The sequence below is a fragment of the Eublepharis macularius genome, chromosome 8 (assembly GCF_028583425.1).
Source record: "Eublepharis macularius isolate TG4126 chromosome 8, MPM_Emac_v1.0, whole genome shotgun sequence".
NCBI classification, from domain to species: domain Eukaryota; kingdom Metazoa; phylum Chordata; class Lepidosauria; order Squamata; family Eublepharidae; genus Eublepharis; species Eublepharis macularius.
In genome coordinates, this window is record NC_072797.1 from 26,424,711 (window position 1) to 26,567,602 (window position 142,892).

Here is a 142,892-nt window from a genome sequence, read left to right on the forward strand (position 1 = left end):
CTTTTAAGTTGTTGAGCATCATGAGACTTCGGGTTAGATAAGGGACACCCATGCCAAGATTTGAAAAGGAGGTTAAAATGGGAGATGAGAGCAGATTTGGGAATGCACACCCTTACAGAAGTGTGTATGTGTTTTAAAGACATGAAGGCACAAAGTTTTGAAGATACAAAGCATTTTCCAGCCTTGAGAAAACTTTGCGCTTGTAAACAGTTGTGCAGTCTTGGTTTTTTTGGCGTCCTTCCCTAGCTGACAAACTGAGCTGGAGGAAATGATCTTGAAGACCTGATTAAGTATATTTAGAAGAAACAAATTTTTCCACACCAACTAATACATAACAACATAGTGAGCGCCAAGCCCTTCTGCCTGCCAATTTTTACAAGCACATTTGTTAAAAGGGGAAATTCTTTTGCAGTTTAATAACTGAAATTCTAATTTTCTTGCATCCTTTTATAAGTACTGGAGGCTCTGCTTCTCCTCTTTCTGTGTTAAAGAACTAGTCGGGATACATTAAAGACAGCAACTGTAATATTTACAGATCCACATGATTAAAAGAAATCCACAAAACAATTTTGTCAAAATGCCATTACAGAACTGAACGCATGAAGCTGCCCTGTACCAAGTCAGATCACTAGCCTATCAAAGGTTAGTATGGTCTACTTGCACTGGCAGTGGCTCTCCAGGATCTTGGGCAGAGGTCTTTCACATTAGCTCCTGCCTGATTCTTTTAAATGAAGATGCTCAGGGCTGAATGCAGGACCTTCTGTGTGCAAGGAGATGTTCTCTCACTGAACCACAGCCCCCAACCTGAAGGACTATGCACATGATCACCTGAAACTGCCTTCTGCTATGTCAGTCAATTGGTCTGTCATCTACTGTGACTGGCAATGGCTTTGCAGGGTTTCAAGCTGAGGTCTTTTTCATTACCTACTGCCTGGTCCTACTTGTTCAAGTAGAAATGATCTGTTCACCTAACAGACCGACTGATGTGTCCTTCCAAGAAGCTGTAAGAGACCCCTCTGCATTAGATCCTCTAAAACTGAATGGAGAAACAAGTAGCAGCCTATATCATCTATCCACTTTACTATATATGCAAAAACGCAAATTAGAAGGCTATTTTATATTGTCCAGGAATCACTTCCAAACTGAAATTTAAGCTGTGTAAAATGCTCTTCTTGGAATGAACTTTCCTTACCAGGACGAGTTATGTTCAAGTTCCTTCTTGTCTTCGGACTTGGCATGCCACGCTTTTAGAGATATTGGCAGCAATTCCAAGCATGTCTAATTTGAAATCTCATGCTGACATCTAATTAAGAGTCTCTTGCTATTATTCAATAGGGCTTATTCCCAGGAAAGTACCTTTAGGATTGCAGCCATTGAGTAGAAGTGACAAATGAGCCTGAATTAGCACAGTATGGGGTTAATGCATGAAAAGCCTTGTGTAGCAAACAACTGCTTTTTCCTAAGGAGATTGCTGACCACTGCTTAGCTGCTGCTATTTGTCTTACAGTGCAATCCTAAACACAGTCATGCCCTTCTAAGCCTATTAACTTCAACCTCTTTGAATACCATTGAAGTTTTATTAGGGAGGCTCAGGTTCAAATCCCCATTCTTCCATGGAAGCTTGCTGGGTGATCATGGCTCACTCTTAGCCTAATCTACCTCACAGGACTGTGAGGACAGAATAGAGAACGATGCAGGCGGCGTTGGACCCCACATGGGGGCGGGAAATGACAAGGTACAAAGTAAATCAATCAATCAATAAAAGTAAATAAACACCCTACTGGAATACTGAACGTACTTTACTTTTTAAAAAAATTACCCAATGGACCAAGATGGCACTGTCTACAATAAACTGCATTTTGAATATGCAATAGCACAAGGCACGCATGGACAGCTATTGCCTTTATTCTCTACTTTTCTGCTTCCTTGCAGCATGTGATATGATGATGATGATAATTACAATAACAACAGCAGGGCACATATACTGCTCTTCTAGACAGATTAGTGCCCAACTCAGAGTTGTGAACAGTCAGTGTTGTTATTATCTCCACAGTACAGCTGGGGAGATGAAGCGGCAACCTGCTGAACACATGGAAGTCCACCCAGCATATTTGCAGACCAGCCATTTAACCACTATGCTACAGGTCCGGAAATTCCTGGATATTCTAAGAGAGATGCCTGGAAAGGGCAAGTGTTGGGAGAGCAGCAAGGTATATACTGCCATAGAGCCCATCCTCGAAAGCAGCCATTTCTTCCAGTGAGACCCTCTCCTCCGGGAGATCTCCAGCCACCACCTGGAAGTTGGCAACTCCCGCATTAACGTGGCTCCACAGCCATCCCTGAATGAAATTTGCATTGAGGTGTTCGATGTATTGTCGAAGGCTTTCACGGCCAGAGAACAATGGGAGATCTCTGTCTTTTGGTGCTACACCTCTGAAGATGCCAGCCACAGCTGCTGGCGAAACGTCAGGAACTACAAAGCCAAGACCACAGCTATGCAGCCTGGAAAATCCACAACCACCATCGAAATTTGCATTGGCTTCACCGATTGGTAAACTTCTCCCGGGCCGAGGCCGACCACAAATGACTACAATTCCCAGCATGCTTTGAGCAACACAGAAGGCGGGCACAGCGGACACAGCTCGCGGCGCCCTCACTCCTCCCGGCATGCACCGGGAGCCCGCCAGTTTCCCGAGAGCGCCTCGTCAGGTAAAGGAGGCCAACAAGTCCGCTGTTTCCGGCGCGCGGTGCAGGACGGGAATGCGAGTAGCGTTGTCGGCCGGCGCCTGCCTGGTTTTTCGGAGAGCTAGGCGGGCGGGCGGCGATAGCGGCGGCCGAGGCGGACGGCAGGCCTGGCGAGGTGAGTCTTTGACTGAGGTGCCCGATTCTCTCGGGGTCGGCGCGCCCCTCCGACCGAGGCGGGTGTCGAAAAGGCATCGATTTAATGCGCGATTTGATGACGTAATAACGGCTCTGGAGACGGGGCCGCCGCTGGAGCCGCGGTGGTCCATGCGCCGGCTTCGTGGCGTCTTTCCGCCCGCGCCGGTCCGTACGGGTTGCTCCGCGCTCTGGCCCTTTCCCTCTTTAGGAGTCCCTTTCGCTGCTCGGAGCCCCTCAGCGATTAGGCCTTCCGCTTCTCTCGCTTGGAGCGCTTATTGGGCCCCACATTTCCCCTCTGTGTTGCGATTGGCTGGGGCTAAAATGATTGATAGGCGTCCTCCCAATGGGGTCAAGAGCTGCCTGGATCAGTAGGGGGAAATAGTTCTGAGAGTCTTAGCCCAAGCACGTGGGATGGGGGTGAGGGAAACTAGGTTCCTGACCCCTTCACGCTTATTATTTGTTTATTTTTATTTATAGTTGGCTTTTCTGTCTGGGACTCAAGGGTACAATGTAAAACAATACAACCAACTCACATGAGACATCCAATAAGCTAAGCAATGCAGTAGGACTAGGATCACAAAAATTAGAATCACTACCCGAAAGACTGGAAGTACAAAAATAAGAAAGAGGAGCAAAATTCTGCTGAAATCCAGTGGCATCTGAAAAGCTAATAAAATTTATTGCAGCATAAGTTTTCCTGCTTTGGAGCTCATTTTGTCAGGTGTGCATGAGGTTCTCTTGAATACATTTGGAAAGTAATCCTAAGCAGGTCGACTCAAAAACAGGTTTATTTAGTGGGAATTGTTACCAGGAAAATATTTGTAGGGTGGCACTATTTGGTACTGTTTTAAAGGTGCAACTGGACTCCAGTTTGATATTGCCCCAATAGATATAGCTACTCCTCTTGAATTTTAGCAGTAATTTGTTCCTGTTTAGTACATATACACTTTTCAATCAAATGATCTTCAAGATGGCTTACAAACAAACTAAATGTGTTTACAAAAAATGCTTTGCAGTTACTGGAGCTCTAGTTGGTGGCAGAGGCCCAAGTTGCTGTGCTGTCCCATCTGCAGTCTCTGACAAACTTGCATTAGAGTAGAGGGAACTTCACTGGAAGCTAAGATGATCCCTGACCCTGCAGCTGATCTTTCTAAGGCCAAAGGATGGAGCCAGGATAGTGTTCCGATGGAGATACTCTTTCTGGGATGCAGGAGGTTTTGGACCAAAGCATGTTTACTTTAAAACAAGTCCAGTTAGGCTTACTTCCTGGTAATAGTGCATAAGATTGCTACTTTAAACCCCAAGTAGTCTGGAGCTTTTGGGACATATATATGTGTGCAGAGTGCATGTTTTACTCTATATTAACGCTGAAGCTAGAAAGCATAGATACTCTGGATTGTTTAAATCCAGGATCAGATGTTATGATATTGTACATGGGACCTGATGGCCAGAGCACTTTTGCGGCTGAGTCTGAAAATATTATGACGGGGTGGCTCCTAACATCTGATGCTGGCTCTAAAAAAATGAGGCTGATTGACTGCAAATCTGAATGAATGGTCTTGCCCCGATGGCTGTAATATTTACATGCATTCCCTAGCAGCATGGAGTCGTGTTGCTGTGCCCGGTGGGGATGTTGAGGAGGCTGGAACCACTTACTTCCGGTCAGCCTCTTTTGGGAGGATGTCTTCGTGCTAGCTCAGGCAGGCTTTCTAGACTACTGTGGCCAAATGCATGGTTTGCCCTCCTTCTCAATGCTGCCATACCCATGTTTTTGTAGCACAGGCAAGAAACATGTTTGCTTGCCCAAGTTCCAGGTACATAACAGGTGAATTTCCTTTAACATTCCCTCATGACCAGTTATTCCAAATGGAGAAAGGAGACAAAGACCTGGGGCCTCTCTGTTGTGTGTCAAAGAATCTGGAAAGTGATGATGTGCACTTCAGGGAACTGAAATGCCTCCAATTCTTAACCCTAAAATCTTCCCATTTTAAGATTTTAGGGTTAAGATCAGGTCTGTGACTGAGCTTGCTATTGGTGGGTGCATTTCACATACTGGCCTGCTCTTCCTTTTATTCCTCCCTCCTTCCAACTGGAGAAGGGTTGGGATTTCCAGACCTTGCTCTGAGCCTCTCCAATGTTGAGTCTGCCCTCTTCCCTAAATTTGTTGGGGATTAGGGCAGGAGGACAGGTGCTAGAAGCACCTCTGAAGCATAAAATGACATCAGTCAAGACCTGTCCCACTCTGGAGCTGTAGCATCCAAAGCAATTACAATCCTCCCCCCTACCACTGAGGTAAGCCAAAATTTGTGGATCCCCATTTCTCTTCCATTCCATCTGCCATCGGTTCTCCCCACCCAGTCCCTATTGAGGTTGCTGTTCTTGCTTCCCTTGCCCCAACTGCTGGTATTATTTTATTCTGGGATTCTTTGATCCTAATGCACCTGGGGTTGCTTTCCCTCCCCCCCCCCCCACTGTCATATGCATACCATGTCATATGCATTCTCTTGAATGACCTTTGAGCCACATTTGGGTCCTGCATTTCACATTTCACATGGTGTCTGAATGAGAAAACCAGCTTCCTTCAAATATGGCAGATGTAACATTTATGTGGTCTCTTAATGTGGTCTCTTAATTTTATTCATGAGTGCTATTGTTACCCATTCATGAGTGCTATTGTTACTGGTACCCATTTCTAGCATGGACAGAACTTTGTTTAATTTGGGGGAGGAAACTGATCATTCAAAATTCAGACATTACATTAAAAAAATATGCTAACTCACTCATGTTTATAAATTGTTGCATGGTTGTGGATTCTGGAGGTTTCATTCCAGGGTGACTTTTCCTAGATAACTCCATTAGCCATGGAAGCTGAAGAGACGATGGAATGCATTCAGGAATTTCCAGAACATTATAAAGTAATTTTGGACAGACTGAATGAACAGCGAGAGCAGGATCAATTCACAGACATCACTCTGATTGTCGATGGTATGTAGTAAGGCAAATAGTAATACTCACATACAGTTTATTGCTTGATGTATGAAAGAATTAAGCCAAAAACTCATGGATTTAATCCTGTGTGACATCATCACAGCTAAAAGAACTAAGGAGTTTGTGACTCATGTAATTTGAGTGATTGCAGCCCTTTGACCAGTTATTCTCTCTGACTCAAGTCAATTCCCATTAAACTCAATAGGACTCCCTTTCAAATAAAATGTGATCTGGCTTCAGAAACCGGTCACAAATATTGTCGGAGATTTAAAAAAAAACTCCCTCCTTGTTTTGTGATGCATACCATTAACACTTTGAAAAAAAGATCTAAATTGTGGATAATCCTCCTTATACAGAGTATATCATGTCTGCAGCACAGCTGAAATGTCGTGTTCTTCACTGACCCATTAGATAGAATTGATCTGTTCTCTCTGTTATCTTGTACAGAGGAAAATAACAAAGCTTAAGAACTCGACTATTTTTCCTCCCTTGAGGTTCATGGGATAGTTATTGATAGCCATTTCTCAGAATCATTCCATGCTCTTAAGTACCAATGAAACCTTTGTTGACGAAGTCTCAATAGTTTGGCTTTAAACGGTGATTGAAACCATGAAAATACCTTTAGAAATCAATGTATTTTTTTTCTTCCTTAGAATATCAACTACATAATAGCATCCACCACTTACCACAAGTGGAATTGATTGTTTAGTAAAACCATTGCTCTCCAAGGGAAATTGAACTTTTAAGAATACGCTGGCTTCCATAAATTCCAGGCTTTGATAAGCTGTGTTTCAGAGTTAAAATCGAAGCAACAGGAAAGCGCCACTTCTGGAGAAACAGCTAATTCACAGTGCTATATGATCTAAACAAGCAATTGGTAGCCGTTGCTGCTATTCAGCTTGTGCAATGATTAACGGCAGCACTGTGTTAAAGTGAAAAGGAGACCTTACAGTGTTGGGGTGGATTGGCCCTTAACCTTGCCAGGAGTAGGCCAAGTTTGGAGCCACCTTTTGTCTCAGACCAAACTAACAGGAGAGGAAGAAGCAACTGGCAAGCCCACAACTATGTTGCTGCCACTAGATCGCGCCAAGCTGAACGATGCCTATAGTGGCCAATTTTGCTCCTTGTCTAACAGTCCAACTCTCGCTCTGTTACACTAAACCAAATTCTGATCCATATTTTATAAATCCCTTGCATACATGAAAATGAATAATAAAATTTTTAAAGTTGGGTTGGAAGGTACCTCAGGACCATAAAGAGTTATGGGTGGATAAAAAGGTGCAAGCACCGAGTCATTGCTGACCCATGGGGGGACGTCGCACCACGACGTTTTCTTGGCAGACTTTTTACGGGGTGGTTTGCCATTGCCTTCATACTTGTATGCTTGAAACACTGTACTCTGAAATTGGAGATTCTTTTTTGTCTATGTGCCTGTCAGATATTGTTCTATTAACGAAAGGTGGAAGATGATTTACAATCTGAACTTATTCTTCACATTCTTATTCTTAGTACTGCCCACCATCTAAAGCAAGGGGACATTATCCAGCCAGAGTGAAGTACTGTTAAGTCCTGTTGATTTCAGAGTTCTGCTTGTGTTTGAATCTCTAGGACTGAAATAACAGAGACTTAAAAACACATTGCTGACACTGGATTGTGCCCACATCTCATAAAAACATTTTTGTTCTAATTTCGGAGGAAGTTGGCATAATTATGTTATTGCCTCTCAGCCTCTGCCTTTGTATAGGGGTTTATCCTGTCACAAAAATCACTAGAGAAAGTGGAAGATGCTGGGTGACTCTCAGATAGTGAGCTGGAGAGACGGTGGCTCCTGGCAACCACATGTTGTGGAGAGATGGAGTTGGATCCAGCCAGCATTTTTGCTCAGCCCCCAGTTCTCCTCCATACTGCAACCCGTGTGGCTTTTGTTCATGCAGGTCTTGTGGTTCCTAGCGTAGCCATTTTGGGTGCCCAAATGGTCCCCTCCTCCTTTTTCCATCAAAGCCTCCATGAACACAGATTCTTACCTGGCAAGGTGTGCTTTTGGATTGTCATCTTGGAAGCTGTTGGGAGAGAATACTCCTCTTTGGCTGAAGTTTATCATCCACGATAAATTACATAGGGCTAGCTGTGATCATCTGTTGCAACCAAAACAACAAAGAAAATTGTGGCTCTGTAACAACTTGGGGCTGGTCCCAGCTGACTTTCCTGCTCTCCACTCCTATTGCAGCTCTTTAAGCTGCCTGAAATTCTGCTTCCAGGAGACCCTCAGCAGCAGTGTGGGAGGGGGGCAAAGTGGGGATTTTCAGTGTGTATGGGGCGGGAGAACTAGTAGGAATAGCCATCCCCTTGGCTGCCACTCGTTTCTCAAGCATATCTGGTGTTAACGCCAGTGGAATGGTAAACTGGGTTCCAACCCATATACACTTATTGTGGCCCAGGCCTTCATGATCCAGAACCTTGCAAGCACCTGACGACGTGTACTCCAAGTCACAGAAGCTTTTACATCGATATGTGTGTGAATATGGAGCTGCAAGATTCTTTGTCATTGTATTGTAGATAGTTATTCAGAATGAGTTGTCCACCTTGGCAGGGTCATCCCATAGTGCCTTTCAGTTATTGCTGAACAAATGTGAGCTGTTCCCCTAGGGCCTGATACCCTTGCAGGAGAAGTGTAGCCCAGCCTTGATGAACTGGAAATCTTTCTTGCAGAGCTGTGTTCAGTGGGATTGCACCCTTCATGACTCTTGTAAGATTTCACTAATATTTTCAAAAACAGCTTCTGCAGGTTTGAGAAACTTGTCCCAATTTGGGAGAGGTCCAATATGTTCTGTCGGATTCATATTTAACTGTGGTTGAAGGCTTCCCAGTGTGAAATTTGGGGGGTTGTAATTCAAAGCATAGAATAGTTGTTGTTCTAAATGGATCTAAAAATACTGGGGTTTGCCAAACAGTTCCTTTACTAACTGGAAATAAAACGTAAACTGACCACAATTCATCTCCCTAACTTCTGTGGATTGCCTGACAACCCGTCATATCTGCTATATCTTCTTAGTTTTTTTTTATAGTGAACAACAGGCACACGGTACATTGAAAAAAGATGTACATTGAAATTTTCTTCTAATTGTAATGAACAGACAGGGGCTTATATCCCATTCTTTTTTTTGTTCCTTTCCAGGTCATCATTTTAAAGCTCATAAAGCTGTTCTTGCTGCCTGTAGCCAGTTTTTCTACAAATTCTTTCAAGACTTCACTCAGGAGCCTCTAGTAGAGATAGAAGGTAATTGATTGATGTGACTGATACAGCAAGGTCCAGCATTGATCTGCCTTCTTACAGGAAGGCTCTTATTTATCCTCTGCCTGCTCCCGTGTGGCTGGATCCTTTCTACAGCTACAGTAGAGAACTACCAGGTTTTAATTTCCACAGCGGGTTGTCAGCATCAAGCCCAGGGATCTGTTGAAGCTTTCATGCTTTGGCTTGAACTGTGTCTCAGCATGCTCAGCCTGGCTAGAGAGCAAAATACGTGCAGTGGCATCCCACCGAATCCACTCGGAAGAGGCAGAGGCGGTGTGGGACTGGAGGATGGGGCTGGCTGGGCTGGGGAGTGGCTCCTGTGAAGGAGAATACAGAACAAAGGGAAGGCAAGTGGAGCAAGGAGAGAATGCAGAAGTAGAGTGGAGGAGTGGTTGAGCCTAAAAGAGAGGGTAAGGAGTGAGGATGAAGAACGAGCATGCGGGGTCCCCCAGGCTCCAGGAGGTCTCATGCCCCAGTGAGGGGAGGGCAGCATGGAGGGCTGGTGGACTGGAGCAGGAGGTCCTTTGTCCTAAGGAGGAGGAGGGGTGGGGTGGGGTGGCTCAGGCCTAGGCATTGAGGTGAACCTTAGCATCTGTTTGCAAATTAACAGATAGCAAGGGCACTAAAATTAATTGCTGCTGACAGTGGTGTTCATTATGATTGATCTGGAGATCTGTGATAAGCTGAAATCCATAAGGAAAGTGGCACCAGTATGTTTCAGAGGTTCCATTGGAGTGGAGGTGATGGTAGTATCATTCCAATGAGCTGGAGCCTTGAGGGAGCCGGAGATAGAGAATTATTGACCCCGTTTCTGACATGAGTTTGGAAGTGAAAGTGCATTAGTGCCTGGAAAAATAATCTAGGGGTGGTCAGTCCTCTTGCTTTATCTAAACTGATACCCTGCTTCCGTGGTTCTGTTTTATTCCTACTTGGAAGGTAGTTTCTTCAAGGAGCTATTGTTTGGCTCAGTGATACTTGTATTGTTGTGTTCTGTTTTGTTTTCGGTGCTGTTTAACATCCACATGAATCCAGTAGACTAGGTTGTTTGAAAAACGGAAGTGAGGTACTGTCAGTAAGCTAATAACATGCAACACCTTCTCATCTGAACCAGAAGTGGAAGTGCTGAACAGTTGTCTGAAACTGGTAAAAGGCCAGATAAGAGTTAATAAACTATATACAAGAATAGCTTGTATGCATATGATATAGCAGCCTTGCTGAAAGCAGGTCTAGGTCTGGTTGGTCCCCAGGTGTGATACCTCCTTGGAATTCTGCCTGTGCCACCTAGACTTCCCTGGTGGAAAAAATGCATGATAAACTGAGGATCAATCCATTGTTCAGGCAAGACAGTATGGGAGGAGGTGGTCCTTTAAGTACCCTGGTCTTGGATCATATAAGGTATAGGTCAGAACCAGCATTTTGAACTGGCTCTGAAAAGAAACTGCTAACTAATAAAGATCTTTTAAAATTGGAATAATGTCCTAACATTAACTGATCCCGCCCATCTTCTGACCCATATGCAGCTTCCAAACCATTTTGCAGTCCTTCTTCATTGCAGTAACATGTTGCAGTAACCTAATCTGGTGGTGATTAGTGCATGGATTATTAGGCCCGATCCTGCTTCTTGAAGAAGTGCCACATATAGAAAACCAGCCAAAGCTGGAAAAGATGCTGTTCACTGCAGTGGAGATTTGCCTTTGGTTTTGTCTCAGTTCCCTGGTCAGCATCCACAACAACTCCTCATTTGTATTTGGACTGAGCTTCAGTTTATTGACTCCCATCTGGTCCAGAGCTGCATCGACCAGCCTAGGACTTCCACTGCTTCACTTCATCCAGGTGGACTGGAGAGAAAATGTTGTGTGCCTTCAGCGTGGATGTAATGGATCCCGAACCCTATCCAGCAAGGAAATATTTATGAAACAAATATCTAAATATTTGCCGGCAAAATATTCTGGTTATCTGTGAAAATGCAAGAGGCAGCTTCTACGACTTGGAGTTTTCATGTGGGCTTTTGCTTTCAAACAGGTGTAAGTAACATGGCATTTCGCCACTTAATTGAGTTCACCTACACCGCCAAGCTGATGGTCCAAGGGGAAGAAGAAGCGAATGATGTCTGGAAGGCAGCTGAGTATCTCCAGATGTTAGAAGCCATTAAAGCACTCGAAATCAGGTAAGCGAGGGGGGTTCTTGGAGTGCCATTTCCTAGTAAGGCATCATCAGTGACAATATGTGAAGGCCCTTTCAAATGGTTCTCTCCTAGAATGTGAGCTGATTTCTCACTGTTATGAAGAAAATGACATGTTTCCAAATTTAGGCTGGAAGAAGTTCCTCCTGCTTCACTCCAAATTATGTGGCTCCTCTTATTTGTTTAGCAGACTGGTATAATTACATACCAACTTAACTATTTAAATTGTTTCAGCAAGATAACAATGTCCTAGTCTAATTTCAGGTGGGTAGCCATGTTGGTCTGTACTAGAAGAGCAAGATTTGGGTCCAGTAGCACCTTACAGGCCAACTAGATTTCCAGGGTATGAGCGAGAGTCAAAACTCTCTTTGTCAGATAGCTAGTCTAAGCATGTCTTCATATACTGCATAGTGGCAGAGCAGGAGTTTACTGTGAAAATAAGTTCAAGTCAGTGTTTGCTTACCACTGAGTCTGTCTGTTGGATGCATATGTTCTTTAAATGTAAGTCTGATCACTTTAACTTCTAGGTGAACCCTTAAAACATCTTAGATATAATACTCCTACATAAACAAAGCATAATGTGTGAAAGAGGCAGAAGAGCCTTTGAAGACATCAAAAGCATTCAAGCCCTGTTGCAGAGTAGACAGCTTATCTTGGGATTTCTGTGGGTAGATGGTTCCAGTTAATGTAGTCAGGCCTAAGTCTGTAAAAGTTTTAATATGATGAATTGAAGTTCTGGCATGTGGGCGCTTTGTGGTGAAGCGAAAGACAACCACAGCTATAATTTACTCTTTTACACAATGCAGGAAGACTTGGGCTCTGAATAGAGGACTTGCAGTCTAAGCAAGGACATATTTAACTGACTGAAACATCTGGAATTGGTAAAGGAATAGCTAGGCTAAGACTAACTAGTTGAAGAAATTTCAGAAGAGGTAATTTCAAGAGGAAGAAAGTAGCCTGTTCGATGAAGACAGGCAGAGGGAAACTGCAGAGAAGAAAGAGGAAAGATGGGGAAATGCTCAGGCATGGAAAGAGAGCCAGATGAATAAGAGCAGGAAGATGATCAGAGGTAGAGAACCTTAAATAGTAGGATTAGCAAAATTGAGGTTGATGCAGACAATGATGGAAAGCCAGTGCAGGCATGAATACAGAGGTAAGGGATCATTTTAGCTTATTGCTTGAGAAACAATCTCGCAAAATGAGATTTATTTGGGGCCTTTCCAGCACGGGCATTTGGGATGCCCTTCTGCCATTTTTCTACAAATACGATCTGCACTGAAGGAGAGAGAAGGGTGGGGGGTGAGGCCAGTGGGCAAAAGCTGATGATTTCAGTTGCCGTCCTTGAATATAAGCCCAGTTGAATGAATGGGACTTATTTCTGAGTAGACCTGCTACCTCAGACTAGAGTCCAAAATTTTTGTCACTGAAGCTGGGTTCCAAGTCAATCTATCTAGAATTGAGTTGTTAGTGGGAACTCCACATTTTATAGACTTCGAGCTGCTACATATAAATTGGCTTGCATCCAACCATATAGTTCTGAAGACAGAGTGATGCATACGTTTTCAGAAGATGGGGCTGTGACTTCAGCCAATCCCCCTCCACACTGCAGACCCCCCCACTTTGCCCGTAATGCCATTCCTGAGGGTCTGTTGACACTCCTCCCAAGTAAGAAAATTTCATGGAACTCAGTGAACTGCAACAGGAATGGGAAGTGGGAAAGCCCTGCTTGTAGAATAGGAAATTCCCATTTGAGTCTGCAGATAGTTAGACGAGTCCCTGTCTGCGGATATACTCCCAAACAATTCTAGTTTCTGTGAATAAGAAATCAGGACTGGGCTGCAGGTCCTGTAGTCCTTTTCACCAAACTCTCCCTTTTAGACCATAAATTCTTGCCCCCATCTCCAGTTGTTAATTGTTTTGTCTCTAAGTAGAGTTAGATTTAACCACGCTGCTATGAACACGTGGGATTGGACCCAGCCAGCGTTTTTTGCTCAGTCTTACCCAGTTTTCCTCCTTACCACAGTCCCTGTCCCACGTGGCTTTTACTCAGGCAGGTCCCATCATGCCCAGCATAAGAGTTTTGGCAGTACTCTTCTCTTTTTTACCAACCGAAAAGCTAGCTGGATTCAGTCCGCAATCTGAAGACATTCTTAAACTGGTCCTTTTTTTTATCATATCATACACAACTTTCTAGGAACAAGGAAAACTCATTGCCGCATGAATTAAATCAAGCACAAGATGTAAATAAAGCTAAAAAGAGGAAGATAGCGGAGACCTCTAACGTTATTACAGAGACACTGCCGTGTGCGGAATCGGAGCCTGTTGAAATCGAGGTGGAGATAGCAGAAGGGGCCATCGACGTGGAAGAAAATAACATAGAAGCACTAGAGGAGGTTGCATCTGCCGAACAATCTATCAAATACATACAGACCACAGGCACTTCCGATGAGTCAGCATTAGCCCTTCTGGCAGATATCACCAGCAAGTTCCGCCACGGGGAGAGGAAAAGTCAGATCCAGGAGGAATGTGACAGTGTGTCTGACCCGATGGGCAAACAGGTGGAAGGCATCGAAATCATGGAACTCCAGCTGTCACACGTCAACAACCTGTTCCACTGTGAAAAGTGCAACCGTTCATTTAAGTTGTTCTACCACTTTAAGGAGCACATGAAAACGCACTCCACAGAGAGCTACAAGTGTGACCTATGCAACAAAAGGTACCTCCGGGAGAGTGCATTGAAGCAGCACCTTACCTGTTACCACATTGATGAAGGTGGTGCCAACAAGAAGCAGAGGCCGGGCAAAAAAATACACGTCTGCCAGTACTGTGATAAACAATTTGACCATTTTGGCCATTTTAAGGAACATCTTCGGAAACACACAGGTAACTGCAGTTTTTTCCCCCTGCCAATTTGGTTATGGACTGGCTCTCTTTCCTCCTGGCACTGTTTCCTTTCCCACTGACTTTTTGGTACTATTTTGCTAGAGCCCTAAAACCCTCTCAGAGAGAAGAGTGGTGGAAATGTTCATCTTCTTAGTACTGACAGAAACCTGTATATTCAGAAAGTAATCCAGAAGCTACTTAAGGCAGGGATTGTGTGGCAATCTCCCACTAGCTTGATAAACCTCTTGGTTTTTGTTGCATGCCTAGCTGTCAATCACTTGCTTGGCCACACACAACACCTGACGGATAGGTTGTATTCATCTTGGTGGATTACAAGTTGTGTGAGTGCGGTTTAAGATCTTGCATGAAAGCCATCATTGACATCAACTGGACTGGGCTGTTTAAGTGGATTTTTAGATGGTACCATTTCAACAGGCACACGCTCATTTTAATAAACTGAAGCTAGCACTGTGGCAGTTGCTCACCCTTAAGGGAGGGTGCTTCTGGACTCTTGGAGCAGGTTTTGTCCCAGTGCTGATTACCTTTGGGGTGTTTTGCATATCTGCAGTGTGTGCAATATTTGATTCAGGCCTGGACTGTCTGCGCCCCCACTTAGTGCCTTGCCAAATGCAAGATCCACATGCAACTTCACAAAGACTCAGCCGGTATTTCAATCATTTTATCTGAATGATGGGAAGAGCTGTAGTGTACACCAGTTTTCTTAAAAAATAGTGTAGCTGATTGCCTACGGTCAGTCCAAATATCCATCAAAGAAGTTGTGGCTTTAGGTTGTTTTTAATGGCGTTGCCTTTGTTTTGTTTTTAATGGCTATGTTTTAATGATTTTGTTTAAGCTATAAGCCACCTTGAGCGGGTCTCCGGAGAGGTGGCATATATATTTTCCAAATGAAATGAGTATGTTAGGGAAGTACTGGTTTGTCTGGGACCTGTCTCAGAAATGAAATTCTGAGGTTGCATGAGCATGACAGATTTTATGGCTGCTTTGATGTATCAACATGATTGCTGTGCTCTGGAAAAATTGTAGAAGTAGCTATGGGCCACAAGTCTTAAGGGATGATCATACCACTTATGGAAGGTTATCCTGTGAGGTGGGAAGGTTAAGTGGCTTCACCGTTGAAAATGGTGAAACAAGGACATAAGCGCCTTCCTGCAGGATCAACCAGAAGCCACTCTTCTCAAGCATCCTGGCATTCATTCCCATCAACACATGAATGTGTAGCTCGTAAGAAAAACCCACACGTTTTTTAATGTATTGGTGCTTTTGCATTTCGGTTAGGCGTGGTGGTGGCCTATTCCTTTTCCTTTCTAAAAAATGCACGAAGTGCTTGTTTGAGAGCTGTTTCAGCAGTGCTGGAGGATTTAGGATATAGGCAGAGGATGAATGGAAGTCCCCCCACAGTTAAAGGTGACTCCGTGGGGTTTTTTTTGAGGAGTGTGTGTGGATACTGAGGTTACAAGTCATACAGAAGCAATAGTGTGTGGGAGGGGAATACTACATATCAAAATTCAGCATGTCAGGGTCACCCAGTGGTGGCAACTGGCAGCAAGCACCTACGAGGAAGAATTAAAGCAAGGCATCAGCAATGTATTGTTTTAAGGGCAGAAAGTATACATGTTACATCCTGTGTTTTCTTCATAAGGCAGATATGGGGCATGACACTTGCAGGGGAGAATCGGCAGAGAAAACAGACCCTTTCTTTCTGCCAATGCCCCCAGCAGCGGTATCTTTTCTGCTCCTGGTGAGGTTAGTTTTTTCCCCTCTACATCCAAGCTTGAAAAGGGCAAGTAAGGCTGGATGATAAGGAAACAGCTCGGGGGGGGGGGGGTTGGCAAAAGAGTTTAGGTACACCTCCCTCTTGCTACCTTGGCAAATGTGGGTTTAATGACATAAGAGCCCTTCTGGATTAGGCCAGTGGTCCACCTAGTCCGGCATTCTGTTTCACACAGTGGCCAAGCAGCTGCCCTGGAGGGTCAGCAAATAAGGCATAGAGCCCAAGATCTTCCCTTTATGTTGCCTTTAGCAGGGGTTTTCAAAGGTTTGCTGCCTCTAAATGTGGAGGTTCTCTTTGGTCACCCCACAGCAAGTAGCCGTTGATGGACCTGTTCTGCATGCATCAGTCTAAACTCCTTTTAAAGCCCTGTAAAGGTCTGAGAAAACGTTTTTGCCACAGTAAGTGTAGTTCCACACCGCGGTTGGAATCCTGTGCGGTCTAACCTGAAAGTAAGCTCCATTGAACATAGTGGGACTTAATTCTGGTATTTCAGTGTAAACATGCGTGAGATTTGGCTGCTAAACAGATCAGATAAATGCAGTCATCAACAGTGGACCTTTTACTTTCAGTCATGAATTAAAGGGTGGGGATATTGCCATGCAGAACTTTCCGCAGCACTGCTGCAAGGCATACTGCAGGGCCAGATAAACCACTGGTCTGACCTTACGTGGCAGCCCTTAGAGTTCAAATTCTTGGATTCTTGTAGTTCTGCAACATCCGTTTAATTGAAGTTCAGAAATAAGAATGCTTCAGGTTTGTCAAGCCAAAATTGGAGGAAATGATTTCCATTTTCTGTTATTTCCTTTGCTAGGTGAAAAGCCATTCGAGTGTCCAAACTGCCACGAACGTTTTGCTAGGAACAGCACGCTCAAATGTCACTTGACAGCGTGCCAATCCGGTGCTGGTGCTAAAAAGGGGCGGAAAAAGCTTTATGAATGCCAGGTATGTAATCAAGCCACTGGCTCCGGGTGGGTCTGGCGCCTCTTGCTTGGAAGAGAGGGTCTGAGGAGGCCTTTCGCTGGAATTTGGAAGCGCTGAGGATGTGACAAGAAGGGAGGAGAAGATGGCAGTTCCCACTGGCACGGGGGACATGTTGGTATTCTGCATAAAAGTCAAGTAGTTTTCAGCTTTTGCTTTATTCCAAACTGCGCTTTCCCCGTTGTGGCTGTATGCTGGTCTGATTGAAAGAAAAGTGGCCTTGTTTTAACAGTGCTGGGAGCGGAGAGGTGACGTCTAAGGGGGCTGTCTGCTCACGTAAGATGGCTGCCAAATGCCCAGGGAAAGAGTTGCCACAGCAACGTGCTGTAGTAACTCCATCATATAAAAGCTTTTCTCTAGGTGCCTCCCCTGCCCCCACTCCCTGCAGGAATGGTTCTTTGGAGATCGTACTGAAGATGCTGTCGACATAACTATGCAGGCACTAAGTAAAATATTACTGTGTCATTCCAGTCTTTCAAAATTCTTCTTGGTTTGCTTAACCATCTTGATATGAGACATGTACATTGTTAGACCGTCAATTGTTAGCAATATTCTCCCCTGGTATTGTTCACTTTCTGTTCCGGACATTTTATTTCCCATGCTGCGTAGTCAAAGGGCCCATGTTTTATTTGCTTGTTTGCTTTAGGTATTTCAGAAGAATTGCTTTTTGAAGGCTTTTTCTTCCCCATCACCCTGTCCCCAGATGTAAAATCCAGCATCCTTTACTTGATTTCTCACAACTTCAAATGGACTACTGTCACTTTTATCGAATATAATTTAAATGCTTCTGTTTCAAAACACTGCAATACTGATATATTTGCCTGTCTGTCTGGTAGAGGGAAAGATTGCAAACAGGTTAAAGTCCTTGCTTATCTTGGGTACAGCTTAAGCCCTCATTTCCCACTGCAGCTTCTAAACAATGGCTTGGATCCTGCCTCTAGAAATTCTACAGGTGCAGGGTGGGGCAGATTTTCATGGATTCCCCTGTCCAGTGGCAAGCTGACATGCCTCCTGAAATACTGTTCCTGAGAGACAGGGGACTTCCCCCCCCCCCCGCCCGGAATAGCTGAGGTGGATTAACCCCCCCGCGCCCGCGCGCACACACGCACACACACAGGGAAATTCTAAGTGAGATCCAAGTCATTTTCCTTTCAAAAGAGATATTTCGGAGGAAAAGGAAGAGATGAGGAGGCTCCCTGGAGATACCTTTCATATACCCCAACAATCTTTTCCAGTGTGGTTTACAACAGATGCTTTGTGGGAGGCAATATGTCTATGCAGACCACTGTTGTGCCAGATTATTCCAGCAGAGGTCATGCCAAAATCTTCTTGAAGATCCTCCAGTTCTCCTCCAGTAACTATCCTCAGAGGAGGTCTACAGTGATCAGGATACAAGTTACATAGCTACACAGAAAAATATGTGCAGGTTTGTGTAGTCAGTTGTCGTAAGTTACGTGCTCAGGGGCTCATCCAAAATGAGAGAGGATATGGTCTTTAATTTTTGTATAATAGTGAACCTGTTTTTATCTGTCACTTTTTAACTAGTGTGCAAAAAAAACAATGCCTTGAAAATTTTGATAGGATTTTATGTTTTTGGTGACATGATTTTAATCAAATACACAGGTCTGAAATTAACGGTCAGGAAATGAAAGCCCAACTTTCAGGAAATGAAAACCTAACTAAATTCCGCATGTGTTATTCTTTCAGGTCTGCAACAGTGTCTTTAATAGCTGGGACCAATTTAAAGATCACTTGGTAATACACACGGGCGACAAGCCCAACCACTGCACCATATGCGATGTCTGGTTCATGCAAGGCAGCGAGCTGAGGAGGCACCTGCAGGAAATCCACCACATTTCAGAACGGATAGTGACTGAGGACATCCTTCCCGTGGACAGTGATCCCGTGGCCTCAATGACTATCATTGAGCAGGTGGAACAAGTCCATGTTTTGCCATTAATTCAGGTTCAGGTGGATCCAGCACAAGTGACGGTTGAGCAGGTGCACCCGGATTTGATACAGAACAATCAAATAAAAGAGGAACAAATAGCAGAGCTGCAAGAACAGGTAGAAATCAGTTACTTGGAAGTGGAGCACATTCAGACTGAGCAAGGGACGGAAGTGCATATGGAGGAGCTGGACGTCGAACATGTAAATCAGTTGCAAATGGAGGAGGTTCAGGCACAGCTCATAGAGGAAACGGATCTTGGGCAGGTAGAGTCAGAACATGTGGCTCAAGGAGGACTAGAGGCAGGCACACCTGTGCAGGTGGATGAGATTGCAGCACCAGCAGCTGATCATGAAGAATCAGATGATTTAAAAACTCAGCCAATAGTGGATGTACCAGAGGACAAAGTGGAAACTTAGGACAACACTGTGTGTGTTACTTGTGATTTGAAATATGTCATACCAAATGATTATTTTTTTGTTAATTTTCTTTTTTGACTTTTGCACCAACAATGGGAATGGCTCTCCTGCATTGATGCCCTTCAGGAACTAGACAGGTGGACCAAAGTTAAGATACTTGGTTAAATAGTCCTTCTTATAGTTTCATTTTTTTTTTAAAGATCCTCTTTCATTCATTAAAAGAAATACCATGGAATAAAGTCTGTTCTAGACGCAGACAGCTTTGTGTGAAGTTTAATTGTAGAGTTTTGTTAGACTGTACCATTAGGTCTTTTGAAGCAAGTTCTATTCCTTCTTTCAGAACACGTTTAAAGTTAACGTTGTGAGGTTTCAGCGTTTGTACAGATTAGCTAAAGACAGTTGAACAACCTGGTTAAAAATTGCAACTATTTTTTTTTCTTTCCTCCATTAATATTTTGCAGTAGCTGCAATCTTTGGCTTTATTTGTGTTCTTAAATGTAGTCGCTATCTTGGAAGCCTGGAAATTGGAGAACGCTAAGGTTTGGGGCTTAAAAAAGCAAAACAAGACAAAACAAAATCTTTGTGCCTTTTCACAACCAAGTAAATTAAACTTCCACAAAGCTCTGAAGGTATTTACAAAGACAATGTAGATATTGCTGTACCGTGCTTTGTAATCTTGCTTGCGATTCTCAGCTGACAGGGTTTTTTTACATTAAAATAAATGTAGATGAGGGAGAGGAAGTGGATTCTCATCACTGGCAGGGTTTTCTGTGGGGGTGGGGGAGAAGGGCCATTCATAATAGGAATAATTCAGCTGTATCTTTTGCAAGGTATCAGTTGGCTGAAAGGTTGCACTGGCGCCAGATTTTTATTTTTTATGGGGGGAAAGGTACATTTTTATATTTAAAAGAAATGAATTAAAAAAAAATACAATGTGTCTGCACAATGCATCAGGCTACTGTTTTATTTAAACATTTTTAAATTTTCCCGAAATACTTTGTGTCTAAAAGATGGGGTGGGGGGGAATTGACTTAAAAGCCATAGGTATGAGTGGTTTTAAACTGTGGATTCATAAAAGTGTAAATATTTTAATCAGTATTATTGAACAATAAAACAGTACCAACCACACGTTATCAATTAATGCAGTGGTGTTTGCTTTATCAGGTGCTTAGAACTGCTCATACTGTGCTGCTAAACAAGCAAACGGATTTCCTACTGAACACGTAATATATGCTTGACATTTTCACACATTACATTTTTTTTTTCATTTCAGAAGAGGGGCATGCTAGTTTGTTTTATTGAGGTGCCTTAAAATCTCAACCAAATACAGCATAAACCCCCTTAAGCCAGAGCACATCTTATTTGTTTGTTTGTTTTATTAAATTTATAACCCGCTCTCCCCGTAAGCAAGCTCAGAGCAGGTAACATCAATCAATAAAATCACAGTAAAATACGTTAAACGCTGAAGCACATTTAAATACATTAAAACATGAAAAATCGGTGCATAAAAAATCAGTGCAAGAGGCAGCAGTTCTTCACAACAGCCCATAAACCAAACCACTTCAAAAACATCAGCATAAAACATCAGCATAAAACATGATATAAGGAAGTTGTTTTAGGTGCATTCTGGGGTCTTAAGTTTTCACCTACAGGTAAAGGTAGTCCCCTGTGCAAGCACCAAGTCATTACTGACCCATGGGGGGACGTCGCACCACGACGTTTTCTTGGCAGACTTTTTACGGGGTGGTTTGCCATTGCCTTCCCGTCATCTACACTTTACCCCGACCTCAGAAGGATGGAAGACTGAGTCAACCTTGAGCCAACTACCTGAACCTGGCTTCTGCTGGGATCGAACTCAGGTTCGTGAGCAGAGCTTGGGCTGCAGTACTGCAGCTTACCAGTTTCCTGGGGGTAAAGTGTAGATGACTGGGGAAGGAAATGGCAAACCACCCTGTAAAAAGTCTGCCAAGAAAATGTCGTGATGCGACATCCCCACATGGGTCAATAATGACTTGGTGCTTGCACAGGGGACTACCTTTACCTTTTTACCTACAGTTATATAAAGAAACCCTGAAATATTAGATTGACATAAGGAAATATGACTTGAACTTTCTTGGGATGTGACGGGAATTGCAGTTTGCAGTTCCTAGAAGAACCACAGGGAAAGTCTCTCTGGAAGGAACCATGGCTCAGTGGTAGAGCATAGGCTTTGCGTTCAGGTCTCTGGTTCAGTCCTGGTATTTCCTATTAAAAGGCTCGAGTAGATTTATGTGCAAGACCTCTGGGCTGGACATCTGCCACCACTCCGAGTAACCTTGCTAGTCTAATGATCTGATTCAGTATAAGGCAACTTGATGTGCTCCAAGTGTAAACCATTGAGTGACAAGTGGAGGGAGACTGGTTTGACTCTGATGTATTCCTCATGTAGTTGCTGACTCCCATATTGGGTGATAACTTTTTTTCTCTGGTGTACTGTAACCACCATTACAAGTTATGAGCCATGGAAAGGGCCCGAAGGAGTTACGGACTCAAAGACAACTTTGCTGGTTTCCAATAGAATACGTGGGACATGCAATGCAAAGAAATAGGACAGGACATCATAGATGTTGGAGGTTAGAGTAGCTCCCTCCTTATATTCTTTGGCATATGGTGGCATTCAACTAGAAACTGGAACTGAGGGCTCTGATGGGGCCAAATACTCTACTTCCTGGGTTAACCAAAAGCCTCACCAACCAGTGCTGGGACGGGGATGATAACTGTTTATAAACCACTCTTTTTAACCGATTAGCGCCCGCTCAGAGTGGTGAACATAGTCAGTGTTCCCACAATGCGGTCGAGTTGGAGCTGAGAGGAGTGGCTTCCCTAAGGCCACCTACTGAGCTCATGGCAGAAGTGAGATTCCAACCAGCAGATTTGCAGCCCAATGACCAACCACTGCTACAGCAGAGATGTGCTCCTGCGGTTTGTGGAAACCTCTCGTGCCAGTTTCTGAAAGTTGGCACCTCACTTTGAGCAGTGTGCCTCTTAAACCAAACATACAAAGACAGAGGCCTGTACACTGCCCTGTTTCCGCTTTTGTGCTGCTTTGAGGTGGAGGGAAGCCCCCTGCCCTGTTTCTTTGCACTGGTTGCTTTTCTTACTCAGCTGGGAATGAGACCGTTTGCTGAAGTTTCCATGCATCCATATCCTTTGTAATCAAAGAAAAGTAGCAAAGCTTTTGCTCCGTATGGCAGTTGGGGATTGCAGAGGAACATGGTAAGGAGTGGAAACTTTGTTGAGTACGTATTCATCATGCCCTTCCTCCAAGGAGCTTAGGGCTACTTATGTCATTCTCCCCTCCATTTTATCCTCACAACAAACATGTAATACAGGTGTGTGTGTGAGATTGGCCCAAGGTCACCCAAAGAACTTCGTGACAGTGGGGGATTTGAACTAAGGAATCCCAAGCCCTTAAGTCTATAGGAGATAGTATTGAACTTCCTGAATTCTAATTCAGCAAGGTCAAGCTAGAATTTCCCTCTGAAATTCTTTCGTGGGGGAATGGTAACTTCTAGATCAACAACAGTGTCCCTGCGAGACTGGAATATTTCAAATAGTACCATTGTTAATGTCAGATTTATGTATGTGTATTCTTTTGCATAGGGACTGCGGAATCATTCGCTACACATACCTGCTGAAAGGAACCATAGTCCACCAGAGTTTATGCTAGAATGAAAATCTGCTAGTCTTTGAAGTGCCACAAGGCTGCTCATTATTTTTTCTGCAATAGGCTGATATGGCTACTCCCCTGGAGTCACAGGGACTGATCTTCAAGACTGCCTGAAGTTCAAAAGACATTTTGAAATAATATCTGTAGGCTTGCTGCAAGATTGGTGAACTAATTCTCATTGGAGTTATTAGGTTATAAAAGTATTGCTTTCCATCAACCGCAATGACTTTGTCTAGGATTGCGCTGTAAGTAGGACATCTTTTTAAGCAGTGGTCTGACTTCTGCACTGACAAGTGTAACGTTAGGAGTGTGTGTGCTTTAGTGTCATCATAGCAGAATTTAAGAGTGGAAAGTGAATAATATTGTTCCAGACTATATGAAGGATTATAAAACAAAACCAACATGAAGCTGTCTTGCTGAAGCAGCTCTCCAGTGTCTCAGAGGTCTCTCAGATCACCTACTATGTACGTAGTCCTTTTAAGTGGAGATACCAAATCAGGAACCATCTGAAGCGGGTGCCTTACCACTGAGCAACACAGCCCTTCCTCAGGCCCCCACCTTTCCACCAGATCAACAATATGCACAAGACCAAATGGATGCTTTCTTTCCAGGACGCTTTTAACTTCCCAGTTTGTTCCTGCAGATAAACAACCGTTTCCACCACAATAGTCACCAAACATTTGTACACACCAGCTGTTAAATGTCAAATAAAGAAGCATTTCTGGTCCGCACTGAACTTTCAATGAAAACAGTTAAACATGAAATCATTGTTTGGTCCCAATAGAAACAATGTTGTGTTTTTTTCCTTTAAAAAAGTTTATTTTTGGTATTAACAATTTAGAAAATATTTTGGGCTCTTAGTCAAAAAGCTGAACTAATGCTCTTACACCAATGTATCGGGGGCAGATGATTAAGACTATCTCCTGATCATCTATCATTAATTTCTTTCTACCCCACACTGATTTTTAACATAGTAGGGGTTTTTTACATTCTGTTATAAATGTAGCCAGAATGGCTCCAAGTTTCCCTAAGCTCTTGGCAGTGTTTGTGCCTTTTCACTGAGCTGTTTCAATTCCTACAAGTGGTGCTAGTTTCAATTGACAAGTAGTTTGTCAATCCAGTTACCAGCAGTAGCAAAGGAATGAATATACACGTCTCTTGATGAAAGATCCCTCTTATTTTGAACTCCCTAAAATACTGTGGTCTTTTATGTGCTGTTACCATGTTGGGTCTGGGACAGTAAATCTTCCCTAGCACCGCGTTTGTAACCTGTTCAGAAAGAATTTTGACAGTGGAACTGTCCATGGTTTTAACAGAGAAGTAGTGATTCCTGAACAGTAGCCTTTAAAAGCCTTACAACATTCCTGTTTAAAATTTAGTCAGTGCTGTTTCTGGGCAAAATCTATATGCACTTAAAATGCACGTATGTGCAAATACAATGGTGAATTTGGATGCAGGAAACCCAGGTTCAATTTCCTGCACATTTCTTGGCAAGCCACAATCCCTTTCTTGCTTCATGTGCTTGCATGTTTACATGTCTGGGAGAGACAGAAGGTTGCCATATCAGTGTCTTGGTATGCCCCGAGTAAACTTCTCTCATGAATGTGCAGTGTTGGCCATTCCAGCCGACATGGAAAGTGGGTTCTATGTATGAAAGATGCAACTTTCAGAAAGGCTTCAAGCTATCTACCTGTTTTGAGGGTAGGGTAAACTGCAAGTTTATTGAAAATTCTCTTCCTTTGCATTAATAATAATAATAATAATAATAATAATAATAATGTGCTGTCAAGTTGCAGCTGCCTCATGGCAACCCTGTACGGGGTTTTCAAGGCAAGAAATGAGCAGAGGAGGTTTGTCATTGCCTGCCTCTGCGTAGCTACCCTGATATTCCTTGGTGTTCTCCCATCCAATTATTAACCATGGCCAACCCAGCTTTGCTACTAAGCACCAAAGAGCTCAGTCCAGTCTGGGGCTGGGCTATTCAAGATGCAGGTATAATACAGCTGCAATATTTACTTAATATAAGTGCTCCAGGCAGAATCAGCTAAGATTTAATTTAATCAAGGAAAAACCCTATGTTTGTTTTATTTGCTTGTATGTAGTCCGCCTTTCTCATGGAGATCCAAGGCAGATTACACAGTGCAAGTGAAATACCATATAATCAACAGCTAGGACATTCACTGATCAAAATATAATAATGAATAACAGTTTGTGCAATCTAGTGCTGCATAAAAGTAAATCCGATTGAAATGAATGGCAAAGTAAAAGTCTCCTGGCTAACAAAATTCATTCCTGCATCAGCTTTCCTGGCTCATGGTTTGCTTCATTAGATGCCCTGAAATGCACAGCGATTAGGTCGATGCTTGGTATGGATATACAATTGTCGTTGTCATTGATGATGATGATGATGATGATGATAGTGTTTATTATCTGCTCTCCTCATAAACGGGCTCTGAGTGGATTACAACATAAATACATAAATTACAATAAAAACAGCATTAAAATCATAAAATGCAATAACAATATATTTGGGCGGCAATGCAATTTGCTCAACCCCCAACCAAAAACCCATCAGAGCATCTGATGAAGGGAGCACGGCTCACTCCGCGGAGACGATGCGGGAATAAATATTGCTTGTCTCTAAGATGCCGCTGGACTCCTCCTGGTTTTGATCTCGCTGCTCGGGGTCTTCGAACGGGGCTGTCCCTCTGAACTGCACCGAACCAGAGGGCGTCTATACAAAATTGCCCAGGAAGGGGCCCAAGTCATCGCGATTCAGTGCGTTCGCCGCGCAGGTCAGGCGGAAAGCCCACCGGTGCAGCGCCTCCCTTCCCAGCCACGCTGCGCCCTCTCCGCCCGGCGGGCTGCTATAGAAACGAGCCGACCTCGGTCCATTTGGCCGGCAGCTCCGCAGGCCGCGCCCCGCCGCCAACCCATTGGTCCTGCGGGCGATTCCTCGGGGTCCCCCGTCCGCTTCATCCCCCCTCCCTTGAGCGAGTGGCAGCGGCGACGCGTCGGGTGAAGCGAGCCTCATTGGTTGCAAAGCGGCTGCTCCCGGCAGGTGAGGGATGCGCGCCCAGCGCCCGAGCGGCGGCACCGGGAGCGACGGCGCCTCGCTGGCCGGGTGAGCTACTGATCTCCATCTTCCTAAGGCAGCCTCATTGACATCCGCGGGTCTGACTCCTAAACAGGGGACCGTAGGACTGCGGACTTAGGAGGACAGGGGAAGGTCTCGTGGGTACGGCTGCCAGGTCTTCCAGGTGGGGGCTGGAGATCTCCCGGAATTACAACTGATCTCCAGTCAACAGAGATCAGTTCCCCAGGGGGAAATGCTTGCTTTGGAGTCTGGACCCGATGGCATTATACCCCACTGAAGTCCTCCCCCCTTCCCCAAACCCCACTTTCCCAGGCTCTACCCCCAAATGCCAAAAATTCCCAACCCAGAGCTGGCAACCCCTCATGGTGGGCAGCAGGAGAGAAAGTTTGGCTCTCTCCCTCTCTCGTGCGCTAAGGGGGATGGAGTGACATGTTGGGGGGGGGTGCATCCTAGAAGTCCTGCCCTTTTATGCATTATGCAACAACAAAATCCAGGTGTGCCAGTGAGTGTACAGTGAGCCAGGAGCTGCATCGAGACTTAACCCTCTGGACGGCTCCACACTTGGAAAGTATATTTGCAATAATGACCATATCAAGTATATCTGCCATCCATGCATATACATATGACCGAGAATTTGTCTCAGTCAGTTTTTTAGCACATGTACGAGGGTGCTGAAGCACGCGTCTACCTGTGTCTCTGTTGTGAATGCTGCAGGAAACACTGGTATGCATGCAGAGGACGTTTGCTGCATGAAGGGGGAATCTGCTTCCTGAAGAGTGTACTGCAGTTATACATGCTTTGCCCTCACTTTAAACCACTTGTGTGTGATTTTTCAAAGTTATGTGTACACCTAAAAATTGTAATGTGTGAAGAGGACCCATCTGATCCTTTGGAGGATTTCCCGATATTATTATTTGTACTTTTATACATACAGACTTTCCTTATCAAAAACCATTTGTTTTAGTGTATTACATAAAGCCCCTCACCCCACCCCTCATACTTTAAAGGTTTACATGGCGGTGGTGGTAGAGAGTGCCCTCAACTCATAGTTGACTTATGGGAACCCCTGGTGGGGTTTTCATGGCAAGAGACTAACAGAGGTGGTTGGCCATTGCCTGCCTCAGCAACTCTGGTCTTTGTTGGGTCCAATTACAAACTAAGGCCAACCCTGCTTAGCTTCTGAGATCTGATGAGATCGGGCTCACCTGGGTTTACATAGTATTCCATAAACACTCTAGCCAGCAAGGATACTCCTATGTGTGAAAATAGGTTCTGTGTACTTCCTACGCTGAGCTCCATAAAAGCTAATGTGCTCTATACGTGGGGGTGCAGGGAATACCTCCAGCATAGGATATTGGAGAGAGGTGTGCGGTGTTATTGCACTATACATGTGCTTCTGAAGAGACAATTCTCTCCCTATCACAGGTAATAAATAGTGTCAGAATGGACAGTGCTAACTCTCTGGAAGGTTAGGAGTTGTTTGCATGCCGCTGAATTTATATAGCCTCTTGCTGTGGATGCTTGCATATGAATGGGGCTGGATGACATACATTTTTAAAGTATTATTACATTGTATGTTTGTTAAATTAGTCTGTGTCGATCACCAGATGGTTTTCTTTTAAATCTTTATCATTATTTACTTCCAATGGCTGTGAGTGATATTGGAAAATGGTCCTGTTTTCCCTTGTTGTCCAATCTCAGTATTTGCATTCTTGTCTTGATACAATTGGCTGGTGTGCTCTGATGTCACAGCAGACCAGAGTTGGTGGGAGTGGTCATAGTGTCTTTGCCTGCCATTGGCTTATTTGCTTTGATGTCACAAGGAAGACTCTTATCCCCTCCACTATCTCTAACGGAGCTTCTTTCCCCTGATTTGCATGCACACCAGCCATCAGTACTGATTCTTGCCATTTCTTTATTACATATGAAAATTGATGTAGGTTAGTGGCTGATGGTGGGAGCTGTGATTCAGGATGGTCCTGGGTCCAACTGAGACGGCGATGGACTTATTAGATGCCTTAGGCAGGCAACTATTAATCATCCATTGCTTCCATTTCAATATAGAGATAATACTTGCTTTATAGGATTGTTGTAATGTTGATCTAGAGCATGTATTCGAAGCATTGGAAACACTTGACTTCTGCCAGAAGTACGGATGTTATAGATCATGTTAATATTTGCATGACTAGCAACTCCAGATGAATTCTGTGAAAAAGACACATTAATTCATTAACTTTTTGACATGTATTAGTGATTGCTAATGATCTCTTTTATGTGACTTTCAGTATTCATTGATATGTGCTGGAGTTTGTACATTAACAGTTTTTTTTCTTGAATGATCAATATTTGTGAGGGAAGGCTGACATTCAACAATTTCCAGATATTCACTGTCATGAATCAATTTATAATAGCTGACACTATTTTTATCATGTGGTAACTGGTTAATATTAGATTCTCCTGTGCTTTTCTGGAGCTGATACAGCCAGAACAGGAGAACACTGAAGAATAAGAATGTGGTTCCCCAACCCTGAAACATGCTGTCTAAGGAGGTATTTCCAGTGCATACATAGTTTTCTTTAGGAACCTGGATAAAAATATTTCAGTTTCTTGTGCCTTCCCAAATTGATTTTCTTTCTGCTGCTGTTTTCTAAGGGTTTTACTGATGTTTATAGTGTTAATAAGATTTAGTTTTATGGTTTTGAATTTTTAGCAATTTTATAGTATTAATAGTTTGAGGATCTTTTTAATTGTGAGCTACCTTGGCAGTTTGCTTGAAAAGCTGATATACAAATGTATGAGATAAATAAAACCAGAGCCTGGGATAGGGAGCTGTTCTGACATGGCAGGACAGTTTCCTATTCCAAACACCCATTTTAATTATCGTATAGATTTATATCCTAGCTTTCTATGTTAAAAAATATTGTTGAGCAGATGTCTGGAGGAAAAAGTCACCACAATAGGCACAGAAAATACACCTGGTGAAAATCTGGAATGTACCCCTCTTACCTGGTATATCCTCTCATCATCCATCAAGAACATATAACAAGCACACTAATTAGTTACTGAGCTGGTTTTTAACTAGAGATATTTGGAACAGAAGTAATGACTTTGGAAATGTAACTCCAAGAAGATGATATTGAAAACATTTCTGAGTCCAGATTCCTGTGCACCTTTTAATGCTTTTTATCTCCCCTTTGTTGATGTTCATTTTGTGAAAAACAGAGAGGCAGTTTCTGGTATCAGGTTTCTGAAATGTGAAAAATTGGCAGTCTTAAACACTGGTGTGCATTGTGCCATGGTTCTGAGCCAATTGTTGGCCAGGCACGAAGGTTAACTTGTAGTCAGATTGTACCTTCCAGTACTTTATACTACATTTGTGACTTTGGTTTGAATGTTGTAGAAGTGCCATTGGACAGCAACTCAGTTTAATCCCTTCATCCTGGGATCTGTTTGAAAAATCTGAAAAAAGACAATCTTTATTTGTCTTTTCAGAAAAAAATATTTGGGGGTGGGAAGGAGTTATGTGCAATATAATATGATCAGTATACCAGATATTGTTTTTGGCAGTTTAATGTAATTTTGTTCCAAAAGCTTTCTTTCATATTTACAATAAATCAAAAGCTGAGATCCAAAGCTAGTTCATGTGCTTAAGGAGTCTTGTGTTGCTTGAATGGCAGCCCAGCTGAAGGGGATTTCAAAGTAGTGTGAGGTATGGTCTGGGATTTAAAGTAGCTTGTTGGATTCCTGTTCTTGTATGGAAGGAATGCCAGTATTATTAGCTCCGTATTGCAGATTTGGGAGCAAGGGTAATAGAGCATCTAAATTTAGCAAATGAATTCCTGGCTGGGATGAGATTTGATAAGAGATCTTCTCCCCCAGAATTCAGTCCTCTGCAGATAATATTATGTATGTTGAAATTAACACAACTAGAGAGAGGGGGGGGGGGTATGAGTGAGCTGGTCCCACCTACACCTGATTGCTAGCTCATGAGTACTAGGATTCTCAGCATGCCAGGAGAATTTGGGAGTGGTGCCTGGGGAGGGCATAATTGGCGGGGGAATGCAGTACCATTTCCAGGTGACAATCTAGGCTGTCTTCCCTTTACCATAGAGATTAGAGGAAATTCCTAGAGCTTCGCTATTGGGGGGGGGCATTTTTTCTCCTGTTTCACAATTCCTCAGGGGCTGAAAGTTGGGTCTGGGAGTGGGTAATTCCCTGCCCTGGGAAGGTAAATGGGAAACCTATGCATGTGTAAGTTCCATCTCTGCAATCAGAATTTTTTTAAAAGCACCATTCTCCTGTGGAACCGTAGAGCCTCTACAGGCACACTTTGTAACTATGTAGATTTGGTGATCACCAGCCAGCAACCATGCATAGAGGAGGGGCCAGCCAACCCCTGCACATGCTCGCTCTAGGCTTGCTTGCTTCAATACACATAATGTCATCTTCAGAGTGCCTTAATAACTACACTATACATACCCACCCAATGAGATGTTGAACGTATGCTTTGAAAGTACTGAAGTTCCAGGAAATAGGAACGAAAGCAGATCTTTGCAAACTGTTTTACATATAGCATAGAAAAGACTTCCTGATAAAGGCTTAATTTGCTAAAATGTGAAAGATCTATGGTGTGGATCTTCTCTATGCATTTTTAAAGAGCTGTGGCCCATGGCTGGTTTGCATATTTGGATAGGTTTGCTAGGGGTCCTTAACTCCTCCCATACCTCTTCTACAACTAAATAGCCCCTCCGAAACTGCATTTAACTCCACCTCTTGAGCCTATTTTTTCACAAGGGAAAGCTAGTGGTGGCAGCTTCAGGGGGGCTATTTAAAATGTGAAAGAGACATAGTAGGAAAAGGTTAAATGCTCCCCTCCCCAGGCTACAAAACAGTGTCCTGGATCTGCAAACCAGCTTATATATTATGATCCTAAACACATTTAGTTTTTGCAGCTGGGGAAATGTGTTTGGACGTCATTCAAATGCCCCATTTCTTATGGAATTCATCAGAGTTGAAAAGTCTTTTTCCTAATATGTTTATGGCTGTGATCTAACCTTGATAAACTCCGGCATTTTGCATTTTTGTTTCAATTTCAGGGGCCAGAAGTTCAAACAAAAAAACCAATTTGTATAGTTCTGCTGCTCCTGTCTTCCAGTTAGCTCAGCTCGACAACAGATCTGTTCTAGAGGATTAATAGGATACATTTTCTGTTCGTTGTCCTGACAACCGTGACTCGACACAGCAGTGTGTTAATCTGTGCAGGTTAATCTAATTTCAAGATTAGCTCATCAGTATCAAGCCGCAGAGGGAAAAACATCTGGGGTTGTTGCCGACCGATTAATGATATTTTATAAAACCCAGCCCTGTGTTGCCACAATGCCATGTAATCTAGGAAAGAAATGGTGCTTTAAACCCAGTGGTTTTCTAACTGTTCAAGGGATCCTGACATGACTTTGTTAGGGAATTTTAAATATTCCCTTTAGGATATTTAATATTCCCCTTATGATGAGCCCAGTAGAAACTCACTTCCCCCTTTCTCTGACCTTCCTTGCTACGTGCGTCTGCTGACCAAGCTTGTTCTTTGCTTAGTGTGTGATAACTAGTACAGTACCGGCTAGCCTGTTCCTAGATGGGATGGCCCTCTCTTGAACATGCCCAGCCTTACCGTATCTTTTCTCTAGGATGCTTACATACGTTCTGTTCTTCTGCTTAACCAGTATCGATACGTGTTATGAAACCCGCAGCTGTAGCTTTGTTAGAACTGATATCTTTTAGTGACGTCAGACTTACGACACTGTGACACGTAAACGGATGTTGTTGATTATCATACTGAATGGTATAAAAGCTAAAACTGAAATGGCCTCCAGCATGCATTCTAGCTTCTCTGGTTTGCATTGGGTGGCCAACCTAATAAACGCAGTTCTGCTTTGCCAACTGCCTTCCTTTGAGAGTTTCTTTTACACCACAAGATCCAAACCTTAGAGTCTTTCTACATGAGAATCTGACATGTGAAGAACACATGTCAGGAGATGCAATGTTAGCTGGGAAGGGTAGTTTAAAAAGCCAGAGCCAGTGGCATGGCAAAGGCTTTGCTATACACTGGAGCTGTGTGAAGGAGCTGTGAAATGCCAGAAGGGAAACTTCAGCCCATTACAACCTCTCCAGGTCCAAGCCCAGCTCTGGAAGGCCACTACAGCCCATTTCCATTCCTCCTTGTCCTCTGCTTGAGATCCCACACAGACTGGAGAGGTGAAACTGACAGAGCCTTCTGGGAGGCAAAAATTAAATTAACAAACCCTCTGAGGAGCAATCTCCTCCATCTCTGTCTTGTTAAACTACTCTTCCCGGATAAGATTGCATCTCCCTACACTTGACGAACATGAGCCGAGGTATCTTGTGTAGAGAGACAGAGGGAAGGGTTTCTCCTGCCCATTGGCTCTGTAGGATAACTTCCGTAACAAATCTTATTAGGACTTCTCAATGGGAAATAGCAGATTCAGTAATGTTGGCTACCTCTTAGCCATATTCTCCGAAGAAATGCTTGAAATGGCTTACAATAAGAGTGAAAAAATCCCTCTGTACAATATATTTATAAGACACTATAGTCAATTATCAACAAATGCAGGCACAAAGTCACTAAAATCAACATAAAAACAATAGCTCAACTTGGCAAAGCAATCAATTTACAGTCAAATGTCAAAAGCAAGATCCCAGATAACACTGCAGAATTAATAAAACTGGGCAAAGAAAGGTTTTTCACCTGAAGCCTAAAACTGAAAAGGTAAGGCACCCAGTGAACTGCTGCAGGGATGGCATTCTGTAGCTTAGGTGCCTTCACGTAAAAGGCCATGCCTCTGTCACGCACTAGAAGGCAGGAGCAGACTGAGAGCCAAGCTACATGTGACGCCTTACACAGGTTGGACACTTGTCAGCTTACCTCAAGTTTTGATGGGAAATGTAGGCATCCTGGTTTTACAGCTTGGCTCTCCATTACAGCTGCAAGACCAGGATGCCTACATTTCCCATCAAAACTTGAGGGAAGCTAACAAGTGTCCAACCTGTGTCAGGCGTCACTTGTAGCTTAGCTCTAAGTGTATTGCCATGACTGAACATCTCCCATGACACCTGCCCTTAGAATCAATGAAGAGGCTCAAAAGAGACTTACAAATGCTCAGAGGAAACTGGCTGTCCACCTGATTAAGAACCTCCATAGCTACTACTTATTGAGACAAACTGGATTTGTGCACCTTGTCCCAATGCAAATGTTTTCACACAGTTGGGCACATGATGGGAATGGAATTAAGATCTCAGAGCCAGATGAATTGCACCCAAGGGTATTAAAAGAACCCACAGATGTAATTTCTGAGCCTCTTTCCATTATTTTTGAGAATTCCTGAAGATCAGGCAAGGTTCTAGAAGTTTGGAAGCAGGCAAATGTTGTCCCCATCTTCAAGAAGGGAAAAAAGGAGGATCCAGGTAACTACCGACCCATCAGCTTGACATCTATACCTGGAAAAGTCTTACAACAAATCATCAGACAGTCAGTCCTTGAGCATTTAGAAAGGATGGCTGTGATTACTAAGAGCCAGCATGGGTTTCTCAAGAACAAGTCATGTCAGACTAACCTTATCTCTTTTTTTGAGAAAGTTATTACCTTGCTGGATCAGGGGACTTCTGTAGACACAGTTTATCTCCATTTCAGTAAGGCTTTTGATAAGGTTCCACATAATATCCTTGTCGACAAGTTGGTAAAATGTGGTTTGGATCATATTACTATTAGGTGGGTCTGTAACTGGTTGACAGATCACACCCAAAGAATGCTAGTTAATGGTTCCTCATCTTCTTAGAGAAGAGTAACAAGTGGAGTTCTTCAGGGATCAGTCCTGGGACCTGTTCAACATTTTTATAAATGATTTGGATGAAGGAATAGAGGGAACGCTTATTAAAATTGCAGATGATACTAAATTGGGAGGGGTAGCAAATATGGTCGAAGACAGAGTAAGGATACAGGATGATCTTGACAGGCTGGAAAAGTAGGCTAAAACAAATAAAATGAATTTCAACAGAGATAAATGCAAAGTTCTGCATTTAGGAAGGAAAAATCAAATGCATAATTATAAGATGGGGGAGACTTGTCTTAGCAGTAGTATGTGCGGAAAGGATTTAGGGGGTCTTAGTAGACCATACAGTGAGCATGAGTCAGCAGTGTGATGTGGTAGCTAAAAAGGCAAATGCAGTTTGGGGCTGCATCAACAGAAGCATAGTGTCCAGATCACGAGAAGTGATGGTATCGCTCTACTCTGCTCTGGTTAGACCTCGCCTAGAGTATTGTGTTCAGTTTTGGGCACCACAATTTAAGAAGGATATAGACAAGCTGGAACATGTCCAGAGGAGGGCAACAAAGATGGTGAGGGGTCTGGAGACCAAGTTCTATGAGAAAAGGTTGAAGGAACTCGGAATGTTTAGCCTGGAGAGAAGATGGCTGAGAGGTGATATGACAACCATCTTCAAGTATTTGAAGAGCTGGCATACAGAGAATGGCATGGCGTTGTTTTCCTCTGCCCCAGAAGGTTGGACCAGAACCAACGGCTTAAAATTAAATCAAAAGAGTTTTCTGCTAAACATTAAGAAGAACTTCCTGACAGAGTGGTTCCTCAATGGAACAGGCTTCCATGGGAGGTGGTGGGCTCTCCTTCTTTGGAGGTTTGTAAACAGAGGTTAGATGACTGTCTGACAGCAATCCTGATTCTGTGAACTTGGGCAAATCATGAGGGGATGCCAGGTTACATCAGTGCTTAGTTCTTGTGGCCCTTATTACATTCCCAGGGTAATGCTGATAACCACCTTGGGGTCAGGTAGCAACTTTCCACGAGCTAGTTTGGCTAGGGATCTTGGAGGTGTTTTGCCATCTTCTGGGCATGGAGCAGGGGGCAGTTGGAGAGGTGTAATTGAGAATTTCCTGCATTGTGCAGGGGGTTGGACTAGATGACCCTAGAGGTCCCTTCCAGTCCTATGATTCTTCAGACAACTATGTTCCCTGATTGCAAAAATGAATATTTTGTGAGAGAAGATGGGTTATTGGTCCTCCTGACAATGTACGGGTTCTGAATCCCTTTCTCTTTCCCTGTGGTTTGCTAGCTCTCTTCTCATAGAACCTGGGGACTGGATGCATCAAGAAGTATAGATGACTAAGCTCCAGGATCTGCTGTTGAGTATACGGTTTTCCAAAGTGATCAGCCCAGTTTTCCCAAGGGAATGGGGTATGTGTGGAAGCCTGGAGAAAGATTCCGTAATGAAATCAGGCGGGGGGAATCTGAATCTGTCTATAGAACTGCAGTCTCACAAATCACAGAATATACTACAGTATGCAAGGGTAATCTTACAACTGTAAATGGATACCAATTAAAACAGAAACGCATCAGGGTTGGCAAGCCGGGTGGTGAGTAGAGCCTGATTGCAGCTTCTCTTTCAAACTCCACTCCTCAAATCATTGCAATCCTCAGAGACTTCTCCAAAAAGCTGGCTCAGCAGCTGCATGTGCACATGACAACAGATCCATCCTATGGCAACGCGTTGTCCTTTTGCACAGGCCCAGGGCTTTTTTTCAGGGGGAACGCGGGGGAATGGAGTTCCGGAACCTCTTGAAAATGGTCACATGGCTGGTGGCCACGCCCCCTGATCTCCAGACAGAGGGGAGTTTAGATGGCCCTCCGTGCCGCAATCTAAACTCCCCTCTGTCTGGAGATCAGGGGGTGGGGCCACCAGCCATGTGACCGTTTTCTCCAAGGGCAACCCACTGAGTTCCACCACCTCTTTGCCCAGAAAAAAAGCTCTGCACAGGCCTATTCCAATGCAGAGAGTCTTCAATCAATTAGTCAATATTCTGGCTAATGAAATACATGGTCCGGATGGCAGAGTTGCTGTTGACAGCCAAGCTGCATAGGAGCAGTTCTGCAAAGTTACTCATGTTGGTGCCCTGATTTTCATCCCTAGCAAAGAAACTGCCCTCATTTGAAATGCTCAGAATGGAATGTTTCCCTGTTGTTAAAACTGGTGCAAACCATGTTGGTGTTTCTTAGCATAAGCTGTAATGGTGCTGTGAAGCACCCGCACAGCATGGGTTCCCAACAGATTGAAGCGAAGGTTGGAACAGAAGAATTTATGTTGTATCTGGTTTTGGATTTGGAAGACAAAGAGTTGGTATGGATTTGCCGGAGGGGGCTCAATGATATAGCACATGCCTTGAGCACAGGAAATCACAAGTTGAACCCCTGGCACCTCCAGTCGAATGGTATCAGGTGGAAGGTGGCTGCTTCCACATGTCCTTAATGGGACAGCCTGCCAATGGAACTCTGGTGGGTTATCTCACTCATTACACATGTCATCGTTTCCTGTGTGTGAGCAGGTCATGATGATCCTGGGTTTTAAGTGGGGTTTTTTTAAGACCTGTTTTGGTCCACGTTTATTTTTGATGCAGGTTTTCTGCACGATTATCCTACTGTATCAATGCATGCAGAGGCTTTTTTGCACTTCAGAAGACCTTCCCACAAATCCCCAATCCCTCCTCTCACCATTACCCCTCCTTTAAACATCACACATGTGTCTGGCTTGCATTCATGATCGTATAACCCCCCCCCCTTTACTTTGTTTTTACCGGTCTTTGCATTATTATGATATCTATGTATAAAAAAGGGAGTCATACTACAGTGCTTGCTACATTGGATCACTCAGCAATCAGACTATCAGTCTAGGAACAACATTAAGAGCGGAATATCATTTCTGATTTTATTTTAAATATGAAATCGCGCGATCACACTACTCTACTGTTCACATATTTATTAAACATTTTTGCATTTAAAACTTTGAGCAGGAAATCAACAGTAGAGAATGGAGTACTACGCATGCCCAGTTTCTACAGAAGCTGAAAGACAGGACAATGGTATAACGCTCAACAACAAAAAAAGGAAAGTTGGGCGGGAATGCGCCAACATCATTTGTTTTTGTTTTTGTTTTTGTTTAGAAATGTTTCCATCATTTTTTCTATTTAATAGTTTTATTTAACAAAACAAAACAACATTTTATAACATATAACAACTTGGTGTATACAACAACGCCAACATCATTTGTGACAAGATAGAGAACGTTTTCTGTTTCAGGACCTTTTTTCACAACAAACACCCACAAAGCACACATGAAGATGAGGCATGTGAAAGGTGAGTTCTTCAGATGGATCGGGAAGACACGGCTTTGGGACAGGGAAAACCCGAAAAAATGGGAACATGTGGAAGCGGCCAGTGTTAGGAAGGGCCTTATTACCCTAAGACTCCGAGCATCACTTCCAGCCCAAGTAGATAATTCTGGACGAGATGGACCAATGGTCTGACTCAATATAAAGCAGCTTCTGGGAAGTGACATCATTGTGTGGGCCGCAGCCACCCTTGGGATGCTCCCACACTCCACAGGGGGTTGGGTCAGGCCTGAATCAAGCTGGATCAGGCCCAAATCAAGCCGGATTTGGGCCAATTTGTCCTTAATCGAGCCACTGCAGAGCGTAGGAGTGCTACCATGCTCCTCAGTGGCTCAGTCCAGCCCAATTCAAGCCTGATACGCCCCAATTTGGGCCTGATTCAGGCCCAAATCAGCCCGGATTGGGCCACTGCAGAGCGCAGAATGCTACCACACTCCACAGCAGCCCAGTCCAGCCTGATCTGTTTTGAGCCATTTTAGGCCTGTGGGAGCTCACAATGCCACCCAGGAGTGTGCCTCCAGGAGGTGCATTTCTCCCTCACCAGCCAGGTAAGTGGGGGTGGGGGGTGGAGTGTGGGAGCGGGGGATCCCCCACCCCCAGCAGGGGAATTTCAACCCTACGCCAAACAGCTTGCATCAGTCTCCTCTCCATTTTATCCTTATAACAAACTTATGAGAGAGGTTAGACTGAGGGAGTGTTACTGGTCCAAAGTCTCCCGGCAAGCTTCCAGGGCAGAGTGGAGATTTGAACCCACAACAATCATTACACCACACTGACTCTAGCCTGAGACCTATTTTAGTAATATAATTTTAGACTGCTCTGTTTGTTTTAAATATGTTTTTATGCCCTGCCTAAGCTTGTTTTTATTGATCATTTTTTATTAATTTATGCTACTAGTTTTGCTCTTTTATTGACTCCCCCCCCCTGTTTATGTTGTAAGCTGTCTCAAGCACATCTAGAGAGGGAGCAGGCAGATATCCCAATTGGTCACAGCTTCCTGGAGCTCTCTCAGCCCCACCTACCTCACAGTGTGTTTGTTGTGGGGATAATAATAATCTACTGCTCTGAGTGAATGTTAAGTTGCCCCGAAGGACGGTATATAAATCAAATATTATTATTAAACAAAAAAGAAAAATGTGTGTATAAAAGTTGACCCTGAATCTTCTTAGTGTTTTTAATTGGGTTTAAACAAGAAAATAATAATTATTTCATTAAGTTACATTTGTGACTTAAGTTGTAACAATAACTGAATTTGTAAAGACTTAACTTACATTTTTCCGTGCTCTGATTTACATTGTTAGTTGTATAATTCTTTATTCTTATGAATCCCATATCGTTTTGTATAGTTTATTAGATGGCTGTATATCATTATCCATAACAAATTCAATGAAAGGCATCAATTTTTCATACAAATATGTGGATTTACTATTCTCATTTGAGTACTCAAGTTTGTCTGTAATTTTTTCAATTATTAGATGATCTCAATTTTTGGCATACCATTGATCAGGGCTTTTTTTCAGGGGGAACATGGTGGAACAGAGTTCCGGCACCTCTTGAAAATATTCGACAATAGTGCTTGAAAATAATATTATTTCAAAGAAACCCGTGTGTTTCTTCCTCATTTCCCTCTTGAGAGTTCCGCCACCTCTTTTCCCAGAAAAAAAACCCAGCTGTTGATCAGTTGTTGGAAATCTTCTCAGTGTTTGAAGAAAGGCTAGCATTTTTCCTCCCTCCCCTCCCAAGCATGGTAATTTTTGGATAGCTCTAGTCCACTTTCTAAGCACGGGACACAAGTTTATTTGCAGTCAGTGATACCAGCTCCTGTATTTGGCAGCAGCTTTCAAGATCTGAGTGACGGATGTATGTGTGAGTTCTGTTCAGCAATTTTTCTTCTCTTTTGCAAGATGATGAAGCATTATATGAGTGTTTGTAAGGCTTGTTAGCAGTGTACTGCCAGTAAATGAATGCCTCTCTTGCTTAATTCTCTTTGTTCCCTCCTGAATACCACGGGCTCTGAATGAGGCAGCCAGCCGGCTAGCAGGTCTCTGGAGCATTAAATAATTGCTCTTGTGATTGTGTGTCCCACTTTGCTGTTTGCTGCTGTGTGCACATATGTGAAAGGTTGTGGGAATTCTCCATGGTTTATGGGAAATTTTCGGCAGCTCTTTGATAGCAGGGAGCCTTTGCTAGGATCGCGCAGTGGTCCAGACCTTGTAACTGGAGAGTAGTTAATTTGCATTCTAAGGCAGAGGTTGCATGTCTGTAAAATTATCCTTGCTGCTCCATTTCCACTCTTTCCCCTCTGGCTTATATGCTCCGATTCAGGAGGCCAACATCTGCACAGCCTGTGAAAATCCAGGTCTTTTCATTCATTTTTTTACAGAAGCACACTTCAAATTAAGCATGGATTCAGTAATGGAATGTGAAGTTTTAAAAAATCTTTCTGATTATTTCCATCCTGCTCTTTCTTAGGAATGTGAACACATTAATTTGCCTTAGACCGAGCCAGGCCCCTGGTCTATCAAGGTCGGTATTTTCTTCTTTGACCGGCAGAGGCTCTCCGGGGTCTGAGGTCGAGGTCTTTCACACCAGGTCCTTTTAACTAGAGATGTGGGAACTGTATCCTTACAACCTTCTGCATGCAAAGCCGATGCTCTACACAGCAGAGCCAGCACATCATATATTCCGGGGACCATTCCAAGAACTGAATCTTCCGGATCTGCAAAAATTTAATCCCTTTTGGTTTTATTTGCTGTTAGTCTTATAGGTTTTCATCATTACTCTTCTCTTTAATGTCTGTTGGTTTCTATGTCAAATACAAATTATCTGCTGATGACATCTTACCTTCCTACCAGCGTGGAGGACCACTCTTGGGCTTCCATACTTTGTCCTAGCTAGGGTTGCTGGCTCTAGGTTGGGAAATCCCTGGAGATTTTGGGTGTGGAGCCTGAGGATGGGTTTTTGGAAAGGGAGGGACCTCAGCAGGGTATAATGCCATAGGGCCCAACCACCAAAGCAGCTATTTTCTCCAGGGGAACTAATCTCTGTAGCCTGGAGATTAGTTGTAATTCCAAGAGATCTCAAGCCCCCATTCAGAAGTTGGCAACCGTAGGGCAAGCAATTTTCTTTGCCAAATTTCAGACAGAAAGGAAAAGGGTTTTAGAAGCAGCTGAAGGCAAAATGCATAACCAGCAATGAAAGATCTGTTATTTTGATGACTGACTCAGCACTTCCTGTTTATGCAGGAATCCTTTGGGGAGTTCTGATATCTCCCCACTTGGCATCGTGACTGGATGAGCAGCTTTGGAGAGGTTGGTGCATCCAATTATTTCTAGATTTACAAGCCACTGTTTTAATTAAGTATAATAAAGCAAGAACCATTTATCTTCCTAAAGTCTGACAGGCAAGACCTCTCAGATGAGAGAGGTACAAGATCTGAGAATGCCATACCAAGTGGGCGAAAAACAAGTATTGGGTGAAAATAGTTTTTCCACATAATTCAGTGGAAGTGAAAATGATTAGGATTTGTTTATTGGTTTTCATTCCCATTTGTTTTTTGTTTCAAAATATCCCTAGTACATTTAACCTATAAAGCCATAAATAGCTCGGGGCCAAGCAACAAGTGATGTGGGAGAGTGACTTAGTTTTGAGGCTGACATGTAGCCTCAAAAAACAGTCATGGGGTTTGCATACCTTAAGGATCACCTACTCCCATATAAACCTATCTGATCCTTGTGATAATTTTCAGGGCTCCTGCTTTGTGGGTCCCTGTCACCTCACCTGAAACTAGATAGTTGCCCCTCCAAGAAAGGGCCTTCTGAGGGCCAAGCTACAAGTGACAAATGACACTTGAACGGCAAGTGTATTTCTCCCTGTTCACTTGCCCTCCACTCAATTCACTTGCCATTCAAGTGTCATTCGTCACTTGTAGCTTGGCCCTCAGTCATGGCACCAAAATTGTGGAATTCCCTTCCCAGAGAGAGTTATCATTCCCCCCCCTCCTATCATTGCCTTCTGCCAGCAGGTGGAGACTTTTCTGTTTCATCTGGCATTCCCAAATTATCATTCCTCTTGTTTGTTTTAATAGCTGGTTTTACATGTATTGTTTTAAGAGTTGTATTTTGAAGTTCACCACCTTGAGGGCCTTAATTGGGTCGAAAGGTGGGATACAAATGCTTTAAGTAAATAAATATGGGAGGTTTGGGGGAGCACCTCTTTGCCACCGTGCTGTGACCCTGATCAACACTGGCCCCTCCCAGCTGTTATTGGCCCCACACCATATTCCTGGGTATTTGCCTATCTTAATTTGGGCCTACAGTTGCTAAACATCCAGGAATTCTCTGGGAGGGTTGGGAAATGACAATAAAATAATAGGGTCATTTTGTTCTGTTTTGGATACCAGTTTTCTAAGATACATGTGTGCACATGCATGTATAGTAAAATTGGGACTGGAAATCTAATGAACAGTTTTATTGACAGGATTGCAAGAATTTAGAGGTTTGTTTCCTATGAGAGAATGGTGGGGGGAGGAGTACAGGAAGTAGGGATGTGATCATGAGAGCAAGGTTCAAGTCAAGTCACAGAGAACCCAGGATGACTGCTAATGGTACACCCTTGGAAAATTAGAAAACATGAAGAATGGGCAGTTAACTTTTCTTTTGGAATGGAAGTTGCGTCCTTCCACATCACAAGCTGTACTCCCAAAGACTTCCAGATGGGCTATTGTCTTGCTGTCTGCATCTGGGCGAGCCAACCTTCTCCTCTCTTTGTACTTGGTCCATTTTCATCAGAGCTGACTCTTATTTTGTAGATAGTAACAAATGTGAAGCAGTATGTCTTTACCACCTTGGGGGCTGTGTTCCGTGCATCTCAGTCCTTCTGTGTGAAGTCCTGCCAGTTTAATGAGATAACCTGACAGTTGGTAGGTTGGTATAAGAGTTGCTATAAAAGTTGCCTTTGTTCAAAAACTGTAAAAAACATATTCACTTATCCTGTACTACATTATTAACATTTCATTTTATTTCATTTTTTATCTCATCTTTCCTTCAAGGATATGAGGGAGGATTTATTTATTTATTCAGGGGACTTGTATTCTGCCTCTACAGATGTCCTTGAGGTGGCTCACAACTAGAGGTGGGCATGAACCAAAATACAAACCAGTTTGTCATGAACCAGGTCGTTTTTTGGTTTGCAACTGGCAGTTCATTGGAGGGCATTTCTGACAAACTGTGACAAACCACGATGATTTTTAGGTTGATTTATTTGGTTTGTTTTTCGGTTTCGGTTTGTCACTGCCTGGCACGATCAATCAGTTTCCTAGGCAACAGGAGGGATGGGCTTTGTGCAGACCTTCTGCTGCCCCGGAAGTGACGTATTCACGAACCAAATGAACTGATTCGCGAACCAGGCGATTTCATGCTGGTTCGTGGTTCATGAAACACGACGAACCATGAACCACCATTTTCCCAGTTCATGCCCAATTCATAAAAGCAAAACAATAAGCCAAACCATGCAATAAAACAAGTCAATTATAAAGGGCAAACCAGTAGAATGAATGAATGAATGAATGAATGAATGAATGAATGAATGAATGAATGAATGAATGAATAAGAACAGATCAATTTTTTAAAAAAAGCTAGGCATAAAGGCACTTAAAACAGATCTATCTAAAATGGTATTAATAAAACAGCCCTCAGGCTAGGAACAGACCAGAAAATAACTGAAAAGAAACCCTTAGTTAAAAGCCTAGGTAAAGAACAATTTGGCCTGACATTTGAAGGAAGTAAAGTAGGCACCATACATGTTTCAACAGGGAGGGCTTCCAAAGGAATACATGGTTCACCGTCACCACTCTCTCTTATCCTTACAACAACCCTGTGAAGTAGATGAGTTTTCAAGAGAGTGACTGATCCAATGAGGTTCAAAGCTGAGTAAAGATTTGAACTTGGAGCTTCCCAGTCCTAGTCCATTAAATTTAAAGTCTTATATCTGGCAGTCTTCCTACCTCTTTGTAATATTTGGAGCTATCATAACAGCTGTGATTATTTTGTGTCAGTGGCAGGATGATATGAAGCGCAGTATTAAGCAAATCCAGGATGGATTAGTTAGCAAATGAAATGCCAGGAGTCCTGTATTAACGGGGAAGTAAAAATAGACTTGGCTATTTCAGAACCCCAGTTGTCCTGCGCTCTCTCTCTCTCTCTCTCTCTCTCTCTCTCTCTCTCTCTCGTGCTTGAAAGACTCTGTCGTTTTCTGCTGTTCCAGTCCCGTCTGCATGCACAAAGTGCATCTCTTCAGGAGTGTTCTGTAAGCAAAGGATTTGGCTTGTCTCCTGGAAACAAGTTTCTACACAAACTTCAAAAAAAAAATTAACTCATCTTGGGTGTGAAAATGGAGCGAGTGTTGCAGTCAGGATGTGGGATTGCTAACTAGGCCAGGTAAGCAAACTAACTAAGAAGGGAGAGGGGTTGTGAATCTAAATAAATGTGGGTGAAACAGCATTTGGGCACATTTCTGCTATGAACATGAGGAATTATGTAGGGCAAAAACCAGAAATGTTCTATACTTTAAATAATTAACATAAATTTAACCTCTTTTGATGGTCTTGTTTAATTACGTGAGTGTAATTTGACTACTGTGTATTTTTCTCCCTTAATTATGTACTTGCTGTCAAGATTACAGTTTGGCAACCACAAAGAAAGTTGATATAATTCGGGCAAGAGGGAATGTGTGGGGGGTAATTAGCCCAAAATGTAGGCATTTGGGGTCATCCCTGTGGTTTTCTATTTCAAGCAACTTGGTTGCCCAGTTCATTTTTTTTTTTTTGACAGCTTCCTCCTATGTAAGGATGGAGGGCAGAAAGAAAAGTCTTCATACTGGGGGCAAGGTGCATGATCCAACCAAAGCTATATCTAATTTCTCCTTCCCCCTCCTCTTAGTGATTTGAATCTAAGGGGAAAGTTCTGTGTTATTTCAAAGCCCACAGCCTCTTAACTGTCTGACATAAAGGGCATTGTTTTGCCTGTTCAGCTTTGCATTCGGTTTTCTTAGATATTTTTACTGGGAATTAAAAGGAGAGGAAAGTTGACTTCAGCCTGGAACACTGTCCAGCAGGTGATAAAGAGAAGTTTTGTTTCCCTCCATAGTCCTAGGATTGCCAACTGTCCAGAGGAAAAAAAATGTTCCCTTTAATAGAAATGTAATAGGATTTGATTTACCAAACATCCATTTTGCCCCTGCTAGAGGAGAAGATACTTTTCTCCACCTCTGTTGGCAATTCTAGCTCGGTAGAATTATTTTCTTTTGGAAAGAGGAAGAACTGGTTGCTCCCCAACTGAATCTGCTTTGGAAGTTTGTACATCAGTAGAAAGCAGTGACAACATATAGAATGTGTTTAATGTTCAAGATGAGCCCTGTGGTGCAGAATGGTGAGCTGCAGTACTGCAGCCCAAGCTCTGCTCATGATGACCTGAGTTCGATCCTGGAAGAAGCTGGGTTCAGGTAGCCGGCTCAAGGTTGACTCAGCCTTCCATCCTTCCAAGGTTGGTAAAATGAGTACCCAGTTTCCTGGGGTAGAGTGTAGACGACTGGGGAAGGCAATGGCAAACCACCCCGTAACAAAAGTCTGCCATGAAAACATCGTGATGTGACGTCCCCCCATGGGTCAGTAATGACTCGGTACTTGCACAGGGGACAACTTTTATGTTTAATATTCAAGGTATGATATCTGTAGGCAGCCTAGTACTGCTGGTTTGTGTGCTTGTTCCTGCATCCCAGAATGTTGCCTTCAATTCAAATTTTTGTAAAATAATGTATAAACGCGCAGTCTCCCATTCTTTCTGTCCAAAGAAATGTACTCTTGGAAAGGCTGAGTTGAACTTCCCACAATTTTGATGGGAAAGGGAGGGGTGGGTGAAGTTATCCCCCTTGAAATATGATTTAGTGTATTTCATAGGGATAACAACAAAGGTAATTTGAAGAGATGGAAAGAACTCTGGCAGCAAGACAATTAAAATGTTTTTCATTTTACAGAGGCCCACATTGATATGCGCGTGCGTGCATACCCTCTTTCAAAGAGAAACCTCAATAGATTAAATAAAACAAAAGCTAGCAAGGTGATGAGGTAAAACTTGTGAGAGGCCCAAATGCTAATTTGGTTACAGCTGTCCTGCCTTCTCATGTAAAATAGCTCTGTCACATTTAAAAAGAGGTCACACAAGACTCCCTGCTTTTCTGGCTTGTGAGGGCTTTTGTTTTGTTTTTTTGAAAGCTTGTTTATAATTTTGACCCTTCAGTTTAGTACCCATTTTATGAAGTGGTATTGATTGTGGGCTATGCCGTACCCAGCATGTTGCAGCAATTAGAGTGTTGGGCTAGGATCTAAAAGACCCAAGTTCAAATCCCCGCTCTGCCATGATTCGCTATGTTTAAGGCTGATTTGGCCCCAAAGAGATGGCATCACTTTTGGTTTCAACCGGAAGTGACATCACCAGAGGGCCTCCAGAGTCCACGCGTGAGCCATTTCACCGTGTGCTTGGGGGTCTCAGCCTGCTTCCTCTCTCCTTTTGCCCCTCCACTGGCTAGGTGAGCTGGGCTGGGGGTGCAAAAGGTGGGGGCAGGGGATCCCTTACCCCACCAAGGGATTGGCATTCCTACCTGTCTCTGTAAGGATAAAGTGGAGCAAACCATATTCGAAGCTGCTTTAAATTTCCATTGAGGAAACAAGTGGGATATAAATATATAAAAATTCCTGAATATCAAGTCAGTTGATTTTTCAGGTTTCTTTTTGAAGATTTTATATGAGTTCATAATTAACCCAACAAAGGAAAGCCACTGCATTCATACTCAGAGTGTTTTAACTACATTTTACAGGGCTTGCAGGGCTGCCACTAAACCATGTTTAAGTCAATAAATGTGTGCCATGGCATCATTCGCGTTGTTTCTTGACCCTGCAAATGCAAACCAGTTAAGTGGCTGGAAAACACTGGACGCAGTGATGCTGTATCATGTGCCTTGTTCAACTCAACGTTATCTGAGAAATGTAGCAGCCATGTATGTCCCATAACGTTTAGTTAGTCTCTTGCTTCCATTTTAAGGACACAGGGATTAGCAAAAACAGTTGCTAATCAGCCATCAGCTTTCCCATATCTTAGAAGTGGATGGATAATTTGCTGAGCAAAATCTGGGTAACTGAACTAATAGTCCACTAATCCTGTCCCTTCCTCCAAACATCCTTCATGAATACCAATAGTGATCTCCTTCCTTCCTAAATTAAGGAAGCAGAGAGTGTTTCCTAAACTGTGTTCAGGGAAACCTGAGAGTTTCTCTTTGAGAAGATTATTAATGGCAGGTACATTTTCCTGAATGGTTCCAAACTTTCCCCTGCAGTATGTAATTGCAGGTTAGTGAGGTGGTAGAGATGTGAGGTGGTAGAATGGATTTCTCTCCTTTGGTGGAAGATCACATTTTGGAATGCTCACCTGTGTTTAAAACTCTTTGCGTATGGAAAGCTAGGGCAGCACACCATTTGCTATGTAAGCTTTTTGTTTGCAGAGAGCTCTCTCTCTCTCTCTCTTTCTTTCTCTTTTTAAAAAAAAGACTATTCAAAGCTGTAATCTATCATAAGCAATGGAGCAGAAACTCTACCTTTTTATTACCTCTTGCATGTGTGAGCTAGAGCAAAAATAGTTGGCACCTTGTGCCAGGATCAGATGGTTTCCATGTCAGAATTCTACAAAGCTTTTAAAAGATACATTTAAATGGCCCTAACCTGGTGGAACTCTGTCAAATGAGACCAGGGCCTGGCAGGATTTACTATCTTTTCGCCAGGCCTGTAAGACAGAGATGTACTGCCAGGCATATGGTTGAGGCTGAGCCGAGCCTCCACTGGCCGAATAGAGGAGATCGGGATCCACTGTCTAATCTCTTTATTAATGATGGTTTTAGGTGGTAGACTGACTGCCCCTGACTGGTCAACTACCGCTATTTTTGTATTCTTTTAAATATTTATATTGTATTGCTGTTTTGAACTGTTTTAAAATGTGCATTTTAATGTAACATTTTTATTGAAAGTAATCTGCCCTGAGTCTGCCTGTGTGGGGAGGGCGGAATAAAAACCAGAAATAAATAAGTAAAAATAAAAATAAACAAATTTCCTCTGACAACACTAACTAATGAAATCTCCCCTCTACAGCAAGTTTCAGCATCATGGAAGGAAGCTAAAATAAAATTTTAATACTAAAACAAGGTAAAGACCATACTCAAATAGGTTTATACAGACCAATCACTTCACTGAATAATGATTTAAAAATGTAGCCATCAATTATGAGTAAAAAGGAAATGTCACCTAATATTTAAAAGGGTGATTAATATAATAAAGCACATAACTTCAGTGATGAAGTGATGTTGCTTTTTCTGGACGCACAGAAGGCCTTTGACAGGGTGGAATGTAAGTCTAAATCAGGTTCATTGTGAGTTTGAATGTAGGATGTAGATTGAAAGTTTGGGTTTCTCATATATATGATGTCTCCTTAGCAAGACTCTCAGTAAATGGAAATATTTCAGAATTTATTTTATCTGCAGAGTTGCTCTTCAGGGTGGTCTTCTTTCACCTCTTTTGTTTTTTTCTGGCTATTGAGTCTTTTTGCTATTGCTATTCGGCAATATCCATGGAATGCAGTATGGATGTTAAGTGTCTACAATCTGTCTTTATACAGATGATGCATGTAGTACTGACTTTAACCACATAACAAATCTCAGTTACAGAAGTGATTAACCTGATACACATATTTGGTGTGATATCAGAGGATAAAGTAGGGATGTCAGGTTCCCAGTGGGGGTAGGGGACCTCCTGCCCGCAGCTCCTGTTTTCCACCACCACTCCAGTGGCCAGCGGGAGAAAAAAAACATCACTGCTGGTGAGGTGTTACATCGCTTCTGGGGAAAACTTGGAAGTGGTTTAACACAGCGCCCCCCCCCCACTCCATTTCCTGGCACATTTGTTTGAAAGGAACTTCTTACTGAGATATTCTTGCTAGTGTTCTGGAGTTGACCATAGCTCCTAATAAGTCGACATTCATAGGGAAACACGGGCTGCTGCTCTGTAATATAACAGATACTAATGTGTATACTGGCTTGTTTTTGAGACTAGCCCTGTGTGTGCTGATTGTTGCCCCCTAAGGTTGTCAACCTGTAGGTGGGAGCTGGAGATCTCCTGGAATTGCAACTGATCTCCAGACTACAGAGATCAGTTGCTCTGAAGAAAATGGCAGCTGTGGAGAGTGGACTCTTTGGCGTTACATCTCTGCTGAGGTCCCTCTCCACCCAACGCCCCCCACCCTCCAGGAATTTCTCAACCTGGCAACCCTTTGTCAGTCTATGTAAAATTTGGTACTGCTCAATGGTGTGTATGTGTTACATGCCGTCTAGTTGCCTCTGACTTATGGCAACCCTGTGAAGGAAAGACCTCCAAAATGTTCTATCATTAACAGACTTGCTCAGATCCTGCAAACTGGGGGACGTGGCTTCTTTTATTGAGTCAAGCCATCTCATTTTAGGTCTTCCTCTTTTCCTATTGCCTTCCACTTTTCCTAGCATTATGAACTTCTCCAGAGAATCTCGTCTTCTTATGATGTGACCAAAGTACGATAGCCTCAGTTTTGTCAATGATATGCTCAATGGTATGCAATTGTAATTTATGTGCATAGTGTGCTACTAAACCACTCTGGAATCAGCACAGAGAATGTCTTTGGCAGGAGAGGAAAAGTGGGTGTGCTTCATTAGAGTCTGGAATTCTGTAGGAGCCTATACTACTCATTTTCCCCATTATCACTCACTTTTTTAGATTGGTTCATTTACTTTATTTATACCCTGCCTTTCTCCCCAAAGCAGCTTACATTGCTCTCCTAGTCTGATACCCTGGTTTCTGTTCTGACACTCTAATGACCACACAGCACTGACGCTCAGCTGGCTAACATACAGAAATGTTGTCTTGACTTTTGAGCTACATAAACTTTCTGGGGGAACTGCGCTCCCCCCCCCTTGGAATTTCATCTTTGGCGTCAAAGTGCACGTTAAAAAAAACCCTGGCTGGTAAACTTAAAGCTTCGGAGCAAAATAGTAGAGTCCAGTAGCACCTTTAAGAATAACCAATTTTGGATTTGGTTTCATTTTCGCGGCCATGTCGGACGCTCCTCTTCGCAGGTCCAAGAGGAAACGTCTGAGCAGCCTGACCGGGCGGCTGATCTGCAAAGATTAGCCCCCAGGACTCCCAGGGAGGGAGTCAGGGTCCGGGACGCTGCGGGAAGAGCCCTCTGGCAAATCGAGGCAGGGGGTAAATTGCCCGTTTGTCCCCATGGAGGCCGGCAGACATGCGTGGCACCTTGCATGCTGCCGGGCCACGGAAAACAGCAAAGAACAGGACTAGGCGGAAGCCTGTAAGTAAGTGAATCCCTTCTGTTATTACAAGTGTATGCGAAGGAGTGGTGGGATCTGAAGTTAAGAAGACTCAGATTTCTTCCCCCTCACTGAGTTTCAGAAGGTTGGTGGTCCCCCCCCCCTAAAATGGCAGCGAAAAAGCAGAGTCCTGCTTTGGGCAAGTCAATTTCGGCTGCCCTGCAGGGAAAAGCGGAGTCGCTTGAGGAATTGGTGAAAAGGTCGGTCATCGAAGCCATAAAACCCTTTGTTGACAAGCTGAATGAAACAGATCAAAGGGTGGGTTTAATTGAGAGCGATGTGAAAGCCATTAAGGAAGCAGTGGGGGGGGCAGAGAAGTCTGCTTGGGAAAATGCGTCACTCATGAGAGCAACGAACAAGGAGCTAAAGCTGGTGGAAAACCAGCTGATCGGGCTGCAAGTGGAACGAACACAGACTGTTTTGCGTCTCCAGAATGTTAAAGAGGAGGAAAACGAGGATCTAAGGGAGCTTGCCTCGGAATTATTGGCGTCACCCGCAAGGGCAACTAAGGAAGAGGTAAAAAGCGCCATTTTGGAAGTCCGTCGGGCTTCCTCAAAATATGCAATGAAGCGGCAGCTGCCTCGCAAGATTTTTATTGAGTTTTCATCTAGGAAGGTCCGAGACACTATCCTATTTAACTCATATAATGCGGACTTGGATTTTCTGGGAAATAAAGTCAAGATACTGAAGGACGTTCCATTTCTAGTTCGGAAAAGAAGATTTAAGTACAAAAAGCTCGCAGCTCTCCTGAGGGAACGAGGGATAAAGTATAAATGGCTATTTCCGGAAGGAATTTGGTTTAATTATAAAGATCAAGCCTACAAGATAAACTCAGAGGATCAGCTAAGGGATTTTGTGGACAAAAATCAAGAATTCGGGCAAGATACCATGCAAAATGAAGAAGACTCGAAGCCTGAAGGGAGGGGGGAGGCAGTGAGCGCAGTGGCTGTAGCTGCTCAGAGAGAACTGTGTCCGAGGCCCAGGGGAGGGAAGAAGAAAATTTAATATGGGTTGTATTTTGTATTTTGCAAGGTCTACCACTCCATCATTATTTTATGAAGGTTTAAATTTTTAACTATGGCAGTATGAAGGGAAAACATTGTAGTGTAGTGTTTATTGTTTGTATGTAACCTCCCCCCCTTTTCCAGCCCTCCTTCCCCTTTTCTTTCTTCTTTCCCCTTTCCTAGTACTTTTGTAGTTTTTTTGTAGGTTTTTGTTTTAGATATTAAAAATAAAAAAAAATTCAAAAAAAAAGACTAACCAATTTTATTGTAGCATAAGCTTTTGAGAGCCACAACTCTCTCTTATGTTACAATCGTATCTGTTCCAATGCTCTCGATAGGGGCTCTCGAGATTTACAACAAGCATTTTGGGGGCTACAGTACCCACCAAAGGAGGTGAGGAAACAAATTGACAGGACCAGAAACAGCCTGCTCCGGGACAAGCCAAAAGGAACTAACAACAGAACACCACTGGTTGTCTCCTATAGTTCCCAGCTCACACCCATCCAATGTATCATCACTGATCTACAGCCCATCCTGGAAAATGATAACTCTCTCACAAGCCCTGGGTGGAAGACCTCTCCTTGCCTACAGACTGTTGCAATAAATCACTGTAGCCTAATTTGAATGGAAAGAGTAAGGAGTGCTTGCAGAGGGAAAGGGGGTTTGATACTTTGTATAGTGTCTGTTTATTAGTTGCTGTTGAACTGGCCCCTCCCTGCTGTGAATGAACATTTCTTTCTGTGTCAGTTAAAAAGGTCTGTTACTGTAACTGTCTCTCTCTTGTGTACAAGCCATGAATAAGTTTCTCTTATAGTTTGTTGTTTGATTAACTGCAAATAGTTATTAAATGAAGTTCAACATTATCTGCTCAAATGATTTTACTTCTCACTGGATTCAGCTGTTGACTCTGCTATATATATATATATATATATATAGAGAGAGAGAGAGAGAGAGAGAGAGAGAGAGAGAGAGAGAGAGAGAGCAGAGTCAACAGCTGAATCCAGTGAGAAGTAAAATCATTATTATATATATATATATATATATATATATATATATATATGAAGAAGGTGGTATATCCTGCACCTGGTGAGTGAAGGGATATTGCCCCATAATGAGGACTGCCTGGTATATTTAAATCTCTCTCCCTCACACAGACAGCCCCCCAGTCTTAAATGACTTCTCACTAACAACCATGAACCAGCTAGCAGAGTCACCAACACAGGTACCAGACCCTGCAACAAACCCAGATGCCAACTCTGCCCTCATATCTACCCATAAAATACGATTACAGAACCCAATGGTGTCAACTACACTATCTCTGGCTCTTACAGCTGCTCATCCTCCAACGTGATATATGCCCTCATGTGCCAACAATGTCCATCTGCTCTATACATTGAACAAACCAGCCAACCTCTGCGCAAAAGAATAAACGGGCACAAATCTGACATTAAAAATGGCAAATCCAGAAACCAGTGGGAGAACACTTCAATCTACCAGGATATTCCATCAAGGACTTAAAGGTCACTGTAGTTCAACAGAAACCTTTCAAAAACAAAATCCAACAGGAAGCTGCTGAATTGGAATTCATACATAAATTTGACTCAGTCAGACTTGGATTGAATAGAGACTATGAATGGTTATCTCATTACCAAAAGTAACTGCCTTCAGGCATTCCATTCAGATTCTGCCATGGACGGGAGGGGGTCACACCCAGCCTGGATTGTGCATTCCACCTCTTTCATGACTTCTTGTAACTTATTTACATTTACATGACCCTCACTCCCTGCACCCTCTCCCCCCTCCCCTCACCAGCTATATATCTCTGGCCAGTTTCTTCATACCCTCCATGCATCTGATGAAGAGAGCTGTGGCTCTTTAAAGCTTATGCTACAATAGACTAACACAGCTAACTCCTCTGGATCTATTAAAGCTTTGTAATGTCTCTAGAAGAAAACTTCTAAAATGTATTCTCAAGAGAAAGCTGACCCTCCAAATTCTGCTGGGAAGTTCACGCCTCCTCAAGAGGAAGCAAATACTCCTGATAAGTGACATTTCACTCTGATGAATGTACCCTACACATCTCATCTCCTCAAGGCTTGAGCTGAAGACAATCAAAGATGGGATTACTGCAGCAGGCTACTTCATGGCATTATACCCTGCTGAGATCCCTCCCCTTCCCAAACCCCACCCTCAACAGACTCCACCCCCAAAATCTCCAGGAATTTCCAAACCTGGAGCTGGTAACCCTATCAGAGCGCATGCACTTCCCACACACCACACAACCCCCCCCCCCTTCCCCTAGGTTGGGCTCCAGCCTCCAGGGGATCTGCCAGCCTTACAGTGAGCCCAAAACTTTGTTTTTTTGCTTCAATCTTGGCCAATTGGCCCCGCTGAAACACTGTGTGTTCCAGTGTGAACTGGAAGTGATGTCATTGGGCCTGTGGAGCCTATGTGCAGCATGCTCTGGCCTGCCTCTCCCTCCACCCTGCCAGCCTTGTGGGGTGGAGGCTGCGGGTGGGGGATCTGGTAGCCCTACTTGTACTGGGGCTCATGGACTTTTGCCCAGGGTCCCAGAATCAGTAAGACTCCCCCTTTCTCCACCTCTGAGGTTCTAAGTCATGAACGGACCAGTTTCTCCATCCTCTCTGTTTTTAATAATCCATCTCATGTTTTGTAGTAGTTTCAGGGCATTGAATTTGGAGTACTTCCAGCCCAGGTTTTACTCCTGTGTTGGGGTAGGCTGGCTAGAGAAAGAGCTATGTACTCTGTTAGGCCTTGTATTCCTTTATTTATTTATCCTTAAAAAGTTACTCTGTTTATTAAAAAGCCCCTCCGCATCTTCCTGGATAATTGCTGCATTGTACAATCCTCTTTGTTTTCTTCCCCTCTTCTGTTAAATGTTGGCAACTGCCCCCACCCTTCTGTGCCTCCTAGAGTCTTCTATCAGGTCACACAACTACTTTTCTGCATAGCCAGGGAGTCCTTTGAATATGCACAACCCCAACCTTGTCTGATGGTAACCTCATTTTATCCAGCCGTTATGTTTACTAGTCAGAGCAACACATTAATATCTTACTTTTAAGGTTTTATTGTTGAGACCTCAATAATGAAAGTACTGAAATAGACTTGATTGGACCGTTAGGTGCATGGGCAAAGTAAAAACGGAGAGACAAAAGCCTGACAGGAAGATGTCTGAGCTCAGCTGCAAAACAAAGGCTCACCCCACTTACAGCTTATTTCAGAGCCTGTATCAGATCTTCATCAGAACAGAAAACCTAGCTTTCGTCATGCATCCGTGTCTGAAATGTCGCTGGCTTGTCACTTTATATAGCTGCTGTTGTCGTAAAGCTGGTGCAAAATCCTTGGCGAGAATGAAAACATGTGTTTTGGTTATGTAACCGGGAAAAATGAATGCTCCAGTGCTCATGACATTAATTTATTACAATTGAATATGACACGTGCAAGGGGATTAACGTCAGCAGTGAAGCAGAAATACAAACATTGATCCAGAATAATGACTGTATTTGGACGGGGGCGGCGCTACCTCTTTCTTGTCTATATCCATCTGCTGCTATTGTCCTAAGCTGCACTGCTCTTAAGCTGGTTTTCTATTTATATCCTCTTGGCCACACATATAGAAAGCCCATGCTGAGTATCTGCTTTTGCTTCGTCAGAAGTCTTAGGACCCTTTTGTATTTTAATGATGCACCAAATGATGACTAGAAAAGTAGTAACAGTGGGATGTAGTTGAAATGATAGCACACATATCTGGATCAGAGGATTTAAAAGGTTTATTTACTTGATTTATACCTTGCCTTTCACCCCAATAGGGACCCAAAGCCGCTTTCGTCATTCTTCTTCCCTCCATTTTAGCCTCACAACAACCTGGCTGTGAGGTAGGTTAGGCTGAGTGTGTGTGACTGGCCCGAGGTCATCCAACCAAAGTGTCATCCTAGTACGGTGGAACTCTCTGTCTGAGGACACCCGGGCCTGTCAGAATCTTCTCTCATTTCGGCGGGCCTGTAAGACGGAGATGTTCCACCAGGCGTATGGTTGAGGCCGGCATGAGATCCTCACTGAGCCTCCCACCAGCCTCCCACTAAGTGCGGGGTTATACTGTGTCCACCGGCTGGCTGCCCAACATATGGGTACAGCACAGGGCTATGTAGTGCCCATTCATTTGCTGACCCACATGTGGGTTGCAGTACATTATCTGCCTGCTTCCCTCCCCCTGTATGCTGATGGGCAGGAATCTGGAATTGACCTCATCTCGGGACAGTTATCTGTTTGTTGATTTTATGATGAACTGTTGTTTTATGAATTATTTTAATATTTGTATTATATTTTTATAACTGCTGTACCTCGCCCTGAGCCCACTTGTGGCAAGGGTGAGTTAGAAATGTAATAAATAATAACAATAACAACAACAACAATAATAATGACAACAACCACCACCACTAGATAAAACTGTTGCTGTCTCAATAAACCTCAGAAAGCAACAGTGCTGGTGGACTCTTTTGAAGTGTTGGGGGAACTGGTGTGCATGTAAAGGTAATATGATTGACAATCCCAACAGCTTTCCATTGCTCCTATCCCTGTATCTTCTTGTTAATAAATGGATGTTAAGAGAATTGAACGGCACAACAGAGGTAGTAGCCGCTGTCCTGTCTGAAGGGTGTTGGGTTGACACGCTGACACATTTATAAGCCATTTAATTGTCCATGAGATTGCTTTATTTTTTAATCAATGTAACATGATTATGGCAGCTCATTCTTTTTAAAAATGATCTGTAATATTAGGTAGTAAATATTTAAAAGTTTTATCGGTTTAAACTACCTATGTACCACTACTGCACTACTCCTTAGTCTGCTTGACCCACGTCTGCCTTGCAGAGTTGTATTAAATGTTGTACATTGTATTTTTTTGTATTGTCAAATTTCCCTTTCTAGTGTAATAAGATGATAAAATTCAGTGCTGAATGTGTACCAGCTAAATGTGTGTTTTATTTTAATGAGGGACGAGACAACCACACAGAAAAGGTGGGGTTCAGGGATTATTTGAAGGATGGAGGTATGAAGGAGAATGAGATAGCATTATATAGGTGTTCTGGGCCATTTCCAGACGGCTTACCTGCCTCCGGAACGTCGCACCATGTTGCAGGGAAAACGCGAAATATTGCATTTTCTCGTGCGAGTTTTGCGCGACGTCACATGACGTTGCGCAAAACTCTCACGAGAAAATGCGATATTTCACGTTTTCCCCGCAACATGGAGCGACGTTCCGGAGGCAGGTAAGCCGTCTGGAAACGGCCCTGGATACATGTTTCAGGCAGATGAATATTAAAGCCATCAGACTGATTTTTACTGTTTATCTTCTGCTATTTTAAATTGTCTCATATTTATTTACATCTTTGGCCTTTATAGAGGATGGTTTGGTTTTGGTTAGGTTAGATCTGTCTTTATCATTATATTTTACTTTGCTTAAGCCACCTCAGATAGCAATTTTGGTTGAGAGCTAGAAAGGGTAGAAGTGTTTGAATTAAATGAAGTAATTTTAAGAAAGCAGATCTTTAGCTAACTGAAAGCAGTGGAGTTGGAGCACCAAAGATCCAGAATATATTGGAGAAACAAGGGTAGATGACATGGCCAGGCTACAGAGAGCAATTGGTAGGCAACAGATCCAGAGGAGTTAGCTGTATTAGTCTGTAGTTACAAAATTGGAAAAAGTCTAGTAGCACCTTTAAGACTAACCAACTTTATTGAGGCATAAGCTTTTGAGAACCACAGCTCCAGGGGTTTTTTTCTGGGAAAAGAGGTGGCGGAAGAGGTAAATGAGGAAGAAACACATGGGTTTCTTTGAAATGATATTATTTTCAAGCACTATTGTCGAGTATTTTCAAGAGGTGCCGGAACTTCGTTCCACCGCGTTCCCCCTGAAAAAAAGCCCTGCACAGCTCTCTTCCTCAGATCTGACGAAGAGAGCTGTGGTTCTCGAAGGCTTATACCTCAATAAAGTTGGTTAGTCTTAAAGATGCTACTGGACTTTTTACTATCTTGGTAAGCTAATATCAGAATGTAGATTCTGGGCTATTGAGGAAAGCTTCAGTGCAGCTGTTGGCATCAAAGAGATGCTTCAGGCCAACAAAATGACAATTGAATCGGTTACGTAAGGCGACAGCTGTGTCCTTGGTAAACGGGAAGAGAGCTGTCCTCCTTCAGGCCCTGTTTTTTTCAGCAGATGCTAGCTGAGTTACTGGTTCGAGACATTGCCAGTTCACAGTTTTTACAAATCTCTTTTGATGCCTAAGAACAGGAGAGATTAGACTGTTACAAAGTTCATTGATCAGACTTAGTTGCAGGCAAGTTGCAATTGCTACGCTTTCTAAAAGATTCAAAGGCTCTAACCAGCTTTTCTGCATCTTCCTCTTCTCAGGTGAGCATTGCAGCAGTCGGCAAAATATAGCGAAGGCTCAAGGCATTAAAGAAACCTCATCTGAACTGAGGAGGGTTAAAGAGGCATTGCGGGAAACTTGATCCTTCGCTGCCCTTCCATGTGACTTGCATGATACTGAAGATCAGATTTTTTTTTTCTTTTCGCCAACGGGCAGTTTATTTTCCTCCTAGCATCCTCCAGTGTCAGCTCTTTACGTCGTGCTAACAATGGTAGTGGAAAGGAGCTTGGGGAAGTTTTTTACAATTGGGCTTCAGATGCGTACTGAAGCATTTCCCAGCTGGAGCTAAAAATCCTTTCCTCTTGAAGAATGTAACAACAGAAATTTCAGTTTTTAGCTCCTGGACTGGGACCTGATTCGAGGGGAGAGGACCGTATCAACTCTTGCCTGATGAGGTCAGCTGTTCGAAAGGACTTTGAGAATCCTGGATGTTCTTCAAAGCAATTGCAAATTGAGTGTCTGTATGTGTGTGTATGTGATATCAGTTTGGGGTTTGGAAGCAGCCTGTGGAAACCTAAAAACGAAAGAACTGTCAAGATGAGCATCTCTACTTGTGCTCCACTGAGGCACACACTCCCTGCTTTTGTGATGTTGCATTTACGAAGCATTCATGAATGCTTTAGGCCATGACCCCTGAGTACTCAAAATGGCTAGTTGAAGGTGGATGTGAATGGCCTGTCTCAAATTTTTGTCTAGAAGCAACTAGCAATGTAGATACATCCTTAGTACTAAACTTTGATTTCTTGGACTTGCAACAACTTCTGCTCGGGCTGTCATGAATTCTGTTATCTCCAGATCAATATATCTGAGTAAATCCTCCAGAAGAGCTTGTTAACATCAACGGAGATGTGATTGCTCCTGGACTATGACCACAAGATATATTAATGGAAATACAGGGAAACACCGATATGTTAGATGGCACCGGGAAGACAGTGGAGAGGACTATATGAAAGGCGAGGTCTACGCCGAGGATGACCAGGGCCAGCAACGCCGGCTGACCCCTTTTGAGAAACTTACCCGGGATATGTCTCGGCATGAGAAGGTGGTGAAAGAATTAACTCTGGGGAAGAGGATTGGATTTTACCGTGTCAGAGGAGAAATAGGGACTGGGAATTTCTCTCAGGTGAAGCTTGGGATCCATTCTCTCACCAAAGGTAGGTTGCACAGTTTATGGCACACTAGGATTGCCAACTCCAGTTTGGGAAATTCCTGGAGGTTTGGGGGGTGGAGCCTGCAGAGAACGGTGTTTGGGGAGGGGAGGAACCTCAATGGGATATGATGTCATAGACTCCACTCTCCAAAATAGACATTTTCTCCAGGGGAACTGATCTCTTTAGTTTAGTTTAGTTCTGGAAGTTGACTTCCAGAAGTGATGTCATCATTCGCACTGGTGGGTGGGCATGCTCCAGTGCTTCCGAAGGGCCAATTTCTCAGTGCCTGCTGCCAGGTGTGATGACATCACATGAAGACAGATCAAGATGTTAGTCTGTCTGTAACAGTGGAAAAGAGCAAGAGTCCAGTAACACCTATAAGACAAACAAAATTAAAACTAACAAAATTAATGGTAGAGTATCACATGAGGCATTAATGTTGTTGCGCCCAGTGGGAGCACACCCACTGCGTGCTGGCCTGGGAGATTTTTTGCCTCCCGTTCCATTCCCTAGGCCTTTCCCCCCTGCTGGCCAGGTGAGTGGCTCAGTGAATAAACCACTCTGGGGTCCGCTTTACATGGGTGCCACTGCCTCTCCCATTCTGGTCAGGCTGAGTGTAAAGGGTTCAATCCATGCAGTGTTCCTTGATGTCATCTTTACTTACCACTGGAAAATGTTGGTCCTCCTATGAATCTAATACCTCCCACCATGGTGTTTTTTTTATTTTGTGGGAGAAGGAAAGGGAAACTGGTATGGATAAAGTCCTCCCCCCATATTTCTTTTTGTGTTCATACTTGTAGTAGGCCAAAGTCAGACATTTTGAGGGTGTGACCAATCAGAGTCCTCATAACATTTGGAGGGAGAAGGGAGGAGGAGGCTACCCCTGGGGCCTTCATGTCGCGGAGAGGGACGGCCTCCGGGTACCGTGTGGCATAGTCCATCAGGACCAGGAGGTAGCGTGCCCCGCGGGGGGTGCGGGGTAAAGGTCCTATGAAGTCCATGGCCACCCGGGAGAAGGGTTCCTCGATGACCGGCAGGGGAGCCAAGGGGGCCCTGGCGGGACGGCGGCCGACCAGCCGCTGGCACAGGGGGCAGGCTTGGCAATAGCGCTTGGCCTCCTTAACTAAGCCTGGCCAGAAGAAGTGGGCCTCGATCCGGGCGGTCGTGCCCCGGGATCCCTGGTGCCCGGCCCACGGGTGGTCGTGGGCGGCCTTCAAGACCTCCGGTCGGAAGGCGGTGGGGACTAGGAGTTGACGGATCTCTCTGCCTCTCTCCTTCACCAGGCGATACCAACGGCCCCCCTCCTGGATGACCCGCGGCCACCGGTTGGCTCGGCGGGGATCTAAGACTCGCCCGTTACTTACTGCGGTCGCCCGTCGCAAGCTCTCCAACGAGGGGTCTTCCGTCTGGGCAGTGGCAAACCGTGGCTCCCTATTCCATCCCTGGAGTAGCTGCATCGAGGCCCCTTCTGCCCCCTCTCCCTCGTCTGGTTCCGATGGGTCGCTCACCGACGCTCCGGCCAGTGTCTCATCGCCGTCCACCGGCTCCGGGGGAAGGGCGGTCCGCATGGCTAGCCGGAAGTGGGGGGCGTCCCTCCCCAAGAGGACGGGGTAGGGCAGGGCGTTCACTCGAGCCAAGTGCGTCTCAAGGGTTTGGCCACGGTAGGTCACGGGCACCTGGACCACTGGGCACTCCTCAACGTGGTGATGCACGCAGGCAATGGTGGCTTGGCGGACTACGGGCAGGTCGGGCGGCAGGAGATGGGTCCTGACCATAGACACCGAACTCCCGCTATCAAGCAAGGCGGTCAATCGCCTCCCGGCCAGTGACACCAAGATCAGCATGGGTGGCGGCCTAGAAGACCGGGCGGTGGTTGGCAGGGCGGTGTCCCAACCCAAGTCGCACTCCATAAGGGGGCACTCCCTCTTCCAGTGTCCGCGCTGCCCACAGGTGAAGCAGGGCCCCTTGTCGCTGGGGTCCCGGCTTGCTCCGGCCGGCTTGGTAGGTGGGGTGGTGGGCGGAGGGAAGGTCCACCGAGGTCCCTGGGGAGGCCCGGCGGCTGGCCGACCGGCGTTGAGCGGGGTGGGTGGGCGAGGCCCGGACCGGGCCCGGCCACCCCTCCTGCCGGGACCTTGGCCCCCTTCGCCACCCAGACGAGCTTCTGCCTTCGGGGGGTCTCGAGCCTCCACGGCCATCATGTTTTCCCAGAGGGTGGTGGCCTCCTTCAGGGTGCCGGGCTTATTGTAGGCCACCCAGTTTCTGGCTCGGGCGGGAATCACCTGCAGCAGCTGCTCGAGGACCACCTGGTCCACAATCCTCCGCCCCTCGTCTGTGGTGGGCCTTAGCCATCGGTACGCCGTATCTTGGAGGGCGGTTACCAGCGTGCGGGGGCGGTCTGACTTTTGGAAGGTGATGGCCCGAAACCTCTGGCGGTAGGTTTCCGGCGTTATCTCATAGCGGTCAAGGACCGCCTCTTTGAGTTTGACGTAGTCGGCACTCTCGGCCTTGGGGAGGGCCTTCAGGGCGGCTTGGGCCTCTCCGGTCAAGTAAGGGCCAATGATGAAGGCCCACTGGGCCTGCGGCCAGCCTGCCGCCTCCGCCGTGCGTTCAAAGGCCTCCAAAAAGGCATCTACGTCGTCTTCTGGCCCTAACTTGGCCAGGTGAAAGGGCGGGCGGGGGTTGGCGCCTCCCCCGCCCCCGCCGGCACCGGCCCCTGCCTGGGCCAGGGTCTGTTGGAGTCCCCGGATCAGGGCCGCCTGAGCGTCTTGCTGCTGGCGGGCGAGAGCGGCCTGGGCATCCAGCTGCTGCTGGGCCACCTCCTTCAGCAGCTGGCCCTGATGCTCCGTGAGCCACTGCCCGAACTGGGTGAGATCCATGGCAGGGCTGGCCGGGGGTGTCTCTCCGCTCGGCTTCTGCAGCACTGCCGGGCGTATAAGGGTACGGGAGCTGCTCCAGCCTGCGGGGGTGGGTAGGTGCGGAAGCGGGTGCCTCACGGGTCCGCCGGTGCCTGCATTCTCCACCAGTTTGTGAGGCCCCGCCCCGCCCCCAACCGCGCCCTCCTCGTGCTCCGCCGTCCCTTCCTTTGCCTCCAGGGGGAGGGGTGAGTTCCCTCTGCCTCAGACTGGGCTGGGACCGTGGCTGCTCCAGCAGCCTCTGTCTCCAGCTAGCTGTCTCCGAGAACTTCTCCTTCCCTCTCTCTGTGCCACCTCTCAGTCAGCTACTCCTCCTCGGCGTCATCGGGGCCTCCCCCTTTATAGCGGCTCTCCTCCCCGCCTCTGGACCCGTCACCAATCCCTGTGCGTGCCACCTCCACCCTCTGCTCTCCCTCGGTTTCCCCCCCCTTCCCTTTGGTCACCGTGCCCGTCCATCATCCTCCCTCCTCACTTCTTCCTTGTCCCGCCAGCTGTCTCCTCTTCCCCGTTGATGGCTCGCCGGTGCTGGCCCTGCACCAATCCCTGCCCGTGGCTCACACCGGCGAGCCCTCCCAGGAGCCGTCCAGCCAGTCAGGGGATGGCGTGGCTGGCTCTCCGTCCCGCCCCCTCGCCCCACTGCCGGCCAGGCCCACTCCTGCGCCTCCGACCCGGACGGTGCGGGCGGCCGCCTCGGCGTTTCCTGGGCCGCAGCCCTTCCCCTCGTCGGAGCGGCTTCCCTCGGCGCGGCGGCCGTCCATGCCGGCCCGTGCAGCTCTGCTGACAGGGGCGGCGGCGCGGGTGAGCGCTTCCTTGTTTCGGCCCGGCTCGCCGTGCGCCCCGTCCATGCTCCCCGCAGGTAGGGGGTCCCCGAGGGGTGTTGGGGGTGTGTGGGGGGTGCGCGGGATTGGGGAGGGGAGTTCCGTGGGTGGGGAGGGGAGCTTCGCAGGTGGGGGGGGAGCTCCGCGGGCAGCAGGGAGGCCGGCGTGCGCGCCCAGTCCGGGGCAGGAGGAGCCTGCTCCGGACAGCTCCAGCCAACCTCACCATACCTCCCCTCTCCTGGCTTTAGGGTTGCCAGGTCCCTATTTATTTTTTATTTTTATTTACTTTGGATTTCTATTCCGCCCTCCCCACGAAGGGCTCAGGGCAGATTACAGCAGTTTAAAAACATATTAGAATTCATTTCTACAATTAAAACCATAAATACATTTAAAAGAGAATTCACTCATGACATATACACTAATTACGATCAGATGGCGGCCAATTGATAGGCAGCAAGCACGGCTCAACAAGATAAGGTGGTGGACAGCCCTCGTAGGGAGGGATTCAGATTTTATATTCGTCTCCATTTTTTTTATACCCTCCCAGCAGGAGGTGGAGAACCCAGCACTTTCCTTGTGCCTCTGATGTGTCTCTATTCACACGTGCCCACTCCCAGCATTTGCATGATGATGTCACTTCCAGGAAGTGATGTCATCTTGCTGGCCAAGGACATGCTTCTGCACTTTGCAACAGGGCTAATTCTGGCCCATTTGGGGCCAAAATTGGCCCCCGCGAAGCACGAGAGCATGCCCGTGGCCAGCGTGATGACGTCCCTTCAGGAAGAGATGTTGTTGCTCCCTGCTGGGAGCGCGCCCAGTGCATGCTTTCCCGAGTTGCGTGCCTGGTGGTAGGCATTCTCTGGGGGAGGGGACAAACCCCTAGGAGATTGTCCACCACCGGTAGGCATCTGGGAAGCCTGCCCACCAGCTAGGTGAGAGGTGTCAAGTGGTGGCATCTGGAGGCAACCCTAGTTATTAACAATTTATTAGCATGATCTTTCATTGCATGAAAACTTGGGATTCAGAGGAACTAGCAGATTGCGGTAATAGACGGTCATAATATTATTTCGCTATTGGGGGATTGGGGGATTTACTAGAGCAGCACCAGAAAGAGGGGTTGGGGTTACTTCTCCGCCCCTCTCCCCACATTCCACCCCCAAAAGCTCCTGGGGGTTGCCAGTGGAGGGCTGGCAACCCTCGTTGGAAGCCAAGGTGTAGAAAAACTTCCATGCAGATGCGACAATAGATTGTTAGAACCAGAATTCTTCAGTTGCAATCCAGAAACGGGTTCTAACCCAAAAAAGCTTTCAGTGGAATAAAATTGTATTAGTCTTTAAGGTACCATAAGACTAAGGCTGCCAACTCTGGATTTTGAAATCCCCAGAAATTTTGGGGTGGAGCCTAAGAGTTTGGGGTGGGAAAGACATCAGCAGGGTACAGTGCCACAGACACCCTTCAAAACAGCCATTTTCTCCAGGGGCATAGTCAGATCAGTTGGGGTTCTGGTATATCTCCAGGCCCTGCCTGGAGGATGGCAGCCCTAAGACTCCTGTGGTGTTTTGTTTTTGTTCTTTGGTTTTTTTTGCTGTGGCAGGCTTACATAGCTACACTTCTGGAATTAGATCCCATAGTCACGATAAGATCTTGTGATTATTAAATTTTTATTATTACTATGGAGGAGGTGGGGAAGAGAAATTTTTGTGGTGTTAGAGAAAGTTGTGAAAATGCTTCTAAGTATGAGAAGGCTGAGCTTTGTAGGTCCCAGTTTCATTGAAAATAATATAAATAATTTCATGACTCCAGTCTTTAGTCCTGAAGCAGCTCTGATGTAAATGCAATTAATAAAACCACCAGGGCTTAATCTGGAGAGCTTGTTGCTCCGATCTGGTTTCTCAAGGGGTTTCACATAACTCATTCTCTAACCTGCATAATTTAAAAAACGGAATCCTGTATCCAGTTCATCTCCGACCTTCTCTCTTTACTGTACCTGCAAGCTTAGGAGTAAATGCCACTGAACACATTCTGGGATTCACTTCTGAGTAAGCTCCATTGCTTATAGGTAGAGCTGGCAAAGACAGAACTCTGTTTTAAACACCCAAAACTTCTCTCACGGTTGTGTAAAATGTACCAGCTATTCCTTTTCAGTATCTCTCGAATTGGACACGCTAAGCTGCTTTATACCCAGTCCGGTTCTTGGTCTATCAAGGTCAATATTCTTCACTCTGGCTGGCTGTGGCTCTACAGAGTCTTGGAGCTAAACTACAAGAGCCGAATTACATGAGGACACTCATGTAAAGGGAGTCACGATGTTAGCCGGGAAGCTGAGTTTTAAGAGACAGATAGAAAGGCTCTGTCAATTTCCCCTCTCTATAGAGCAGCAGAGATTGCTCCTCAGGGGGTTTATTTCCTCTTTGCCTCCTAGAAGGGGAGGTGAAACTGACAGAGGTTTCCAGAGGCTAGGAGGAAATTAACAAACCCTCTGATAAGCAATCTTTGCTGGCTCTGCAGAGAGGGGAAATTGACAAAGCTTTCCGATCTGTCTTAAAACTCAGCTTCCTGGCTAATGTTGCGACTCCCTTCACGTGCTCCTCCTCATGTAATCCGTCTCTTGTAGTTTAGCTCCAGGTGGAGGCTTTTTCCAACGGGAGATGCTGGTGATTGAACTTGAGACTTTCTGCATAAATTGTTTCGGCTGCCAGAGTCCAAAAAGGCCTCCTCGCTAGAATGTTAAGTGAAGTTTCCATATAAAAGTGGACACTAAATAATTCTCTTCTTTGGCCTTGATTTTAAAACACTCAGCCAGCCTACAGTTTCAAGATGCAAGAGAGAAATGAAGTTGGAGCAGAAATAAACCACAGTAGCAACAATTGCATTAAAAAAAACCCTGTTTTAAATACTCTTGTTAGGAAATAACATTACAAAGCCATAAAAAGGGCAAGCTGTCATGCAGTGGCATTTGATTTCCCAAAATATTTGCACGGTTTTTTAAAAATTAGGGTTTTTTAATTCAGTTCAGGAAAAAAGGGCTCTCCATTTTTAAATAAATGACAAAACAAAATGGGGACAAAAAGAAACACTTATTTAGGGGTTACAAATATACAGTCCATAACAATGTTAATCACATTAAGTTTTTAAGAAACATCTATTTTTGATCAGACTTCTCCATGGAATGACAATGACATTTTAGTCATATTAAAAGATTCTTCAGAGCTATGTTTACAAAAAAAAGAAAGAATTAATTTCTTATACTTTATTAAGGTGGCACAAGTAGTGAAATAGTAATGGCTGTTCTAGATATTAAATAAAAAATGCATTTGGGTATAAGGAAGTTTAGCTCTTCTTAGGAAACTTTCACTCAGTTGGGTTCTGAACAGCAATCAGGAAATAGTCCTTATCTGGTGCAACCATGATTTCATTTTTCTTGGAACAAATCTGCAAGAAGGTCATGTCATTCTGGGGATCAATATCTCGCACTGTGCCCCTGGCCTTCATGATTAAGCTGTGCATTAAGCCTGCATATTGCACAGTAGTGGAGTTGTCCATGGTGCTTTTAATGGGAATACCTTCTGAGTTAACAATAATGATTCCTTGCACTCCTTTCTGACTCTGAATTCGCTCCAGGGTTTCTTCCACCTGAGCCATGGTGCAAGGCAAGGGACAAACACCTTCACACCTGAGCATTCCCCGGCCCCAGCTTCTGTGACCGTGTGCGCACACGTGCGGCTCTCAGCCTGTGGGCAATATTTGCACAGTTTTGACTGAGATCAAATAATAGGAGATCAATAGACAATATTTGGCACGTGTGGCAACACTAGCGTGTGCTTACATTTTCTTTTCCTGCCCCATCTCTGTGTGTTCATGCACATGTAGTGAAGTGAAGTCCATCCTTAAAAATGGTTCCTTCCATACCTAGGGTTTCCAGGCCCCCCCCCCGATGGGAGGGGGCAGTGGGGGGAGGGGGGAGACAAGTTCCCTACCTTTTTGTGCTCTGCAGCACCAGCTGATGATGTTGCTTTTGGTGCGACCCATAAACAATGGCAGTACATTAGAAATGGGCCCCAAACGTAGCGTTTGTGCTCAATTCACCAGCCTCCTTGTGAGATTCCTGCTGATGGTAGGCAATCTCCAGGCAGCTTTCTTCCTTCCACCAATCACCAGCAATCCACGGGCAAAAGTTTCAATCCAGTGGGGATTTCGTAGCCATTGGCAGGAACCTGGCAGACCTATCACATGCCAATTGTAAAATAACTATTGCATAATTAACAATGATTAGATTGTTTGACTGACATCATAGGCAAGGTTAAAGCAACTTTGGGGCTGAATTTTACAAACTGAGCTGACCTTTCCTTCTAAACTTTGTGAATCAAAATGCAAAAGGGAAGAACTCGGGAAGAAGGGGGAAGGCAGTGTAGGACTTAAATCTGCTCTAGATTTGTTACTGTTTTTGTTTTATCTGGCTTTAAACTCATTCACGTTTCCCCCCCTTTGTGTCACATCCTTTGAAGTTTGCCAAATTGTGATTTTTAACTGACTTCAGGAGTTTTAGTTACGAATATGATGTTTGTAACTCTCGCTGTAACCTGTTCATCCTGGAGATAAAAAACGTTTTATTTCCATACACTAAATTTGTCAAACTGCCACTCTATTCCATGTGCTCAGACATAATAATCTGCTTGTTTGGGGGAAAGTCTGCCAATGCGAAAATAACATCTATTCACCTGTATCCAAAGATGCCCTCGTGCTCTCTGAAAGCTAACAAACTATTCATGGAAGAAAAGGACATCTTTGGATCCTACTCTATTAGATGGTTAAAAGGTAAAGGTAGTCCCCTGTGCAAGCACCGAGTCATTACTGACCCATGGGGGGACGTTGCATCACGACGTTTTCTTGGCAGACTTTTTACGGGGTGGTTTGCCACTGCCTTCCCCAGTCATCTACACTTTACCCCCAGGAAACTGGGTACTCATTTTACCGACCTTGGAAGGATGGAAGGCTGAGTCAACCTTGAGCCAGCTACCTGAACCCGGCTTCCGCCAGGATCGAACTCAGGTTGTGAGCAGAGCTTGGGCTGCAGTACTGCCGCTTACCACTCTGCGCCATGGGGCTCTTTTCTATAAGATGGTTAGTGCCATTATTATAGGAAAAATCAATTTAAGATGTTTGTAACTGAGCATTGTAATCATCTCGAAGAATTGCACCTATTTTAGACTTATGTTTCTCTTAGAGAAAATAAACCTTTATAACCCCAGATTTGGAGTATGTATGCTAGTAACTCGTTATACTTTTAATATCCAACTGTTGATGATCATAGCAGATAAAAGCAGAAAAAAAATCTTCCTGTGAGAATCCTCTGGTTTGTGTGTGTTACTTAATTACCTTGTGGAACTCACCATCAGTGGCAGCCTCGATAACTAAGCGGGGCCTTTATCCTCAGAGTCAGAATTCTTTTCAACACTAAGATTTTGCATTCCAGCTTGCAGACCTTCGGAGGGCATCAGGTTGGCCATCAAGGGAAACAGGACGCTGGACCAGATAAACCTTTGGGATAATCCAGCAGGGTTCTTATTCTGAGATGGATCAAAAGGTCAATGACATCTCGCATCAGCCAGAAGGCCTGTCTGGTCCAGCATCCTGTTCCCCTTGGTGGTCAACCTGATGCCCCCAAAAGGTCTGTAAGCTGAGTGTGAATGTCAAAGCCTCACCCTGTTTCCACTTATTTTTAACTGGTAGACTGTCTCTGGGCATGGATGCCCCTTTTGGCCATCTAGGCTCAGTGATTCCATCTTCCATGTGTTTGTCTAATCCCCTCTCAAAGCCATCTGAGTTAATGGCGATCACATCCTTCGGCTGTGAGTTCCACAAGTTAATTAAGTAGCGGGAGGTTGAATCAATTTCCAGTCAAAAGGATCTCAGATAGCTGGTGTTAAAACCTTTGAAAGCCACTGCCAGTATGAGGAGCAAGTACTCACCTTGTAAAAACAATGATTTGGTATTTTGGTAACTTCCTATACTAACTAGTGTGTGATAGATGTACATTATGAAAAGTTGAAATATTGGGTCATATCCTACCTTAGACTGGAGCATGTTCTTTTGGCCTAAGTGAGCCTTCCTCTAACTTAAGTGGCTCTTCCGTTGGAAGAAGAGCATCTGAAGATGAAAGAAAGCTTTGGCTGGAGGGAAGCCTTCACACATTGCTCAATGGAATGGTAGAATACAGCCTTTTTTAAAAAGCTGAACTGTTGCTTAATTTGTTTCAGTCATGTATTTTGTCTGTGCTTACTTACTGCAGATAAATCTTTTGCTAATCAAGGGGCTGGACAAACACACAAGGCATAAAAGCCCTCCCTTTTGATGCTATGCTCGCTTTCCTTTTCTGACTTCTGTCAGCCATTGCTTGCAAAGTTGAAGCCTACTTTAAAACATCCTTCAGGGCACGAAATGTGGAATTGTTTTCAAATGAAAGCTGAGATTCTGAGGCTGTTGCGTTCTGCTCCCAGTACAGTATGAACTGGCTTCACACAGTGCCAGTTATAGGATCATCGAATATATGCGGCTCTGAGCATACCCCAACTGCCCTATTATCTGAGAAGCGGTGTAGTGGTTGGGTACTAACAGAACAAAGTGTGAGAATATAAACCAGTTTGGGGTAAAGGACACAATTAGCCCTTTTGTCAACAACTTAAATCTTAATTTCAATTTCCCCTCTATTATTTCTCTAAAAGCTTGCCAGTGAAGATAGGGAAGATAGAGATAGGGAAACCTGAAGCTCAGTGGTAGAACACGTGTTTTGCCTGCCAAAGGTCCCGGGTTTAAAGCCCAACATCTCCAGCCAAGAACATCTCAGGTAATATATTGTGGTGGGCTGCTAGCATTCTGAATAGGTAGTTCTGGACATGATAGAGCAACATATAAGGCACCTTTGTAAGTTCAGGGAGGGTGTGCGTATTTTTAAGAATATGGAATCTGTTTTACTTAATACAATATAACACTTGTTAACTTCCAGAAAAAGTAGCTATCAAGATTTTGGACAAGACAAAATTAGACCCGAAGACTCAGCGATTGCTGTCCCGTGAGATTTCAAGCATGGAGAAGTTGCATCACCCAAACATCATCCGGCTTTATGAGGTGATAGAGACTTTGTCCAAACTCCACCTGGTAATGGAATATGCGGGTGGAGGAGAACTCTTCACTAAGATCACAATGGGAGGAAAGTTGCCTGAATTAGAGAGTAAGCTCATCTTCTCCCAGATTGTGTCTGCTGTTAAACACATGGTAAGCCTATTCTGGAATCCAATGAATGCCCCCCAAATTGTTGTTTTCTCTTGCTTTGGAATAAGGGAGTGCAAGGCTAATTGATGTGTGGCTTTCCATTCTTCAGCTGTATGTGTAGAGGGCTGGCAATATTCTCCCTCCCCATGGTGAATTGGTGATCCATGCTGGAGTTGACGTTTAGTACAGATGCAGGTGTAATTTAAGCCAGGGCTCTCTCGCTTTCAGACCAGAAGCGAGTGCCTGAAAGCCACTCGCTTCTGTAAACCACTTGCCGCCTGAACACATTCACTCCACCACTTCAACATGGGTTTAACACAGGACACTCTTACAGAGTTGTTGTAAATCCAATTCCCACCAACACAAGGATAACAACTCTGGATTACATTTGCAGCACAATTACTTTTTTTAAAAAACTTTAAAAATATTTTTTGGCCACAGAAGGCAGCAAGCAGAATTAGAAATTGCATGAACGGCAATTTTCACAGCTGTGTTTTTGTTTTTAGTTGGCCTTAAAAGGGGACTAGCCAAATTTTTGGAAACATTAGTCCTTCAAGGGCTATGAGCTATGATGACTAAGGGGCAGGGCTTAGTTGCCTGGAACTCAGTGGTGGAACTCAGGGTCAGCTGGAACAAGGGGGAAGTTTTTTAAAGTTTAAATCGTCCTCAGTGAAAATGGTCACATGGCCAGTGGCCCCGCCCCCTGATCTCCAGACAGAGGGGAGTTTAGATTGCCCTCTGCACTGCTCCAGCGGCATGGAGGGCAATCTAAACTCCCCTTTATCCGGAGATCAGGGGGTGGGGCCACCGGCCATGTGACCATTTTCAAGAGGTGCCAGAACTCCGTTCCACCGTGTTCCTGCTGAAAAAAAGCCCTGCTAAGGGGAACCTTCATATTCAGAGGGAACAATGCTCTGAGTACCAGTGCCGGGGGGAGGGGGAAGCAACAACAGTGGGGAGCTTTGGTTCTATATGTTGCTTGTGGCCTCCTAGGAGCATTTGTTGGCCACTGTGTAAAACAGGATGCTGAATTAGATGGGCCATTGGTCTAATCCTGCATGGCTGCTCTTAGATTCTTCTTCTTTGTGGAATTAGACGGGGATGGATGGAATGATAATGCTGCTGCCACATCTCTGCAGGAGTAAAGCCCTGGAGTTTTCTAGTGTCTCCTCTGGCCTACTTGCTTCTGCTATCAATGAGTAATCATCATGATGTCCAGACAGACACAACAAAGGATCACAGATCTCCATTCAGCTGTAAAAGGCAAATTGCAATCTGGCAGGCCCTCATTTCAGATCAAGAGAAGAGGGGATTTCACCCTTCAACTCCTGCCTGGTTTTGCTAATTAGAACTTTCCTCTCAACGTTACCTACACAAGTAGGAGAGTTGTACTGTAATGAAATGGTTCAGAAAGGTTCTTTGATAAAGGGATAGGAACTGTAGACTATACTACTGCGTACAATCTGTTGCTCCAAGCATGATTTTAGTAGATAATTTCTGCAGTTTAACTTATCATGTTTAAATTGCTTATGCTTTATTTCAGCAGTGTATCATATTTCTGCTTGTTTTCAGAGTTTCTGTTCCCAGTACCCTTTTGCAGTTTGTTGAATGTCCAAGTCATCGATCATATTGACTTTCACTATGCAATCCACCTTTAGTCTCAGTGAGAAAGATGGCCTATAAATAAATAAATGCTGCTCTTAGCACTTTAGAGGATAGGTTGTTGTTAAAAAATACTTTTGTTGCTGTTGTTTAAAGTGCTTCTGTATCATGAGGGGCCCTGACAAAACTACGCCAGGGTTAAAAAGTTAAACGCTCTCTTTCCCCTCTCCATATGGCCCTGATGTGCACTCAGGCCTCATGCATTTTGCAGTTTAGTAGAGACCTGTCATCTCTACACCCTCAACACCCAGGAAACCCAGTCTGCAGATCAAGCAATTATTGCTTTTGTTTACACTCTGGATTGTACCACAGGAAAGCCACTTGGTCAAAATACTGACCTTAATAGACTAACGGTCAGTCAATGTAAGGTTGATCAAGATGGATAGCCTTATTAGTTAGTCGGTAGCAGTAGAAAACAGCAAGAGTCCAAGAACACCTATAAGAGCCAAGCCACAAGTGATGCCTGACACAGGTTGGACACTTGTCAGCTTCCCTCAAGTTTTGATGGGAAATGTAGGCGTCCTGGTTTTACAGCTTGGCTCTCCATTACAGCTGCAAGACCAGGATCCCTACATTTCCCATCAAAACTTGAGGGAAGCTGACAAGTGTCCAACCTGTGTTAGGCGTCACTTGTGGCTTGGCTCTTAGACTAACAAAATTTGTGGTAGGGTATGAAGAAGTGAGCTGTGACTCACGAAAGCTCATAACTTACCACAAAAGTTGTTAGTCATATAGGTGCTACTGGACTCTTGCTCTTTTCTACCAATATAAGGTAGCTTCACATGCTCAATTTAGCTCTAAAAAGCAGCTGTGGGAGGACCTGATATGGATAAGAACCACAGCTCAGGGCAAGGGAGGATTTAACTCTTTGACCCTCCTCCCTTTCCTTGATCAGATTATGTCCTTCCTTAGGCCTCACTAAGGGAAAAAGGAAATGTACTCCAAACTGTAGCAGGCTCCCCCACAGGTCCTGTGTCATAGATATGCCCCCAAAGTCTTGTGGCTAGGGTGGTTGAGAAAGGTGCTGCTGAAAAGCAGCTTTTGGGGAGAGACAAACTCATGACTAGAGAGTGGAGGCAGCCTACTTGCATACTGGAAATAGCACGAGTGCAGGCAAAGTCGGGGGTAAGTCAGAGAGGGAAACTTGTCTGTCTCTCCGTCTCCTCTGCAAAGGAGAGTAAATACACCATGGATTCAGAAAGAAAAAATGTTGCTCTGTTCCAATGCCAATGACCTTTCAGTTTTTTTTTTTTTGCTTTGCAGCATGAAAGCAACATCATCCACCGGGACCTCAAAGCTGAAAATGTATTTTACACCAGTAATACTTGTGTGAAAGTGGGAGATTTCGGATTCAGCACCGTAAGTAAGAAAGAGGAAATGTTGAACACTTTCTGCGGCTCTCCTCCTTATGCTGCCCCAGAACTCTTCAGGGATGAAAGCTATGTGGGGGTTTACGTGGACATTTGGGCCCTGGGAATCCTTCTGTATTTTATGACAACCGGCACAATGCCCTTCAGAGCAGAGACTGTGGCCAAACTGAAAAAGTGCATCCTTGGGGGGGCATATGTTTTCCCACCATTCCTGTCAGAACTTTGCCAGAAATTGATTCAAGGGGTTCTTCAGCCGGTCCCATCCGAACGCTATTCCATCGAACATATTATGAACAATGAATGGATGAGGGGCATACAACATCCAAAGCCCGTGGAGCCCTTTAAACTGGATCCAAAGTACTTGTCAGAGGATGGAGTGCTCCGAGAGGAAGAAACAGAGGTGAAAAACATCCTGAACAAGCTGGGCGTCACAGAGGAGCACATTCATAATAACCGTGGGAAGGATTCTCACAGCTCGATCACAGGGATCTACAGAATTATTTTGCACAGAGTACAGAAGAAAAGGGCTATGGAGACTGTCCCTATAATCACCCAACCAGAGACCAGAGACCCAGAGACCAGGAAAGGTCCCGCTACCTGTCGGGGCCTCAGACATTCATCAAAGCTTTGTTTGATTTTATAACCCCCTCAAGCCAGCTTACCATTCAGAGCACACCTTCCAGAGACCTTTTTAAAAAGTACTTCTCAGCATTTTTGTAATTTTGAAATGAATTAAAAAAATGCCTTCTATGTGACTGTCACCCCTAAATTAGTTTCTCTTGAGTTCTGCAAATTTGTTTTCTGGGAAAGCTGGATGTTCACGAATGACACACTAAGGCTGCAACCCAGTATTTAAGGAGCAAGTCCCAGTAATGTGCCTTCTGTCTTCAATGTGCCTTCAGTCTGAGAAAGCAGACTCAGGCTGGCTGCCGTCTATTTCTGTACATTTCAGACAGCACGGACTGTATGTGTTAGGGTGTTTTAGGTTATGCCTGCACCCTCCCCCCGCCATTATCCCAAGTGAAGCAGGGATTGCAAGACTCATATGGAGATCTCTGACTTACACAGACAACAGCATTTCAGAATGGCAGTGCAGAGCAGCCATCTGTCATGGTATGCAAGTTCACTTTGAGTGGCCTAGTACTAGAAAAAAGATGTCACTACTTCCTAGTGGTGTCATATTTGCTACTGTAACAGATGTGTGAACAATGCAGGCCCCTATCGGATTAAGCCAGTGGTTCTCGAGTTGTAAGCTGGGATCCAAACATGTACCACAATTCTCTTACACATGGGTTGTAAAGCAAAAGACCATAATATACATGAAAAATAGTATATATGCTTGTTCAGTTGTAACTAATAGGAGATTCCTTGGTTTTATGTGTGGGAGAAGGAAAGTGGCATGAAGTTATTTTGTAGTGGTTTAGAAGCAGGTTCCACTTTCAGAAGGTTGAGAATCTCTGTATCAAAGTCCATAATTGGTAATAAATCTGCCCCTGCTTAAGAGCAATTTAGATAGAGTTTTAGGTATTAAGAGATGGGTATCTTCCTATAACTTTTACAAAAAGAATCCTACACAGCTATTCAAAAATATTTTACTATCCACTGACCATGACATTAATCCATTGAGGCTGCTGCTTGCTGCCTTCCATATAGAATGTATCCAGTTTAAGCCTTGGCATAGCGTCTAGGATGCAGGAAAGATCTTTCTTAGCCTGAGGCCCTAGACAACCCCTGACTCAGAGAAGGCATTACTAAGCAAGATGGTCCACCGGTATGAAATTGCTTTATATGTACTTTAAGATTGCTTTAAGGCGTACTTAAGGAAAATGAAGAAGCAGCTGTAATTATGAATTGGCTGCACAGCTTAATGGAAGAAGGGCATATGGTTAAAACAAAATATAAAAACAGGCTTTCCCCTTCTTTCTGCCATTACAAGCAGCAGAGAGAACAAAAGAGACAGAGCAGCAACTTTGTGATAACACTTATTAATTTGATCACAGAGCTAGTACATCTAATGCCTGAGGTCAGACTACTATTCTTTCAAGACATGCGTAATCTGAAAAATTTGTCCCAGCAACTGCAGTTGCAAAAGAGAAGAGGACAGGGAGCTGGAACCCTTTACCCCTCTGGCTGCTGTTTAAAAAGCTATCGAAAAGAAGGCATGGTTCAAGTGTGATTTTTACAAGAGAAAATAGTAATGGAAGTAAGCATTAAATCCCTACCACCAACTGGTTTTGCAAATGCAAAGGGCTGATTTCTCAAATTTAAAAGCTTGTATTTTTATAATAAACCAACCCCCCCCCTCCCCAAGATGAAACTTGATTCAAGTCCGGATGGTCAGGCTTGTATAGAATCCAGAAACACATGAACAAACGCACAGGTAATTCAAATAACTCCAAGTTTATTTTACAAAGCTTCTGCCTCATAGTTTGTGAGGTTTATAAAGGTTAATTTTGTGCTGTGGTTCTTGGCCTGTCCATTGCCTGCAATGGACTTGGTGCTCATCAGGCAATGTGCGAACAAAACCCCCCAGCTTATACCCTTGTCAAACTTCAGCCACAGCACTTCAGACCACTTTCATCAAATCATGTTAAGTCAAAACACTTCACCTAAACATGCTGTACAGATATTGATTATCCCATTTTAGTCAGTGACAGCCTTTTTTAAAGAAAAGACACTTTGTTACAGCCAAACCTTATATCCTGTAACTTGGCATGAGACGTATTAACTCTGCAAGCCTTTTTTTAGACCAACCTTCTTTATGCTGAATTTCACAGCAAAATAAAACTGAAGACAAAACCAAGAAAGCTTAACGTAAATACAATGTATTTTACAAGCCAGGAGCTCTCCCTCCTTTAGTTCCAGTTTACATCCAAGCCCACCCAACTTGCTCGCTGGCCATCCTCAAGAGGTTCTGTTCCTTGAGTGATGTTCGTACAGCCTGCTGCAATGACCAAAGCACTTTCACTGACGGACTTCAAAGTCAGCCAAGAGAACCATTCCAAAACAGTTCTATGTAACTCCTGACCCATCTAGCCAAATGCAGGTCTGGCAAATGCTCTAAAGGCACCTTTATTTTTAAGCACAGCAGGTAGCTAACAGAGGTTTATCAAGTCCCCAGCTGGTCACCATACATCATTGGTGGGCTGCATTCAGTTTGATGGGTCACTACCTGCGCAGGCATGCTCTATGGTATGTGTTTTGAGAATACAATCTTCCAGTACTCCTGCAGAAGCCTATGAGGTTTTAAATAAGGAGTCCAAAAAATGCAGCTACACTCAGGAGTTGAGAACCACAGCTACTGCTATAGGATCCAACCACACACAGAGGACAGCCTCAAGGAGCAAAAAGTTCCAAGATGAACAAAAATAGTTCTTGGGGTGAGAGTCTGACAAACGCTTTGTTTTCACTGAAAGAAACTTACAAAGCAAGCTCTCAAGTAACCTTTATGAAAGATTACATGTGAAGTTCAGAGTTAGCTAGCGTGCCAGTCCCTCCTAACATGCAAAAGAGCGTCACCATTTCAATATTCTGCCATGAGCAGTTCTAGGAAAAAGGGATCACACCATTGGAAATCAAATTAAAATCAGCAAGTCTCAGACCTCCAGTTTTGTGGTAAGGGTTGTACCGATAATGTACCAATTGGGAAAGGTTTCACCAATTAACAGCACCTTGAAAAACAAGCCAGCTGCACACTCCTCAAAAACACGGGGGGGTTTTGAGGGAGTGGAACATTTAAGAGACTGGGTGCTTAACACCATTAAGGCACGTATAACCCCTAACATTTAAGATGTTAAAAAGACTCACAAATGGCTTAAGGTCACATTAATTTCTCTCAATAATGGCTTTTTAAAAGTCTTGGTTCCTCCCTGGACGTGTATTTTGTCCAGTTTGCAGAGATTAAAAACAGGAGGCAGGATAAGCTTAACTGGGGTTTTCCTGAGCCTAAATTAAAAGTACCTATTTCTTTACCCATATACATTAGATCAATTATCCTCAGGAACAGCCTTTGGTCATTTCTTTTCCAAGAACCTGTGGATTTTTAGTGTTATTAAACAACGCGTGTCAGCAAACCGCATCAAAGGACAGAGCCTCAAGATTAATTCTTTTCATGCTCCAACTAAGCAGTAATGTACAGCAGAATATGAGTAACAACAGTTAATCCCTTGTACATCCCCCTCCCCTCCTTAATTTTTTCCACTTCCCACCTCACGGAGGTATCTTAATGCTCCCCATTGGAAAGGGAAACAGCAACTGCTTCAGAGCCAGTTTTCCCAGGGATCCTCGGCACCTTCTTGGCAGGGCTAGGGATGTGCTAAAGGAGGAATTAAAAAGGCACAAGTTAGAACACACAGTTTTAGCACGATTGCCAGTTATTTTACTTAGAGTTTCCTCAAACAAACAGGTTAACAAGAAAAAAAACAATCCAGACAGCTCTCTTTTGGAATCTATACTGCATAGGCAAGAGAAACAGTTCCAATTAACCTTCAGGGACTGTTCAGTACTGGACACAGATTATATAGAAGAATGGATCTGAAAGAGAATAGCCGTGTGAGCTCAGGAAATAAGCAGCATACGTGGTCTCCTTCCACTAACTGGCCCAAGAGTGAGGATTGGAACCTTGGTCTTCTTAGGCCCGGCCTAACATAATTACAGTAAAAGGTCTGTTATCTGGCACTAATGGGGAATGGGGGTTGCCAGTTAATCAAATGCGCTGGATATTCAAGCTTATTCCTCTATCCTACCCTGGGCAAACCATAGTGATCAAACCCCCTCCATCAGGAATGCTACGGTGACAACACCTACACCTGGCAAGACCCTTCCCCCTGAGCCATTAAGCCATCCTAGGCAGAAGCTGCCTGGGAGTCAGCCAGCAATGCTGACTCCGAACAACTTGAGGCAGGCTGAGAAGGAAGGATGTACACAGGATGATGTCACCTGGCAGCGCCGGGAGTTTGAAGTCCAGAGCCAACAAGATTGGAGATTGCAGAAGACTGCAGACTGATTGGAGAGGCAGAAGAGAGGCACACATCAAAAGACACAGGGGTATGGTGGCTGAGGGGGAAGAGCTTGTCTTCCAGGCATTCTGGATAATCACGTGGCAGATAAAGCTTTTATTGTATAAATGCCACACCAGCTCAGCTGTGTATCCGGTTATGGAAATCCTCTCTTAATATTTTCAAACCAGTTAGCCATAACTGTAGTCAAAGTCAGTGCCAACAAGGTCATTAACTCTAGTTAAGGAGGGAGGGAGAAGGCAGCAGATGTTCTCGATCTTTCAACGGTCACCTCTGCTGCATATGCACCTGCCTCATAATGTTAAAGGGGGAGTCAGACTTACTTCATGAGCAAGGCCCAGGTGAACAACTTCAACTCCTGCTTCCAATGGCCCATCACCCAGCAGGGGGCGACGAGCGTAAGTTCTTCTGTGTTTTTCATCTACTTGCACCAAGTACCATGTTCCCTCGCAGAGGTCATCCACTGAGCATTGTGGAGTATAGTTGGCTATAAAAACAGACACACAATTCTAAAGTTTATCCCTGGTGTTAGCACAACTGTAGACCTTCCCCACAGTCCATCTGCCCAAAGTAAGAATAACGTAAAAGATTCTGGCTCCTTTCTGCTTGTGCTTAAAAAGTACCAGAGAGGGACTGGTTTCACATGTAACATGGGGACAAAAATAGGAAGTGTGCTCATCATTCTCACTCTGGAAGAGGAGTTGGAATGGGGAAAAAATTCAGTATCTGCCCCACGGACAACTGATGCAGGACAGTGCCAACCATGCCTATGAAGATGAGATTTCTCCTTTGGCAGGTCAGCCTGGAAGCATGGATACAGGGAGCACGATTTATTTGTACTTCCCATTTTCAAGCACTAGCACAATGTTCATATGCTTAAGTACAGCATAAAATCATTCCATTCAAAAGTTAAGACATGTAAAACCCATGTCTTACTTACACAAGTCTTATCTGGCACCGGTTAAGGTTGCTCTTCATGCCAGGCCCATACTTAAGGTCTCCCAATGCTATAGTGACCTAGATAGGTATGTTATTTTCCCTTACAAGACGGAGCTTACAAGCTAGGCAGCCCCATTTTTAAAGGGAAATAAGCTTCAGGATCCCCTTTATCAACCACTTCTGCTTAATGTTGTCTCTGAACTTAATTCGACAACACGGATTCTTCCCCATCTTTGCCACTCACCTAGGTGATGAGTCTCCTGCCTGAGCATCATGTTTTCTGCAAACACTTCTGGCGAGATACATTTTCTTGAATCAAGCCTTGCTTTCAGATCAGACAGGCTTGCAGTTATTTTATCCAGGGAAGAACCTGCATTACAAAACAGTAATTATTTTGTTTTCTGGAAAGGTAGTTTAGTATTTTGTGAAAGAATAGCTATGTTACTGGACGTTTAATAGTTTTGGGAAAGAAGAGCAATATCTTTATTGTCTGCTATTACTTCTTCCCCTTCCTTCATGCCCATGTTGCAATGCAGTTAACTTAAAAATCCAAGTAATAAAAGCTCAAGATTAGTTGCACCAGAGCATAGCAGGCCACAATAAAGAATAGATTAAGCACTGTATAGAAAAGAGTTTGCCGGTTATCAATAAGTTCCATAGCTAACGGCTACTAATAACTATGCCAGCATAACAATACACAATGCCATCGCTGCAAGAGATCCAGTGTGGCTAAGTAGTTAAGAGTATCAGATAAGGATTAGGGAGATGTGTGTTCAAATCCCTGCTTGGACGGAGGGTCACTGGGTGATCTTGGACCAGTTATTCTCTCAGTCCATCTATCTCACAAGTCTATTGGGAAGGAACAATGAGTTCATTTATGCCACCCTGAGCTCCTAGGAAGAAGTGTGAGATACGTAGGAGGATGGATAAATTAAAGGATGTCCTGCTAAAGATGCAATGATATGCAACACACTATCACAGGCAATCTTCTAGTACAGACTGTGTAGAAAGTTTCACCAAAAACATGCCTCACAGCATTTACAGCCAACTTCCTATATGCAGAAAATCTTGCCCAGAAGAGGATCTGTGTATGCTCAAGAACAAGGAACATGCCCTTATTAATTAGTCCTTGACCCATCCAGTCAATTCATGATTTCTGGTGTTGAAAAGTGGCATTGCTCTTAGTTGTTTCTTTACCTATGCCTGTTAATATCAATGGTTGACACCAGCTATACGGAACCTTTTGTTGTGGTAGTGGTGGTGGTATTAATATATCTAATTCTCAACATGGCCTTTGGAGGGCTGTTTTGGGCTCTGAGGGATGACCCATGGAGCCAGGCCTGACAACTAGGCAACTTGCTACCAGTTGACTTGCCTGGCTATTTGCTACTATTCAACAGCAGCCACCCCATTAAAGCGAGTATGGTGTAGTGGTTACAGTTTCAGACTTGGATGTGGGAAGCCTGGGTTCAAATCTCTACTCTGCCATACATCATCAGTGACGCAACTGTAAGGTGCAGCAGCTGTATGTTTGAAGCCTTCATAACTCACCAGGGGTTGCATCTTGGGTAACCTTGATAGAATACAGGGTTGCAGCAAACCCAGAGCCATAAGAGAAAACACCAATCCTCTGTCCTGCCAGTTGCTGAAGGGAATACCTGCATAGAGGACAAAATGTTATCACTGATCAGATCAGGGTAAACTAGACTTCATGACCTTTCTTTCCTGGATATTTGTATTCAAAGTTTAGTTAGCTCACTTTTGTCAGAGCCCATATCACAATTCCCGCCCCCCCCCCGATCCCGCCTTGCTTGTGCACTCTTGATAATGTGCTTCTGCGTCCTACGTTGCCTGCAAGCTCTGCAGAGCACATCCTGTACTCTTTAAATTGCAGAGTACAGAGCTATAAAGGACAGTGTAATTGTCTTCAAGGGTTTAGCTACAGGCTATTCAGGTTGAAATTACTCGTTTCTAGACCTTTCCAGTTCTACCATACCACCACCTAAGTGCAGGCAGAGGAGTTGCGCAAAATGATTGCTTTAGGCACATTGCCCCATCTAGGTCACAAGACAACAGATGGCCATTTACATCTTGTACACAGATGCTGGTAAAAGCAGCCTGCTAGCTCTAGTTTGTTTGAAGTTGACAAAGCGGCAACAATGCTTTTTATAAGCACCATACACAGTCTGATTGCTCCAGAGCAATGACATGGAATTTTGGATGATGCAACATAGGAACCATGGTTGCTGCTATCCCCATAACAAAATAACCTTATCTATCCAGTGTAAGCAGCCAGCATCTCTACTGTTAAAGGCACTCTTCAGATTCCCATTCTGTAATTTAACATCAATCTGCAGTGTTGCTTCGAACACACAATCATTCACTTTCTACGGTGCTGTGTGCAATCTTTAGATGGTGCTTATTTTCTGAGGTGAGAAGCATGGGACCTCAAACCAGTATGGGAATTATTTCCCCTCTCTAGAAATTCCTTCCCTCTAATGAGTGAATGCAATTATTGATTATTCAGTGGCAAGGAGAACGCATTCTACATTTTAAAAGGCACAAGCAGATTGCGCGGCTCAATTTAAGTCCAGCCTTTTAGTAACTGAAGTCAATCACAACCACCTTAACAGCCTAACTTCATACTTACTGAGCTAAGAGAGATGCGAGGCAGCCATAGACTGAAGGTGTGTACATATTCCCATTCTGATTGGATACAAGTAAGGAAGCTTTGGTTTTCTGGTTGAAAAGCTCAGCACTGGCCTTCATGAAAGCTTTCTCCACATCCCGATCAAAGTAAGCGTCTTCCAGTTTTACATCCCTGAGGAGCAAGGCATGAAAATTTACTGCTATGTAATAAGGCAAACTGAGAAAGTTCTAGATGAGGTTATAGAAGGTATCTACACTGTTAGAGTGACGTGCATTTGCTTTTTCCTTCAGTTAAAAAACTGAAGAAGTATAAACAACCAGGTGACACACAAATCAGTAGTATGGAGGGAAAAAACGGAGAGGGAGGTAGAGTAAACTTGCAACCAACAAAGAAGCCAAACTAAACCAAAAAAGTAATACGTAAAAATCAAATCTATTCTTTGAAACCAATATAGTTGAAACCAGTAGTTCCCCAAGTTGGTGGTATTTCCACAGGAGAGGGGGGGGTTATCTAAGGGGGCACTAAGAGGAAAGAGGGTAGCGGGGGGCACTGGAGCTTATTTACAATTGACCAGGCTAGATCCTAGAGGGAAACACCTTCCTACCTTCAAGTTTTGCCTCTGCATGGTGCTGAAATCTGGTAGAAGTTATTAGAATATTTAAGTAAACAAGCCTTTAGCCCTTTAGTCAGACTAATTTAGTTTAATTACACTAAAAGTTTTAATTGAATTTTGAATAAATGCGCAATTAGTTGTTACTGTTTTGAATTCCATTGTTATTATCTTTCTTATTGGATCATGAAAACTGCAAGTCTGAATAATGATGCTTTTTACAGGGTAAGGTAGAGGGCACTGGGGATGAGTTTGTGGAACCAAGGGGGTGGTGGCCCAAAAAAGTTTGGAAACCACTGTTTTAAACTAATCAAATATCCTTTAATAAATGAACAAAATACCTATACTCTGCATTTGCTATATATATATATATATATATATATATATTATGAGATCTCTGCTACACAAAGCAGCTAGATATTTACTATTGTTAAAACTATGGCAATATTGCCAGATACCAGTGCCAGCACTATCTGTAAACCAACTTGAACAAGATTACTTTAAGTTACCTAAAAGCTTCCAGACCATTGTAGATCCCATTTTCTTTCACTGGTGCCTGATCACTAAGGAAGTCATTCAGCAACAGACGGGCGACTGATTTCTGTACAAGCTTGCAGTATGGAGAGTGAAAGACCATGAAGCCAAAATCATTCAAGCTGAAATCTTTGTCAATTCCCTCTGGAAAACGAAGAGGGGAAAGGTTATTAAGTCATTATACATTTTCGTTTACCCCTTTCTCTATTCTTCAATTCCTATCAGCTTTTTAAAATAGCCTATTGTAAAGGCTTAATGTAAAGAGTGCTGCCCTTCATGTGCACATGTTCTGCATCATGTTTAGCTCACTGGACAAGTCACAGGATTACATGTGTAGTCATGTGGCCGGGGACGGGGAGGAGGGGAACAAGATACCAGCTGCTGGGCTAAAGTTTCAGAATGTTCTGAATTGCACATACAGAAAACCCGCAAAGGTAAGAAACTCAAGTTGGCGGGCATATCAAATTCGTCATGCTGAAAAATGTCATTTGTCATACAAATCCCACCCCTCAACACACTGATATATGTCAAGACCGCTTGAACATATAACTGCTATGATGCACAGTGCTGTACTGAATTTTCTGGAACTGAGAGGGAATGGAGTGAGGATGACAGGTTATTGCCAATGGTTGCCACTGCATCCCCCCAAACAAATCATCTTCTTACTCTAAAAGCATTTAATTTCAGAGCCCTGATAGTTTAACTGAAGTGTTGAAATAGGTGTTGCAAGTTCCTTTGAAGGCCTCTAAAAGAACTGATAAAATCCCCAAAGGTTATGTTTGACATGCCTGTCTTAACAGTACAAACATACATATGGTAGAGACAGACCGTGCACAAATGAAAACATAAGTGATTTATTAAATTTCTGGTATTTATCAACATTATTCTTACAGCTACCGCATGCTTGTGAACAGCATTTAGATGCTAAATACGCATGTTCTTAACTCAACAGAAGAATCTTGACAGATCATCAATCATGGATAGAAAATGCTTCGAGTCTGTCACAATTTTATGTATGCTGCAGGGAGAGACAGGATCCAAAAGACAGACAGCAGAGTTCTGGGTTCTGTAACAGTGCTTCTTAATGACACGTACCTTTCTGCCACTGAGCACGGATTTTCTTACGATAGACAGCATAGCAGCGGTCCAGAGCACTGAGGTAGCATTGTATGGACAGTTTTCCATCAACCACAGGATACTCAGACACCATATCAGGCTTATAGAAGTCATAGGCATGCTGCATGTGTGTCCCACGCAATCCTAGAGAAAGAAGTCCTATGTGATACTGCATTCAAGGAAATTGTTCCTTCCTAAACATACCACCTGTGGAACTGGAGGACCTAAGGAGTGCAAGAGATGATGATAGTAGTGGCAAAGGGAAGAGGACTGACATGCTTAACAGGACAGAAAGCTATATTACAGACTGCCATGTCATTCACACAAATTACTATTTACAAAAGCTATCTTCTGCACGAGCAGTAAAAAAATTAAATGAACAATAAAACTGCTTCTACTTCATCCTCTTGCAAAAAGAGGAACAGAAATCTAGCACTCCTGTTCTCTTCTGATGTTGGAACTTCCACAGAAGTAGCTTTTTCAGGTTGGAACAGCTATGTATGCAAGCAAGTGGGTTGGAATAGTGTCAGTGGCGACTTCATGAGATGTAGTAATTCTTCAACCAGTGTAGTTAGGAAACTAACCTCTTTCAAAAATCAGAGGTGCATTTGGACCCACAAGCATAGCGACAGCGCCAGCTCCTCCAGTTGGCCTCGCATTTCCAGTTGCATACACAGCTATGTCTCCAGCAACAACGAGTGCATAACGTCCTGTAAAACACAAGCAAAGACTACGAAAAGTCTGCATAATGCTGCTGGAATTTTCAGCAGTGGTCATTTGGGGCTAGAACACCAAGTATCTTTACTTAATATCAACTTCTACTGAATTCAACAAGAGCTGCTCCTGAGTGAAGATGCACAGAACTGAGCAGCGTTTTGAGAGTCAAAGATGACTGTAAGACAATAATGTTAATACTTGCAATACTTGCCATATAAAATACTTCGTATCTTTTCATTTGTCTCAGACTACTATTTTGTAAGCAATGAACAAAACTGAGGATGTTTCCGGAATGCAGCTTTTGCAGGCACCTACAGCACTTGTCATGAAAGGTAAGGAGAGGGGGACGTCCCCAAAGGAAACAGTACTAACCAGCTCTAGTATTTAATATGCTAGACTCACCAATTCAAATTCTGCTGCCCACCCCGACCCCACTAACTTGCTGGTCCTGCAGCAGCCAGTATAAAGATCAACACAATCCCCAAGTGGCTTGCACGTTTCTCACTCTTATGAAAGCAACCTGAGAGAGCAACTTTCCGAAGGATGTTCAATGAATGCAGCATGGATTTGTAGACTGATCCCTGGTTGAAGGCCAGTGCTTTCCGCACTAGATCAAACAGGTTCCCAAAAGGTGTGCATAGTTTTTACACACTCGGACTTCCAATTTCCCATTGCTACAGCCCCGAGATATAAATGAGAGCCGTGCTTGTTCAGTACAGAGACTGACATGATTATTGCAACACAAGCTCTCTTTTCTTAGGCAGTGGCCCATTTCATTCTACTGTGGCACGCCTAATCTTATCCCACAGACTGATGATGGTCACTGCCTATAAATGGAAGTACATGGCATCTTGCTTCTATGCTCCTACTAACCAAGACAGCTTCCTTTGTGAAGTCTGCCCATTGTACGAAAAGGCCCCAAACTGTAATTGCCACTAAACTTCACTGAAGTCCACAGGATTTTTAATAGCCTAATCCTATGCATGAAGCAAATCCCACTGAGCCTAATAGGCATTACTCCCAAAGTAACTTGGACATCATAAGGGAAAAACTATGTCAAAGCCTCCATGGCTATTTAACAGTAGTGTGCACTGATTATTTAAAAGCCCTCTGCCTGTGTCTTGGCTGAGGTATGAAAATGGAAGTCACTTGGGATAGACCACCAATTGCCTATCCCTAGAAGTGTGCTTAAAAAGATTGATAAATCTTGCCATCTACTTTTGCAAGTTCTCAAAGATGTGGCTTGCTAGTGCAGTTACCAAACTTACCATCCCAAGAACTGGATTCCACCCAGTTAACAGCATTGAAGAGAGCAGCAGTGCCTCCGTAGCATGCATTGGTTGTGTCTATGCCTTCAACATCTGTGTTGCCGGATTCTTCAAACAGCTGCATCAGGACAGTCTTTACAGATTTGGATTTATCTATGATTGTCTCTGTGCCAACTTCAAGTCTCCCGATGCAGTTGTAGGAAAGATTGTTCCTCTCCATAAGCTTCTGTACCACAGTGAGGCAGAGTGAATTGATATCCTCTCTATCAGAGCAGAAGCCCATCTTGGACTGGCCCAAGCCAATGGTGTACTTCCCTGCATCCACTCCATCAAATTTCTCCAGCTCTGCTTGGTCAACGTACTGGGAAGGAAAATAGATCTCCAAAGCAACTATTCCTACATCTTTCGGCCAACAGGCTTCAGCATTCACAGGAAGAGATCCAGGCATGGTGGTGTGGCTAAAAGAAAATGACCAATATTAAATATGAAGAGATTTATGAGACAGCTGTGAGGCACAAACTTCATGCATGTTTGCTGATCAGCAAGTACCATCAGAAGGTCACAATCTTACTATAATCAGAACAGCAAGACCTGCAATTTTGTCTTGATTGGTAACTGACACAATTGTATCATGGGCAGGTCCTTGGACACAAAATGAGCTGCAGAAATAGAACAATTATCATGATGTTGATAAATTACTCATATAGTTCTGTAACAATGTCTCTAGTAGCGATAACTAGCCCTTAGCTCCAGAAACAGGGTGTGTAGCCAAATAGTAATTCACAGTAACTCAAGAGCCCTGTAAACATTGGTGGAAAGAATATGCAACAACAATCTGCAATGCAGGAGACAAAAACAGTGCACCAACCTGTACAACCTGCCAGGGTGGTGGTGGCTATTCCTGGTGACTTTTTTAAAGCTGCATAACGACACCCCCCACACACACAGGAGTCAGAAGCAAGCCTTTGTACACTACTAGGGATGGCTTCACTAGCTTGTCAGGCTCCAAATAAAAGATACCATATCCTCTTGCTAGAGAAATATGGAAAATCAGTGTAGACGCTAAGCCTCTTTCCTGAGTGTGCTGGGCAGAATTTTGGCCTCCAAAACGTTATGCCACATCAAAAGAAATTAAGTTTGCAGCTGCTTTCTGTTTCAACAGACTGACATGTTTCTCTCACAGGAATTAAAATGGGAGCTCTAACTCTCAAAATCTCATATCCTAGAAACTGAGTTGGTTTTTAAGGTGCCAATGGACCAACTCTGGCTGGCGTGTCTCCCCCTTTCCTTTAATGTGAACCAGTTAAACACATTTGTGACAAAAAGTCCCTCCAAGGCAGGGCTGCCAGCTCCAGGATGGGAAATTCCTGGAAGGGGGGGGTGGAGCCCGAAGAGAGTTGAGTTTGGGGAGGGGAAAGTAGAGTCCACCCGCTAAAACTGCCACTTTTTTCCAGAACTGATGTCTGTAGAGATCTATTGTATTTCCGGGAGATCTCCACGTCCCACCGGGAGATTGGCACCCTTACCCCAAGGTGTCTTTTTCTTGCACTGCCCCAGGTAAATGCTCCCCTGACTAGAAAAAGGGGGAGGAAAGCAGCTCGAGAGTTCCCTCCCCAACCACGCGTCTGACGGCCCCAGAGACCCTCTCTACAGAACAAGCTCCTCTCACAAGGCCCGGATCTCTCTCCCCACACCCAACCGCCGGTTACTCACGCAGGACGAAACCCCATCCCTGGGCCCGGAGTCTCCGTCAGGCGCCGGGACAACCCACAGCGCACGCGCACATCGCCCACTCAGCCACTGTCACCTTGAAGGAAAAATGCGACCGAGCATGCGCGCCGGCCCGCACGCACACCCACCCCTTCAGGTCACACCCACACTCCCGGGGCATTGGCCCACCCACCCGGCTCTGGCGCCAATGGCACGCGAGCGTTCCGGCCCTCCCTTTCCTCCAGCGCTCGGAACGGGTCGTTATGCGCAGGCGCGGACTCCTCGCCCGAGAAAACGACCAAAAGTCAAAGCCAGCGCAGTGGCCCGTTGCTGTTACCCGGAGCTATGCATTTTCTCCAGCGTGTTGCAGCGGCCGCAGAAGCTGTTGCGAAACGGTATCGAGGAAAGGTGCCTCCTTATGGTTTGTGCCCTGCAACGCGTCTCTTTGCCTCCCACGCAAGAGGCCTGCTCTGACGTTAAGCTCAGTAATCCTAAACAGAGCAAGATCCGAGTTCAGTAGCACCTTAAAGACGAATTAGATTTCCAAGGTATGAGATTTCGAAAGTCAAATTCCCTTCGTCAGACATAAGTTGTGGAAAAAGGAAGGAGTGTTTATAATCCAGGCAGACAGTGGGAGGAGTATTGTAAATTAGTATCAAGAAGCTTCCTATTATACATGTTGTAATTACTTCTTAAAAGGGGTGCAAAGTGCAAGGAATTAGCATCTTTACTGAATAGAGTTACGAAACCCATTAACTTCAGTGGAGTCAGTTCTGTTTAGGATTGCACTGTAAATCTACTCCAGCCAAACATGACTCCTTGGCATGTATGCCCGTGTACTTTCTATTCACACTTAGGTGTCTAGGTAGCTGTATATCTAAAAATGTAATGAGTGTCTTTCTCTCCCGGGGTTGGTTTCAAAACATTCCATGCTGTCAAAATGTTTGCATCTATACTTAAGCTAGTATGTACAGAGGCAGGCAAGAAGGCGTTTCCTTAACCTGATTTCAGTTTAGGGAACAGGAATGTTTAGGTTGGATGCACCAAGGCATATTACAAAATCAAAGGGACTTTTTCTGTGGACATTCAATTCATTAAGATGCGTGGTTGATAAGAGCACGGTTTCATAAGAACAACATTCTTCCGCACTGGAACTGGGATTAAGAGAACACTTTGTTTTGGATTTATTCACTGTGTGCTACTGCACGCATTACACATAGTTTCAGGTAGCTTGGCCTGCAGAACAGCAGGAATTGCTGCATATCACATAGGGAGCCCTAGAAGTGTAACAAACAAAGGAAGAATCTTAACTGCACAGTAAAGGGAGAAATCAGAAGCGGGTCTGATAAACTATTGCAGATAAACTATTGCATTATAGATCACAGGTTGGGCAATACATGCATTTCCTCACCAGTTCTATGAAACTGTGAAGCATACAACGTAATCTCTTCATACGCCAGCTGGCACAGCGAGCACAACCTTTGAAGAGTTTCAAGGAAAACCAAAGTCCAGCAAGTAAGGCAATACCATGCCACAGCCAAGTGGAGCATTTCTCTAATGTCCATTGGAATCTAACCTCTCTGTATTCAGACTGGATTTCTTTAGCAACAGGTGACGCTTTTCAACTGGCAGCAGAAAAGTTCCTGAAAGGAAAGTACCTGTGCTATTTCTTTATAAGCATTGGTCCCTGATTGCTTCTGCTTCAGAAAACAAATCCTCTTGGAAGTTGTCATTTTTCCTGATGACAGTTTCATGGTGGAATCTGGAAGCTTAACGAAACTACCATGTTCAAGCAAGTGATTTTCACAAACTGTGCCTGACCTTGGTGGTGGTGAAGAGTGCTGTCAAGTCATAGCTGACTTATCGTGACCCCAGTGGGGTTTTCATGGCAAGAGACTAACAGAAATGATTTGCTATTGCCTGGTTCTACAACTCCGGTTTCTGCTGGAAATCCTCCACCCAATTATTAACCAAAGCCGACCCTGCTTACTTGTTCCCATTAGTACAGCCATGAAGCCTCTGACCCCTAGGGTTGTCAACCTCCAGGTGAGACCTGGAGATCTCCTGGAATTACAAATGATCTTCAGACTGCAGAGATCAGTTCCCCTGAAGAAAACAGCAGCTTTGGAGGGTGGACTGCATGGCGTCACATCTCTGATGGGCTCCCTCAATTCCCCAAACTCCCACCTCTCAAATCTCCAGGGATTTCTCAATCTGGAGTTGGCAACTCTAGTCCCAACTTCATTTGGCAAGCTATAGCTCACTCCAGAACTCATGAATTTCCTGTTGGTGGCTAGTGATTCTAAAAGACTTACAGTGAGCAGGTACGGTAAACAGAGTTTAAATGCACAGGCCTGCTGCAAATCCCAGGTTGACACTTGTAATAGAGAAAAGCTGGATGGCTTGATTAACATCCTGAGAGGCCCTTGGCTTTTCAGGAAACACGCTTAAGTGGGAACGAAGCCATAAAATCCTCTTATTGCCTGCGAAGAAGAAATGTTCCCCCTTTATGGAGACAAAACAGATTGATAACCATTTGTCCACCTGTCAAGAAAAGTCAGGATGATCACCTTGTTATGATTAGGCAAACACCGGGGAGGGGGGGTGCTCGGTCCCCATTTCAGGATGGGTCAAAACACAACTACTCCCAGCTGGCATGCAAAGAGTAAAAAGGTTCAGGGAAAGCACAACCCCGGGGAACGAAGAGGAACAGAGTGAAGTCTCCATCAACCAGCCTCTTTTTCAAAGCTCCAACTATTCTTGGGCCCATTCCTCTGAATGGAACATCCAAGTAAAATGAGTGTCTTGTAGACCTTAGCTAGCCTCATGTTTTTTTCCTGTTTCTGTAACACCTGTGCTATTTTCTGGTGCTGTTTTTCTGGGTATCTGCACAACTAGTTATTAGAGATACTAGTTTAATAAAGATTTTTTTTCCTTTTTAAAGATCTCAGACTGTGACCAAAGTTCTTACCTAAGCACTTGGCCATTTACCCCTGCATAGAGCAAATCACCTGACCAGGTTAGGGCACTGGCACACACATGCACACACATAAATAGCCCCCTCAGTGATGCAAATCACTGACACAAAGGGAAAGGCAGGTAAGCTTGAGTGGTAGCAGAATTGGACCTGAACAATAGGAAGGAAGGAGTGTGTGTGTGTTCAAACACTCCCCCTCCACCTCTCTAGCATGCACACAGATTTCCACCATCTCTTGGGTACCAGCAGGCAAAGTGGGTGGGGAGGGTGCTGGTGGATCAGAACAAATAACCTTGAGTTACACAAGTGATGCCTCTAACATGTTCTACTGGCACAGTCCTTGTTCTATATTGATTTATTATGAAACAAGATACACAGAAGCAGGGACGGCTTATAGGGTAAGTTCCACCTTTTGCCTACCTGGCAAGAGTACAATTTGGGGGTGGGGGAGGAGGGTTCAAAGTCAAATTTTAGTTTTATATATTTGTAGATCACCACCAAGAATGCGCATATTACAGATTAACATGCTTTGAATGCAAATTTGCATGCATTGAAACTATGGTTGGGTAACTTGAAAACATATTTAGAAAAGAAGTGGGACGTGAAAGGAGAATTATGGCAATTTGAAAATTATTAGAATGGTTTTTTTTTTATTGGAAGAGACAGAATCTTTACCATATGAAGTGAAGTATTAGCTAACTGTTAGCTTAAATTTAAGTGGACTTGGAGTTAATAGATATTGGTAAAATTAACAAAGTAGATATTTTATTTAATTGTTAGCTTAAATTTAAATATATTTGAAGTTAACAGATAGTAATAGATAATAGGTTTTAAGTCAATAATAATAGATTCGAAGCTAACAGATAGGGCTTAGTTTAATAAAGCAGAACGTAAATATGATATAACGAGTTACAGAAAAAGGGGATAGATTAGGAATAGATTAAGATATAGGGTTGGAAAGCTGTTGGAAGTCCAGGGAAAGGGTGGGGGAAAATGATATTGAGATGATATTTGAAAGTTGTATGTATTAATATTCTCACCTAATAATTTTTTTTTTTAAAAAAATAAACTATGGTTGGGTAACAAAAGTATTTCTTTTTCACACACACCAACACTAAAACTTCTTGAGGACTGGGTGTGCTTCCAACACTTGTTTGGGTCACAAATGTCTTTGCATGGCAGAGGAGTGGATGCGTTTTCCTTCCAGCCATTATGCAGGGCCTACTAGAGGCTTATCACAAGCGCCTGATCAGAGAACTAGGCAATCAGTGCTATTTCATATGCAGCCCTTTAAAAGAGATAGTATCAAATATCATTTTAACATTTGCTTTATGTGAAAAGCAAGGTGGATCTACTCTTCAGGCGTAAGGAAATCCTCATTACTCAAGTCACTGTCTGAACCAGGCCTTCAGTCTCATAATTTGGGTAACATTTGTCAGTTTGTAAACAAGGCATAGACCTGTAGTAATACAGACCAAGGATATATAACAGTTAAAGACTTCATAATAGAGCAGTGAACAAATGGCAAACGTAACTTTAAAAAACTTTAAAAACTCAAAAAAGCATTCGTATCCACATAGAAAAATGTTGATATGTGTCTTCCACGTGTCAAGCTGCCATAAAGTCAATACTTTTAAGTGGAGTATGGTTTTGCCACCCTTTGCTCACAGTCAAGTGAAGACAGTGAGATAATGTGAATTGGGGGGGGGGGTTAGGATCTACCCAGTGCCCCATGCCAATTTGCAAAAACCATGTGCTCGCTTTAATGTAATGAAGTTTTTAACAGAAACAGGAGAAAAAGGATAATTTATAGACATTTGCTATTTACATTGCAAATTGAACTTTTCTAAGTTTCTGCAAGTCCTCTGCTGCAAGCTTCTTGTTGCTGAGGAAAAAGAATACTAAACTAGTTGCAGAAATTCACACACATACAGTCCTTTTGTGCCTAAGCAGAAAGATCCAGCGCTTCTATGGACAAGGGAATTTATCCATACAGGGGTATTTACAACATGGTATCCTCACACAGTATCTCCATACTCAAAGACAAGGGTATTCTTACATTAATGAATCTTTGAACTATCTCCTCAAATTGAAATACGGGCTGACTCGCTAATTCTTCCCTGGATACTGTTTTGGTTTTGTGTGACTGTCTTGGTCTCTCTCCACTCTCAAGAGCTAGAAGTAGAAAAGAGCAAGAGTCCAGTAGCACCTATAAGACTAACAAAATTTATGGTAGGGTATGAGCTTTCTTGAGTCACAGCTCACTTCTTCAGATACCTTTTGTGAGCTGTGACTCACCAAAGTTCATATCCTACTACAAATTTTGTTGTCTTATAGGTGCTACTGGACTCTTGCTCTTTTCTACTGCTACAGACCAACACGGCTACCCATCAAAAGCGTTTGTCTCCCTCTCCAAGTTTACTTCCTTGACATATCTATGAGAGGAGTTCCCTCAACAAGTATGGAAGAGTTCACTTGTCACAACTTACTTTCCTGAGCGCCTGTTCACAGAACTGTTGGAGATGTGGAAACCACTAGAGTGAAGAAAAATGCATTTTACTTTGAACTCCTTGGAAGAAGGGCAAGATAAAAATGCAACAGGTAGACACCTTGTCATTGTCTATTTCCACTATCACACACACTCTGCACATCAGCTCTACAAATGCCAAAACAATCTAGACACCGCTTCAGGGACTATTAGTGGTACAGGTTGTGGCTAATTAAAGCTGAAAAACAGAAACCAAACTGTGTTGTGGCAACCTGCCCAAAGCCTGCACACATAACAACAAGACACATCGCTGGCTTGCTGCAAGCTGACAGCCGACACGGGGAAGCTATTCAAATGGCTACCAAATTAATGGTCATATGGTCTCTGAGAGAGGCAGCAATAAAGCCTGAAAACGTACCAAATTTTGAGTCCCCAAGAAGCAAGCTCTTTCGCTTCCTCTTGGCTTGGCAAAATGCAGCGATTAAATTTATGGAGCTGTACTTCTAGGTTAGTATTATTATTACTGTGTACTTCACGGTGTGCTCGAGAACTGGGCATTCAAACAATTTTACTTTTGTAGACCAAAGTTGAGCCACAAGATGTCACCATCTCCAGGTTTCTTCCTTGCATACTCACTAAGGTAATTACGGTAGGTGGAATTTCTTTTTCTAAAATTTTCTTTTTTATATATAGCAATTCATTCCTCGTTCTGTTTTCCTCTTTCAAAAAAGGAATTCTCTTTGATTCCTCATAACTTTATCTTTGAGGGGTTTTTTTAACCATGTGATAGTATAGATATTCTCACCTGTGGATTTCTGCCTGGCTGTTGTGCTGCTGTAATATGATACAAAGGGTAAAATGCAGTCTGCTGCAACAAAGATATGCTCAGAGAACAGAAGTCCTGACTTTTGTTTTATTGTTTCTTTAATGGCTCACCTTGTTCTTAATTTTTAACCACGCTCCTAGTACATAAATAAATACATCTTAGAGCTCTAAATCGAATCTTCCTCTTCATGAAAGAGGAGCTGATTCGAAACTGACTCAAATTCTTAAAAAGAGGTATAGAAATGGATTGCTGGATTCCAGGGAGAAAATTGGCAAAAGAAGAATTAAGAGAATTCTACTGCCAGGACCCTTGGCTTTTCTCCCCTCCCTTGTATGTCTTGCAGTTGGTAACCTCCCTATTCTTCAGTCTGGATTCTTTCAGGTCCCCTGCCTTCCACCAGCATATAGTCACTTTCTAATTTGCTCAGTTGTGGGGTGGGGGAAGAAGACCGATTTTCTTTTAGCCTATGCATACAAACTCTGTTCCCCATCCACCTTGGTAAATCTAACCCTGTGGAGAAGCAGTGAAGAGGTGGTTCCCCTCCCAGACAAATATGCAGGGAGGAGGGAAGTATTCTAGTTAGTTTCTTGTGACTCACAGTTTTTAAGCAACAGCTGAATAGGTTTCAGCCAGGATGGAAAGTGTGAGCACAACCCCACACAATTGCTTCTGAATGATTTCAGGAGAAAAGACACAGTAACATAACTGAGAAATTTGAGAAAACTCTCCATATGTTATAGCTAGCTACAGGGCACAGCATTATAGTTGAGGGAAATAGGCAACAGTACTTGGAAGGATAAAGAGAGAGGGATGTCTCTAGGAACTGTTATGATGGGAGAAGATCTCACCCTAAGCCACCCCCACACACATGCACACAAACGCCAAGGTGCACAATCAGCTGCAGGATTGAGACTACACATGACAAACAAATGAAGAGCCCATTGCAGAGGAGGCAATTACATCATCATTCATTCATTTAATTCTTTGGCAGTTTAGCGAGTATCAGTGTCCAATACAATCTCTCTTCCTACAAGGTCTCAACAAGAATCAAGCATTTTTCATTCACTGGAAGTGTTAATAAAATCTTAGCCTACTCTACCTCTTACAGATGTTGATTAATCTTCTAAATATATATATAAAGACAAGTGTCCTGACTGACTCATCAACATCCAGCCCAAACCCCTGGACCTAGGAAAATGAAATTTAGGGAGAACATTCCTTTCATGATGTAAAATCCCCTAAGAAGGGATTTTAAGAAATTCACCCCCTAAGGGGGTAAAAAGGGGTACAACGTGTTTTCCCAAAGGGATACTGCTTCCCTGTGTGGCTGGCAGGCTGTTGCCTGCTTGCACCCCCACCCACTGCCAGATCGGCCACTCTTCCCTGATTGGGCCAGCCTTTCAAGGTTATCTGCATGTGCGGGCTGACTGGGGCGCACAATATTCCACACCTCATCCCCCCACACACAGCTGGAACACAGAGGTCATTTGCATATGCAGCCTGATTGGTCCTCACCCCCATATTCTAAACGGTATAATGTTGCTATTGGGAGTCATTGAATGTGTCCTGAGGTAAAATGCACCTCCCAGTCTTCTCCTAAAAGTAGTTAAATACCGTAGCGAAGCACAGGTATCAAGCCAGTTCAGCTATATTTCTATAAGTTTTCTATTGGGTTTGCTTATTGTATTTCATCCAGCACTAGACTTTCATGTTAATCCTACTTGGCTTATTTATCAGCAGATGGGAGTGGTCTTCATCCACGTCCAGTGCATAGTGATTGGCTATTGCTCTCCCTCTCCCTCTCCCCCCCCACACACCCTTCTGTCATCTGCAGCTCTGAGTATAAATACATCTGCCTCATACTTAATGCATTTGATGAAGTGAGTTTTGATTCATGGAAGCCTTCAGGGTGCCACTGGATTCCCATTTATTCCTCCACAGGTATACAATACAGCCACAGTCAAGCACGTCTAAATTGTGTTAGTTTCTGAGGAAATTTAAATTCATGCTCACACCTGCCAATGAAATCAATCTAGTTGGTGTCTAAGGTGCCACTGAACCAGAATCTTGCTCTTCTACTACAGACCAACATAGCTACCCCTCAAAACTTAAATTGCAGCTAGATTACCCTCCCTTTTCTCTCCAAGCATTAATATTGTCTATAGATTTTATGCAAACAGAATTACCAGCAACAATTGAGAATATTAATTCATTAAAAGGCTGAAAAAGAATATTGTGTAAAAAAACCCCTACGTCATTCAAAAAACTTTTCAACAGAAAATGCACCACTACTTGGTGTACCATTATGCAATTATCCAGTTTTTGGCAGAGAAGGATGCTCAACACCAAGCACATATGATGCAACCATTCCTACACAAGAAACTGCTAACTTTAGCCCAATGATATTCCCTTGCCATGCACTTAGCCTTACCCCAGCAGTTTTCACTTCAAAAGCTCCAAACTCTTTTCTTTTTGTCGGTGTACATATGAACCCATATTTAAAACCTTTTCAATTAAGCTAGTCATGCCAATGACGTAGAGTCAATGTAACCACATAGGCAGCATGCTAAATAAGAGAGGTACAGCTCTACTCAGAAGTTCCATTTGCTCAACACACTTTACTGCTGACTAAACGTCCATAGGACTGCAGTGTGAATTCTATGTTAATAAACCACAGACATATTTCATTCTTTGCTATTAAACACTTGTCCAAATTAAAGGCAAACAAATTATCTTGCTGTGATTTAGGGACTTGGCAGGTTAGCAAGTACTGCAACAGAGAAGCATATTTTTTTCCTATACTCACCTCAATCACAGGACATAGATATGCTAATAGAAAGCCACTCGTTTCCCCAAATTGCAAATGCAAAAGTTCAGGAACATCTAGTTCAGATAACTAAGTGGCACTTGGTAGCATCTCACCAGAGTCCATAAAGTTCCCCATGGGAACTAGATGACCCTTTCAAGTATTTTCCCTTTCACTTAGTCCTTTTTAACTACAGTAGGGCAGGAAAAACTTTTTTAGGAGAGGCAGGGCTGAATGACCATTGTTTTGGTTAATGAAGATAGCCTGAAACAGACGTGTCATCTTAGTTCATTGGGAATCCAGGCATTAAGATGAAGTAACAAAACTCTAATTTTTAGATCCTGAAAGTATGTCAATGGACATCATGCTAGAATCTCTGTGACACCTTGTGAAGACTAGAAATACAACACACCAAAATTTAGCTGTGACAAGGTCCCACTGAATAATGAGGCAAGTTTGCTATGACCAATTCCATTACTTTTAGAGAGAGATGCATTCCTCTTCTATACATGATCCCAGGTGGGTAGCCATGTCGGTCTGTAGTAGAAGAGCAAGATTTGGTCATCTTGCTCTTTTATGCATATTTACTCATAAGAAAGACCTACCGTATTCAACAGGGTTTACTTCAAAGCATTCACATAAAGGACTGCAGCTTTCTTGGGTATTTTTGAAAACTATATGCCTCTGTCATGACTTACTCTTGACCAGAATGATCGCAGCGGGCATGGGGCATTGTTAATCCAGAGGAGGAGTTGTCTTGACTGGTTCAAAAATCAGTTCTGTACACTGCTTTCTTTACAATTCAAATTTGCAGTTCTATACTGCTTTCTTAGGAAAGGTAACTGCAGACAGACTCTGGCAGCAAAGTCCCTCTGATAGCCATATCAAATCCTCCACCCATTCCTTTTCAGTTGTTTCCCACCCATCACCCATCCTTATAGTCCACACACAGAAGAATCTGTTCAGCAGTATTGAATTCAGGAATTGGTATCTGTCGTATTCAGTGGTACTCAATTGTATTGCTGCAAGAAATCAAGATAGTCCCCGTAGAACTGTTGGTATCTAATCAGTCTAGTTCCCCGTTTTCCTTGTTGCCAAAGTGGATTTAACAATGGCCACCCTCAAGGTGTGGCAGCTTGAATACCACAGAATAGAATGTTCAGAACCAGAAACTCCTTCTATGTCCATGGGAGTAGTAAATTCTTAGCAAGGGATGTGCACTTAAAATCAGATAGGCAGAACAAAGCAAGGGTTGAACTCAGTTATCTTAGAACCCAGGTTAATTCCCACCTGATTTTATGCTACAGCAGAGGCTGTTGTTTCCAAATGCAATTCAAGAACCAATTAAGTCTATTTGTATATTCAGCTTATTGCTACTCTGGTTTCCTTGGTGTATTGATGAGGTTAAGCAGGTGTTATTTTTAAGGCAAGGAATCCCAGAAGTGGGATGCTTACATTTTGACAGATGATAAAATAGCAAAGGAAAATGCAGCTGGCTCATGCTTTTAAGACAAGGAAAGCAGAAATCATTTTGGCTATGTGAGCAGATTCCACTGAAGGTTTCCTGCCCCAAGTGTGTATGGTGGGGTAGGAACACAAACCAATAAGTATTCTGGTGGAGATGGCAAAAGGCTTTGGGAAATCCCCTTTTTTTAAGCAATGCCTCCCTATTCCCAAGCTCATCCACTCTATAAAAACATGGTTCTTTTCAAGGATGCTGTTGCTGGGAGAGAAAAGATGAACATGTGCCGCACAGTATTTTCTCAGAGAAAATTGCAAAAGATGGAGCTTTCTTTTCTTTTTTTTACACACACAGTCTAAAATTATTCACTAATGCAAGGTAATAATTAAGACAGTGCCTCTGTTCTGCCTTTCAGTGTCTTGGGCTGACTTCAAAAGGCTCACCTGAAAAGAAAGCTAAGGAACTTTTTTGGCATTTGTTCCTATGCTTTCTTTTGTGTCAGAATATAATATAAAATTGCATTAGCCTCTAAACATCTTGAGGCCCTCAAGCTTTCACTTGAATACCAGTGCCCCAGCTCCAAGAAACGGCAGGATTTGAGTTCAACCAACAAGATTTTCAGGGTGTAAGCTTTCGAGCATCATCACAGCGCCCTTCTTCAGACACCTTCAGGGAACTCTGACTCTTGAAAGCTTACACCCTGAAAATCATGTTGGTCCCTAAGGTGCCAGCGGACTCAAATCCTGCTTGTATATTTGTATATTTGCAAAGCAACACAGCGGCCTACCTGAAACAGCTCCAGGAAAGAAAATGTAACACGACAGCTTTTTCTACATTAATCCAAAACGGTATTTTAGGAAATAGCTACTTTTTCTGGAGGGAGCCATGCACCAGAAACCTCATATTATTTTAGGAAAGATAATGAGCCCACCTTTCCTGGTAAAACAAAATGGGGGACCAATGGCACCTTGAAGACTAGCAATTTATCCCAAACATAAGCTTTTATATCTATCCATTAGGCAAATGCTACTAATTCAGCACTTTGAGTCTGATGCTATATGACCCTACTAGGTATTTTCCATGTTGTGTAATATATCACAGTTAGAATTGCTTATGCTCTGTTCCAGCATTTTTGTCTCTGTCCTGGATCTCTGCCAGTTTAAATCTTTGGAATTTTGCACTTATGTATCCTATTACATCATTTATTGAACAGCAGGCAGGATTCCAGTGGCACCTTAGAGACCAGCAAGATTTTCAGGGTGTAAGCTTTAGAGAGTCAGAGCTCCCTTCTTCAGACACCTTCAGGGAGCTCTAACTTGCAAAAGCTTACGCCCTGAAAGTCTTGTTGGTCTCTAAGGTGCTACTGGACTCCATAGCACCTACTGTTCTGCTGCAGACCAACACAACTACCCACCTACAACTATTGTTTATTGAAATTTCTTTGAAATTGACTGTACTGACTCACCATGTGTAATCCGCCATGAGACTCGGTGAAAAAAAGCAGACTATAAATAAAAAATATAAACCGAACGGGTGTACACTTCAATGCAAAATCTATGCCAGGAATGAACGCTGTTGGTTTTTAAAGTGTCCACCAAACTCCTGATTTACTTTTTGTTGCATCCTAACCTGGAATCAAAACCACGGCCAGAAAAAAAAATTCGCTCTCACCCTCCAAAATCACATTAGGGAAGGCAGCAAGCCCATCTTGCCTAGGAGGAATGATGCACTCCAACCCACCTGTGTGCAGCGATGCCTCTGTCCGATTCCCTCACTCGCGCTCTCCGTCGCTGCCTCCTTCGCACTAGAACGCAGCAGCGGCTGGAAAGGCGCCTTTAAACTCGCTCCGCTTGAAACCGGCGAGGTTTGCTTCCCTCGCCCAATCAGAGGCCGGCGTTCTGAAGCCCGCACCTCTTCTCTTCTCCGACCAATGAGCGGCGCGAAACGCATAGAGAGGGGAATGGTGTGAGAAAATGACGACGCGTGGCCAGAGGAAGGGCGCCCAATAGACGCGCGGCTTAGGCACCGGCCGGCGAATGGGCGGGTGACGTATCCGGCCACCAGCCAATGGGAAGCTCGTGGCCGCCTGCGTGGTGAGAGCGGTGCGGGCTGCAGGTCCTCTGGTGAGAAAGAGGAGACTGTCGCCTAGCAACGGGAGGAAGGCGCGCATCTCCAGGGCGTCGCATTACTCAGGCAAGGGAGGGGAGCTCTGAGAGGAGGAGAAATGCAAAGCGACGGGCAGGAGAGAGAAGCGTTGGCTGTGGGCATAGGAGGGAGTGGCGGGTTAGGAAGCGCCGTGAGGGAACTGGGAATGGAATTCAGGCTGTAGTGTAGATGTCACAAAGCGGGGTGGAAACTGACACTCCCGTACGCTTGCGTAAGCTGTTTGTTAAAACTGGATAATTTAAAATTTATTAAAATGTATTTAAATTTTAATTTTCTGAAAGAAGAGCAAGCACTGAGTAGTGGTCAGAGTTCTGGAATAGGATGTGGTTTGGAGCCCTACTCTACCATGGGTGGCCTTGAGCCAGTCACTATCAGCTTTACTATGAGTTTTTTAGAAGATAAAATGGAGAAGGAGAGAATGATATTCTAAGCCACTTTATGTCCCTATTAGTAAAGGGAAAGCAGTATATTAATAAATACGTCTCTTCTCTCCTTCTGTAGGTTCCTAACTTATAGTATACATGGCAACATTTGGTGTTTATATAATGCTTTTTTGGAGAATTCAAATAGCTTCACATTCAGATCAGTTCTCACTGCAGTACTGTAAGGTAGGTCAATATTGGTATTTCCATATTCAAAAGTAACAATTTCCAGTTGCTCCATGCAAAGAACTGCCATCAAGCAAACAAGTAAGGAAGTATTTGTAAATGAAAATGATTGATTCCCTTTTTTGTATGTGTAACAGGATATCAGTGGGCTGCAATCGACCATCTTAGCCAGAAGTGTGGTTGCTAAGGATGAATATAAATGTATGAAAACAGTTTTAAAGATATTCATAAAGACTTACAGACTGGTAGCTTCAATCAAGATCACTACCAGGAGCTGTGTCCAAATATCAACATAGATTGGAGGATTATTTAATATCTGTAAGTGGATTTTCCCTGCTATGAACAAGTTTATAATTAATATCTTCTTCAATGGTATAAAAATTTTGTTGGAAAAAGCTTTATTTTATTATTTATTTATAACAACATTTATATCCCACTTCCAATATCAGAGGTGATATTGGAAGTTTCCTCCAGTGTTTATTTTGGTGTCTCATACCTAAGGGAGTAAAAGATTTATTGCAAAGCAAGAGCATTGATCTAATCTGCAGCAGTAGCAACAACAAAAGATCTCATTTGTCATAGCCATTCAAAATTTGTTCAAAGTTGAGTGCTTCTGTGTTGGCACTTGTTAAAGCTAAAGAAATGCTTATGGATATACATATCTAATATGGCATCCTGGATTTATTAACTATTCTATGGCTCTGGGCCTGATGTTCATTTTGTTGAATATCACTTATGTCTTCTGGCCAAAGTAGCAACATTTTATCTTGTCAAAAATGGCCAAACGATCAGTGGGATAACAACCCCAACAACATTCGATTTATATACTTCCCATCAGGACAGCGAACGTCCACTCAAAGCGGTTTACAAAGTATGTTATGATTATCCCCACAACAATCACCCTGTGCGGTGGGTGGGGTTGAGAGAGCTCTGGAGAGCTGTGGCTGACCCAAGGTCTCCCATCTGGCTTCAAGTGGAGGAGTGAGGAATCAAACCTGGTTCTCCAGATTAGAGTCTGTATAGTGAGGACTCAGGGGAAGAGGAGCTCCATGCAGCCAGCCTTGAACAACCAGAAGCTAAGGACTCCTCAGAGGAAGGGGAGCTAACAGAAGCTGACCAGTAGGGAATACCTGCTGATCAGCCTGCACCACCAACAGCTGAGGCAGGACCAACTCCCTCTAGCTCTGATCCAGCAGGTGAAACCCAGTTAGCTGTGTCAGGTCCAGTGTATATCTAAACTGTACTGACTCCATTTTCTAATGCTTCTAGTGTCTAAGTGTTTTCTTCCCAGGTGCACCAGTTCCCAGGCAGCATTCCCACCGGAGGAGACTGTTTTGTCTAACACCGTTCCACCAAGCATTGGCCTTGAAGGAGAGCAGCTTCCCAGGACTGAGAGATGTTGTTTTGAGAACTGTGGGGGGAGGCTAATCCAGATGGGTATTGTTACTCTGTACCTTATGCTTGCTCTTCATTGGTAACAATGATCATGTACCATCCTGAGTCTCCTATTCAGGACAGTGGACTATAATGGACCTTTTCTGCAGTAAAGTTTCCTTTTTCAAACAACGGACTTGTGTTTGCTTCTAAAGGGAACCCTGTAGTGAGAGCCTTATTTAGCCACAGTCTGACAGTATCTGGTTTGTTTTTTTCGGATTGTCCGTCGGTTTGTGGGTGGTGGCTTGAGCTGATACCTTGCTCAATATTCAACATTCTCAAAAGCTCCCGCCAGAAGTTGGCAACGAACTGTCCGCCGCGATCCGAAATCACCTTGGACGGAAAAGAATGTAATTTTACGATGTGTTTTAAAAACAAATCCGCTAGTTTTCGAGCGGAGGGTATAGCAGTACAGGGGATAAAATGAGCTTGTTTGGAGAACAGATCTACCACAACTAAAATACAATTATGTCCTTTTGAAATAGGTAGATCAGTGATAAAGTCCATAGATATTATTTCCCAGGGTCTGTTTGGCGTTTCCAATGGTTGCAGGAGACCCGGAGGTTTTCCTTTTCTGGTTTTGGCGCTGAGGCAAACGGGGCAGGAACTAACATATTGGGAAATGTCTTTGCGCATGCCCGGCCACCAGAATTGCCTTTGGATTAGGTGCAAAGTTTTCAGATACCCATAATGACCAGCAGTGGGAGCATCATGACAGCGCTGCAAGACCTCCAGCCTGAGGCTGTCTGGGACATAAAACTTGCTCCCAGCTAGCCAATCCCCGTGTGGGGATTGGGTCAGTTTGTTTCGCGGAGCTTTATCCCCCTCCTTCTCCACTTCAGTTTTAAGTTTCGATTTCCACTCCTGGTTGGCTTGGAGGGACGGCTTGGCACGACTGCGAGTAGTCACCACGCCCCCAAGTTGCGTAGGCGAGAAGACCGTGTCGACAGTCTCCTCCCGTTTGCTCCTATGTTGGGGCATGCGCGATAGGGCGTCCGCCAAAAAGTTAGTTTTGCCCGGGAGATAATTTAGAGTGAAGTTGAATTTGGAAAAGAATTCCGCCCATCGCAATTGCTTGGCATTCAGTCTGCGTGGGCGTCGGAGGGCCTCCAGATTTTTATGATCTGTCCAAACCTCGAAAGGGTATCGCGCCCCCTCCAGCCAATGTCTCCAGTTAGTAAGGGCTGCTTTTACTGCAAAAGCCTCCTTCTCCCACACATTCCAATTCCTTTCCGCCTCTGAAAATTTCCTAGACAAGAATGCACAAGGCCGCAATCTTCCATCCTCCCCCTTCTGCAGTAAAACTCCCCCTATCGCTGTGTCGCTGGCGTCGACTTGTACTATGAAAGGGGATTGTTCGTTGGGGTGGGAGAGGATGGGTTCCGTTACAAATTGCTTTTTTAGGCATTCGAAGGCAGTTTGGCAATCGGGGGTCCATTGCAGTTTGGAGGAGGGTTTTTTAGCTTGGTCCCCTTTATCTTTTGTTTTCAGCAATTCTGTTAAGGGGAGTGTGATTTGGGCGAAATTTGCTATGAAGTCTCTATAGAAGTTGGCAAAACCCAGGAAGGATTGCAGTTCTTTACGGGTGGTGGGTGTTTGCCAGTCTTGGATCGCTTGTATTTTGGCTGGATCCATTTTTAGACCCTCTTGGGAGATACAATACCCGAGGTAAGTGAGTTCGGTTTTATGGAATTCACATTTGGACAACTTGATGGGCAGTTTATTCTTCATCAAGGTGGCCAGGACCTTTTGTACCATTTGAACATGTTCTTCCTCGGTGTTCGAATAAATTAAAACATCATCAAGGTACACCACCACCCCTTTGTACAGAAATTCATGTAGAACTTCGTTTATCATGGACATGAATACAGACGGGGCTCCCGTCAATCCAAAAGGCATAACTAGGTATTCATATTGTCCGAGGGGCGTATTAAACGCGGTTTTCCACTCATCCCCTGCCTTGATACGAACGTGGAAGTAAGCATCTTTTAGATCTAATTTCGTAAAGATCTTACCTTGGGCCACGACGTTGAGGAGGTCTCGGATGAGCGGTATAGGATAGGCGTTGTTGGTGGATACTGCATTTAGTCCTCGGAAATCCGTGCACAGTCGGAGTCCCCCATCCTTCTTTTTCACGAAGAGGACCGGAGCGGCGTGGGGGCTATTGGCTGGGCGGATGAACCCTCGCTGGAGGTTGGTGTCGATGAATTTCCGGAGCTCTTCGCGTTCATGGAGACTCATGGGATAGAGTCGTCCTTTGGGCAGTGAGGCTCCGGGTAAAATTTCCACCGCACAGTCCGTTCGTCGGTGCGGGGGTAGAGTATCAGCTTCCTCCTCAGAAAAAGCATTTAGAAAAGGCCAATACGGTTCGGGTATTTGGTTGACTTCTTCTTGGGTGAGAAGGGCCTTTTCAGTATGAGTTGGATCATCGCCCCAATTTTGGTTCCAACGGTGATTTTTACAGTTGGCATGGCTGAAGGTAACACATCCTTGTGCCCAGTCTATGTAGGGATTGTGATCACATAGCCATTTGCTGCCTAGAATTAACGGGTACTTGGCAGTAGAGCTGATGACGAAGGACCTCCTTTCCCAATGTTGTCCCATGCCTGTGATCACTGGGATGGTCTCCGTTGTGACAGGGTTCATGTTGGTACCATCCATTTGCTCAAAGATTACTGGATTTTGTAAATCCCGAGTTGGTAAGACCAGTCCATTGACTAGAGCTGGGGCGATGATGTCTCTCGAACAGCCCGAGTCAATAAGAGCTTGCACCCGAATGTGCATTTTTCTCTCCGGGTTGATTAGAGTCACTGGCATGAATAAGATGGACCCAGGCGGCCGGTTCCGTGCAGGGACTGGCTTGGGGCGGATCTGTCGTTTGGGCCCTTTTACGACAGATCCATCTCGTTTCCCGACTGGGGACTTTCTGGATTGACTTCTGCGGTTGGGGAAGCGGGGTCGTATTCCATAACTTCTTCCGCTTCCAGCCCTCTCTCTGAGGCTGGCCTTTGGGAAGCGCCGCGGCCTCTATTCGCTCGTGGTGCGGGAATCGGGCGTTGGAGAGTAGGAAACGGAGCAAGGGTTGGACGCCGTAGTTGAAGCGGAGGTCTTTGCACAGGCCGGTAGGGGCATTGTGCTGCAAAGTGACCAGCTTGTCCGCATTGCAAACACAGCCCTTGTTGCCATCTAGCATTTCTCGCTCCACGGGTGGCGTAGCTAGCTCCCCGTGCTCCCCTCTGTAAGGTCAATGGTCTTCTCTGTCCCGTTTGTTGTTGTTGTTCAACCAAACGGACTTCCAAAATGCGATTCTCCACTTCGCAAACAAGTTGGATCCAACCTAACAGTGTGGGGGGATTGTCTTGCATGAGGGCTCTGTCCAAAAGTCTCGGGTTCAGTCCTTGTTTGAACAGAATAATCTTGGTGGACTCCTCACACCTAGGGCACTTGGCTGCTAATTGCCGGAATTGTGTGACATAGTCTCTTGCTGACATGCTGCCTTGTTTGATGGCTTGTAATTCTGTTCGGGCCCGGGTTTCTTCTAAGGGGTCTTCATATTGCGCTCGGATAGCATCCACTAACCCCTGGAGAGTATCGAGTTCTGGGGCCCCAACATTGTATAGTCCTACATACCAATCTGCTGCCTTGCCCTGTAAACGAGATCCAAGATGTTCGATTTGACTGGCCTCACTGCCGAAAAGGTGCCCCCACCGGTTGAAAAACTGTACCACTTGCACCAAGAAAAATCCCAGTTTGGAGGGATCCCCATCGAAAGTGGCTTCCAGCTTCACCCAGCCCATCGGGAGTTCTTGTCTCGGAGCAGGCGCTGGGTAGAAGTCCATCGGCAGTCTTAGTTGCGCCTGGGGCACGGGAGGAGGTAACTGGAGCCTCGGACGGGGCAACGGTGCCGGCTGTACTGGCGGCGGTTGAACCGGCGGCGCCGGCAGCGGTTGGGCCGGCGGTGCTGGTGGAGGTTGCCGTGGTTGAGCTGCCGGGATTGGTCTCGGTTGGGCCGGAGGCTGCAGTGGTGGGCGAGCAGGTGGCGGCAGTCTTGGTCTGGCTGGTAACACGGGAGGCGTTGGCGGTAGCTGTCGAGGTGGAGGAGGCTGGTGTGGTTGAGTGGAGATCGGCCGCTGAGGAGGGGGTTGGAGGTGTCGTAGTGGTGCAGGCCTTCCCGGTTGATTCGGGGGTGGTAAGACGGGCTGGTCCTGGGGCTGCTGCAACGGTATGAGCTGCGGTCGAGGTGAGAGGGGCCGCAGCGGCGAGGGTCGGACAGGTGGAAGGCCGCGCGGGCTTGCCCCTCCTGGCGTTGTTATTCTGGGAAGCAACGGCTGGCCGCGTGGCGCTGGTAGACCTTCCCCCGAAGGTTGCCCGACGGGGACAGTTTCTCGCGGTTGACGAGGGGCTCCCTCCTCGGATGGAGCCGCGTGTGCTCCCGCTTGGTCCGGCCGGACCGTTATAGGAGAAGTATGGGGGGGTATCACCGGTGTATCACTTGGCTTTTCTTCCCCCTCCGTAGGCCTCTCAACGGGAGTCTCGTCTGGCGGCACATCCCCTCCCGAGTTAGGAGGTTCGGTGGGAGTCTCTCCGGGTGGCTCAACCGGGTTATCCCTTCTCGGTGGAATTTCCGGCTGTGTGGGAAGTTCTTGGGGTTGTTCTCCCGATTCGCCAGGGTAGGTGCCCCCCTCGCCGGTAGGTGACGACCGCTGCTGAACATCCTCCACCGGATAGGAGATGACACTTTGGAGGGTAGCTATCTGTATCGCCATCTCTTCAGGAGACAGTCTTTCTCCTGCTCCCATTGCCGAAATTAAATGAATGGCATGAGCCAAACTTTCTTCCATATCCATCAGTTTAGCTTCTAACTGTTGCATTCGACTTGGCCCCGGTTGCTCGCTTATGGAACCTTCGTTCGTTGTACTCACCGGGGAAAAGGGGCCCCAAGGAGGAGGGTCCCCTTGGACGACTCGCGATCTCGCGGCTAGAATTCCCTTGGCCAGACCCGTCACGGCCGAGATGCTGGTATCTACCGCATAGGTGCGACCTTGTATCTGCTCCCAACTTTGTTCAGGGACCTCCGTTGGCTCTTTCCACGGAGCAAGTTCGGAGTAATCCCAACTCAGGGCGCCGCGGCGAGACGTGTTCCCCTCCGTCTGCTCGAGCGTCCTGTTCCAATATCGCCATGGTTGGCTGCTATCTAGCTCAGGGACGGTTTCTAGGCTTCGGCGCCCGTCCATCGAAGCTCGTGGATGGAGTCCACCTGCCCGACGCTCTCTCGTTTCTCGGGGTCTGGCTCCCCACTCCGACGGGGTGGGTACCGAGATCAAGGGGAGAGCGGTCGCTTTCGGCCTTGCCCCGAGGTCGCCTTCGGTCTCGTCCCGAGTACTGAGGTCGATGAGCGGCGGGGTGGAGGCGGAGGCTCCGGTTCCGTTCCCGGCTGCTCCCAGCTCCTGGGAGTCTTGGGCTTGCACAGGTTGATTGTCGGGAGACGCATACGGATCAAACAAAGGATCCCTGTCCGGGACAACCTTGGATTCCGCTGGGCCCGATTCAGACATGATTGGTAACAAAATGTCAGACTGTGGCTAAATAAGGCTCTCACTACAGGGTTCCCTTTAGAAGCAAACACAAGTCCGTTGTTTGAAAAAGGAAACTTTACTGCAGAAAAGGTCCATTATAGTCCACTGTCCTGAATAGGAGACTCAGGATGGTACATGATCATTGTTACCAATGAAGAGCAAGCATAAGGTACAGAGTAACAATACCCATCTGGATTAGCCTCCCCCCACAGTTCTCAAAACAACATCTCTCAGTCCTGGGAAGCTGCTCTCCTTCAAGGCCAATGCTTGGTGGAACGGTGTTAGACAAAACAGTCTCCTCCGGTGGGAATGCTGCCTGGGAACTGGTGCACCTGGGAAGAAAACACTTAGACACTAGAAGCATTAGAAAATGGAGTCAGTACAGTTTAGATATACACTGGACCTGACAAGCTGACCCCAGCCCTCCAGATTCACCTCCACCCTTTGAGCGCCGCAGATGGAAGCTGAGAAGTGAATTGCAGGCAAGGAGGCAAAGTGCACGCCTCCTGGCCAGAAGCCAGCTGCTTGTTGAGAGTGATGAGGAGTGAGCACAGGATAGCTCCCAAGCAGCTGGCTGCAAGCCCAGCCTCTCTATCAAAGCCTGCAACAGACAACCAGGAAGCATGGAAGCAACATGTCAGAATCCTGTTCCTGCTGTAACCACTTTGCTGAACCTTGCCTTGCAACCACTGAACCGTGCCTTGACTGCCTCTGGATAGCCCTTGTTCTGACTGGTAACCGACTTACGGACCTCTTGACTTGGCTTTTGAATTCTGGACTTGAAACACTCACCTGGCTTTGAACTTGTGCACTGACCTTGGACTGGACTCAGACTATCTTGCCTGTGCTAACCCAGCCCACGACAGTCCCGTTGCTTTTAAACACTATGCCAAACTTGATCTGTGTGGGTCTGTTGTTGAAAATAACCTAGACATTTCATCTGGTGCAAAATGTGGCAGCTTAATTACTATCCAGAGCAAACCATTAAACATATATTACATATTCTCAGATCCTATGCTATTAATGACCCCAGGTATGTACACAACACCATGAACTTTCTGAGGAAAGTGCAATTCATTGACAATCTTCCAGAGTACTCTTGTGGCCACTGTGAATCTTGAGTGTCTGTATACTGTCACCTCCCATAAAGATGGATTATAGGCCATTAGGAACACTGTTTCTGACGATAACACAGCTAACCTTGCTACCACACCATACTGGTTTTCAATTTAGCATGAAGTGTGTCCAGTGGAGACAAGGGGGTAGGGGGCTTGCCAATATGCAAGTACTACATCACTGTTACCAGCGTGATGCCATCCGAGTATAACCCCATCCCTGCAAGTGAGGGACACAGGAAGCACTACTATAATTTGGGGTGACTGCCATCCCCTCAGGTCTAATTCATGTTCCTGCTGGCCAAGCACCCATGGTGCCTGTTGCCTTGCAGGACCACAGCCCCAGGGAACAGACCCAACAGATAGTGCAGACAGAGTTCCACTTCAGCTCCTTACAAGGGATGGGTAAGTGTTGGCTCAGTTGTCACAAAATGTCTCAACAAGCGTAGCCCACCATGCAGGATTTCATTGGGGGCTTCCAAGGCACATTCTGGACTTGAACCAGAAAGGCATATCACAGCCTCCCCACTGTGCTAGGCCTTTCTCTACTTCCTTCTCGTAGTGTATGCGGCTGGTATCAACACCTGCAACCCCAAGATTCTGTGATACCTTGTTTTTGTGCACCCGGCTGGGTGTGCAGTGAGAGGAATTGTGTGTATTATGGGCTCTAGTCCAGCCCCCGGTTTTATTGCTACTCAGCCTATTGCTGGCCAAAAAATGAGCTTTGTGTCCTTCTGCATCCCTCTTCTCAGAATATGAATCCATGGCCCCTGTCTGACTAATATCCAGAGGAGTTAGCCATGTTAGTCTGTAGTAGCAAAATAGAAAAGAGTCCAGTAGCACCTTTAAGACTAACCAATTTTACTGTAGCATAAGCTTTCGAGAATCCCAGTTCTCTTTGTCTGACATATAGGCACCTTTCTCTAGTGGACTATTAGGGAGTTGACAGGATTTCCTGTTGTGAATGTGCAGTAATTTTTCCTTTTTGCTTCCCCAGTGCCAGGTGTATTATTGCTGTTCATTGAGGTCTTGAGAATAGGTTTTGAGTGCTCAGTTGGCACTGCTTCTGTTGAGTGTTGTGAATGCTATGGTTGCCGTGTTTCTTCCCCTGTGGATGCACTTGGCTAAAGGGAACTTGGCTGCAGGAGAAGATTTGCCCCGACATTTGCAGTACTCCCTGGAGTCAATTCACTCCAAAGATCCTCCTGGTCACATCATGGCTTCTGTGCAGTAACGGATGCTGTCTCCTCCTTGCCCTCCCTTCATGTGTTCTCCATATGAATGGTGAGGTCCTAATGTCAGTGTATGGCTATCTCTATTTAAATGTCCCAAGGGTATGAATGCAATGCTGCTCTGTGATTGATGTCATGTGGCAAGGATGCTAGGGATTCCTAGTACAATTGCAATGCTTCCTGCACATTTGGGGGGGTCAGGGTTTCTGTTACATGGTTTCCCTCTGCAAAGGAGGCATAGGATACCGACCAGTGGTGCCAGAGCTGTGTCGGCATTGGCAGTATACTAGTGTTGCCCAGAAAGTTGTCATAGCAACCCCTAGCTGTAGCCCTTCTCTAAACTTGACCTGGAGGATGTGGTATGAGTTCCACGGTGCCCAGGGTTTGTGGTCTTCACAACAGTAGAGCTCAAGGGACTGTCTGCTGCTAAGATCTTACTAATGCCAGAATGCCAGGATTCTGTCTGTCTATACAATCCATGGCGAATTCCATAATCCCTTTTTTTGCCACAGGACAGAACCTCCATGAGCCCTTGTTAGGTCTTTTGCTTCTCACAGTTCTGATTAGTGTCCATAAACGTAACTGCTTCCTACAAACAAGCTCATAAAATTTATTATTAAATCCTGGAGGAGTAAGGCATCTTTAGACAGACTTTTATAACGAAACATCCAATTGGGCTAATGACAGGTTTGTTCCACAATATTTGTCTGATAGTGCATTTAATTAGCCTGATAATTGCTTAAAGAGTTATGCAAGGTGTGCATAACTCCACTTTTGTTCAAAACTATAGGTGCTAACTTGTCTTAATTTTTTTTTTAAATCTCAGTTTTCCACGATATGTTCAAGGCAGTTTATCATATAAGAAACCAAATACAGTAAGATACAATAAAACCTAATCTTCCAGTTGAAGGATCTCAAGGCTGCAATCCTAAGAATGCTTTCCTGGGAGTAAGCTCCAATGAATAGAGCAGGCTTCTGAGTACACCGGATTAGAATTACTCCCCAAGTAGCAAATGTTTAGAAAGAATGTTCTCTACCTGTGATCCTGAAGAGCCACTGACATCCAGTGTAGATAATATTGGGCTAAGTGGTCCCACAGTCTGGAGCTGTGTAGGTCAGCATCATATATTTAGTAGCCCAGTCCCAAATGTGTGAACTACAAATGGGAATATGCCGCTAACGAACTCAAAATCCCTCATGTCCTGCAACCTGGCTCATGTGTGGTGGGAGCCTTCTATCTCCAGTGTTGAGGATGGGAGCATGTAATCCAACCATACCCTACTTTTCTCTAGTGAATCATGGAGGAGAGAAAATTTCTGTGGATCAGCATAATCTCTTTAAATTTATATAAATTGACACATTGATGGATGTTGCTATTTAAATACTGGTGATAATAATAATTAGCTAATACAGTATGTTGCAACCTGACTCTCTGAAATCTGTGTATACCATTTATGTAGCAAGCAAATGGCATAATGTGGGTGATATATAATTATAGGTCATAATGCATAGGTTTTAAATGTTGGTGAAAAAAGATGCTGCTTCATAAATATGCTGTTTCCAAGTCATGTGCATACAAGATGCCAGATAATACTCTTCTGGGTGTTCAGTATCAGTATGAAGCAATGATTTGCTCTGATTTTTCCACCTTAAATAAGTTCAAAAGCCCATATGTAATGTTGTACCATAGTGGCGACCTAAGACCCAGCAACTTTTCTAATTGATGATGATGGACACTGGCTAAAAGGTATTTAAAATAATTAGACACATTTGAGGAGGGGAACGACCAATGGCAACAAGCCACAATATTTAAATGGAACCTCCATGTGCAGAGGCATTATACTTCTGAATGTCCTGAAGTCCAAATGCTCAGAGGCTCTGACTCAGAGGCTTCCAGAAACTTAGGGGATGAAGTTGAATAAGTTTTTGAGGGTCTTTGTGCAAGACCAACCAGTGCAGACCAATTGCCTGTGAGGAGAAAGTCCTTCTCGTTTTGTGCTGTGTTCAGGAAAGGCAAGAACCAGTTTGGTTGGTGGACTCTTTCTGGTCTTTAGCATTTGTCTGAAACCTGAAGAATTTCAATGTATATGTTTGCACAATAAACAGGGGTTTTTGTTAAAAACAAATGCATCTCCAAGATCTCCCTCAAAGGCAAATACAGGCGTTGGTACTTGAAGATATGGGCTGTTGAAGCATATGTGTTGGAAACATAAGTAATAGTAATTCTTCTCAGAAAACCCTGAGATCAGAAATTCTGAGTCGTGAGAGTGGTTTAGGATCTCTTAAGAGAATCGTCTTAAAAAAATCTACAACTCCCATGATAATCTGGGAGAAACCATGGCAGTTAATGTATAAAATTGATTTTTTTTCTAGTAAATATATGCCAAGAGACTGGTAGAACCTGCTTTAGTTTCAACATGCATGATCTGAAAACTGTATTGATACCATACTGTATCATTCATTCCATTGCAATGGCAGATTTCATTTATTAAAAGCTGGCATGTGCAGAAATGGGGCAAAATTAAGTTAATGCTTTAGCATTCTCCTTGTGCAATGCAGTCAACACATGGAGGGTGGTGGGGAGTACAGTACACTGTTTGCTCTGAAAAACTAATCAATGTAGGTTTAACAAGGTTGGTATGTCCAAGGTTACCCATGCTCCATTCGTTGCAGTTTTTCTAGGAAATAGTGTTTACGTCAGAACTTGCATACAGCCATGTTTGCGTATATTATGGCCAAGTCCTGTTTTAAACTAGTGCCTTAAACTTCCAAAAGAAAAGAGCCATGAGATCTTTTGAATAAAGAATAAAACATATAATTTGGATAATCTTTGGCTGCCCTCCTGAGTATACTTTATAAGGAAGAAGCTTCATTTATTTTAAGGAAGCTCCAGGGTATACAAAATGCCTTGAAATGAGAGTCATCTGACTTTCTTTCATGATTGATTTGGAACTGATACCTTATGGAGAGATCTGGATTTCTGTGCAAGACAGGAGTCATCTGGGTGTTCATAAGAATAAGGGTATCCATTTTAGGAGGTAGGTAGGGTTATCTGTGGGGATGGAATATTCTACTGTAAGCCTGTAACACTTGTGACCCACCAAGCTACCTGTAGTTCCCCAGCTGAATGTGATTTTTGAAAAATTCCATATTTTCTTCATAATTACTGGTTGAACCACCCCCATTGCACATTTTGTCAGAGATCTAACAAAATATTTTAAAATCTCATTTTTTTTTAACATTCAGAAATCTTTCCTATTTCTATTCTGTTTTCACCTGGTTACCTAGAAAGGAAGGGTAGTGGAAATTGAGATCCAGAAATAATGATGGATAACCTGGTCCGAAGGCTGGACATTAAAGGTATAGTCCTATGCATTCTTATCAGAGATTAAGCACCCTTGAGCATAGTGGGGCTTACTTCTGAGAAGACACTCATGGGATTGCACTACTTGTATTCATCATGCTACTTCTTAATCCAATTCTATGACGTCCTTATAGACTTTTAAAAAATCTACTTCTTAGAAAATATGCCAAATTGCAATTGTGTTGATAATGAAGCATTAATTCTAAATCACTGGATTCTTTTTCATTCCTCTGGTTTTAATCTAGTCACAAATTGCAAAGTATTTCCAGAAAGTCTCTTTGTTTTAAGAGGAGTCTGTACATTATTGAGGCATAAGAAAGAAATGTAACTTTTTAATTAGACTTCTGAGGATTGACACAGCTTTGGGGAAATTTTAGTAGAGCAGACACACCTACATTGCTTTGGGCTGTATTGTATACATCTGCAATGTGTGCAGGTGGCCAGACTTAATACAGGAGAAGATTTCTGTACTTATAATAAGTATAGGAGTTGTTAGTTGAGCCCATAGGGCTTTAGGGGTGGATGAAGCAAAACTCTCTTTGATGCAGCTGTTAAAGTTAAAGGAGCCCTATCCTCACTTATACCTGGTCATCATGCATGTACCTCCTCTGCCTCCATCCTTCAGAGCTTCAAGACTTTTGCTCAAGAGTAAAGCAGGTTGTTGGCTGGACAGATGGAACACTTGGGTGGAAATAGGTGATACAAATTACCTGGGTTGAGCAAGTGAACAAATTTGTGTGTGGTCTCACATTAATGTGCTGGCTTTTCCCCAAGCAGAGCAGATGTCTGCTGATTTCATGGGATTACTGGGTGCGTTGCTGAGTTCGCAAGGGTTTGTGCTCGCTACACTACTACAGAGTCCTTAGCGTAGAGCATCTGTTTTGCTCTGTTTCCACTTCTCTCTCTTGCAGGGAAAGGGATGAAGTCCGTGTTCCAATTCACTTGTTTTTCATTGCTTCTCTAGTGTATCCCTCCTGTTTTGTTAAAAGCAGCAGCAGCAGCCGTGAACCACTTTCATTTTGTTTTCTTACATGAGCTTTCTTTTTCATGATTTTAAAAATCCCTGCTATTCCATGGGATGCTTTTTGTAAAAGATGAGTTACTCGGTTGACATCAGAGGCATTCCCTCCCCTTTTCGTCTCCACAGTGATTAAAAATCCCCTATAAAGTCTTTTACATACTGCTTTTCTAGAAGACATGAACATGTTTGGATTATGCATTACAGCCCTCCTTCTCTGTTTCTTTTATATCACCCCCCACCCATAATTGTTGTAAATGATCACAAATTTCTAGCTGTTTGAAAAGACACAGCTGCAGGTTGTGTTAGTGGGGAAACTAAAAAGTGAGTGACCAGGCGGGGAGCTGGGAACCTCAGTGCCTGGCCAGTCTGCCCATTGCCCTCCTACAAAAACAGCCCTGGCATGTCTGAGCCTGGAAGAGTGAGCCAACTGCCCTCCCCATCCACGTGAGCAAAGGTGCAGCATGGGATCCCCCCTCCCCACTTGTCGCAGAGGATCTGGGATAAAACTCATGCCCTTCAATCCAGGGGATCGAGAAGTCTGTGACTGTGTGAGCAAGTGCACAGAAGATTAATGGGAAAACATGTAAGTTTGTCCACTTGCACAAACCCAGGTAACTCGTTTAGTCTATTTCCACTCTTGGAAAAGTTCTTGCTTTTGCATCATCTCAAGTTGCTGGTGCCCCCTCCTTTCGACCACCTGTCTATAACAATGTTAACTCTTTGCATGCTGCTGGCTGCTGTTATTGCTGCTGGAGTTTTACACTAGTGTGGACCCAGCTTTCCCCAAAGAGTCTAGGGAGCTGCCATTTGGGGAAGGTGCTAGAGATTATTTGTTAGAAATTCCTGGCCCTTTTACAGAACTTCAGTTCACAGTGTGCTTTGATTGTAAGCCGTGACATTGAACTGGTCTGAAACCTATTTATACAGTAGGCAAAGGATTTCTCTCTCTCTCCCTCCTCTTCCCCTCCCCCTCTCCCTCCCTCTCTGACTGTGACTGTGTGAGCAAGTGCACACAGTCATTCATATATGGATGAATTCTCGGTGTTTCCCAGCAAGCTGTTTGACATAAGATTAGTACAAAAAATTGCCAAGAAGATTTGCTATAGCTGGGATCCTCCTCACTGTGGTGACGCAGTGCCCTCTGACAGCTTTCCTGGCTCCTACTAAGTGTTTTTAGAAAGTGGGGAGGGACCAAGTGGGGCATTTGCCCAGAAGAAATTAGGATATATCCCATAATACTAGACTGGCACTTGTATTAGATTCGCCTCTCTTTTGCAGCCACATCCTGTTTTCCAGGGCTTAGGAGCGGATGTGATGCACACTTTCTTAAGCAGTGGCCGATTCCAGATGGGCAGAAATCGCGTTTCTTTAGCGGTTATATTCGCTTACCGGCCATCCGTTTCGTTTCGCGTTGCAGCGTTTGTTCCCATCGTGTTCCGTGTAGTCCCGTGTAGTCTCGCTCCCGGCTGCTCGCACGGGCAACTGCAGTCGCCGGGCATTGGTTGCTTTTTTCCCGTCACAGTTGACGTCGGGGGCCCTCGTTGGCCCGTGTTTTTTTTTTATTTTTTTTGTCACGTATTTTGCGCAGCTGCGCAATTGCGCAGCTTTGCGACCACGCTACGTCAACTGGCTGGCGATTGGCCGGTCAACTCGACCCGCGAAGTTCTTAGGAAGAGTATTGGTTGCCGATTCTCTTCTGGATTCTCTATCATTGTCTTAGTGCGTCGTGAGTAGTAGAAGCTGACATGGCGCCCGAGAGAGAAATTTTTCTCATGATGGCTCAGCTGGTGATTCTCCTGCTCCAGAGCTCGACGGCGCTGTGCCAAGCGCATCTGTGGCACATCATGCGGAGAAGAAGGGCTGCCACACTACTTTTCCATTTTGGCAACCCGGCCAGAACCGCTCGAAGGGCCGCTTTGCGAAGATATCGGCTTCACCAGCGGTGGTATGCACTTGCGCACATTAGAGAACCGCGGGACTGTTGGGTCTATCCCCGCAGCTGGGACTGGTGGGAGCGCATAGTGTTGCGTGTTTGGGACGACCAACATTGGATCCAGTGCTTCAGAATGAGCAGGGGGACCTTCATGGAGCTTGTGGGTGTGCTTCGACCAACTTTGGAACGGCAGAGTACCAACATGCGTGAGCCCGTCTCCGTGGAGAAGAGGGTGGCCGTGGCAGTATGGTGCCTTGCCACTGGAGCATGTTACCGCGTCGCGGGGGACAACTTCGGTTTGGGGTTATCGACTGTTTCGGACGCTGTGCTGGAGGTCTGCTTCGCCATTGAGAAGGAGCTGCTCTCTAAGCTGGTTTGCCTTGGGGAGGAGGTCGGAAAGGTGAGTGTCATTGCCAAGTAGACTGTTCCCTAATGAAATTTTTTTTATTTATATCTGCATTTGCGCACTAGCGACATTTAGAATTTCGAGCCATCGCAACAATGATTGGCCAGTCCACGCCCGCGGTGATTTTTTGTGTGTGTGTGGTTTGGTCATGTCGTGCGTGGCCGACTCGGGGTCTAGACTGATCCTCTTTTCCTTGCGTTTCAGATCATGGACGGGTATTCCGCGCTGGGGTTCCCCCACTGTGTCGGGGCGATAGATGGAACTCACATTCGCATCGGTCAGCCCCGGGGGAGGCCGGACCAATATGGAAATCGCAAGAACTTCTCTTCCATCTTGCTCCAGGGGACAGTTGACCACACCGGACGTTTTGTGGACGCGGAGGTGGGCTGGAGTGGCAAGAATCACGATGCCTTTGTCTTCCGCAACTCGGCCATCTGTGCGGCAATGGACACTGGCGTTTTTGTCCCTGGAAATCCGACCCTGACTGTGAACGGTGTATCTGTGCCACCACTGATGATCACTGACGGTGCGTATCCAATGCGGCGATGGCTTATGAAACCTTATGGGAAATTCGCAATCACGCAACAGCAGAAGTACTTTGACCGGTGTCTGGCACGGGCCAGGAATAAGGTGGAATGCAGTTTCGGTCGTCTGAAGGGACGCTGGCAATGTCTCCTGCATCGCCTGAGGGCCAGAGAGGAGAACGTGGTGACAATTGTGACTGCATGCGTGATCCTGCACAATTTGTGTGAGGCCAAAGGCCATGGCGTGCTGGGTTCATTGCGGGATCCCACGCCTTTGACAATGCCCGGCGATGGTCTGGAGTTCGGGGAGAACGACCGGGGAGTGTTGGAGGAGGGGAAGGAGGTCCGTGATGCGATGGCGGCATTCATGTATGCAAGGGACAGGCGGTGATGCTCTGGTTTTCCTTGTGGGCCCCGGGAATGCGTGACCAGCAACGGTATCTTTTGCAATGCAGACTCTTTGGTGACAATAAAGATTTGATTTATGAAATGATGGTGGCCTCGCAGTTATTACCAGTGACCAACTGAGTGTGTGTGGGCAGCGGCATTCTGGGGTTTGAAGGGGACCCCGTTGCGGGGATTGTTTCTGAAGCGGGAAAAGGGGGGGCATTTCATCCATCTCTCGCAATTGTTTTATTCGCACAGACCAGGGGGTAAGCGGTCTCGTTTGGTGTTGTTAAGCGTGCGGGAGAATATTTGCGGCTCCTGCGACTTTTGAGTTCAGAGGAGTGATGGGCGGCCGTATATTGTGGGGCTGTTGGGCTGACGCATTTGCGCAGATACGAAAATGTGGTCAATGCCAGCGGCACGTTTCGACCCCGCTATATGTCTGAACAAAGTTTCAGCATTGGCGAAGGGTGTTCTACCCCCCCCCCCATCGCAGGATGGAGAGTGTCGATTGCATGATGTGTGGGTTGGTCGAACGGTAATGTGAGACAACCAAATGTTAACCTTAAAAGAGTGTGTATGGGTTATGCAGGGATGGCCGTGTGCCGCCTGATTTTCGCCACTTCGATCATCCACAAAATGGCGCCGGATCATTTCCGCTCCCCGTGAAATGGCGGCATTCGATCTCCGCATAATAACCCCCCCCCCCGGCCAAGGCCTAGAGGGCGATCCGGTGCCTGCACGATATCTTTGTTTTCTGTATGGCGTTATCGGACAAAAAGCAGTTTTGGGATAAAAGGATGTGGTCGAATTCTGCACGGTTGCCTGTGCTACTATATGTTCGCCGGTGCGAAAAGGTGCAAAATGAGAGCCAGTACTTCTGCAAAACCTAAAATGGCCGCTCTCGACTGTCCAATCGCAGGCCTCCTAGCAAAAACAAGTTTGAATTTCGGGCATGCTCAGTCGCGTTCCCGCGCATTTACGCAGCCCCGCAAAAGCCAAAGCAAAAATGGCGGCGATCAAGGGGCGCTTCTGGAAAGACCGGGAGGTTGAGGCGCTCCTTGACCTACTTCTGGAGAGTGGCAAGGCGGCTCGCATCATGTGCAGCAGCCACCTTCCCACAAAAAGCCTCTTCTCCAGGGTCGCCAGACAGCTTGGCGCGAGGGGTTACCCTCGATCCGCAGACCAGTGCCGCTCAAAATTCAAGCGGATCAAGGCGGACTTTTTCGGGGCCCTGGAACACTGGCAGGGGATCCCGCGGATGACTGCGCGGCCGCCCTACTTTGCGCAGATGCGGCGCCTTTGGGAGCAGGCAGGCCGGCCGAGTTGGGAGGACCGGAGACACGCCGGTAAGCAAGAAGTGGAGGCGTGCAAGGCCTGGGGAAAGGAGAGGCTTGTGTGGCTGTGCGTATCATCGCACTCGCGAGATATCACCAACCCCTCCCGACATCCACGAAGGCACGAGCCTATCTCACAACGGGTCTCCATAAGATGGTGCCACCACCCACCCCCTTTTGGCAGTGTTTCCCATGGGTGAAAACAGACAGGCTGGTGTGGCTGGGAGTGGCATGTTGGATGCACACTGCACCCAGACTTCAAGGTGTGTTGCTACACCTGTCATCCCACCCCACCCCTAGGCTGAAACTGGTCCCTGTTCGAGGGGCCATTTCATGGACTGCTGAACATGCTGGTTTCAGCCCACCATGTTACCACTGTTCCCAGGAAGTCACGCGAGACGGGGCTCTCTGGCCAGGGGTGGCATCTGGCAAGAGAACTGCCCCGACCATGGAAGCCACATCCCCATGAAAAGAATATTGGGTTGAATCCAGCCACTTCCAGCCCCCTTCCCTCAGTCTCACCCATTTCCCTTACATCCAACATTGGCCATGCCGCATGGCTGCAGAATCCCCTGGAAACCCATTTTTGCGTCCAAACATGACCCGGTCTCCCTTTTTCTGCAAGCAGAGAAGCTGCTTGAATCCACTCTATAACGTGGAAGAGCACTCCCATGCAACAAAAGATGTGGTCAGGAATGTATCACCGCATTTATATCTCACCGTGTCCACACCCCACTACTAGTCCGCCACGACAAGGACCAAAGTTTGTAAGGGTCCATTATAGGTCAGTGTGGCTTGAGATTGCTATTCTTGCATTGTCCATTCAGTGCATAGTGTGTGAATGTTGCACCAAAGCACTCATAAGTTACAGGCCCCAGAAGCCATCCATTAGCCTTACAAGGAAAAACATACACGCTGGCCTGCATAGGGTTGACAACTCCATCTCCAACCTGTGCCCCGACACTCCACCACAGCCAAAGCTGATCCCACCGTGTGAGACGTGATGGACCTCTCGTTCCGAGGGCAATTGTGCACAGTCTGTGGGCAATATATTGGTGGGCACACACGCACCCCTCTGATCTCCCACGCCCACAGAGATGGCTGCCAAGAGTAACCACCTCCCCGCCCATTGCACTTGCAGCAGTCCAGAGGGGGATAGAGCGCGCAAGGCCACAGGTGCGCGAGGAGGAGGAGGAGGAGGAGGTAGAGGAAGCGAGGCCTGCGCCAGAGGAACTTCCCCCACCTGCTGTCGAGGAGCAAGAGGAGGGTGTGCCCGAGGGATTGGAGGCACCACCAGAGCCACCGGCCGAGCAGCCCCAAGGTAGGTGCTGGCGTGGGCACAACAGCAGCCACCGGAGGCCGCTTCTGGAAACCCCCGGGGAGCGCAGGACACGCGCCACTCCATGCGATGGCATGAGTGGGCACACCTGCACAGCGAGCGGTGTCGGCTGGACTGCCAACATTGGAAAGATTAACTCCTGCGGTGTGTTGTGTCCTACTGTGTTGCAGATGCTGGGATGGGCAGAGACCTGGCCATTCGGGAGGCAGCTCTGGGGGAAGACCCTGGCGGCAGGCGTGGGCCACAACAGAGCCGGCTGCGCCGACCTGTGGTGGAGGCACCACCAGAGCCACCGGCCGAGCAGCCCCAAGGTAGGTGCTGGCGTGGGCACAACAGCAGCCACCGGAGGCCGCTTCTGGAAACCCCCGGGGAGCGCAGGACACGCGCCACTCCATGCGATGGCATGAGTGGGCACACCTGCACAGCGAGCGGTGTCGGCTGGACTGCCAACATTGGAAAGATTAACTCCTGCGGTGTGTTGTGTCCTACTGTGTTGCAGATGCTGGGATGGGCAGAGACCTGGCCATTCGGGAGGCAGCTCTGGGGGAAGACCCTGGCGGCAGGCGTGGGCCACAACAGAGCCGGCTGCGCCGACCTGTGGTGGAGGCACCACCAGAGCCACCGGCCGAGCAGCCCCAAGGTAGGTGCAGGCCTGACGTGCATCCGCCACTCAATGAACAGGCAGTATGTGTCTCACCGATCAATATAACTTTATTGTTTGAACACCCAACATTTGAAGGACAACTTCAAGAGTCACAGGCCACAGGCGTGGGCCACCCGGGCACCACCAACCCTCATAACTTGAACCGCATAACTGTTAACCAAACGTGACCTCAAACCAAACAGCATAACTCTAACCAGATCAAAATTGCATGAATTCTCAACCGACAGGTCATCCCATGCTTTGACTGCACACTTATGACCAGCCCCAATTTGTTCACAGTTTCTAGCGTTGGCGAGGCTCCACCAACAAGCGCGCCCCATGAAGGCCCCTCTACCAGCAGTATGTCAGGGCCACCAGCGAGCAACCCTCAGGGGACGGACAACGTCCTGAACGCCATTGAGGCACTGGAGGGCCGAATCATGAACACCCGTGAGTGAGTTGGGCTTCGGGTTCGGGCGGGAGTGTGGTGAGGCCGAGGTGTTCATCATGTGCTTGGTTTTTTTCCAGTGAACAATGTGCAGAGCAGACTTGACACCGTGGAGCGCCTGCTCCTCTACCAGGGAAGGAAGCACAGGGCGCTTGAGAGGCGTGTTCGGGCACTGGAGCAGCAGTTGTCCGCACAGCAGTCGACTGCAAGGGAGCAGTGAGATGACGGGGGGTGGGGGTGTTTCCATTCGATGCCTGTTGCAGCACTTATTTGTTGGAAAATAAAGTTTTTGGGTTTGTTGAACGCCTCGTTGTCCCTGTTTTGGTGCATTGGTGGGAGCCGGGAGTGGGAATTCATGCTTTTGAGAAGGGCGCCTACAAGGTGAGGCGATCCCTGGACCTGCCAACACAGGAGCGTCTTGGCACACCTTGCCTCGGCTGAGGAGGAGGGGCAGGAGGCTGGCTGATTGTTCCCTCGTCCAATTCTCCCTGAGCTGGCGTCGCAGGCTGGGTGTTGGTCACTACCGGTACAAGGGGTGGCCTTTCTGGAGCGGGCGCCACCGGTTCCTGTCGCCAGAGCATGGCCTCTCCAAGTGTTTGCAGCGTGCTGACGGCTGCACGCATCACTTCCAGGTTCTGGTTCCAAGCGCTCTGGAACATTGCCTGCTCCTGACGAGTGGCCTCCATGAACTCAGCCCGCCACATCTGAGCCTCGGACTGCTCCCTTCTCCGCTCGGCAATCTCCTCGCGGTGCAGATCGGCTGCCTGGCTCATCATTTTCTCGGCCACCTCGGTGCTTCCCTGGGTCCTCCGCTTACGGTGCCTGATTGCTGAAAGACGTGTGCCAGGAGACAGCTGGGCAGCGGCAGCGGGAAGGCCTCCTGAAGGGGAGAGAACAGCAGCAAGGTCAAGGCACCAATCAAGTCGAGGCCTCCCCATTTCCCAGTCTGGGGGGGGGGCACAGACCTTGGTCGGCCAGCCGTAGGGACTGATGCCTCCAAGGCCCGGCCTCACAATGGGGGTCAATGGGGTACCTGGTGAGCCGCTGCTCGGGGAGGGTGGGCTGTTCTCCTTTCCAGAAGTGTCCTCCGCACCGCTGGCAGTGCCCGCCTCAGTCTCATCTGCGCAGAAGGCAACATTATCAGCGGACTGGGGAAATACTACAATGGCTGCCCCACAGAGTGCCTATGTCCCTGAGCCCACACCACCCTCTGCCCAGGCCAGCCTGGGCAGCGCTTGCAGGGGATTCTCTCAGGGGCAGTGGGCCCGAGAATCACAGTTTGGCTGGGGGAGGGGGGCCTGGCCTGTGCCCAGGGCGGGGGGGGGGTTTCAGTCATGGCTGCCAGGAAGAGAGCCATGCAGCCCCAGAGAATCACGGCATGGCCTGGGGAGGGGAGAGTCTGGCCCGCCCCACAGAGTGCCTATGTCCCTGAGCCCACACCACCCTCTGCCCAGGCCAGCCTGGGCAGCGCTTGCAGGGGATTCTCTCAGGGGCAGTGGGCCCGAGAATCACAGTTTGGCTGGGGGAGGGGGGCCTGGCCTGTGCCCAGGGCGGGGGGGGGGGTTTCAGTCATGGCTGCCAGGAAGAGAGCCATGCAGCCCCAGAGAATCACGGCATGGCCTGGGGAGGGGAGAGTCTGGCCCGCCCCACAGAGTGCCTATGTCCCTGAGCCCACACCACCCTCTGCCCAGGCCAGTGTCTCTGTTTCTCCACTGCCTCTCCGGGCATCCTTTATCATCCCCAGGTATAAGGAGGTCATCTCTGCCACATCATTTCTGACCCACCATGTTTACTTCTGGCTGGCAGGTTGTGGGACTGATTTGCAGCTCCTGTAGGGCCACTACCTCACCCACAGAAAGATTAATAAGCCTATTTATGCTATGGAGCCAAGGCATCTTCAACAATGGAGATCTGATCTTGTCAAAGCAGTGGGAGCCTGCCCTTAGTCATCAGAGTGAGCATGCCAGTAATAAAAAAAATATGGGAAGACGCTCCCATCTCAATTGGCAGCCTCTCTGTTTCTGCATGCTGTAAGACCACTGCAATGCTCCTGGGGCCCAAAGGTTACTTTAAGAATTTTGTTCTGTAAACTTTCCAAATAAGCAGCATCACGAGGTTCCCTGTATGCTAGCTCCATATAACAACTAGGGAAAAGATTGGTCTTAATTAATGTGAGACGTGTTAGCTCCCATGGCTTCTTCAAAACTTCAGCTGCTCTATTATAGTTTGTTCTATCTTCCATCTAATAGGATGGATATGAGTGTTCCAACTATTCCTGTTAGCAGTCAGACCCTTCCCTTACCCTAAAAGGACAGATTATGGATATGAATTATCAACCCCTTGCCAGCAGTCCCAGACACTGCCTAGTAAGGCAGCACGGATGCCAGCCATCTTGGAGACTGGGAAGTTACCAAGACATGAGTCATAGGGAAAATGACTGACTGACGGCCCCCTTGCCCCGGAGAGCAACAGAGAAAACAAGGCTTCCTGAGAGACACCTCCCTGCCTAATCTCATCAACCCTTCCTCCACCTTGAGAGGGGCTGCAGAAAGCGAGACAAACTACACCACCACCCTTTTACCCCTGTGCAAGTGGAGCAAGATCTCTAAAGGGAGCAGAAGCTTATGCAAGAGAGTGTGTCTAGAGGTGGAATTCAAATCCCTGTTCTTGCTATAGATCCCCATAATGCAGACGTCTTTACAGATTATACAATGTTACCCAAAATGTGAACAAACATAAGTTTGATTGGGGAATCCCAATTTCGTGGCGAGAGATTTCTTTTACGGGATGGCTTGTCATCCCTGCTTGTGCGCGTGTTTGTATGGCGGTTTTCCAAACTTACAGCACCAACTTTTGCATGCTTTGAAAGATTCAATAGCAATTCTCATGAGTTATGTTTAAATTTTTAATTTACATATTGGAGCTTTTGGAGGAGAGTGGGGTTCTTTACCAGGCTACTGTACCTTGATGTGTTGATGACAGGTTGATATGTGTGATGAGCTGGTTAGGGTGTTTGTACGTATGCTTAAGTTTGATTTTAATATGTAAAATTAATATTTGGGAAGAATCCTCATTTTTTTTCCATTTTGTAGAGGTGTGGGAAATTGCCCTTGCTTCAGGAAATGCTCATTTGGGTAACTTTGGCCAAGACAGAGGTTCAAGTGTCTAGGTAGCAAAAAAGAAACAGACATATCTAGTGTTTCAAGAGGGGGACGGAAATCCACAGCTACACAAAGTCAAGTGATTTGGAGCCATTCAGAAGCATGTTTTCAGACAGATTCTGGTCTCATTCATGGGGCATAGAGCCAAGTCTAAAAGCAAAAGATTCTCTTATTTCCAGATCCAGAAAGAGAAGGGCCAAGGTAAGGCCTGCAAACTGATTGGAGGAATAGGAGGACCAGACAGTTCAAGGTTGAGGGGACGCATCCAAATAAAAGAGGGAAGTATCCAGGTGGGAAGTGGGTATGTTTGAGGGCAGTCATGGTCTTTGGTGGACACTTAGATTATTAGGATGGCAAGTCTAAGTGGGAAGGCCTTGCCATGGCTTCTGCTCCCAAATTTTAAAGGTCAACAAGCCAAGCAGAACTCATCAATGCCGTTGGCCTGTGAAGCTTCAATCCTTGGTACAGATACTTGGGAGGACTCTCCATCAAACTCAATGGGATTTACTTCCAGAATAGCTATGCATAACATCAGGTTGTAAATATCTCAGCGTTAGATTTGCAGTTTTAAACACAAACCAGCCCTAAATAACAAGACCTACTAAACAGGGAACTTGTTTGAAATTTCCTGCCTAGACCTGCTACGCATTCAGAAACTTCTCTAAGAGGTCATGCACTCCAGTGAGCCTCATAATTTATTTATTTATTTACAGTCTGCCTTGTCACTGAAACTCAAGGTAGATTTCATAGTGTAAGTCAATATGATTTATTGCTGAGACATTCAATAAAGAATGCAATAGGGTATTGGATAGCAGAAATTTTGAAAACAAGCAGAGATCTGATACAGAGCTAAAACCACGCAGAAACAGAGCATAAGCAAACAGAAATCTGATACAGAACAAAACAATATTGAAATAAAGCATTAGCAATTTAACAATGACACATTAAGCCATGCAGAAATTGCTGAGTTACAGCAGTTATTAATTACAGCAACAAACAGTATACAGTAGTATAATCTATTCTCACCTGTGTGGGTTTGTTGATATTTAACAAGGCGTGTGCTCAAATGGAATCTCTTTCCACCCTTTAAGCATTTATCTGGTTTCTAACCTTTGTAGACTCTTTAATGTTTGGTAAGGGTTTTTTTTTCTTCCCGAAGCTTTTTCCATACTCTAATAATCACTTTTGTGCTGCAGTAGTGCTACCTTCTTGCTTCTCTGCACCCCAGTTGTACCAATATCTCACAAGCCATTAAGTTCCTAGATTTTTCCTGCTGATGGTTTAGCAGTCGGTGGAGAGCTGCAACACCACACTGAAAAGCCCATGTGTTAGAATGTTGAACCAGAGCTAGAGATCTGGAGACCCAAGGGAAAAAACTGGGGAAAGTCAGGAGAAAACCCCTCCCCTGCCCCTCCCCGCAGGAGCTATGAGGGGGTGCCTCCCATTCATCTACTATCCAGGGCTGATTCTGTTTAGCTTCTGAGGTTTGACAAGATCAGGTTAGCCTGGACCATCCAGGTCAGGTTCTTAATTCCTGTGTATACTGTAGACATATACATCATATTTTCAAGCATATATTGTTTACATGTGTTTAATTTTGCATATGATGGTATACAAGTGTTGTATATAATGATGATACAACTGTTACACAGTTCGTTGTTCTCAGTGTTATAAAGTTTAACATGATATCCAAGTATACTGCTACTCCTATTGGATGAGAGTGTTTCTGCCCAAATTACACACTTTCTTTTCTTTACTATAAAATTTGTGTTTTCAGTTTTCAGCTTTTACTTCTTATTTCTCGGATGGCAAAAATTAAGGTATTTTGGTGGTAGAAAGTGCCATCAAGTCATAGCTGAGTTATGGCAACTCCTGGTGGGGTTTTCAAGGCAAGAGACATTCAGAGGTGGTTTGCCATTGCCTGCTTCTGTGTAGCCACCCTGAACTTCCTTGGTGGTCTGCTGTACTAATCATGGCCAACGCTTCTGAGCTTTTAAGATCTGATGAGACTGGGCTGGCCTGGGCGATCCAAGTCAGGGCTAGGGTATCATACGGCTCAGCAGTTTGCAACTCTGTCTCTTTGGTATAAGGTGGATTTGCAATTTAGCTTATAGAAAACTAAAGCAGTTTTACTTTAAAAACTTATAAATCAGTCAGATATAATGCTAATTAAAATGATGTGTTTTATGGTCGGTTTCGCTTTCTCAGCCATGCCGGACGCTCCTCTCGGCAGGTCCGGGAGGAAGCGACCGGGCACCCTGCAAGGATTAGCCCCCAGGACTCCCAGTCAGGGAGGCAGGGTCCGGGACGCTGCGGGAAGAACCTCCCGGAATCAATGCGGGGGGGGGAATTGCCCGTTTGTCCCTATGGAGGCTGGCAGACGTGCGCGGCGCCTTGAGTGCCGCCGGGCAACGAGAAACGGCAAATAAAAGAAACAGGCGGAAGCCTGTAAACAAGCGAATCCCTTCTGTTCTACAAGCGTTTGTGAAGGAGAGGTTGATCTGAAGAAGACTCGCTCTTCCCCTTCGGTGAGTTCCAGGATTTGGCTGGCGCCCCCCCCCCCAAATGGCAGCAAAGAAGCAAAGTCCCGCTCTCGGTAAGTCAATTTCGGCTACCTTCCAGAAGGGAGAGTCGCTCGAAGAGTTGGTGCGCAGGGCGGTGGTGGAAGCCATAAAACCCTTTGTTGACAAGCTGAACGAAACCGATCAAAGGGTGGGCTCAATTGAAAGCGAAGTGAAAACCATTAAGGAAGTAGCGGGGGGGCAGAGAAGTCTGCTCTGGAAAGTGCGTCACTTGTGAAGGCTACGAAAAAAGAGCTGAAGTTGGTGGAGAACCAGCTGATCGGGCTACAGGTGGAACGAACGCAGACAATTTTGCGTCTCCAAAATGTGAAAGAGGAGGAAAATGAGGATCTGTGGGATTTGGTCTCGGAACTATTGGCGACACCCGCGAGGACAACTAAAGAAGAGGTTAAAAGCGCCATTTTGGAGGTCCATCGGGCTTCTTCAAAATATGCAACAAAGCGACAGCTGCCTCGCGAGATCATTATTGACTTTTCATTTAAAAAGATTCGGGACACTATCCTATATAACTCATACAATGCGGATTTGGACTTTATGGGTCTTAAAGTCAAGATTTTAAAGGATGTTCCATTTCTAGTCCGGAAAAGACGTTTTAAGTACAAAAAGTTCGCAGCTCTTCTGAGGGACCATGGAATAAAGTATAAATGGTTACTTCCAGAAGGAATATGGTTTAGACATAAAGATCAAGCCTATAAGATACTATCAGAAGATCAACTAAAGGATTTTGAGGATAAAAACCCGGAATTCCAGTGTACCAAGAATGAAGAAAAGGAGAAGCCTGAGGGGGGGGGGAGGAGAGCACCGCAGCTGCGGTTGCACAGAGAGAATTGCGTCCAGGACCCAGAAGGGGGAGGAAAGTTTAATTAGAATTTGAAATGTGTAATCTGTATGATTAACCACCCCATCATCATTTTATTGAGCTATTTTTTTTCTATTATGGCAGTATGAAGGAAAAACATTGAAGTGTAGTGTTGAATGTAGTTTATCCTTCCCTTTATGTCCCCTTTTCCCCGCCCCTTCCCTTTCTCTTCATCCTTTCCCTTTCCTTGTGATAGTCTTGTGTAGTGTTATTGTAGTGTTGTGTAGTATACTGAAAAATAAAAAATTAAAAAAAAATGATGTGTTTTATGTTAAAGCAGTAAAATATGTTTAGGGTTGTTAAGAAAGTAAGGACTGTATATATTTCAATCCCCTCCCCCCCCCAATTTCCATTTTTAAAAAACAGCAACAACTTGGAGAAAAAAGGTTTTGTCTAATGCTTCATTGGAAATGTGCTCAATTTTCAGAAATTTTACATTTCTAATAAGAACCAATGCAACTGCATTTTAATATGATTTTAATTGTTTGAAAGATGTTTTTGGTTGGCTTTAATAGTTTTTTAGACATGTTTTTAAGATATGTTTATAAGATGTTAGACACCTTGGTGGTCATAACAAGGCCAGAAGGGAGGGTTAAATTCCATAAGTAAATAAATTAACCAGGACTCAAATCCTCCACTCGAACAACATGAGGGTATCTTAACCTAACCTACCTCACAAGTTTATTCAAGCATAGAGTAACAGAGAACCATATAAGTGATCTTTAAAAGAAGGTGAGATAAAACTGTGATAGGCATGGGCAGTATTTAAATGAAATAATTTCCATAGAGGCAGTGTGTCCAAACAGGAGAAACAGGCTATTCTGACTAAAAGCAGATAGTCTCTTGTGCAGCAGTTTCCTAGGTGTCAATTTTTATCATGCTTAGGGGATCTAATATCTGTAACATCCACACTTCTGTGCTATCACAGCAGCAACGACTTGAAAGCCTCTTTGCACTTGCCTTTTGTTTGATTTAGAACCTGCAGCCTTTTCTCAGAGGAAAAATGGTGGGTTCTGTAACCCTCTCAGTTATTTCACTACTCACAATATGTAGACAGCATTCCACAGTGTGCATGTGAGATGGTAGTTAGGAAACACAACACGCACATATGTATATGAGGAGTCTATGCTATATGATAGCAAAATTCTGTTGACCTATCAGTAAGAACAATCATGTTCTCCCTGGAATTTAAATGCAGAGGAGTTAGCCGTGTTAGTCTGTGGTAGCAAAATCAAAAAGAGTCCAGTAGCACCTTTAAGACTAACCAAAGCTTATGCTACAATAAAATTGGTTAGTCTTAAAGGTGCTACTGGACTCTTCTGGAATTTAAAGTTAGAAATTTAAGATTACATTTCCATATTACAGTGATAAAGGATCTCTTGGATATAAAACAAATGAGATATACTAATAGTTTGCCAGTCTTCCAAGTTCACAACCTTTCCATGATCTTTATGTATTTATTTATTTAAATATTTATACCCAGCCTTTCCATATAGTTCAAGGCATGTTATAATAGTAGATTAAAAACATTTACAACAACAACAACAACAATAATAATAATTAATAATAAAATAATCCCCAAATCTCCCACCTCAAAAGATGCCTGCCTTTCATGGGATGGAATCATGATCCATCAGCAAAAGATAGTTGAGACTTGCATATCTTTCCTGTTTTCCTCTCCCCACACCTCCGAACAGTACTGTCCGACTCCAGGAAAGTTTATTCCTAGGTTTGTAAGACCCATGTAGAGTAACAGCCATGCATGCTGGGAGGATGCAGTAGAGAAGGGGACAAACTTGCCCCTCCAACCTCTTCCTATTCCCTTGGAATAAATTTCTCTAGGTCTGGAAATGTCTGCTGGGATGAAGTGAAAGCAGGGAAGATCCACAGTTCTTGCATGGGATCCAACCCTATGTGGCCCCTGACTAGAGGTGGGCACAAACCTTAATACAAACCAAAAAAACGCACGAACTGGGCCGGTTTGTGGTGCAGGAAAATGCAGTTCGGGAGCCACATTTTCCACGAACCCCACGACTTTTTGGCCCGGTTCATCATGCTCGTGAGCAGTTGGTGATGCCAGACAGGCTGGCGCCGCTGAGGGGTGTGTGAAGCTGACAGCCCCCTTCTCCTGCTGCCAGCGAGCGGCAGGAGAAAGGGACAGTCAGTTTGACACACCCTGTGCTGGGTTCAGCCCATAGGCTGAACCTGGCGTGGGGTATGTCAAACTGACAGCTCTTGTTCTCCTCCCGCTCGGGCGGTGGGAGAACAGGGCTGTCAGTTTTACTCACCCTGTACTGGCTTCAGCCCATCTCCTGCCACTTGGGGGACAGGAGAACAGGGCTGTCAGTTTCACATGCCCCACGCTGGCTTCACCTGATCAGATGAAGCCTGTGTGGGATGTTTTGAAACTGACAGACTTCTCCTGCCGCTTTGGGGTGACAGGAGAAGGGGGCTGTCAGTTTCAAACACCCCACACCGGCTTCAGAAGCCGGTGCCAGGCATTTGAATTCCACGAACTATGAACCACGAACCGATTCATGAACTGGTAAAAGTTCGTGGAAGTTTGTGGTTAGTGGAACAGCGACAAACCACGAATCAGATGGTTCAGGTTTTTTCGGTTCATGCCCATGTTTACCCCTGACATCCCTTGCTGATATTGCTCTCCATTTTGAATGCTGTTCATTCATCACTGCTCTCTGAACCAACATCTGCTCTAAGTGAATGAAGTGGAGTGTTACGTTAAGCATGTTGTTACGAGGGTTATTGTGGGAGGGGTTTTTTTGCATGCAAGCACATATATGTGTGGTAGACAACACCATGCATACCAAAGCATCATGAGAGCATTAAACACAGGTCCACTGAATTCATTAGAAGTTTTGTGACTAATTTGTTTCCAGTGCATTCAGGCAGAAGTCAGCATGCCTCCACTGTACCTGGACCATGCTCCAGCTGAAAGCCCCCTACTGTTCACCTTCATGCTACCATTGCTGAGATTGGAAGTCATTTCATGTTTTAAACACTGGGGGGGGGGTACATTTATGGATGTGTTGATAATATCAACACTTTCTTAAAATATTTGTTTATACAGAGCAGCAGGGCCTCAAGGAAGTTTTGTTAACACATCAATCAGCTAACAGGTAGATTATTAATCAATGGAAAATCTTTGATCAATGTTCCTGTTTTCTGGATAGGAGTGTTCATTTATGTAAACCACAGTTGTCTACTATGATTAGGCAAACGTCTTTGGCAGCCTTGCTACCTGCAGCCAAATCAAATGTCATAACAGGAGATTAGTAATCAAATCTTCTGATATTTTTATTTTTACATAAAAGCAGAATAGAGGCTTTGAAGCGGATCAGAGAAGTGGTATGGGGTTGGGAGACGCTTAGCCCTTTCTACCTTTCTTTGTCCCCCGTTCAAAATATTAGCACTTCCCCTCCCCCAAATAATAGCTCCTTTATTGTTTTTAGTCTTTAGGACTAACAGCAATGTGTGCACAATTTACGGTGCAAGGGTAAAGATTAGGAGAACAGAGGTTCTTCCACTGTAGCTCAGTGGAGAACAGGGCTGTCAGTTTCACATGCCCCACGCTGGCTTCACCTGATCAGATGTGGCTCAGTGGAAGAGCATCTGGTTTGTATGCTGTATCTCCGCCCCCTCTCCCAGTGTTTAAAACATGAAATGACTTCCAATCTCAGCAATGGTAGCATGAAGGTGAACGGTAGGGGGCTTTCAGCTGGAGCATGGTCCAGGTACAGTGGAGGCATGCTGACTTCTTCTGCCTGAATGCACTGGAAACAAATTAGTCACAAAACTTCTAATGAATTCAGTGGACCTGTGTTTAATGCTCTCATGATGCTGCAAGTTCAATTCCTGGCATCTCCAGGACCTGGCAGTGGGTGATGTGAAAGACCTCCAACCTGAGATCCAGGAGAGCTGCTATCAGTGCAAGTAGACAATACTGACTTTGATAGACCAAAGCTCTGACTCAGTATAAGGTAATGAACACATGTATGTAAGTGTTCAGTAACCCTTCTCCCTCAAACACTGATGCTGTGATCCAGTTCAGAGACCCCTATGGCAACTCTTAAGTAAAATGAAAACATTTAGAGTTTGGATCCTGGCTTTCCTACATCATGTCTGCCATGGCCCTTCAATCCTTTAAGTGGAAGGTGAACTTAGACTTTTTGTAAGCCAAGAAGTTATTCTGCTGCTGAGCTTTAACCTCTTGTTGGCTGCCAAAACATTCTGTTTTCTTTTTCATACAGTGATGTAATGTTTATTTTATTCTGAAGAAATTGTTATCATTGTCTTTAATCTAGTCTCCTTTGTGTTGCTGTTTTTCATTTGCGTAAATTACACCATTTGCAAGTTTGCAAATATAGCATTTCAAATTGCTCAATATCAGCATCAAGGGGGAAGGGAGAAAATTCCAAATGGGGCACCTTAAAAACTGGCCAGGTGGAACCTCCGTGTTGCCAGCCAACATTCTCATATGTATTTGTAGTTTATTATTATTCACAGGAAACTCTTTGCTGCTGAAATGCAAAAAGTAGTCTCTCGAATTTCCCACACACTCACTTTGAAGATGCAATAAATGAAACCGAGTGGTGAATAAATGAGAATATACATTTCAGTTATAACGAGATGCTTTGCACAAATTATACCGATGCATTTTAGTGGTTGAGGGCTTTATACATTACTTTAGAATAACTACCACTGATTTTAGCAGAGTTTCTTAGTGTATATGAGTGGGGGGTTAGACAGTGGAGTGAGGCAAAAAGATGTTTTTGAATGAACGAGAAAAGAGGGAAGGTAATGAATAGAGATTTAGAAAGCAAGTCCCAGAAAATTGGAAGTAACTTTAAAGATTAAATTATGAGGCTGCTACCATTTTGTTCCTTTTCTTTCAATATCATTTTACCTCTATGTTTTACACTCAGTGAAGTAAACAGTTCTCTGCCCACAATTCTCTGTTACAAAAACAAAGGGCAGCCAGCCCACAGAGGAAGGAGGAACACTCTTAATTCAATCACACTAAATGGAGTACACTAGTCATCCCAGGAAGTATCCTGGAAGAAGCTGCAACTCATTAATGGTCTGAATGCGTGGCATTCAGACCATTAATCAAGGGCCCTCCACACTTAATCAGCATGATTTTAGCCACTAGCAGAACCTGTTGCTGTTCACATTTCCATTCCTAAAGAAAGGATCCAAGTACTCAGATAAGCCTCTTTTTCATTTCTCATCATGGTCTGTTTTGTCCAGCAGTTCCCTTTGTGCCATTTCAGTTGCCCACGAAAGCCCCACATCGATGATCATGCTGAGGGCCAAGCTACAAGTGACACCTGACACAGGTTGGACGCTTGTCAGCTTCCCTCAAGTTTTGATGGGAAATGTAGGCATCCTGGTCTTGCAGCTTGGCTCTCCGACTGCTGTCCAATGGACTTTTCAACTGTCACTCGTCCAACATTCCGCCAAACTGCCTACATTTCCCATCAGAACTTGAGGGAAGCTGACAAGTGTCCAACCTGTGTCATTCGTCACTTGTAATTTGGCCCTAAAAAGTCTGTCTCAAGTCTGGAACTCTCCCTCCTTTACCTAATTTGGAATTGTTCCCAGGATGTCGGACAATCCCTTCTTCTCCTTTTACCAGTCAAGATGTTCAACCGAGCCCCTACCCTGTCGGTTCCTGTCTTTCCCACAATAGAATTTTTTAAAAAATCTTTTGTTTGTATGCTCTGTCCTGTAATTGGGGCTAGAATTTCCCCCAAACTCTGCATTTTTGTTGCCTCCAGGTTATATTGGCTTACATTAATGGGCAACTGGGAAACCTACCCCCAAACTATGGATCAGTTGCTATAGTCTTATAGCTATTTGGAGCCAGAGTGGTGTAGTGGATCGTGCTGGAGCAGAATCTGGAATACCCAGTTCAAATCCCTGCTCTGCCATGGAAGCTTGATGGGTAACTATAGGCCAGTCACACACTCTCAGCCAAACCTACCTCACAGGGTTGTTGGGATAAGATGGACCAGAAGAGAACAATGTAAACTGCATGGGGTCTCCACTGGAGAGAAATAAATAAATAAATATAGTCTGCTTTCCTCAATAAATATAGTCTGACTCAACCTCATGCCTTCTAGCTAGAGTAAAGTAATCTGCATAGCTTGTAGGTAACTGGCTTTTTAATGGGCTTATGCTATTTGGTATTGAATTCAAGTGCTTGATACTATTTTGACTTACTTGAGTTTTGCTAATTCCCCAACTGAGGTACTGGTATAATTCCCCTTGCCAAAATCTTTCTACACACTTCTTTCTGCATCGGTCTCCATACTTTTTCCAAGTTTGTGGTGGCACTACTTCCATTCTTTGCTGTTGAAAGGAATGTTGCTTAATGCTAGCACAGAAAACCAGAGTCAGGGGAGGGCAGTAGAGAGTTAGTATAGGGCTAGGTAGGCTGCTTCCTAAGCCTTTCTTTGTTAGCTCCTGCAGCTATCCTTTATTACCCAGTTTTTACTTCCATCTACCTTGCAGTGATCTTGCAGTATTTTGAACTGGAGAGAAAACTGATCATCTTGAGCTTTTTGAATTCATGGGTGTCGTGTTGGAGAAAAAGAAGTTTATTTCACATATCTGGAGACAAGAAGAATATTTTACTATCTGAGGAACATATTTCACAATATGCTTTGCTAGCAGCTGTAAAGTGTTTACTGTGATTGTTTTTCTATGATGTTTACCAGGTCTGGTGTAATTTCATATGCTTTATAATGTGGAATGTTTTTTTTTTATGAAGCTCACCAGGTTTCATGTATTTTTGCCATTCTCGGTTTGGATTCAGTTATATTTTGATGTATCTCTGCTGCATAAGTTAGTATGTTAACAACTAATAGATTTTTCACTCATTTTTCTTTGTATGCAGTTCTGTCCATCTTAGTTTAGATAGCAGTTTTACTTTGCCTTTCATTTTTGATATGGAGTTCTCTTACAATAAAAGAATCTCCATTTCTTTTTTGAGTAACAAGCCTCTATGTCAATTCATTTCTCAAGTGGCCAAACTATAGAATTCTGCTGTACAGAGACTCAGCTCTGCCATCAGTCACAAAGGTCCTGACAGCAGCCAACTTAATCAAAGGTTAGGTGTCAAGGATTTCTGTCCTATGAGGTACCTATTTTGAGTAGAAACATAAGACATCCTTTGAAAATATGGGTGTGGAATTTATGTGTACTCCACCTTTCTTCCCAATGGGGACTCAAAGTAGTATTTAACATTTTACACCTTTCCATTCCTTCCTTACAACAATCCTGCAATGCAGGTCAGGTTGAGAGAATGTGATGGGCCCAAGGTCACAGGCAAGCCTTTTAGGCAGAATGGCATTTGAACCTGGATCTCATAGAAACCAGCCCAGTGCTCTAACCACTACCAAAATGCCTCTTGTTACAACAGTGTCATATAGGAATGACTCCAGAGACAGGGTGAACCCAACTAAAATACGAAATCTTTCCCAGCAGTAATCAAATCTGTCATGTCTGTACCCCTACATCCATGCCATTGTTCTATGTGTTGAACCATTGATAATGCTGTACCTTGATTTCTAACCATCACTTTCGTTTCTCCCTCTGGCAGCCTGAGAACGCAGCTGTCTTATCTTTTTTTCTTTGAAGCTCACAGAAGTGACCTTGTACTGTCTGCAATGTTGCCATTGACTCTTATGCCTCTTTGTCCTGTCTAGGTTGATGTATAAACTCCAGAAGAAGTTCCCAGACCCTTTCCTGCCCAAACCAGTGGTCTAAGTGGGAGGGGGGAAATGATTGAGTATTTAGAGCTGTGCTTTCTTCAAGTTCCTATTCCTATCAAGGAAACGTGTACTGCTTAGATGCTTTCTTGCCTCTGAGTAATTCTATGGACATATATATGGAAATGATTGGATTTCTGAATAAAACAATTTAACCAAGAGCTTGGACTTCTTGTTGCAATGGTACAGGGACCTGTCTACCATATCCTGTCATCCATAGCCTGACACAATCTTTATTATAAAAGGTCCTTGACCAACATAACATGTAACAGCATTCATATACTCGGAAATTCTAAAACTATAGATTTTAACTCCTACATTAATAAATATAATACAAAAATTAAAAATGCAATTTTAACATTTCTTCCATTAAAATTATTATACCTTCATTAGCTGATGGATTTTATAAGCTGCCACAAAAACTTCGCGCTACACACTGTAACTATTGGTCTTTCATCTATTAACAACATTCTGGCATACACTGATTCCATGACCACAGTACCTATCAAGTAAGAGGAAGACAAACTTAGTACGAATTTCTTGACAGAAGGAGTGATGAAATAAAATGTGTTCTATGGTTTCAGTCTCCTCAGTACTGTAAAGACATAACCTATTTTCCATCGGAACCCTCTAAAACTGCAGGGTGTGTGTGGTTTCTTGCAAGTGAAAATGCCCTCCTATGATTGGGTATCTTCAATCGAGAGAGATAGGTGGCTGGAGAGACTACATATCTAGAACTATCTGCAGCCCAAAAAAAGTCAGTAACCTCCCTAGATCTGTGTGTCACTCAATATCCAGCATCTCTGCTTCAGAGTTTGTTTTGCCCGTTCATACCTGCTTCAGAACAGAATGAGGACAGAAACCCAAATGGTTGGGTGTTGTTGGAAGCGTGCATGTTCCAGATGCTGAAGTAAATTTAGAAGAAAAGGCAGTTCAGTTTTACGAAACAGGAACTACAGTGAATTGTTTCTGAATAGGTACATATGGCAACTCATTACAATATCTTTGCTAAATTTATTAAAAGATACAGCTTATAGCATCTCTGTGGCTGCTTCAGCAATCGGTGTGCTACTGTTTCCTCCCAATTTTTCTTCCTCTTTGGGCTTTCTTCCTCTTTCTAAAATGACGACTGGTTCTTCGGTGACCATTGTCTTTCTGTTTTATCCATCTCTTAACATGTTTATTCTGTAGACTGACACATAGCTTTTTGTGCTTTGTGTAAAGACTGTGGAAATAAAAGAACGTTTTAAAATGTAATAACCACCCTTGAGCTTTTAAATGTTTTGAAATTACCAGTATATACACGCAAAGAGTGTGATCCAGCTAGGCTTCCCAATAGTAGTCTTGCTGCTGTAAGCAGGGCTTTTTTTCAGCGGGAACATGGTGGAACAGAGTTCCGGAACCTCTTGAAAATGGTCACATGGCTGGTGGCCCCGCCCCCTGATCTCCAGACAGAGGGGAGTTTAGATTGACCTCCTCGCTGCAGCACGATGGGCAATCTAAACTCCCCTCTGTCTGGAGATCAGGGGGCGGGGCCACCAGCCATGTGACTATTTTCTCCAAAGGCAACTCCACCTCCTCTTTTCCCAGAAAAAAAGTCCTGGCTGTAAGTAAATAATATACTGAGATTTTTGTCTGTATCCCTTTTGTGAAATGACCCAAGAGGGCAATTCTGGGATCACATGGTATTCTAACTTGTGCTCTTTCTTCTAAGTTCTCTAATATTTTATGCCAATCCAGTACTTTTTGGCAATCGAACACCACCATCAAATATACAAAAAGGATCCTATCTTGTTGTTATATCTCCAACATATCTTGGAAGTTGATGGCAAAATTCTAGCTACTCTGTCCAGGGTAAGACAATATTTGTACATAATTTTGTATATATTATCCCTTATTCCTAAATTAGCTGATGTTTTCTTAATTTCTATATGGATGCTCAGCCACATCTCTTCTAAAATGTTTATTAAAAAATCTCTTTCTCAATTGACTTTATTAAGTAGAATCTTTCTCTCTGTGTAAGTCACTGTTAGCCACTTGAATAAATGGTGGCTCATAATAACTAGGAGCAGAACCACAAGTGACAAAAGGCACAGATTGGACACTTGTCTGCTTCCCTCAAGTTTTGATGGGAAATGTAGGCAGCTTGGCGGAATGTTGGACAAGTGACAGTTGAAAAGTCCATTGGACAGCAGTCGGAGAGCGATGCTGCGAGACCAGGATGCCTTCATTTCCCATCAAAACTTGAGGGAAGCAGACAAGTGTCCAATCTGTGCCTTTTGTCACTTGTGGTTCTGCTCTAGGGATCCCATTCTCCCCGTGGAGGTGCAGGAAACAGGCCTGGGAGCTAGTGTTGGGAACTCCAGGGCAACTATTGTTGGGGGTCAATTTTTATTAAATCTGCCCCGTGCAGAGGCCTTCACTTCCTTGTCGTACCAGGAGTGGAGCCATTCCCAACGTGACAAGAAAGGCCTCCGAAGTAAGTTCCCTTGCACACCCCCAATGACCCATCTGATCTGGAGATAGATTATATATTTAGATATTCTGAGATATCAGCCCCCTCCCCCGGGCCATTTTGTTCCTGGAGTCATTGGAGTCTGGAGTTGGCTGGTCTGGTTTTGAGCTGCACAGTCAAGTATTTTTGCTTGCTGTCTGGGAAATAAATTGAGGAAAGGCGCGGCATACAAATGCCCTGTATTTTCTAACTAAGAGATCCAAGAAACAGGCAATTCCACAGGGAAAGAAGGGGATGGGCTCAAAGGTTAACATAGAAAGCAAGTGGAAAAATAAAGGAGCAAAGAGAAAAGAAAGGAAATCAAACCCTAAAGCTTGACTGTGGAGGGTGGGCTGCTGGAAGGCAACCTGTAGCTGGTGCTGGCATTTCTGTTGTTCTACCCCAGAGATGAAGCTCCCCCTCCTCAAGCAACAGAGTGATTTCTCCCCTCCATGAAAGGGAAGGGTATTGCCCATGTGTGGAAGAGGCCTGCTTTTCTGACTTCCCCCTGTGCTGTGAGGTGGACAGTTAACTTTTGCTCGTTGGTGTTGTGTCCCCCTCCCCTTCCCCTCTCACTTGGGGAGCTGCTCTGCCTATCCTGCCTAACCCATCTCCTGTAACCTTATTGCCTTTCCTGGCTCCCATTTGGGGAAAAAAAAGACAGCTTCTCTCTCTCAGCTTCTCTCTTTCTCAGACTCACTGCCAAGCTACAAGTGACGCCTTACACAGGTTGGACACTTGTCAGCTTACCTCAAGTTTTGATGGGAAATGTAGGCATCCTGGTTTTACAGCTTGGCTCTCTATTACAGCTGCAAGACCAGGATACCTACATTTCCCATCAAAACTTGAGGGAAGCTGACAAGTGTCCAACCTGTGTAAGGCGTCGCTTGTAGCTTAGCAGCAGCAAGAAAGAATTGGGGAGGGGGCACAATCCAAGCAAGTGCTGAGAATGGGAATGATGAAGACTTTAAATTCCCGTTGTGGCCTATAACTTACAGCCCAATCATGGTGTCATTCCTAGATGACCAGACAGTTCAGGGGTGGATGTTGTCGCTGTTCTAAAATCAAAGCAGTAATTCCCAGGATCACTTTAGAGAGCTTTTTTTTTGCCCCAGAGAACTAGCGTTGTTTTTTTTCCATTCTGCCCCATGCCTTCGTCCTCCCTTGGTAATCTTCAGCAACAGCTTTTCCTATGAAGCCCCCAGTGCCCTGTCTCTAAAGGCAACAAGGGTGGGGTGGGGGAGTGGGTCGTTTTGGCACATCTATCAATGGTGTAAATGTAACAAATGCCTAACTAAGCGTGATCACAGCAGCCATTTTTTAAATACTCCAAACACCTAGAACGTGGAGGGTGTCTGATTTTATCAGCAAAGGTGCTTTTGGGTGTGGTGCCCTCCCTTTTGATGTAATTTCTATGTAATTTTGCATTGTTTAACGTATCCTGTTAATACTTTTGCTTTACTTCAGTTTTGTTCTCAAATTTCTGGTTTGTTCCAAATTTCTACTATATAAATAATATTGTATTGTTTATTGGATGTTCCAGTTCTGTTGATTGTATCAGTTTACTCTGTGTAATCTGCCTTGAGTCCTGCTAAGAAAGGCGGGCTATTAAATATATTGGATATATATATCCAAATGCTAATTGATCCAATAACAACCGAAAAAACACATGTGATAAGATTCAAATCTCCTAATATTTCTCAACTTTAACTAAATACAAGAAGCCTAAATAGAATCAGATTTCAATTAACTGTGTCCAGAATGCTCTGAAATATATTTGAAAGTCTGATACACATAGAGAGAATATCTCACCTAGATCTTCTCTGAGAGTCCCATCAACAGAAGCTAATTAACCCTCTACATGACACTTTTAATAGAAAAGGTGATAGTTAAAAACTAAAATAAATCTTTATATCTTTAACATGTGACTGCCCTCTAAATAAAAAGATTGGTTCCCAAAATGGTTACGAGATAAGCAAACAGGTACTCTCAAAAATATATCTGATATAGCTAATTAATTAAGCAAGACTAAAAGGCTAACAAATATGGCGCTTCCAATTTTTAAAAAGGCAATACAACTACTGTTTCTTCAGCTGCACTAATGAACAGTCAATGGATAAAAACAGTGCCCTGTTGTCATCCTGACCAGCTAGTGAGGTTACACAGAGGTTATGAGAACTATCTAAGAACTCACATGATTATCATGATGCAAAATCAAACATACCCTACAATACTATTTGTGTTTTAATTGCAATGAATCTGCCTTCACAACAGGCTCACCTTCATGTCCTTGTGTATCTGACAGTGCAATCCTAAGCAGGTCTACTTGGAATTAAGTCCCACTTTATGCAATGGGGCTTACTCCCATGTAAGCCTTCTTAGAATTGCAGAGTGAATGTACCCTACATTGTGGCACAGATATTATGAAATATATATTTATTTGCCAGTTAAAAGATCAATCAACTACAAATTCTACAATTGGTTGGTGTTCTTAGTATGTACTCCTTATACTGATAGATCACCCCTTAGGAATTTTATTTATTTATTTTATTTACATTACTATGTAGTCCACCTTTCTCACTGAAACTTAAAGCAGATTACACAATGTAATTCCATATGATCAACAGCTGGGACATTCAATAAACAATACAACAGAGTATAGATTGCAGCAATTTAACAACAATGTTGAAAGAAAACATAAGCAGTCTGATGTGACATAATAAACTACAGTACCAGCCAGTGCACAATAGTACAGTATACAGTCCCTATTCTTTTATTGATACGTATCTTTGAACCATTTGCTTACAGTACAGCCCTATTACTTGTATACGAACACTCTCTTGAATAATTTAGTTTTGAAATTTGTGGAAAGCCAGGAAGGCCATTCCATAAGGTGGTGGACACTACAGAGAACATACATGTATGTGCAATTGTTGATTTCGTCCATTTTTAGGGTAGCACCTGTAGAAAGCCCTATTCAGAAGCTGCAATGGTAAAACATAGGAAGAGGGGCACTCCTGTAGATATGAGGGACCAAAACCGTGAAGGGCTTTCTGTGTGATAACCAAAACGTTGAATTGAGCCTGGGAACTGATGGGTAGCAAGTAGAATGACTGTAGAATGGGAGTAATATACATACTCCTTATAGCTCCTGATAGTTAAAGTCAGGGCTTTTTTTCAGCGGGAACACAGTGCAATGGAGTTCCAGCACCCCTTAAAAATGGTCACATGGCCGGTGGCCCCACCCCCTGATCTCCAGACAGAGGGGAGTTTAGATTGCCCTCCATGCTGCTCCGCTTTAAAAACTGTAAAAACTTTTTAAAACTCCCCCCTTGTTCCAGCTGACCCAAAGTGACGTCATTGTGCAGTCTTGAGTTCCACCACTGAGTTCCACCACCTCTTTTCCCAGAAAAAAAGCCCTGGTTACAGTGGTTTCTCAATGGAACAGGCTTTCTTGGGAGATGGTGGGCTCTCCTTCCTTGGAGGTATTTAAGAAGCTGCTAAGAAGATGCCATCTGACAGCAATGGTGACTCTATGACTCACTATGAATGTAATAAGATCGGGAGAGGGAGGGCATGAAGGGATGAGCCAGTGCTATGCTCTCATGGCCCATTCTTAACATGCCCAGGGTAATGATGATTGCCACTTTGGAGCCAGGAAGGAATTTTCCTCCAGGCCTGGTTGGCTGGGGATCATGGAGATTTTTTCACCTTCCTCTGGGCATGGAGCAGGGGTCACTGGAGGTGGTGAGGGGGGCAGATAGCTGTGAGTTTTCTGCATTGTGCAGGGAGTTGGACTAGATGACCATTGAGTTCTCTTCTAGCTGTATGTGTCTATAATAATTGAGCTGCAGTGTTCTGCACCAGCTGCAGTTTCTGAGTTAACTGTGAGGGGACCCCTACGTATAGTGCATTTTTAGACACTCTCATTATCAACTTGTCAACTCATTGTGAGGTTGTTGGGTTTTTTGTCACTTTGCTTCCTAGTTTCTCGTTTTCTCTTTGGGATGTGAGAGCCTAGTCTAATCTCGACGTTACCATGCCATTGAGTCAGGTTGCCCAATCAGCCATGTCAAGGAAGAGGGCCATCTTCTAAGCTAGACTGAGTTTGTGTAAGGCATTTTTTGCAACTGCGTTAACTTGCTTCTCTAGCAGCACTGGATCCAGTATAACCCCAGGCTTGTTTAACACTTGTTTGAAATGCTGGATGAAATGATAAATGTTATGCCATAATGTTATGGAGAAATGCAGAACAATACATTTTCAGTTACACATTTGTGGAATTGCCAATATAGATCTTTTAAGTACAACTTACATCACAGCTGGTATTTTGCATACTTCACCCTTCTGGATTTTAAACTTTTCCACTGTTCTCAGCCGTCTTCTGGGAATGTTATGGGCTACTTCAGTGCAACAGTCAACAATTACAGGAAACATGGCTGGAAGAATTAGAAAACAGTTCTTCAAATGTCAAGATATCCAAAGCATGGGGCAGTTGTCCACTGAGTCCCTTGTCATGATAATGTTACAATTAATCAGGTAGATTGCAGGGTGAAAAGGGGCAATACCAACTAAAACACTCTTTTGCAGTCTCGCCTCTCGCCATTAAAAATATTTTTATAGAGAGAGGAGAGATTGGGAAAGAGTGTTGTAAATTGTAATTGACACCTACAAAGCACTTTAGTAGCTACATTGATTTGTGATATATAGTAATAGATTTCTGATATATAGTAATAACTGTGGAAGGTTGAGATACAGTTCTAGCTCACATCTCTATGTGAACAAATTTATCTCTTATCTACTTCAGTTTGTATTAGATACGAACCCAGTGGTATTACCATTC

The 142,892-nt window shown here is 44.6% G+C and overlaps 6 protein-coding genes across 8 annotated transcripts in view; 3 read left to right on the forward strand and 3 right to left on the reverse strand.

The window, feature by feature from the left end:
• Positions 1 to 2,627: 2,627 nt before the first annotated feature.
• ZNF131 (zinc finger protein 131) lies at positions 2,628 to 20,471 on the forward strand. Its single transcript, XM_054986924.1, has 7 exons — positions 2,628 to 2,860; positions 5,727 to 5,865; positions 9,044 to 9,145; positions 11,183 to 11,327; positions 13,537 to 14,225; positions 16,829 to 16,959; positions 18,703 to 20,471. The coding sequence occupies exons 2-7, from the start codon at positions 5,742 to 5,744 to the stop codon at positions 19,360 to 19,362; spliced, it is 1,851 nt and encodes a 616-aa protein (XP_054842899.1). The 5' UTR covers positions 2,628 to 2,860; positions 5,727 to 5,741; the 3' UTR covers positions 19,363 to 20,471.
• Positions 20,472 to 43,692: 23,221 nt separating this feature from the next.
• On the forward strand, positions 43,693 to 73,185 carry NIM1K (NIM1 serine/threonine protein kinase). 2 transcript variants are annotated; one of them, XM_054987012.1, is made up of 4 exons: positions 43,693 to 43,853; positions 57,306 to 58,478; positions 69,209 to 69,477; positions 72,400 to 73,185. In XM_054987012.1, the coding sequence occupies exons 2-4, from the start codon at positions 58,190 to 58,192 to the stop codon at positions 73,147 to 73,149; spliced, it is 1,308 nt and encodes a 435-aa protein (XP_054842987.1). In that variant the 5' UTR covers positions 43,693 to 43,853; positions 57,306 to 58,189; the 3' UTR covers positions 73,150 to 73,185. The 2 variants fall into 2 exon arrangements, with proteins under 2 accessions (XP_054842987.1, XP_054842988.1); XM_054987013.1 differs by having other exon boundaries at positions 69,209 to 69,330.
• On the reverse strand, positions 65,557 to 65,847 carry LOC129334735 (dynein light chain roadblock-type 1-like). Its single transcript, XM_054987014.1, has one exon. It carries the CDS (start codon positions 65,845 to 65,847, stop codon positions 65,557 to 65,559), a length of 291 nt encoding a protein of 96 aa, XP_054842989.1.
• A 1,702-nt stretch (positions 73,186 to 74,887) lies between the features above and the next one.
• HMGCS1 (3-hydroxy-3-methylglutaryl-CoA synthase 1) lies at positions 74,888 to 99,436 on the reverse strand. Of its 2 annotated transcripts, none has more exons than XM_054986792.1 (10): positions 99,368 to 99,436; positions 85,359 to 85,816; positions 83,958 to 84,083; positions 83,353 to 83,517; positions 82,233 to 82,401; positions 81,114 to 81,284; positions 80,015 to 80,121; positions 78,708 to 78,833; positions 77,848 to 78,011; positions 74,888 to 76,821 (listed from the first exon to the last, which is right to left on the reverse strand). In XM_054986792.1, the coding sequence occupies exons 2-10, from the start codon at positions 85,804 to 85,806 to the stop codon at positions 76,729 to 76,731; spliced, it is 1,569 nt and encodes a 522-aa protein (XP_054842767.1). In that variant the 5' UTR covers positions 85,807 to 85,816; positions 99,368 to 99,436; the 3' UTR covers positions 74,888 to 76,728. The 2 variants fall into 2 exon arrangements, with proteins under 2 accessions (XP_054842767.1, XP_054842766.1); XM_054986791.1 differs by lacking the exon at positions 99,368 to 99,436 and adding an exon at positions 87,072 to 87,151.
• Positions 99,437 to 118,402: 18,966 nt separating this feature from the next.
• LOC129334510 (uncharacterized) lies at positions 118,403 to 121,380 on the forward strand. Its single transcript, XM_054986662.1, has 6 exons — positions 118,403 to 118,742; positions 119,872 to 120,051; positions 120,240 to 120,380; positions 120,569 to 120,709; positions 121,013 to 121,162; positions 121,241 to 121,380. The coding sequence occupies exons 1-6, from the start codon at positions 118,403 to 118,405 to the stop codon at positions 121,378 to 121,380; spliced, it is 1,092 nt and encodes a 363-aa protein (XP_054842637.1).
• A 14,807-nt stretch (positions 121,381 to 136,187) lies between these two features.
• The window catches only part of CCL28 (C-C motif chemokine ligand 28), a 22,047-nt gene continuing 15,342 nt past the window's right edge, over positions 136,188 to 142,892 (reverse strand). The window contains exons 3-4 of the mRNA XM_054987176.1: positions 142,365 to 142,488; positions 136,188 to 136,780 (exon numbers count right to left, since the gene is read on the reverse strand). Of these exons, the coding sequence (XP_054843151.1) occupies positions 136,624 to 136,780; positions 142,365 to 142,488 (281 nt within the window). The 3' untranslated portion in view covers positions 136,188 to 136,623. The remainder of the gene's footprint in view (positions 136,781 to 142,364; positions 142,489 to 142,892) is intronic.

Excerpts from the sequence above, each read along its gene's own strand:
- ZNF131 (XM_054986924.1), top strand. The coding sequence starts at position 5,742 with ATGGAAGCTGAAGAGACGATGGAATGCATTCAGGAATTTCCAGAACAT. Across the intron at positions 11,328-13,536 it reads ATTAAAGCACTCGAAATCAG|GAACAAGGAAAACTCATTGC; the intron begins GTAAGCGAGGGG and ends ACAACTTTCTAG. Across the intron at positions 14,226-16,828 it reads ACATCTTCGGAAACACACAG|GTGAAAAGCCATTCGAGTGT; the intron begins GTAACTGCAGTT and ends TTCCTTTGCTAG.
- NIM1K (XM_054987012.1), top strand. The coding sequence starts at position 58,190 with ATGACCACAAGATATATTAATGGAAATACAGGGAAACACCGATATGTT. Across the intron at positions 58,479-69,208 it reads GATCCATTCTCTCACCAAAG|AAAAAGTAGCTATCAAGATT; the intron begins GTAGGTTGCACA and ends GTTAACTTCCAG. Across the intron at positions 69,478-72,399 it reads TGTCTGCTGTTAAACACATG|CATGAAAGCAACATCATCCA; the intron begins GTAAGCCTATTC and ends TTTGCTTTGCAG.
- LOC129334735 (XM_054987014.1), bottom strand. The coding sequence starts at position 65,847 with ATGGCTCAGGTGGAAGAAACCCTGGAGCGAATTCAGAGTCAGAAAGGA.
- LOC129334510 (XM_054986662.1), top strand. The coding sequence starts at position 118,403 with ATGGCGGCGATCAAGGGGCGCTTCTGGAAAGACCGGGAGGTTGAGGCG. Across the intron at positions 120,381-120,568 it reads ACCGGCCGAGCAGCCCCAAG|ATGCTGGGATGGGCAGAGAC; the intron begins GTAGGTGCTGGC and ends ACTGTGTTGCAG. Across the intron at positions 121,163-121,240 it reads GGGCCGAATCATGAACACCC|TGAACAATGTGCAGAGCAGA; the intron begins GTGAGTGAGTTG and ends GTTTTTTTCCAG.
- HMGCS1 (XM_054986791.1), bottom strand. Across the intron at positions 80,122-81,113 it reads CTCGCATCTCTCTTAGCTCA|GTATTCCCTTCAGCAACTGG; the intron begins GTAAGTATGAAG and ends TCCTCTATGCAG. Across the intron at positions 78,834-80,014 it reads TACCCAAGATGCAACCCCTG|GTTCTTCCCTGGATAAAATA; the intron begins GTGAGTTATGAA and ends TTTGTAATGCAG.